This window comes from Elephas maximus, chromosome 12, assembly GCF_024166365.1.
Source record: "Elephas maximus indicus isolate mEleMax1 chromosome 12, mEleMax1 primary haplotype, whole genome shotgun sequence".
NCBI classification, from domain to species: domain Eukaryota; kingdom Metazoa; phylum Chordata; class Mammalia; order Proboscidea; family Elephantidae; genus Elephas; species Elephas maximus.
Window position 1 is genome coordinate 48,194,863 of NC_064830.1, and position 121,561 is coordinate 48,316,423.

Genomic DNA, 121,561 nt, shown 5'->3' on the forward strand with positions numbered 1-121,561 from the left:
TGTATTCCCTTTATCCTCAGCAAGTGCCTCAGCTGGTTGTGGTTCTTTACCTAGTGGCCTGGTAAAGGCCTGGGCCACTAGTAGTGCTGTCAGAATTGGGTTGCTGTAGTTTTCCATTGTTTTTAATCACAGTGCATGGTAGTACTAAGAGATGTCCTGAGGGATATCCCATATTCCAGGCAAATGTTTCTTTATCTTAATTATGTAATACCAACCTGATTTCCTCTTGGTAATCAGGATCAGTCACACCAGCCAATATGACAACTCCCTTCTTTGCCTGTTGATCCAGAGGCATAAGAAGCTCAAAGAGGCCAGGTCACATTCTTAGCTTCCAGTTCAATGGAATCAGTCATGTGTCTCCAGGTGGGAACATTACTCCCTTTGGAACTAAAACCTCTAGATCCCCCAAAGCATAGGGTTGTGGGGTCAGGAAGCGAAAATTTTGTGAGTGGGTCACTAGGGGTAATAGTGACTGGCACCACTCCCGTTTCCACCCCTTGATTCCTGGACCCATGAATCCTGGCTATGGGAGAAATAGCACCATATATTGGATACTGGTTTAGAGCATATATGGCCTCCTGGAGAACATTGTCCCAACTCTGCAAGGTATTGCAACCTAGCTGGCACTGTGATTGTGTCTTTAGAAGGCTGTTCCATGTTCTATCAAGCTAGCTGCTTCAGAATGATGGGGGATGTTGTAAGACCAGTGAATTCCATGAGCATGGGCCCATTGCCACACTTGATTTGCTGTGAAGTGAGTCCCTTGATCTGAGGCAATGCTGTGAGGGATATCATGATGGTGGATAAGGTGTTCTGTGTGTCCTTGGATGCTAGTTTTGGCAGAAGCATTGCATGCAGGGAAGGTGTCTTAGGGCTGCTATAACAGCAACACCACAAGTGGATGGCTTTAACAAAGGGAAGTTTATTTCCTTACAGTAAAGTAGGCTAAAGTCCAAATTCAGGGCTTTGGCTCCAGGGGAAGGCTTTCTCTTTCTGTCAGCTCTGGAGGAAGGTCTTTATCGTCAATCTTCCCCTAGATTAGGAGCTTCTCTGCACAGGAACCCCAGGTCTAAAGGATGTGCTCACCTCCCAGTGCTTCTTTCTTGGTGTACGAGGTCCTCAGCTCTCTGCTTGGTTCCCTTTCCTTTTTATCTCTTGAGAGATAGAAGGTAGTGCAGGCCACCCCAGGAAAACTCCCTTTACATTGGATCAGGGATGTGACCTGATAAGGGCATTACAATCCCACCGTAATCCTCTTTAATGTAAAACTAAAATCACAAAATGGAGAACAACCACAGAATACTGGGAATCATGGCCTAACCAAGGTAATACACACATTTTGGGGGTGACATAATTCAATCCATGACAAGAACATTCAGCATTGTTTTAGGCATTAGCCTAAAACAGGTGATGCCCCAGGGAATGACTCAGATGCCACTCCATCTAGAGTAAGGGAGAATGAAGAAAACGAAAAAACACAAGGGAAAGCTTAGTCCAAAGGACTAACGGATAACCACTACCACAGCCTCCACCAGACAGAGACCAGCACAACTAGATAATTCCTGGTTACCACCCCAGACTGCTCTGACAGGGATCACAATAGAGGACCCCAGAAAGAGCTGGAGAAAAATGCAGAACAAAATTCCAACTCACAAAAAAAGATCAGACTTACTGGTCTGACAGAGACTGGAGAAACCCCAATAGTATGGCTCCTGGACACCTTTTAATTCAGTACTAAAGTCACGCTTGAGGCTCACCCTTCAGCCAAAGACTAGAAAGTCCTATAGAACAAACAATAATACATGTAGTTCGACCATGTATACGAGACTAAATGGGCACACCATCCCAGGGGCAAGGAGGAGAAGGCAGGAGGGGACAGGAAAGCTAGATGAATAGAAATGGAGAACCCAAGGTTGAGAACGGGAGAGTACTGACAATTTGTGGGGTTGGCAACCAACGTTACAGAACAATATGTGTATTAATTGTTTAATGAGAAGGTAATTTGCATCATAACTTTAACCTAAAACACAATAAAAAAATAAACAAATAAATGACAAGTAGTTCTTTTGGAGTGTAGCATACCTACTCCTCTTTTGAAGGGTACAGTAACTTGTACTTCATCTTTTGGTGTTCCCTGAGACTTAAGTCTAGTTATAAGTCTAGAAGCAAAAATGGGTGGTGGGGATGTGTTTTGAGAACATTCAGCAATGTCTTGTAAGGCATCTGCCTGAGATGATGCCCCAGGCGATGATTCAGACACAGGCCCCAGGTGATATCTCAGACAAAGGCTTTTCAGATACAGCTGGGTTAATTTCAACAGATGAGGGTGGAAGGACTAATGGTCTTACTTGAGAGGGTGGCTTAGCAGACAAATATGGAGTAATCTTCACAGATGGGAGTAAGAGGGCTGGTTCTGTTAGCAGGAATGATTCAATGGAATTTAGGCTCTCAGTGTCCCCAGCTTCCTGATTATCTGCCCATATATCCCCATCCCAAGTTTCAGGATCCCATTTCTTCCCAATCAATGCCCTCACTTTAACTTTGGATACCATTCAAGGTTGGGAAATCAACTCATGTTGTAATTTAGCTAATCTTACAATAAGACTCTGAGTTTGTTTTTTGGCAATATCAGCTCTGTTACTACAAGATATAAGGCTTTCTTTCAGGGCACAAATGGCAACTCTGAGGTCATTTCTATGGTGCTTGAGCTTTGACTCTGAAGCCCTGAGCTCATCTCTTTTTCTTACCACTTTGTGTAGGGAAAGTAGGATCAACCAAACAGCTACCTTATACTTCTCATTTTGACAAAATTGTAGAAAAGTACCAAACATGTGATCACCCAGAGCTTTCCCCCTTAACAATATTTGATCTAGTGGTGGTGATATTTTGTGTATTTGTACTGCCACCTCATGCTATGGATTAGTAGTGCCCTCTTTACTACTGGAACCAATTTAGAAAACTCATCCTTACAATTTTATTTTGCTAGGACCAATCTTGGTACAAAATACATTAGGCTGGGTTCTCTAAAGAAGCAAAACCAGTTAAGCATACACGCGTGCACACACACACACACAGATAGAAAGACAGAGAGATCTATATCAAGGAAACGGCTCACACAGTTGTAGAGGCTGGAAAGCCCCAAGTCTGTGAGTCAGGCATCAGGCTGGAGGCTTCTCCTGACTCACGTGGCTGCAGGGGCTGACAAACCCAAGATCAGCAGTTCAGATGGTAGGCTGCTGGCTCAAACTCCAAGAACTGGAGTGCAGGTGATGATGAGCTGAATGCAGGATCCAGAGCAGAACAAAAGCCAGTGATCTTTGCCAGAAAGTCCATATATATTGGATGCAGGTCATACCCTCGAGGAAACTCCCGTTTGACTGATTGGCTGCTCATAGAAGATCTCACCCCGGAGGAGATTACATTACATCAGAGCTCATCATGGACGTGATTACGTCATTACATAACTGCCAAACTACATTATAATTGCCAAACCACTGAGAATCATGGCCCAGCCAAGCTGACACACAACCTTAACTATCTTGCTTTCCAACGTGGATGCCCTTTATTTCTTGTTCTTGCTTTATTGCTTTAGCTAGGACTTCTGGCACAATGTTAAATAGGAGTGGTGATAAAGGGCATCCCTCTCTTATTTCCGTTCTCAGGGAGAATGCTTTCAGCCTCTCTCCATTGAGAATGATGTTGGCTGTGTGTTTAGCACCCGCCCCCCCCCAAAAAAAAACCAAACCCAGGGCCGTCGAGTCAATTCCGACTCATAGCGACCCTGTAGGACAGAGTAGAACTGCCCCATAGAGTTTCCAAGGAGCGCCTGGAGGATTCGAACTTCAGACCCTTTGGTTAGCAGCTGTAGCACTTAACCACTATGCCACCAGGGTTTCCTTGTTAGTATAGATGCACCTTAATATGTTGAGGAATTTCCCTCTATTCCTAATTTAATGAATTTTTAACAAGAAGCGGTGTTGGACGTTATCAAATGCCTTTTCTGAATCAATTGAGATGATCATGCGATTCTTTTATTTTGTTCTATTTGTGTGGTGAATTACTTTGATTGATTTTCTAATGTTGACACATACTTGCATACCTGGTATGAATCTCACTTGGCCATGGTGTATTTTTTTTTTTTTTTAACACGATGCTGCGTTGTGTTGGCTAGACTTTTGTTGAAAATTTTTGTATCTATATTCATGAGAGACATTGGTTTATAATTTTCTTTTTTTGGGGGGGTGTCTTTGCCTGGTTTTGGTACCAGTGTTATGCTGACTTCACAGAACGAATTCGGAAGTATTCCTTCCTTTTATATGCTCTGAAATAGTTTGTGTAATACTGGCGTGAGCTCTTCTCTGTTTGTTAGCATTCTCCAGTGAAGCCACCCAGGCCTGGGCTTCTTTTTGTTGTTGTTGGGAGTTTTTTTTTTTTTTGTATAATTTTTATTGAGCTTCAAGTGAATGTTTACAAATCAAGTCAGTCTGTCACATATAAGTTTATATACACCTTACTCCATACTCCCACTTGCTCTCCCCCTAATGAGTCAGCCCTTCCAGTCTCTCCTTTCGTGACAATTTTGCCAGCTTCCAACCCTCTCTACCCTCCCATCCCCCCTCCAGACAGGAGATGCCAACACAGTCTCAAGTGTCCATCTGATACAAATAGCTCACTCTTCATCAGCATCTCTCTCCTACCCACTGTCCAGTCCCTTCCATGTCTGATGAGTTGTCTTCGGGAATGGTTCCTGTCCTGGGCCAACAGAAGGTTTGGGGACCATGACCGCCGGGATTCCTCTAGTCTCAGTCAGACCATTAAGTATGGTCTTTTTGTGCGAATTTGGGGTCTGCATCCCACTGATCTCCTGCTCCCTCAGGGGTTCTCTGTTGTGCTCCCTGTCAGGGCAGTCATCAGTTGTGGCCGGGCACCAACTAGTTCTTCTGGTCTCAGGATGATGTAGATCTCTGGTTCATGTGGCCCTTTCTGTCTCTTGGGCTCATAGTTATCGTGCGACCTTGGTGTTCTTCATTCTCCTTTGATCCAGGTGGGCTGAGACCAATTGATGCATTTTAGATGGCCACTTGTTAGCGTTTAAGACCCCAGATGCCACATTTCAAAGTGGGATGCAGAATGTTTTCATAATAGAATTATTTTGCCAATTGACTTAGAAGTTCCCTTAAACCATGGTCCCCAAACCCCCGCCCTTGCTCCGCTGACCTTTGAAGCATTCAGTTTATCCCGGAAACTTCTTTGCTTTTGGTTCAGTCCAGTTGAGCTGACCTTCCGTGTATTGAGTATTGTCCTTCCCTTCACCTAAAGTAGTTCTTATCTACTAACTAATCAGTAAAAAACCCTCTCCCACCCTCCTTCCCTCCCCCCCTCGTAACCACAAAAGTATGTGTTCTTCTCAGTTTATAGTATTTCTGAAGATCTTATAATAGTGGTCCTATACAATATTTGTCCTTTTGCCTCTGACTCATTTCGCTCAGCATAATGCCTTCCAGGTTCCTCCATGTTATGAAATGTTTCACAGATTCGTCACTGTTCTTTATCGTTGTGTAGTATTCCATTGTGTGAATATACCACAATTTATTTACCCATTCATCCGTCGATGGACACCTTGGTTGCTTCCAGCTTTTTGCTATTGTAAACAGAGCTGCAATAAACATGGGTGTGCATATATCTGTTTGTGTGAAGGCTCTTATTTGTCTAGGGTATATTCCGAGGAGTGGGATTTCTGGGTTGTATGGTAGTTCTATTTCTAACTGTTTAAGATAACGCCAGATAGATTTCCAAAGTGGTTGTACCATTTGACATTCCCACCTGCAGTGTATAAGAGCTCCAATCTCCCCATAGCCTCTCCAACATATATTATTTTGTGTTTTTTGGATTAATGCCAGCCTTGTTGGAGTGAGATGGAATCTCGTCGTAGTTTTAATTTGCGTTTCTCTAATGGCTAATGATCGGGAGTTTTTTTTTATTATGTCTTCAATTTATTCTCTTGTTATGTGCCTGTTCAGATTTTCTATCTTAGTTTGTATTAGTGTAGGTAAGTAGTGTGTTTCTAGACATTTTTCCCTTTTCTCTAAACAAAAAAAAACACTAAACTCATTGCCATGGAGTCGATTCTGACACAAAACCACCCTATAGGACAGAGTAGAACTGCCTCATAGGGTTTCCAAGGAGTGGCTGGTGGATTTGAACTGCCAACCTTTTGCTCTTAACCACTGTGCCACCTTTTCCTCTAGGTTCTCAAATTTGTTAGAGTACAATTTATCATAGTATTGTTATGATGCTTTTTATTTTAGTTGAATCTGTTGTAATTTCCTCATCTCATTTCTTATTTGGATTATTTGCTTCTTGCTTTTCTTTTGTCAGTTCGGCCAATGGTTTTTGATCTTGTTGATCTTTTCCAAGAATCAACTTTTGGTCTCGTGGATTCTTTGTTTTATATTCCTGTTCTTTATTTCTGCTCTGATCTTTATTATTTCCTTTCTTCTGGTGCCTGTGGGCTTCTTTTGATGTTCGCTTTCTATTTTTTCAAGTTGTAGGGCTAACGCTTTGATTTTCGCCAAGTTTTCTTTTTTGACACCTCAAGAGATTGCCTTAAGAGATTGCCTCAAGACATAACCCAATCTTATAGATTGGGTCCTGCCTCACCAACACAACTGCCACCCATCCTCCCTCATTAACATAACGGAGACAGGATTTACAACATATAGGAAGATCACGCGATACCAGGAAATCATAATTCAATCCATGACACAAGGTGTTATTCAGTTTCAGTGTCTTTTAATTTTTTCTCCCTTGGTCTTCCTTTCATTGATTTCTAGTTTTATGGCATTGTGATTAAATAGTATGCTTTGTATTATCTTGATGTTTTGGATTTTACTGAGGGTTGTTTGCGGTCTATTCTGGAGAATGTTCCATATGCTTTGGAAAAGAACGTATACTTTACTGATGCTGGGTGAAGTGTTCCATACATGTCTAGAAAGTCAAATTGGTTGATTTTGGCCTTTTAGATCTTCCATATCTTTGTTGTTTTATTTCTAGATATTCTGTCCTTTACTGTGAGTGCTATGTTGAGGTCTCCTACTATTATTGCGGAACTGTCAATTTCTCTTTTCAGTGCTGTTAAAGTTTGTTTTATGTATTTTGGAGCCCTGTCATTGGGTGCATAGATATTTATGCAGGTTGTATCTCCTTGGTGGATTGTCTCTTTAATCATTATTTAATGTCCTTTCTTGTCTTTTATGATTGATTTTGCTTTAAAAAATGCACTTTATCTGAGATTAGTATTGCTACTCCTGCCCCTTTTTGGTTGCTGTTTGCTTGATATATTTTTTTCCATCCTTTGATTTTTAATATATTAATGTCTTTGTGTCTAAGGTATTTCTCTTGCAGACAGCATATTGATGGGTCTTGCTTTTTGATCCATTCTGCCACTCTCTGTCTCTTTACAGGTGCATTTAAGCCATTTACATCCAGTGTGGTTATCGATAGGTATGAGTTTATTGCTGTCATATGGTTGCGCTTTTTTTGTGGTGCTGACATTTTCATCATTCCTCTTACTCTCCTGTGCTGAGTTCCTTTTATTTGTGGATTTTCTTTTCTTTCATTATTATAGATTTTGTCTTTACTGAGACTTTATATCTTTCTTCTTTTTTATTCTGATGAGGAGGTTTGTTAACTTTCTTTGTGGTTACCTGGACATTTACCTTTATCTTCCTATGTTTGAGCCAGTCTTTCATTACTTGATATTGCCTTGACTTTATCTGCATTTGAAAGCTCTATACCCACACCATTTATTCCCCCTTTTATTGTTTTGACATTTACAGATTGACATCTCTATTTTCCTGCTTTAAGTCTCTTAAAAAAAAAATTTAAAAAAAAAAGGTCTCTTAGCTTTGTTTTATTATTGAAGGTTTTTTCCTGGGTTGGTATCTGGAATGATGCTGTTCTGTGTCCTAGACTCTGGTTGTTGTCTGATGTTGTTGGTTCTCTAACTGAAGGATGCCCTTTAATATTTCATGTAAGTTTGGTTTTATTTTTACGAATTCCCTTAATTTTTATTTCTCTGGAACTATCCTAATTGGGCCATCGTATTCAAGAGAGAGTTTTGCGGATATATTATACTTGGTTGGCAGTTTTTTTCTTTAAGGTTTTATATATGTCCTCCCATTGCCTTCTTGTCTACATAGTTTCTATTGAGTAATCAGAGTTTAGTCTTATTGTTTCCCCTTTGTAAGTGACTTTTCATTTTTCTTTAGCTGCTCTCAGGATTTTTTCTTTGTCTTAGGTTTTGGCAAGTGTGATTATGATATGCCTTGGTGACTTTCTTTTGGTGTCTATCCTATATGGGGTTTGTTGATAGTGGATAGTCAGCTTTTCATCTTTCATGATATTTGGGAACTTTTCTGCCAGAAAATCTTCAATCCTTTCTCTGTTTTCCATTTTCTCTCCCTGTTCTGGAACTCTGCTCATGTGCAAATTTTTGCTGTTGATTGTGTCCCACATAATTCTTAGGCTTTCTTTATTCTTTTCTCTGACTTTTCCTCAAACAAAGTGACATCCACGGATTTGTCTTCAATGTCACTAATTCTTTCTTCTGTTTTTTCAAATTTGCTCCTAAAACTTTCTATTTAGTTGTCTATTTCTGAAATTTTGTTGTTTGTCTTCTGGATTTCTAGTTGCTGTTTTTGCATGATTTCTAATGATTTATTTTGATGTTTTGTTCTTGTATTATTTTCCTGAATTCTTCTATTGCTTTGTCTGTGATTTCCTTGATTTTGGCTATGTTTTCACTGGCTTTGCCTGTGTTTTCCATGATTTTGTCTATTTTTTCCTTTGGTTTTGTCTTTGTTTTCCTTGATCTTTTCCTAATCTCTTGGAGACCTCTAAATACTAGTTTTTTAAGTTCCATATCAGGTAGTTTCACTGCCTTTTCTTCTACTGGGAGGTCATCTGATGTCTGCTGTCTGCAAGACATTTAAGTATTTATTTATTGTATGTTCATTTGTTTCATCCTGGTTTGTTTTGTTTTGATATATCAATGTAGTCAGCCAGGTGTACTTTTATGCTTGCTCATCTGTGGGCACAATAGCTCTCACCACCTTGTCTGGGTGGGCAGGGCAGCAGCCGCCAGGGTGAGTCTGCTTCACTGTACACTGGTTTGATGAGGTGGCTGAAGACAGACTGGGCAAGTGCTGTCTGCCTCCTGATGTTAGTCCAGTGGTGTGGGAGTGTTCACGTCCCCTTGCCAGACAGCAGAGGTGTCAGACAAGGAGTGGTACAGGCTCACTTCCCACTGTTCAACAGCTGGTTGAATGGTGGGAGGGGTGGGGAGTGTGGGCCCAGTGTAGTGATGGCCTGAGCACTAAGGATGCTGTAGCAGCAGTGGCACAGTGGTGGATATCTAAAAAGGGGGGTGGCATACAGGGTTAGGTTGGGGGGTGAGGAGAGAGAATAGAGAGAGACAGAAAAAGAAAAAAAAAAAGGGTAGCTGGCAGGTGGGGTGAAGGGGGACCCAGGGGCTGGCAGGAAGGGTGAAGAGGTGGTGGATGTGGTGGGAGGTAGAGAGAAAAAAAGAGAAAAAATTTTAAAAATCAAATAAACGGTGGCAGATAGGAGCAGACCTGGGGCAGCAGTGGGCCAGGGCACCGGTGGCACTCTGTTCATGGTAGCTAGCTGGGAGGGAGAAAGAAAAGTGAGAAAGGAAAACAGAGGTAAAAAAGGAGAAACAAGATGGTGGCATGGTGGGGGCTGGAGAGTGGGGGTGGGGTGGACCCAGGGGCTGGTGGGAAGGGAGGTGAGGTGACAACTGGGTTAGGTGAGAGGGAAAAAGAAAAGAAAGAAAAAAGGTCAGTGTGATCGGTGTGGTATGCCTGGTGTGGCAGTGGGCTGGTGTGCTGGTGGCTGTCTGGTGGGCTCTGGTAGGAAGAGGGGGGAGGTGGCATACAGGGATAGGTGGGAAGGAGAAAGAAAAACAATAAATAAAAAAATCTGGCTGTGAGGTGGGGGCCAGTGAGTGGTGGCACGGCAAGTCCAAAGGCCAGTGGAAAGGGAGGGGAGGTGACGTATGGGCCTAGGTGGGAGAGAGAAAGAAAAGAAAAAAAAATGACAGTGCGGCAGGAGCTGGAGGGTGGGGGCAGGGCAGACCTGGGGTGGTGATAGGCTGGTGGCTCTCTAGCCTTGGTGGCATGGCATGGGCCAGCGGCAAAGGGTGGAGGTAGTGTACAGGCCTAGGTGGGAGGGAGAAAGAAAAGGAAGAAAGGGGAAGAAATAGTGGCACAGTGGGACCTGGTAGGTGGGGGCAAGGCAGACCTGGGGTGGCAGTGGACTGATTGCTCTGTAGCTACAGTGGTGCGGAGTGGCTCAGTGGGAAGGGGGGATGTGGCACACAGGGCTAGGTGGGAGGAAGAAAGAAAAGGAAGAAAGAGAAAACAAGAAAAAAAAAAGTGTGGCAGGAGTCAGCAGGTTGGGGTAGGGGTTGACTCAGGGCGGTGACAGGTTGGTAGCTCTCTTTGCAGCAGTGTGGTGTGGCCCAGTGGGAAGGGGGGAGGTGGCATACAGGACTAGGAGGGAGGAAGAAAGGGAAAATGAGAAAAAAAAAAGTGTGGCAGGAGTCAGCAGGTTGGGGTGGGAGTCAACTCAGGGCAGTGGCAGGTTGGTAGCTCTCTACCTGCAGCAGTGTGGTGTGGCCCAGTGGGAAGGGGTAGAGGTGGTGAACAGAGCTAGGTGGGAGGGAGAAAGAAAAGGAAGAAAGATTTTAAAAAATGGCACCCCTGGAGCCAGTCGGTGGGGGCAGGACAGACCAGACTATCTAGCTGAGCTGTGCAGCATGGTCTGGTGGGAAGAGGTGGAGGTGGCATATGGGACAGAAAGGTGAGGGGTCAGAATGTGTGTTTCTCTAGTTACTGGGTGCTCTATCTTCTGTTGGGAGTTCTGTAAAGTTGCTTTCCCATACTGCCTGTCCAGGGTCTTTGCTGCTGACTGTTCTCCAAGACGGTGATGCTGTGCCATGTTAGTTGGCAGGGGACCTCCCTCTATATCTCTCCTCATTCTCTGTTTTCCCTTAGTTTCTTCTTCCATTTGGTGTTGGACTAGTTCTTTATCCCTTCATTTGATGCTTAGGGTTCTAGGATTGACACTTGTATCCGTTTTACTTAGTGTTTTTGGTCTTTATTGCAGAGAGATAGCATGATGAGTCTCTCTAGGGTGCCATGTTGGCTCTGCCTCTCCAGGAATCTTGTTGTGCCTTCGGATAAAAATGAATCTCAGCAGCTGAGATATCCCTATGTGCCCTCCCACCCCAGCTGATGGTTCCAGTTCCAAACTCTGGCCACATGTCATTGCCCAGTTCCAATCTTGTAATAACTGGTTCTAAGACTTTTGTGATCCATGGGGTGTGCCAGGAAGCTTGATTCCGATGAGTACTGGCATTCTCGAGGGAGTAATTTCGGTTTATGAACAAAGGAACTAGGTAAGTGGGAGACTCTAGTGGCATGGTGTCCTGGGAATTTGCCTATGTACTATATGGTGTTGGGCGTGGCAGAAAAAGCCAGTGGCCTGGCTGGTTCTAAGAGACCTTTATTATACCTAAGAATGAGTCAGCTAGCCACACCTTGTCACCTATTAACAGTGGTATTTCAGAGGGATAATTTAAATTAGCAATAAAAGTGAACTGTCTGCCTGTGGAAACTTCTCTAGTAGCTCCCTCTGTTACACACAGATCTCTATGAGTTTTTGTGGATCAATGACAATTGGCTTCATTTAAAGTTGCTTAAAGCCAACCACGGACAGATTGCCTTCCCTCTTAACCAGTTAAAAGGGTGGGCGGAGTCAGGCAAGGAGAGGGTGTGATGAGAGCAAGGATGGGAGTGAAAAACCCAAAGGGAGGAGGAAGCATCTATGTTATGTTATCAGCCTGGAGAGCACATGAAGATGCTGAGTCTGTAGGGAAAGAGAAACTGGCAGCTGCCCAGGGTCTGTGGGATGGTCATGGTATTTAAATATTGTATAAACACTGGGTTTTAGTTGACAGTATGCTCCACCTGACTCAGCAATGTGATATGACCACTGAAAACAACTAATTTGATATTTTCAGCTATGTGAATAGAAGCATAGGATCTAGAAAGCGGTGACAGTCTCCACTCTGCACTCAACAGGCATTCCATTCATTCCTGAGCATCATCCCTGAGTTGTCTAAGAGCTCTAGACAACTGGGATGCATCCTAAAGAGTTTCTTAACAGGCTGGTGAATAGGATTGTAACTATAGCACATGTCATATGCGGAGCCATCTAAGGGACAAGGAATGCTTGTCCTGGTCACCTTGGAGTCAGACATGATCTGGGAATCCCCAGGTGGAAACAGAACTCAATGATGAGGAGATGTAGGGAGCTGGATTTTAGCTTCAAGGTAGGAGGAACTTTTCAACAATGCTGGTCAAAAATAAAAAATGGCTGCCTTCAAAAGTAGTGAGTTCCTTGTTACTGGAGGTATTCAACTATGTCCACTTGGTGAGAGGTTACTGTAAGGGGATTCAAGCAACTGAAGGGGGCCTCTCCGGAATCAATGATTCTAAAAGGAAAAGGTGTGCTAGTGTGCAGTGAGACACTGACACATTCAACATCTGTTATTGCCAGGCACTCTGCATGATAAACACAGAATACGCTGTAGTGGTTTATGTATGACAGCCAAGAACAAAAAGGCCCCAGAGAGAGTCTTTATAGTGTAAAACTACTGACTCAGTGTCACAAACCTCAGTCACGATGAAACAATGGACTAAGTGTCAAGTAACACCTTTCCTCCCAGGGGATGATGGAGAATCAAGATGGAGTTTCATGTCCACCACAGGTTACAGTTTCACCACTTTCTAGTTGTTAGGGGTTGGAGAAGGGATAAGGAGAGCAGGTGGACAAGGATGGAGCAAAGCTGTAGGGGAAATACAAAGCTATGGGATGACCACCCAGTTCTCTCCTTCTGCCACCACACTGACACCTTTGGGAGGAATTATTCAATTTGGGTATTCCATTGACCAGGCGTCTTACAGCAAGACCTACAAGCAAGTCTGACCTACTACGGGCCATGTACAGGGCTAGAGGCTGGGGAAGCCCCAGGAGTAAGACGTGGTTCCCGTCCCTAAGAAGCTGGTAGGAGGCTTCTCCCCCAGAGATATGCGACAGGGAAGCAGGTCCAATTTGGCTTGCCAAGAGATTTAAGGCCCGCCTCTCAGGGCCCAAGGGTTACTGCTCCAAATCACCCACCAAGGTCAGGAAGGTTCTTCCGAGAGCCCGCAGGAGCTGGGGTGGAAATGTTCCACTGGCACCACCTCCAAGCAAGGTTAACCCGCCAGGCCCAACAAACAGTCCTAATCTAGAAGCAAAAGCAAAGGAGCGTACATCTGACCTTCCGCTTATCGTGGGGCGGCAGGCCACCTGGAGAGTCCCTGTGCCTTCCTCCCCGCGCGTGCGCGGGACCGAGGTCCGGGCCTGCGCGCAGCTTGGGCGCCCGCAGTGCGCGCGCGCCGACTCGCGTGGGCCCGGCTCTGGCGCGCGGCGCGGGGGCGGGAGGCGGAAGGCGGGAGGCGGAAGGCGGGAGGCGGGAGGGGCACTGCAGAGGTCTGGGAGCAGTGCGGCGCGGGGAGCTGCGGTCGGCACAGGAGACTGGCGCTGTGCGCTGCTCGGCGTGACTGTTGCCGGGCGGAGGGGCGCGCCTCTCGGCTTTTCCTCCGCGCCCCCGCGGCCCCAGCGCGCCGCCCGAGAGGACCCGGAGGAGGCAGGTGGGGCGGGAGCGCGCGGGGCCTCCGGGCCGCGGGGGCTCCGGGGTCGGGAGCGGGCGCCTGCCGGGCTGCTGGCGGTTCAGGGAGGGGCCGTTCGAGGCGCTCAGGCTGGAGCCAGCCTGCCTCCTGTGGGCGCCGGTGCCGCCGGCAAGGGGAGGGTTCCATGGGGCTGGGACGGCGCGGCCCACCCGCCGGGGTGGTGGGTTTTTCTTTTCCATTTATGACCGACGGTTTAGTAGGACCATATGCTGTGAGGTGCGTGGGACCGGCAGGGCCGGCGATGGAGCTGGGTTCTGCCTGGTGGTCTCCTGCCTGACCACCCCGGACGGGGATCGCACTGGACGCCCTCTGCGTTGATGTCCTTAGTGGTTTTCCAGAAACGTGCTTCTAGGATTTCTCACACATCTTCCCTTGTTTATTAAACGGACACTTTTCCTGTTGAAGAAGCTTTTTGCCAGTGGGTATTGAAAGCTAAACTAAATGATATGCTTTCAGTCTTTTGCTAACCTGGGATTCCTTATTCTAATTCATCTGAATTTGAAGGGAAGTTGGGGAAAAACATGAGAACTAGACCTGTTCTAAACAGAGATGCGTTTTAGCCCTCATCCCTGTGGATTCGATTGATGGGACTATACTGTCAGCGTTCTTTGAATTATAGAGCAGGTTCTTCACTTCATCCAGAGACCATGTAGGCAATTTGGATTAAAATTCTGTCCGGAAACAATGTTTCGATAAGTACCCGAGAATGATATTCTTACGAGATAATAACTTGCTACGTGTTCCAAGCTAGACTGGGCTTCATAATGTAGTAACAAAATATCAAATCAGTGTCTTTGAAATATTCCAATAAAGAATCACCTTCCTTATTTAGAAACATAAGTCAGATACTTTAATTGTACTTCACTTTCATATTGACAGTTGTCATTATGAATTTTCTGCATAATTTAAAGTTGTCTAAATAACCCAGGATCACATGGTACAGGACATGTAGCAACTACGGTGGAAAAACAGAGACTTGAAAATGGCAGAAGTCTAGCTGTCTATATTTTTATGGTGCAAAACCATCCTGGTTCCATCTTATTTTTAACAAAGATATAATAATGAATTTTTAAAACATGGATAAAAATGATGCATTTGGAGCCCTGGTTGTGCAGTGGTTAAGAGCTCAGCTACTAACCAAAAGGTTGGCAATTTGAACCCACCAGGTGCTCCTTGGAAACTTGTGAGGCAGTTCTGTTCTGTCACATGGGGTCACTATGAGTTGGAATCAACTCGATGGCAGCGGGTTTGGTGTTTCATTTTTAATAATGCATTTGTAATATTTTTCATTTGATATGGACTGTTTGGACTATGGAGTCCCTGGGTGGTGGTGCGAATGGTTGATGCTCTCAACTGCTAACCACAAGATTGGAGGTTTAAGTTCGTCCACAGTGCCTTGGAAGAAAAGCCTGGTGAGCTACTTTAGAAAATCAGCTACTGAAAACACTGTGGAGCACAGTTCTGTTCTGACACACATGGGGTTGCTATGAGTTGGAATGGAGGGGAGCTGGTTTTACCTGGACTGTAAGATTGATATTGAAGTGCAGTGCATGTTTATTTCTACTCTCTAGAAGATTTAACACGTGGTATAACACGTTTCGTAATATAATACGTGTTATGCTATGTGTTATATACTATGTTAAGTCTTCTACAGAATAGAAATAAACATTCACTGCACTTCAAAATCAATCTTACAGTCCAGGTAAGACCAGTTGCCCTCCATTCTAACTCACAGTGACCCCACATGATAGAAGCACCAGCCGCTCCATGGGAGAAAGATATGGCATTCTGCTTGCCTTGGAAACCCTATGGGGCAGTTCTACTTTGTCCTATAGTGTTGCTATGAGTTGGAATTGACTCGATGGCAGCAGAATTTTTTCCTTTTGGTTATATTATTATTATTATTTGGTTATATTATTTATGGGATTTATTTCTGACATTTCTGGTTTACAGCCCAACCAGCAAGCAAGGCCTTTTTTGAAAGTGATAATTATAGTATATGACTTTACTGCTTATGACAGCCGCAGTCTTTACGTTATGGAATCAACTTTTTCTCCCTGTTTGAATCTATAAACATCTGGTTATTTTTGGCTTACTGTTTTCTTGTTAATTACATAAAATTAACTATGCTGCTGTGAAGGAGTCCTGGTGGCACAGTGGTTAAAGTGCTTGGCTGCTAACCAAAATGTTGGCAGTTCAAACTTACCAGCCGCCCCATGGGAGAAAGATGTGGAAGTCTGCTTCCATAAAGATTTACAGCCTTGGAGACCATGTAGGGCAGTTCTACTCTGTCCTCTAGGGTGGCTATGAGTCGAAATTGATTTGCAGCACACAACAACAGCATGCTGCCATGGACTTGCTTAGTTTGTTAGCCTACATTTGTTTCTTGTTCCAAATATCTGTATATTGTTTCCTTACCTAGTGTGTGAGTGGCACTGTTCTCCTTCAGCACCGTTCGGTAGAACTCTGATGAGGAATGTGTACTTTTTGCTCTGTTCCGTGTAGAACACTAGTTACTTGTGCCTAGAGAGCACTTTGATGGGACTAGAGCAATGGCGGAACTGAATTTTTAGTTTAAATTTAAAAAGGCACATGTGGCTAGTAGCTGCCTATTGCACAGTACAGCTATAGGCTATCAGTCCCTCAGCAAGCCTCCTCAAACCATCCTGAATCTGCACTCCACCCTCTTACAGCACTTATCACAATTATACAGTCATTGCAGCTTATTTGTAGGAGCCCTGTGCTCAGCTGTCGTTGACATGAGGGCAGGGCCTGTCTATTTTCTTTCCTCTCCTCTTTATCTTCCGCTGCTATTCATAGCCTAGGACCTAGTAAGAAACACTCAATAATTGTTGAATGAATACATGATCTTCTTGAGGGCAGACCTTTTATATTCTCTTTAGGGCCTTCAGCTGACAAAACATCAAGTATAGAAATACACGTTTAGTGATTGAACAGTTTTCATGTAGGTCATAAATAAATGGATTATTGGATATATGTTTAAACACCTATTTTGGTTAGATTACTTCTTTTTTTTTGAATCTCATGAAAATAAAAATTCATGATAAATAAAGTACTGTATGAAGCTGAATGAAGGGGCCTCAGGATTCCAACTTGTGTGGACACAGCTTCATTGTCGTGTGCTGTTGAGTTGCTTCCGACTCATAGTGACCCTGTATGACAGAGGAGAACTACCCCATAGTGTTTCCTAGGCTGTGGTCCTTATGGGAGCAGATTGCCAGGTCTTTTCCCCTGTGGAGCGGCTGGCGTGTTCAAATCGCCAGCCTTTAGATTAGCAGCCAAGCACTTAACCATTGGTGCCACCAGGGCTCATGGACAGAGCTTAGAACTTGTCAGTTGAGCAGCTCAACTGTAATGCTAACCTGTTGCCATCAAGTTGATTCCGACTCACAGGGACCCTATAGGACAGCGTAGGACCACCCCATATGATTTCCAAGGAGCACCTCCTGGATTTGAACTGCCAACCTTTCGGTTAACAGCAGTAGCTCTTAACCACTACGCCACCAGGGTTTTTTGCACCATGTGATTGTTGTTGTTGTTAGGTGCCATCGAGTCAGTTCTGACTCATAGCGACCGTATGCACAACAGAACGAAATGCTGCCCAGTCCTGCGCCATCCTTACAATTGTTGTTATGCTTGAGCCCATTGTTGCAGTCACTGTGTCAATCCACCTCGTTGAGGGTCTTCCTCTTTTCTGCTGACCCTGTACTATGCCAAGCATGATGTCCTTCTCCAGAGACTGATCCCTCCTGCCAACATGTCCAAAGTATGTAAGATGCAGTCTCGCCATCCTTGCTTCTAAGGAGCATTCTGGTTGTACTTCTTCCAAGACAGATTTATTCATTCTTCTGGCAGTCCATGGTAAATTCAATATTCTTCGCCAACACCACAATTCAAAGGCGTCAGTTCTTCTTTGGTCTTCCTTATTTATTGTCCAGCTTTCACGTGCATATGATGCGATTGAAAATACCATGAGTTGGGTCAGGTGCACTTTAGTCTTCAAAGTGACATCTTTGCTCTTCAACACTTTAAAGAGGTCCTTTGCAGCAGATTTGCCCAGTGCAATGTGACTTTTGATTTCTTGACTGCTGCTTCCATGGCTGTTGATTGTGAATCCAAGTAAAATGAAATTCTTGACAACTTCAATCGTTTCTCCATTTATCATGATGTTGCTCATTGGTCCAGTTGTGAGGATTTTTGTTTTCTTTATGTTGAGGTGCAATCCATACTGAAGGCTGTCTTTGATCTTCATTAGCAAGTGCTTTAAATACTCTTCACTTTCAGCAAGCAAGATCATGTCATCTGCATAATGCAGGTTGTTAATGAGCCTTCCTCCAATGCTGACGCCCCGTTTTTCCTCATATAGTCCAGCTTCTTGGATTATTTGCTCAGCATACAGATTGCATAGATACGGCGCACACCTCTCCTGCCTTGAAACCCCTTGTTCTGTCTGAACAACTGCCTCTTGATCTATGTAAAGGTTCCTTGTGAGCACAATTAAGTGTTCTAGAATTCCCATTCTTCGCGATGTTATCCATAATTTGTTATGATCCACACAGTTGAATGCCTTTGCATAGTCAATAAAACACAGGTAAACATCCTTCTGGTATTCTCTGCTTTCAGCCAGGATCCATCTGACATCAGCAATGATATCCCTGGTTCCATGTACTTTTCTGAAAGCGGCCTCAATTTTTGGCAGTTCCCTGTTGATATACTGCTGCTGCCGCTTTTGAATGATCTTCAGCAAAATTTTGCTTGCGTGGGATATTGATGATATTGTTCTATAATTTCCACATTCGGTTGGATCACCTTTCTTGGGAATAGGCATAAATATGGATCTCTTCCAGTCAGTTGGCCAGGAACCTGCCCTCCACGTTTCTTGGCATAGATGAGTGAGCACCTCCAGCACTGCATCCATTTGTTGAAACGTCTCAATTGATATTCCATCAATTCCTGGAGCCTTGTTTTTTGCCAATGCCTTCAGAGCAGCTTGGACTTCTTACTTCAGTACCATCGGTTCCTGATCACATGCTACCTCTTGAAATGTTTGAACATAGACTAATTCTTTTTGGTATAATGACTCTGTGTATTCCTTCCATCATCTTTTGATGCTTCCTGCATCATTTAATATTTTCCCCATGGAATCCTTCACTATTGCAGCTCGAGGCTTGAATTTTTTCTTCAGTTCTTTCAGCCTGAGAAACACTGAGCATGTTTTTCCCTTTTCAGCTCTTTGCACATGTCATTATAATACTTTACTTTGTCTTCTCGAGACATCCTTTGAAATCTTCTGTTCAGTTCTTTTACTTCATGAATTCTTCCTTTTGCTTTAGCTGCTCGACATTCGAGAGCAAGTTTCAGAGTCTCCTCCGGCATCCATCTTGGTCTTTTCTTTCTTTCCTGTCTTTTCAGTGACCATTTGCTTTCTTCATGTATGATGTCCTTGATGTTATTCCACAACTTGTCCGGTCTTTGGTCACCAGTGTTCAATGCATCAAATCTGTTCTTCAGATGGTCTCTAAATTCAGGTGGGATATACTCAAGGTCATATTTTGGCTCTTGTGGACTTGCTCTGATTTTCTTCAGTTTCAGCTTGAACTTGGATATGAGCAATTGATGGTCTGTTCCACAGTTAGCCCCTGGCCTTGTTCGGACTGATGATATTGAGCTTTTCCATCGTCTCTTTCCACAGATGTAGTCAGTTTGATTTCTGTGTGTTCCATCTGGCGAGGTCCATGTGTATAAAAAAAAAAAAAAAGTGTATAGTCACCATTTATGTTGGTGAAAGAAGGTATTTGCAATGAAGAAGTCGTTGGTCTTGCAAAATTCTATCATTTGATCTCCACCATTGTTTTTATTACCAAGGCCATGTTTTCCAACTACTGATCCTTCTTTGTTTCCAACTTTCACATTAAAATCACCAGTAATTATCAATGCATCTCAGTTGCATGTTTGATCAATTTCAGACTGCAGCAGCTGATAAAAATCTTCTATTCATCTTTGGCCCTAGTGGTTGGTGCGTATATTTGAATAATAGTCGTATTAACTGGTCTACCTTGTAGGCGTATGGATATCATCCTCACTGACAGCATTGTGCTTCAGGATGGATCTTGAAATGTTCTTTTTGATGATGAATGCAACACCATTCCTCTTCAAGTTGTCATTCCCAACATAGACTATATGATTGTCCAATTCAAAATGGCCAATACCAGTCCATTTCAGTTTACTAATGCCTAGGATATCTTTGTTTATGTGTTCCATTTCATTTTTGACGATTTCTAATTTTCCAAGATTCATACTTCGTACATTTCAGGTTCTGATTATTAATGGATGTTTGCAGCTGTTGTTCTCATTTTGAGTCATGCCACATCAGCAAATGAAGGTCCCGAAAGCTCTACTCCATCCATGTCATTAAGGTCGACTCTACTTTGAGGAGGCAGCTCTTCCCCAGTCATCTTTTGAGTGCCTTCCAACCTGTGGGGTTCATCTTCCAGCACTATATCAGACAGTGTTCAGCTGCTATTCATAAGGTTTTCACTGGCCAATACTTTTCAGAAGTAGACTGCCGGGTCCTTCTTCCCAGTCTGTCTTAGTCTGGAAGCTCAGCTGAAACCTGTCCTCCATGGGTGACCTTGGTGGTATCTGAATACTGGTGGCATAGCTTCCAGCATCACAGCAACATGCAAACCCCCACAGTACGACAAACAGACAGACACGTGGGAGTTTTGCAGCATATTTCAGATTAATCTGAGGAGTCTCTTGTCTGTAGTGAGGAGCTTTAGCGGGGTCTTGACAGTCCTGAACTGCTCGAAGTAAGTTAATGTGCATCTCAGCTCACCATCCTGTGTTAAGGCATGGACCCGGAGTCCCTGAAAAATCTGTGATAGTAGAGCCATGTTAGAAAATACTTTTGCTCAAAGCTCATTTGGGGTGATGAGGTAGGATGGAATTCCTATCTAAATTGAAGTTTAGGGAACTTGATTCTTAGCTATTTTAACTACAACCACCTTGCCGATTCTGACTCATAGTGACCGGATAGGCAGAGTATAGGAGTGACTGGTGGATTCGAACTGCTGACCTTAACCTCTGCGCCACCAGGCATCTTTCATGTACACAGGTATTTAGGGTCATCTTAGGCTTACTTTATATAATCAGTTACTAACAGTTAACCATAGCAGAGTCTGGAATGAAAGTATGTACTCATTCCAGGTCTGTACATCTTGAAGTTTGACCAAGATTCTTACATGTCCTAGGTCCTCAGATCCAGAAATTGCTTTTAGGGAAGGATTCTAAGATTATACAGAAGTCTGTGGAGATAAATATGGTTTTCTTTGGTGGGCAAAAGGATAGATGTTGAGCATTTTCATTAAGGAAAATAAATGGGACTAGGAAAAAAATATAAGGAAGGCACAAAATACAAAGAATGTTTACTAAATTGGTCAGGTCATATTGTAACTTCTCTGGGCTTGAGGTTTCTATCATGTGAAACAGTAAAGTTCACTAGATCTTGTTAAATGTATTCTCTTTCCACCTTCATTCTAGAATTCAAATATTAAATGTGTGTAAGACACCATTCTTATGGGAGGTGATAGTTGTGTAAGATATAGTTCTTACCTATAAGAATTGTTACAATTTATAAGGAAATGAAGGGTGCTGAGGATAACTTTCAGAAATATTTTTGAAGGGGAAATCCTGTTGTGTTTTGAATGGTAGGTCATTTGGTGGCCCCTCTTACCAACTGGGGAAGATAACTGCACAATCACTTTGCTGAAGAATTCAGAGGATAAAAAGCATGACTGGGTTTGAAAGTGAGATTACAGTCAGATCAGTCTTGTAAAACACAGCTGGAATCATACCACTCCCCTTTTTAAAAATTAATAGTTTCCTAGTGATTATGGAATTAAGTGGTTTGGTCTTTGCTCTGGTATTTAAAGTGCCCTCAGTATGACCCTCAGAAACTATCATATCCTTACATCTTACTGTTCCCCTAGATGTACCCCCAATTTCAGCCTGCTGTTCATTTAACATACTTGTCTTTTCAATTTCTGCCCCCGTTTCTGCTTACTTATATTGCAAGACCCATCTCAGGGGATGCTGTATTAACTGAGCCATTTCTGGTTCTCAGAAGATCACATATGTTTTGGAGCATATCCCATTCTGTCTCATAGTCTGCAGTTATTAGTGTTATTTACTCTCATAGATTGTAAACTATCTAGCAAGCACGGACTTGTCTGTTACTCATTTTTTGTAATCTCTGAAACATCTAGAATAGTGCTTTGTATACAGTGGTTTCTTAATAAAAAAAAAACCAAACGCAGTGCTATCGAGTTGATTCTGACGCATAGCGACCCTAATAGGACAGAGTAGAACTGCCCCACAGAGTTTCCAAGGAGCACCTGGTGGATTCGAACTGCCAACCCTTTGGTTAGCAGCTGTAGCACTTAACCACTACGCCACCAGGGTTTCCGGTTTCTTAATAGATAATAAATTTTATTTCTGTTCCTTGACTTTAAAGGAAGCTTTATACCCTGTGTAGAATATTTTGCCAAAATTTACCACCAGCAAGTGGAGGCCAGCAAGAAGAAATCCTGATTTAGGGAGAAGCTATAGTGTTAAAGGAGGGCTGTCTTTATGATATGTCCTACTTTTGGGAATTGATAGTATTTGATAGTCACCTTCCTATATATGTGGCCAAGTTAATGTTAAAATGATTCAAAGTATTGGGTGGCAGGTAATTTTAGCATCCAAGAAAGCTTAAGCACCTCTAACATAGTAACACTGGACTAGGTTATTTAATATATATTATCCACTTCATGTAATCATACACCTTATGAGAGAAAAGAAAGCATTCTCCTCTCTAGTTTCTGCTAGTGTTGAGAAAACGTGACTGAAATGGAAAAGAAATCCATTAGCTCAGAGAGACATTGTTTACTACTAGAGTAAGCTATCGGTTAGCCATTTCTACTTTACTTTTGTACTGAAGTCATCTACAAATAATTTTTGTTTGGCTTTATGATATGATTTTCTGCTTATACATAAAACAGATATAAAAAAACAAACTAAACCTGTTGCTGTTGAATCGATTCCAACTCATAGTGACCCTATAAAACAGAGTAGAACTGTCCCATAGGGTTTCCAAGGAGCAGCTGATGGATTCAAACTGCTGACCTTTTGGTTAGCAGCTGAGCTCTTAACCACTGTGCCACCTGGGCTCAAAAAAAAAAAAAAAAAAAAAACCAGATATGGGGCTCATAATATTTCAGACTTTAAAGATCTGATGCAACAGAAACCAGGTGTTTGGCTTCATGGCTCAGTTCTACTTATTTTCTCCACTTTCTATGTCATTTCTGAGATGTAGGTTGGAGTGCAGCATATGCATAATTTAGAGCAAATTTATTCTAAGCTCTCATGTTTTCTGTGAAAAAGGTGATATAAGTGATTATAGTTAAAAAGACATGGCCTCCTATCTTCTGCTAGGATAAAATAAACATATCTGTGGACGTTGGTCGCTATGAGTCGGAATCAACTCGATGGCACCGGGTCTGGGTGGACGTTGTTAATTAGGGAGTGAACAGTGTTGGTAAGCTCTTAGAGCTGTAGGATACACGTGATTAATTGTTAGTCGTTTTCTGGGGTATCAGGAAATAAATGGGAACATTCTAAACTAGATTGTGTTCATGAGGTGAGCACATGGCATGAGCTGTTGGATGACAGATGACATAACTTGTGTTAGCATCTATGAGAAGTTAAAGACTTATGTACAAGGGATAATATGCCATGTGTGTTACTGTGAGTAAAGGGAATGTCACTCATTTAGATTCGCTCAGCATTTTAGAAATGGTTTCCCCTATTACTGGGAAATATATAGTTGTTTTTACTCTTGAGCTGTATAGAGGCAGTGTGAAGCAATACACATTTTTTTTTTAAACTGTTTGCTAAAAGTAAGTTTTTTCCCCCTCATAATAAAAAAGAGATTCGTGAAGGTTGAAGTTGAAATTTCAGTATGTTAGATAGTAAAAGTTAAAAGAACATGAGTTTTTGTGACTGAAAACAGTCATTCTAAGTTGTATACAAATAGATTTTGTTTTGTTTTGTTTTCTTCGTTAAAGGTGGCTTTCTAGAAGATGACCATAGAGGACCTTCCAGATCTTTCATTAGAAGGAAATCCTTTGATCGGAAGATACCCGTTTTTGTTTCCAGTTTCTGATACACCAGTTATCTTTTCTGTTTCTGCAGCACCAATGCCTTCAGACTGTGGTATGTTAAGTAGCTGTGTTATTTTCTATGAACTCGCAGCTTGACTTCTGTCCTTTCCCCATTTTGCACTCATAATTTTTCCCAAGACCATTTGCTATGGTTTTCATAAAATTGCTAAAGTTTTTCTTTTTTAAAAATACAATTGCTTATTTGCTTTTTCTGCCTCTTAAGCTTCATGCTTTATTTCTGCTGTCAGCATTTTTATTATGTAAAAACATTCATTTTAAGCACCATGGTGGATTTTATTTTTAGAACGCAATGGTGATAAAAGTTTTTTTTTTTTTTTTAATGGTGATTAGATATCTAGCATTCTTCTGCTATTGATGTATTTATTTTGGTTAAATATACTGACTTGCTAAAAAAAACATGTTGTTAAGCAGAGGAGGATAAGAGACCCTCCCCTGAAATGTGAAGTGAGATTGGTTCATAGTTTCTCCTTAAATCTCCTCTGTAAAATATAAATACAGAAGTGTTCCAGTTTTCATCTGTTTAGACTTATTTCCCCAGGACCATATTTTATCACAGACTTCGTAAATTAATAAAAGAAAACCAGGAGATACATTTGATAGTATTACAATTCCAGTTTAGAGTTTTCAGATAAAATATTAGGTCACCATATCAAAATTCTTTGGCGCTAATATAAATTTTAAAAATCAGTAGATATAAAATGACTGAATTGGCAACTTGTCTTTTTAGTCATAGCCATTCTAATAACACCCCATCTCCCATTTGTGTGTGTGTGTGTTTAGATTCTATAGCAGCTTACCTTGAAGTCATCAAAAGTATTACATAAAATTTATACCTTGGAGGAGTTATTTTCAGCTTATTCAAAAATTGACTGAGTTTTTCAGATTTCAGATACAGTATAACAAAATCAGTTATGTGGTGAAAACCTTGAACTAAAACACATGTACCTTGCTTGAGACACTTATCTCATTCTAGCCTGAGTTATATTGGTCTTTTTCCTTTCCTAGACTATAGCTTTTTGGGATGGAGTAGCAATCCTGTTTTATTTTTATCTCATAAAGGCTCATATAGTCATTTGTTGATATTAATTGTTCAATCAAGGCTTTGTTGAATAAAATGAGATATGATAATGGATATTGATCCCTTTGTATAAAAGAAATTAAACATTGCCTATATTCTTAGAATTATAGATTTTTAGAGAATTGTAATGGACCAATAGTTCAAATTTCCTACTCACCTCCCAGTATAGAGATACTGCTTTTGGGATTTCTGGTAGATAACCATTCAGCCTCTTGGATATCTTCAATAGGGAGAAACTAATGAAGTAGTACACTTCATTGTTAAAAAGCTTTAGTTGCTAAATAGAACCATAACAAAAAAAGAGATTGAAAAGTTAATCAAAAAACTCTCAACAAAAAAAAGCCCTGGCCTGGACGGCTTCACTGCAGAGTTCTACCAAGCCTTCAGAGAAGAGTTAACACCACTACTACTAAAGGTATTTCAAAGCATAGAAAAGGATGGAATACTACCTAACTCATTCTATGAAGCCAGCATATCCCCGATACCAAAACCAGGTAAAAAAATAAAAAAAAAGGTAAAGACACCACAAAAAAAGAAAATTACAGATCTATATCCCTCATGAACATAGATGCAAAAATCCTCAACAGAGTTCTAGCCAATAGAATTCAAAACATATCAAAAAAAATAATCCACCACGACCAAGTGGGATTCATACCAGGTATGCAAGGTTGGTTCAATATTAGAAACACAATTAATGTAATCCACCATATAAATAAAACAAAAGACAAAAAGCACACCTTCTTATCAACTGATGCAGAAAAGGCATTTGACAAAGTCCAACACCCATTCATGATAAAAACTCTCAGCAAAATAGGAATAGAAGGAAAATTCCTCAGCATAATAAAGGGCATTTATACAAAGCCAACAGCCAACATCATCGTAAATGGAGAGAGCCTGAAAGCACTCCCCTTGAGAACGGGAACCAGACAAGGATGCCCTTTATAACGATTCTTATTCAACATTGTTCTGGAGGTCTTAGCCAGAGCAATTAGGCTAGATAAAGAAATAAAGGGCATCTAGATTGGCAAGGAAGAAGTAAAATTAAGTCTATTTGCAGACGACATGATCTTATACATAGAAAACCCTAAGGAATCCTCAAGAAAACTACTGAAACTAATATAGAAGAGTTCAGTAGAGTATCAAGATACAAGATAAACATACAAAAATCAGTTAGATTCCTCTACATCAACAAAAAGAACATCGAAGAGGAAATCACCAAATCAATACCATTCACAGTAGCCCCCAAGAAGATAAAATACTTAGGAATAAATCTTACCAAAGATATAAAAGACCTATACAAAGAAAACTACAAAGTACTAGCACAAGAAACTAAAAGGGACCTACATAAGTGGAAAAACATACCTTGCTCATGGATAGGAAGACTTAACATAGCAAAAATGTCTATTCTACCAAAAGCACTTCTGATCCAAATTGCAACAACATTTTTTAATGTGATGGAGAAATAAATCACTAACTTCATATGGAAGGGAAAGAAGCCCCGGATAAGTAAAGCGTTATGGAAAAAGAAGAACAAAGTGGGAGGCCTCACTCTACCTGATTTTAGAACATATTATACAGCTACAGTAGTCAAAACAGCCTGGTACTGGTACAACAACAGGCATATAGACCAATGGAACGGGATTGAGAACCCAGATATAAATCCATCCACATATGAGCAGCTGATATTTGACAAAGGCCCAGTGTTAGTTAATTGGGGAAAAGATAGTCTTTTTAACAAATGGTGCTGGCATAACTGGATATCCATCTGCAAAAAAATGAAAAAGGACCCATACCTCACACCATGCACAAAAACTAACTCCAAATGGATCAAAGACCTAAATATAAAGACTAAAACGATAAAGATCATGGAAGAAAAAATAGGGATAACGTTAGGAGCCCTAATACAAGGCATAAACAGAATATAAAACATTACTAAAAAAGACAAAGCTCCTAAAAATCAAACACCTATGCTCATCTAAAGACTTCACCGAAAGAGTAAAAAGACTACCTACAGATTGGGAAAAAGTTTTCAGCTATGAAATCTCTGACCAGTGCCTGATCTCTAAAATCTATATGATTCTGTTAAAACTCAACCACAAAAAGACAAACAACCCAATTAAAAATTGGGCAAAGGATATGAACACGCATTTCATTAAAGATATTCAGGCAGCTAACAGATACATGAGGAAATGCTCTCAATCATCAGCCATTAAAGAAATGCAAATCAAAACTACAATGAGATTCCATGTCACTCCAACAAGGCTGGCATTAATCCAAAAAAAACACAAAATGATAAATGCTGGAGAGGCTGTGGAGAGATTGGAACACTTATGCGCTGCTGATGGGAATGTAAAATGGTACAATCACTTTGGAAATCGATTTGGCACTTCCTTAAAAAGCTGGAAATAGAACTACCATAGGACCCAGAAATCCCACTCCTCGGGATATATCCTAGAGAAATAAGAGCCGTTGCATGAACAGATATATGCACACCCATGTCCACTGCAGCACTGTTTACAATAGCAAAAAGCTGGAAGCAACCAAGGTGTCCATCAACAGATGAATGGTTAAATAAATTGTGGTATATTCACACAATGGAATACTATGCATCGATAAAGAACAGGGATGAATCTGTGAAACATTTCATAACATGGAGGAACCTGGAAGGCATTATGGTGAGTGAAATTAGTCAGATGCAAAAGGACAAATATTGTATAAGACCACTATTATAAGATCTTGAGAAATAGTATAAACTGAGAAGAACACATACTTTTGTGGTTGTGACGAGGGGAGGGAGGGAGGGTGGGAGCGGGTTATTTGCTGATTAGTTAGTAGATAAGAGCTACTTTAGGTGAAGGGAAGGACAATACTCAATACACGGAAGGTCAGCTCAACTGGACTGGACCAAAAACAAAGAAGTTTCCGGGATAAACTGAGTGCTTCAAAGGTCAGCGGAGCAAGGGTGGGCCTTTGGGGACTTCAGTGTACAGGGACTTCTAAGTCAGTTGGCAAAATAAATTCTATTATGAAAACAGTCTGCATCCCACTTTGAAATGTGGCGTCTGGGGTCTTAAATGCTAACAAGCGTCCATCTAAGATGCATCAATTGGTGTCAGCCCACCTGGATCAAAGGAGAATGAAGAGCACCAAGGTCACAAGGTAATTATGAGCCCAAGAGACAGAAAGGGCCACATGAACTAGAGACTACATCATCCTGAGACCAGAAGAACTAGACGGTGCCTGGCCACAACCAATTACTGCCCTGACAGGGAGCATAACAGAGAACCCCTGAGAGAACAGGAGAACAGTGGGATGCAGACCCCAAATTCTCATAAAAAGACCAGACTTAATGGTCTGACTAAGACTAGAAGAATCCCTGTGGTCATGGTCCCCAAACCTTCTCTTGGCCCAGGACAGGAACCATTCCCGAAGCCAACTCATCAGACATGGATGGGACTGGGCAATGGGTTGGAGAGAGATGCTGATGAGGAGTGAGTTACTTGTATCAGGTGGACACTTGAGACTATGTTGGCATCTCCTGTCTGGAGGGGAGATAGGAGGGTAGAGGGGGTTAGAAACTGGCAAAATGGGCACGAAAGGAGAGACTGGAAGGAGGGAGCGGGCCGACTCATTAGGGGGAGAGTAAGTGGGAGTATGTAGTAAGGTGTATATAGTTTATATGTGAGAGGCTGACTTGATTTGTAAACTTTCACTTAAAGCACAATAAAAATTATTAAAAAAAAAGCTTTAGTTGTAAAAAGAGAATTATTTTTGTGTGCAGACTGAAAAATGTCTCCCTGAAACTTGGACCAACTGATACTAGTTTAATATGTGGAACAAATGCTTCTTTAAAATATGATGGCCTTCAAATATTTGAAGATGATTTGAATAAATTTGTACTGAGTCTGTGTTGTTCTTCGACCATGCTCCTAGTTCTTCGTGGGTTCCTCATTGTCAGCATTTCTCGACCCTTATCACCCAGTTGTCATCTTCTCTGTGCACTGTAGTTTGTCACTCTCCTCTTAAAAACTGGTGTGTAGAATTGTATTTACTGGGCAAGTATTTATTGAGGGCCTCTTGAGCGGCACGTGTACTGTCCTGGATGCTGAGGGCATCACAGTGACAAGACAAACATTCTACTAGGGAAGACAGATGGTAAACAAATGAATAAAACAAAAATATTGTAGGCTATAATGAGTGCTGTGGAGAAAAGAAGCACAGTGCTGTGGAAACGAGTAACGGAGACAAGTGGGGTGGTCATCTGAAGGATAAAGGTACAGAGTTGGGAAAAATTTTGGTGTAATGTAAGAATTAATGGAAGGCCATTTTGTGACTGAGCAGCAAAGGGATTGAGGGGCAGAGTGGCAGGAGATGAAGTTGGAGAGGAAGGCAGGAGCCAGATCCTGCAGCTCCTGTGGCCTCAGTAAGGAATTTGTGTTTTAGCTAGCTGTAATGGGAAACCATTGAATGTGAGACTGACCAATGAGATTAAAACCAAGCAACAAAGGAAAACAAACCAATCCAAACAAACCCAAACCAGAGCTTAGATATTCATTTCAGCATTGACTCTCAAGGCAGTTACCCCAAAAGAGTATATACTGTCCTTACACAAAGAGTTTTGCAATCTTTTGCTTTTGAGAATGCCTTCAGAGCTGGTTTACATAGAATACAATTACATGTGTTATAAACCCCGCAATACATTGTTATTATTTTTTTTGTTTACACAGTAAATTATCTTTTAGAGATTTAAATAAATAATGATAGTAATGTATTATTTACTCATGTAAATGGGTAGTTAGCATTTCCAGGGCTCTTCGTTGCTTTGTGTAGATCCATCTGGTATCATTTTCATTCTTCCTGGATGCTTCTTTGTAGTGCAGGTTTGTCATGATGAATTCTTTCAGCTTTTATATGTCTGAAAACATCTTTGTTGTGCCTTCTTTTCTGAAAAATATTTTTGCTTGATATAGAATTCTAGGTTGATAGTTTCTTTTTAGTACTTTAAAGATGTTGCTCCAGTGTCTTTTCAATTTTATTCTTTCTAATGGGAAATCTCCTCTCTTCCTTATCTTTGTTTCTCTGCAGGTAATATGGTTTTTACAGTAGTTGTTTTTAAGGTTTTCTCTTTATCATTGGCTTTGAACAGTTTTATTATAGTATACTGTGCTGTAATTTTCTGTTTACTGTGCTTGAGGTTTGTTGAGATTCTTGGATCTATGGGTTTTAGTTTGGGAAATTATTACTTCTTCAAATATTTTTTTTCTGCCGCTGCCCTCCAATTACATGTATATTTGACCACTTGGAATTGTTCCACAGTTCACGGATACTCTTTTTTTTTTTTAATTCTTTGTTCTGTGGTTCATTTTGGATAGCTTTTATTGCTATATCTTCAAATTCATTAACCTTTTCTTTTGTAGTATCTAATCAGCTGATAATCTCATCCAGTGTATTTTTCATCTCAGATGTAGTTTTCATGTTTAAAAAGTTCGATTTGAGTCTTTTTTATATCTTCTATGTCTCTACTTAACCTTTTGTACATTCGATACATATTATACATGTTTCTGCAACTTTATTTTATTCACCATGTGTTTTTTGTGATCTGTCCTTACCACTTAGATATCTAATTCATTTATTTAATTGTAGATAAGCATAGCCTCTATCCCATGACTATGCCACACTCTACCCATCTTCTGTGTATAGACTTTCTGTTTATAATTTCATTGCTATTGTAATCAATGCCAGAATAAGTATTCTTGTAAATGTCACCTTGGGGACATATGCAGAAGAGTATGACTCGGTGTATATTTAGAAGTGTCTCTACTAGAAAATGCCAATGCCCAGGAAAGTGATTGATCTATAAATATTTAGCGAGTGAATTAAAGAGCAGCAACAACATATTCACTTAACTGCTTATTATAAGAAACACACCCAAATCTATGTTCAGGAAACTATGCAAAGTGCTTTTTCAAGCCAGATGCCTATTTTTTTTTTAATTTTCTTTTCTGAATGTAATTAAAGGACCACTTTGCTATGTAAGAATTTTTTTTTTTAATTTTTATTGTGCTTTAAGTGAAAGTTTACAAACCAAGTCAATCTCTCATACAAAAACCTACGTACACTTTGCTATGTGCTCCTGGCTGCTCTCCCTCTAATGAGACAGCACACTTCTTCCCTCCACTCTCTGTGTTCGTGTCCATTTGTCCAGCTTCTGACCCCCCGCCCCCTCATCTCCTCTCCAGACAGGAGCTACCCACATAGTCTCATGTTTCTACTTAATCCAGGAAGCTCACTCTTCACCAGTATCATTTTCTATCCCATAGTCCAGCCCAATCCCTGTCTGAAATGTTGGCTTTGGGAATGGTTCCTGTCTTGGCCTAACAGAAGCTCTGGGGACCATGACCTCTGGGATCCTTCTAGCCTCAGTCAGGCCATTAAGTCTGGTCTTTTTACGAGAATTTGAGGTCTGCATCCCACTTCTCTCCTGCTCCCTCAGGGGTTCTCTGTTGTGTTCTCTGTCAGGGCAGTCATCGGTTGTAGCCAGGCACCATCTAGTTCTTCTGGTCTCAGGCTGATGTAGTCTCTGGTTTATGTGGCCCTTTCTGTCTCTTGGGCTCGTAATTACCTTGTGTCTTTGGTGTTCTTCATTCTCCTTTGCTCCAGGTGGGTTGAGACCAATTGACGCATCGTAGATGGCCGCTTGCTAGTGTTTAAGACCCCAGACGCCACTCTCCAAAGTGGGATGCAGGATGTTTTCTTAATAGATTTTATTATGCCAATTGACTTAGATGTCCCCTGAAAACATGGTCCCCAAACCCCTGCCCCTGCTACGCTGGCGTTCAAAGTGTTCAGTTTATTCCGGAAACTTCTTTGCTTTTGGTTTAGTCCAGTTGTACTGACCTCTCCTGTATTGTGTGTTGTCTTTCCCTTCACCTGAAATATATCTTATCTACTATCTAATCAGTGAAAACCCCTCTCCCTCCCTCCTTCCTGCCCCATTCTCGTAACCATCAAAGAATATTTTCTTCTCTGTTCAAACTGTTTTTCAAATTCTTATAATAGTGGTCTTATACAATATTTGTCCTTTTGCAACTGACTAATTTCACTCAGCACAGTGCCTTCCAGATTCTTCCATGTTATGAAATGTTTCACAGATTCATTTCTGTTCTTTATTGATGTGTAGTATTCCATTGTGTGAATATACCATAATTTATCCATTCATCCGTTAATGGGCACCTTGGTTGCTTCCATCTTTTTGCTATTGTAAACAGTGCTGCAGTGAACATGGGTGTGCATGTATCTGTTTGTGTAAAGGCTTTTATTTCTCTAGGATATATTCCGAAGAGTGGGATTTTTTTTTTTTTTTACGGTAGTTCTATTTCTAGCTTTTTAAGGAAGTGCCAAATCAATTTCCAAAGTGGTTGTACCATTTTGCATTCCCACCAGGAGTATGTAAGTGTTCCAGTCTCTCCACAGCCTCTCCAACATTTATTGTTTTGTGTTTTTTGGATTAATGCCAGCCTTGTTGGAGTGAGATGAAATCTCATTGTAGTTTTGATTTGCATTTCTTTAATGGCTAATGGTAGTGAGCATTTCCTCATGTATCTGTTAGCTACCTGAATGTCTTCTTTAGTGAAGTGTCTGTTCATATCTTTTGCCCATTTTTTAATTGGGTTATTTGCTTGTTTGCAGTTGAGTTTTTGCAGCATCATGTAGATTTTAGAGATTAGGTGCTGATCGGAAATCTCATAGCTAAAAACTTTTTCCCAGTCTGTAGGTTATCTTTTTACTCTTTTGGTGAAGTCTTTAGATGAGCAGAGGTGTTTGATTTTTAGGAGCTCCCAGTTATCTAGTTTTCCTTCTGCATTGTTAGTAATGTTTTGTATACTGTTTATGCCATGTATTAGGGTTCCTAGGGTTGTCCCTATTTTTTCTTCCATAATCTTTATCGTTTCAGATTTTATATTTAGGTCTTTGATCCATTTTGAGCTCATTTTTGTGCATGGAATGAGGTATGGGCCTTGTTTCATTTTTTTGCAGATGGATATCCAGTTATGCCAGCACCATTTGTTAAAAAGACTATCTTTTCCCCAATTAACTGACACTGGGCCTTTGTCAAATATCAATTGCTCATATGTGGATATATTTATGTCTGGATTCTCAATTCTGTTCCATTGGTCTATGTATCTGTTGTTGTACCAGTACCAGGCTGTTTTGACTACTGTGGTGGTATAATAGGTTCTAAAATCAGGTAGAGTAAGGCCTGCCACTTTGTTCTTCTTTTTCCACAATGCTTTACTTATCCCGGGTTTCTTTCCCTTCCATATGAAGTTGGTGATTTGTTTCTCCATCTCATTAAAGAATGTCATTGGAATTTGGATCGGAATTGCATTAAATGTATAGATCACTTTTGGTAGAACAGACGTTTTTATAATGTTGAGTCTTCCTATCCATGAGCAATGTATGTTTTTCCACTTACGTAGGTCTCTTTTGTTTCTTACAGAAGTGTATTGTGGTTTTCTTGTGTAAGTCTTTTACATCTCTGGTAAGATTTATTCCTAAGTATTTTATCTTCTTGGGGGCTACTGTAAATGGTATTGATTCGGTGATTTCCTCTTCGATGTTTTTTTTGTTGGTGTAGAGGAATCCAACTGATTTTTGTATGTTTATCTTGTATCTCGATGCTCTACTGAACTCTTCTATATTAGTTTCAGTAGTTTTCTTGAGGATTCCTTAGGGTTTTCTATGTATAAGATCATGTCGTCTGCAAATAGACTTAATTTTACTTGTTGCTTGCCAATCTGGATGCCCTTTATTTCTTTATGTAGCTTAATTGCTCTGGCTAGGACCTCCAGCACAATGCTGGGTAAGAGCAGTGATAAAGGGCATCCTTGTCTGGTTCCCGTTCTCAAGGGGAATGCTTTCAGGCTCTCTCCATTTAGGATGATGTTGGCTGTTGGCTTTGTATAAATGCCCTTTATTATGCTGAGGAATTTTCCTTCTATTCCTATATTGCTGGGAGTTTTTATCATGAATCGGTGTTGAACTTTGTCAAATGCCTTTTCTGCATCAATTGATAAAATCATGTGATTCTTGTCTTTTGTTTTATTTATGTGATGGATTACATTAATTGTTTTTCTAGTGTTAAACCATTCCTGCATACCTGGTATGAATCCCACTTGGTCATGGTGAATTATTTTTTTGATATGTTGTTGAATTCTACTGGCTAGAATTTTGTTGAGGATTTTTGTATCTATGTTCATGAGGGATATAGGTCTGTTATTGTCTTTTTTTGTGGTGTCTTTACCTGGTTTTGGTATCAGGGGTATGGTGGCTTCACAGAATGAGTTTGGTAGTATTCTCTTCTTTTCTATGCTCTGCAATACCTTTAGTAGTAGTGGCTTTAACGCTTCTCTGAAAGTTTGATAGAACTCTGCAGTGAAGCCGTCTGGTCCAGGGCTTTTTTTTTTTGTTGGGAGTTTTTTGATTACCTTTTCAATCTCTTCTTTTGTTATAGGTCTATTTAGTTGTTCTACCTCTGTTTTTGTTAATTTAGGTAGTATTGTGTTTCTAGGAATTCATCCATTTCGTCTAGGTTTTCAAATTTGTTAGAGTACAATTTTTCATAATGATCTGATATGATTCTTTTAATTTCAGTTGGGTCTGTTGTAATATCACCCATGTCATTTCTTACTTAGGTTGTTTGCTTCCTCTCCTGTTTTTCTTTTGTCATTTTGGCCAATGGTTTATCAATTTTGTTGATTTTTTCCAAAAACCAGCTTTTGGTCTTGTTAATTCTTTCAATTGTTTTTCTGTTTTCTATTTCATTTAGTTCAGCTCTAATTTTTATTTTTTGTTTTCTTCTGGTGCCTAAGGGTTTCTTTTGTTGCTCTCTTTCTATTTGTTCAAGTTGTAGGGATAGTTCTTTGATTTTGGCCCTTTCTTCTTTTTGGGTGTGTGCATTTATTGATATAAATTGACCTCTGAGCACTGCTTTCACTGTGTCCCAAAAGTTCTGATAGGAAGTGTTTTCATTCTCAGTGGATTCTATGAATTTTTTTAACATGAATTTCTTTATCCATTCTTAATATCTTCTATAACCCAGTCTTTTTTGGGCAGGGTATTGTTCAGTTTCCAAATGTTCCATTTCTTTTCCCTGCTTTTTCTGTTATTGATTTCCCCTTTTATGGCCTTATGATCAGAGAAGATGCTTTGTAATATTTCAGCATTTTGGATTCTGCTAAGGCTTGCTTTATGACCTAAGATGTGGTCTATTCTAGAAAATGTTCCATGTGCATTGGAAAAGAAAGCATACTTGGTTGCCGTTGGGTGAAGTGTTCTGTATCTATGAGGTCGAGTTGGTTGATTGTGGCAATTAGATCTTCCGTATCTTTATTGAGCTTCTTTCTGGATGTCCTGTCCTTCACTGAAAGTGGTGTGTTGAAGTCTCCTACTATTATTATGGAGCTGTCTCTCTCACTTTTCAATGCTGATAGAGTTTGTTTTATGTATCTTATAGCCTTGTCATTGGGTGCATAAATATTTAATACGGTTATATCCTCTGACATATCGTCCCTTTAATCATTATATACTGTCCTTCCTTATCCTTTCTGATGGATTTAAGTTTAAAGTCTCTTCTGTCAGAAATTAATATTGCCACTCCTACTGTTTTTTGATTGTTGTTTGCTTGATATATTTTTTTCCATCGTTTGAGTTTTAGTTTGTTTTGCGTCTCTACATCTAAGGTGTGTCTCTTGTAGGCAGCATATAGACAGATCTTGTTTTTTAATCCATTCTGCCACTCTCTCTCTTTTTATTGGTGCATTTAGTCCATTCACATTCAGGGTAATTATGGATAGGTATGGATTTAGTGCTGTCATTTTGATGCCTTTTTTTGTGTGTTGTTGACAATTTGTTTTTCCCACTTAATTTTATGTGCTGAGTAGATTATCTTTATGTATTGTCCTTTCCTCATATTTGTTGTTGTTGCTTTTGTTTCTGCTGTGTCTCTGTTTTTTTCCTTGTATTTTATTTTGATGAGGAGGATAGTTTGTCTCCTTTGTGGTTACCTTATTATTTACCCCCATTTTTCTAAATCTAAACCTAGCTTTTGTTTCTTTGTATTGCCATATCTTCCTCTCCATATGGAAGATGTATGATTACATTTCCTAGTCCCTCCTCATTGTTTTAATGTTGTCTTCTTTTATATAATAACATCGTTCTTACCTGGTTTTGAGCTTTTTTTTTTAATCTTGCAATTTTTTTTTTTTTTTTATTTCCCTGTCTGGGTTGACTTCTGATTGCTCTGCCCAGTGTTCTAGTCTTGGGTTAATAATTGATATTACTGATTTTCTAAGTAAAGAACTCCCTTTAGTATTTCTTGTAGTTTTGGTTTGGTTTTTACGAATTCCCCAAACTTCCATTTTTCTGGAAATGTTCTAATTTCACCTTCATATTTAAGGACAGTTTTGCTGGATATATGATTCTTGGGTGGAAATTTTTTTCCTTCATTTTTTAAAATAAGTCATCCCATTGCCTTCTTGCCTGATGGTATTCTTATTGGCTATCCTTTGTAGGTGACTTTTCATTTATCCCTAGTTGCTCTTAAAATTCTCTCTTTTTCTTTGGTTTTGGCAAGTTTGATTATAATATATCTTGGTGACTTTCTTTTAACATGTACCTTATGTGGAGTTCGATGAGCATCTTGGATAGATATCTTTTCATCTTTCACGATATCAGGGAAGTTTTCTGCCAACAAATCTTCAACAATTCTCTCTGTATTTTCTGTTATTCCTCCCTGTTCTGGTACTCCAATCACTTATAGGTCATTTCTCTTGATAGAGTCCCACACGATTCTTAAGGTTTCTTCATTTTCTTTTATCTGATTTTTCTTCAGATATATTAGTGCCAAGTGATTTGTCTTCAAGTTCAGAAATTCTGTCTTCCACTTGCTCAGTTCTGCTCTTCTGTCTTTCTAATGAGTTGTCTACTCCTGTAATTTTGTTGTTAATCTTCTGAATTTCTGATTGCTGTCTGTCTATGGATTTTTCCAGCTTGTTAAATTTTTTATTATGTTCCCGAATAATCTTTCTAATTTCTTCAGTTGCTTTATCTGTGTGTTCCTTGGCTTGTTCTGCATATTGGCTCATTTCCTTCCTGATGTCTTGAAGTGTTCTGTATATTAATCTTTTGTATTCTGCCTCTGGTAATTCCAGGAATGCACTCTCATCTAGAAGATCTGTGGATTCTTTGTTTTGAGAGCTTGTTGAGGTGATCATGGTCTGTTTCTTTATGTGACTAGATATTGACTGTTGTCTCTGAGCCATCTATAAGTTATTGTATTAGTTTATGCTTGCTTACTGTGCCATAGCTTCTTGCTTTGTTTTGTTTTGATATGCCCAAATGGGTTATTTGAGTGAGCTAGTTTGATTATTTTTGCCTTTGGAGCTCTGATGTCCTGTGCCCAGATGGCTAGAGCTTTTATCAGGTATATCAGTCTAGGAGTACATTCACTATTCTTGTATTAATTCAGCTCAGGTGTCTAGATAGCTGACCATCAAGTGCGTGGTACAGGTTCTGTCCTACAGTCTTAGAGGGTCAGGGGTGATTGGTGTATGTACCAGTATCTGATTGCAGCAGGGGGTCACACTCTGAACAAGGCAGGGGGCTGAGAACTGAACCCCGGAGTGTCTTTGAGGAAAGCATGTCCCTGTCCCCTAGAGCGTGCACGTGGGTGGGTTCTGCAGACAGACCGTGGGCACCCAATGTTTTTGGTTGTAAGGCCTGGGAGGTACCTGTTATCCTTGGACTCCTGTCGTGGGTGGCTGGGTGACCTGAGTGGAGCTACCAGTCCATAGGCCCCTGGTCCCTGTTTAATAGGCAAAGCAATGTCAAACATCAAACACCCACCTTTCCCCTGCACAGCTGAAACGGTTGGAGTGTGCCAACAACGGTGTATTCTCCTGAAATAGGCCCACACAGGTCCATGTAGAGGGGAAAGGTGCTTAAAGTCCACAGACCATTTATGCCTGGGCAGGGGCCGCTTCTATACTGAGCTCCCCTGTTTAGTGGAGCTGCCAAATTATCTTCTCCCCAAATTGCAAATTTTTTCCTTCTCCAAGGCCGAGAGGATGGCTCTAGGTGCTCAACAGTGCCTATCTCAGGCCCAGGGAATTCAGCTGCTGAAGCCAGCTTGGGGGCGGGGGGCGTGGTATAATATACTCAAGTACTTAGCTTTTGCTGAGAGTGCTGTTCTTCTCAGGTTCCGGAGGTTTAAGTAGGCTGTGTGGCTGGCTACTTCTCCCTGAGGAAACTGTGGCCGATCGCTAGTACCAGCCTGCCACCACTGCTCTGGGAATGGTGCCTGAGGGCTTCCTGCAATTCAGGTCTGGTAACTCCTCTCCGCTTCTGAACCATCTCTTCCTCCCCCTACCCCTCAGTTCGTTGTCTAAGCTTGCCTTTGATGCTCAGGGCTCCTAGGTTGTCATAAATATACTCGTTTCACTTGTTTTTTCGGATCTTTGTTGTAAAGAGGGGGCTTGCTGGAAATGTCTGTCCATTCCGTCATCTTGGCTCTGCCTCCTATGACTTTCTTTTAAGATCTACCTTATGTGGAGCTCGATGAGCATCTTGGATCTATATCTCCTCGTCTTTCATGACAGCGGGGAAGTTTTCTGCCAAAAAATCTTCAACAATTCTCTCTGTTCTGGTACTTCAATCACTTGTAGGTTATTTCTCTTGGTAGAGTCCCACATGACTCTTAGGGTTTCTTCATTTTTTAAAATTATTTTATCTGATTTTTCTTCAGATATGTTGGTGCCAAGTGCTTCATCCTCAAGCTCATCAAGCCTGCCTTCCATTTGCTCAATTGTGCTCCTCTGACTTTCTATTGAGTTGTCCAATTCTGTAATTTTATTGTTAATCTTTTGAATTTGTGATTGCTGTCTATGGATTCTTGCAACTTAATAAATTTTTCATTGTGTTTTTGAATAACGTTTTAAATTTCTTCGACTGCTTAATCTGTGTTTTTCTTGGCTTGTTTTGCGTATTGCCTGATCTCCTTCTTGATGTCGTTCCTGATGTCTTGAAGAGTTCTGTATATGAATCTTTTGTTTTCTGCATCCAGTAATTCCAGGAAGCCATATTCATCCAGAAGATCCCTTCATTCTTTGTTTTGAAGGCTTGTTGAAGCGATCATTGTTTACTTCTTTATGTGATTTGATATTGACTGTTGTCTCTGAGCCATCTAGAAGTTATTGTATTATTTTTTTATGTTTGCTTAATGTATCCTAGATTTTTGCTTTTTTTTTTTTGATATGCCCAAATAGCTTGCTTGAGTGAGCTAGCTTGATTATTTTCACCTTTGAAGCTCTAATATCCTGTCACCAGATGGCTAGAGCTCTTATCAGGTATATCAGCCTAGGAGTCCATTCACTTTTCTTGTATGGATTCAGCTTAGGTATCCAGGTAGTTGGTCATCAAGTCTGTGGTACAGGTTCTGACCTACAATCTTAGAGGGGGAGGGGTGATTAGTGTAGGTACTGGTATCTGGTTGCAGCAGGGGAATCTCACTCTGGACAAGGAAGGGTGCTGACAACCATCCCCTGAGTGTCTGTGAGGAAAGCATGTCCCTGTTCCCTAGAACACACAGGCAGGTGGGTTCTATAGATGGACCATGGGCACCCAGTGCTTTTGGTTGTAAGGACTGGGAGGTACCAGTTATCCTTGGACCCCTGTCACGGGTGACTGGGTGACCTGAGTGGAGCCACCAGTCCTTAGGCCCCTGATGTGAGTAGGTGAGGACCCTGTTTAACAGGCAAAGCAGTGTCAAACATCAAATACCCATGTCTCCACTGCACAGCTGAAACAGTTGCAGTCTGCCAACAAAGACCTATTCTTCTGAAATAGGCCCACACAGGTCCATGCAGAGGGGAAAGTTATTCAAAATTCATGGACCATTTATGCCTGGACAGGAGCCGCTTCTAACCTGAGTTTCCAGGTTAGTGGAGTCGGCAGGTTATCTTTTCCCCAATTGTGAATTTATTCCTTCTCTGAGTCCAGGACAATGGCTCAGAGCGCTCAGCAGGATCTATCTCAGGCCCAGGGAAATCGACAGTCACTGAAGCTGGCTTGGGGCTGGGGACGTGGTGAAATATATGCAAGTACTTAGCTTTTGCCGAGAGCACTGTTTTTTCTCTGGTTCTGGAGGTGTCAGTAAGCTGTGTGGGTGACTGTTTCTCCCTGAGGAAACTGTGGAGGAACGTTGCTACCAGCCTGCTGCAGTCGCTCCCGGGAACAGTGCCTGAGGGATCCCGGCAATTCAAGTCTGGTAACTCCTCTCCACTTCTGAACTGTCTTTTCTACCCCCTGCCGCTCAGTCTGTTTTGTAACTTTGCCTTTGATTTTCAGGGCTCCTAGCTTGTCATAACTATAATCGTTTCACTTGTTTTTTCGGGTCTTTGTTGTAAGAGGTTTCACCGGAAGTGTCTGACTACTCTGCCATGTTGGCCTCACCTCTTGGTGTGTAAGATTTTTAATAGTATCTCAGTCTAGCTTTAGTCTTTCTGATTCTCTTTTAATGGCGCAGCTGGTAGATTTGAACTGCTGACCTTTTGGTTGGCAACCAAATTCTTAATTACTGCCCTGCCAGGACTCCAAAAATAAAAAGAATATTTAAAATTATATAGACTTCTAGTATGATAGTGAGGATGGTGCAGGACTGGGCAGCGTTTTGTTCTTTTGTACATAGGGTCACTATGAGTCGGAAATAACAACAGCAACAGTATACTGTTAATACACTAGAGTAATATGTTTCTTCTTTTTATGTTAATATTTATCATAGATGTGGATCTGTTGTTTATGATATATCTATGATTTGAGAGACAAAAGTATCAATAAAATTTGGCAATTTTTCCGTGCCCTAAAAGTAGTACTTGGGAAGTTGAGGGTTTGAGATCTGTGCACTCACTCAAGTTTTGTTTCAACTGAATTAAAGTGTGGTATTTTTTTTAATACACCATGAAAATCTCAGTCTCATACTTTCTGGCCATCTTGACTTTGGTCTTGAGAATTGTGTAAGGTAAACTTGCTTTTTCTAACATCTAAAAATATTTTTCATCATTTGAATTTTCTTCTTACTATTTATTATTTTCAGTATATTTATTTGAAGCTTTTTGATAAATTTGTATCTTTTTATTTCAGAGTTTTCTTTCTTTGATCCTAATGATGCATCGTGCCAGGAAATTCTCTTTGATCCCAAAACTTCAGTATCAGAATTATTTGCCATTTTAAGACAGTGGGTTCCTCAGGTCCAGCAGAACATTGACATTATTGGAAATGAGGTAAGAGACTCTTAAACTTGAAGATTTGCATGATTAGGGTTGTAAACGGCATAGAATTGTTTTTCCCTGTCTGAGTGGAAGGATGGTTATTGAAAGAGAGTCCCTCTAAGATTCTGATGTTTGTATTTCCAGGTTTTTTATCACCAGTGAGTAGGTACTGCATGTTCTTCCCAACATTCCCTTGTACACCTTACTTTCTTAACACTTTTCTGTTTTGACGTTACACACTCTTGGTGGAAGGAGGAGAGGCATTTTTCTTATTTCTTTTCTCTATAGAAATAAATTTTGCAAAATTTTTTGATGTATTTTATTAAGGGATTTGATTACCATCATGTTCTAGCTACACATTTGAGTAATTTGGCAAAGACCTAGGCTTAAATATAATTAAAAAAAAAATTGATTTTTTGAAGGGGAATGAAAAAGTAAGTGGATTCTTTCATCAGCATGTTTTGTAAGAAGAGATAGCTTATACTTTTTTCAAATACCATTTGCAAAAAATGGCATGGGGGCACTGTCCGACCTCCTTGTCTAACTGCACTAAGGGGAGAATCACCATCAGCATCAGCCTGAGGCAGAGGTCAGACAAATCTCCTCTCTTCAACCTTTTTTACCAATTCTGACCACCCACTGTCCCTCCCAGGGCACTCTCTACTCTGCTGGATTCGATAAGTCATTGCAATGGCCACACAGAACTCAACAGACCATACTCTGTGATTATTAGGTTTATTAGGGAAGTAACAAGTTACAATTCAGGATCAGGAATGACTCAGGGTACAGCTCTTCGATCGTGACAGCCTGTTGTCAGCCATGCCCACAGGCAGGCCTCTCTCTGGCCGCTGGCCTCTTGGCCCCTCAGCCCCTCGGCATTTAGAGCCCCTCAGCCCAGCCTCTGTCTTGCTCAGATAAGTGTTACCAAACTCTTTAGCTCTGCCAATAAGTACCCAGAGGCACCACACTCCACCAGTAATCCTTGGCCCAAAGGCACTCAGCTCTCTTGTTTTGTGGGTTGGCACGCCCACAGTAGCCACTTTGCCCCATGGGTGAGGAAGCCCACTGTGCTGTCTCATGCCTATCTCCTGGTTCTGCTGCCGCCATTTTTCTGCTGCTGATTCTCACTCTCTTGTGCTGTCTCCAGTGTTACAGTCTCTCCTTGTCTGTCTCCTGGGTCTGGGAGGTTCTCTGTGCAAGGAATCACTCCACTTTCATCTCTTCATGGTGGTAGCGAGGTCCCCTCTTTCCACCTCTGGAATGGCTCATTTTAAGCCTAGCAAGATGGCAAAACTGCCTAATCCCCTGGGTTCCATACCACTTATTTACATTATCCCACTTCCACAAGGGTGCCATGTACATTTGCATTATTAGCAACCTGTCCAATCCTCTTGGTGGGCCATTTGCATAGTTCCTCGCAATCATTATGTGGGGAGTTACAAGACCGTGCATGGCTAAAAGGTTCATATTAAGAAATTCACTGTACCACACCATACCATTATGCTCATTAGAAAGAAAATTTTGCTTATTCTTTGAAAGAGTTAAGGGATGTATTTGGAGTGCCAGATTACCTTGAGATACTCTTTAAGTGACAGGTTAAATTTTCATTGTTGTTGGGTGCAGATTTAAAATTTACCCTTAAAAGAAGCCAGCTCTATCTATACATTTTACTGAGAACTAATTCAGATATGATGGACTAAGTCTGTTCCTCAGAATGACTGGAAATCAGTTGATAATTTAGTAGTCACATTGTAATCACATTTTCCTTGATTTCCTCAGATTCTCAAGAGAGGTTGCAATGTGAACGACAGAGATGGATTGACAGATATGACTCTTTTACATTATACCTGCAAGTCTGGAGCTCATGGTATTGGTAAGTCCTTGCTAATTCTGTTAATTGTTTAGACAATCTGTCTTTGTGCTTATATAATCTATATTTATGCCAATCAAAAGCCTATAATTCCCTCAAGCCCCTAGGAGAGCATCCAGCTGCTGATAATATTGTCTGAATAGATGAGGATTCAGTTAAGTTCTTCCAAAAACCTTGTTCCCTTCCCTACCTTCTCTCAGGGGGATCTTTATACTTTCTTGGCACCTCCAGCTTTTCTGGAACAGGCTATATATATATACCTGTTTGCTTACTAGGTGAGAGGAACTGGTAACAGCCTAGAACTTCCCTGAGGGTTGACAGCAAGGGTGTGACAGTCTAAGGTCAGTTTTCCAAGTATCCAATTCCTCAGCAAACCCTGGTCTTTAGGTCTGTCTGATCTATTCCTACATAAACAATATATGTGCATATTTTCCAAAATCGGTATCCTCTGCTACACCATTTTATAAACGTGCGTCTCTTATTTAACTATGTATCTTGAACATCTCTTCATGTTTTGGTCATCTGATATAGTACTTCTCAAATTATTTGTGGTGAGGGACTTTTTCCCCCCAGTATATAATGGACTGATGCTTTTGTAAAATTAAAAAAAAAAAAAGACACATAAAATACTTTTCAGAAGACATAAATTACATTTGAATTAATATAATCAGAAGAAGCATTACATAGGGAAAAAGAAAATAATTAAAAAAGTATAAACAAAAATTACGATGTGGGGGCTGGCAAAGGTCTGTTGAGCAGCACCTGGTCTAGCACACTGTAATGGCTGCGTGGGATTCCATTATATGGGTTTATCCATTTGCTTAACCTATTTCTTATTGTACTTTTAGGTTGTTTCAGAATTTTATTCATACTAAACGGTGCTGTGACATATATCTTTATAGCAAAGTATTTATCTGCATCCCTGAGTATGATTATTTTAGAATAAATTTGTGAAAGTAAGATTTTTGAGGAGTAAGTGTATATTCAGTATGCCATCTGCCTTAGTCTTTTAAATGTGGTAGTAGATAGCCATCCATTGGAACTTAAAATTTGTACTGAAGACTAAAAGAAAAATAATTTAGCAAATCTTCTTTAGGTGATGTTGAGACCGCTGTAAAATTTGCAACTCAACTTATGGATCTGGGAGCAGATGCTAGTTTGCGGAGTCGCTGGACAAACATGAATGCTTTGCATTATGCTGCTTATTTTGATGTCCCAGAGCTTGTTAGAGTGATTTTGAAGACATCTAAACCAAAAGGCAAGTAGTATAAGATCACCATTACATGCTGCTATGGATCGAATTATGTCCTCCCAATATGTATGTCAACTTGGCTAGGCCATGTTTCCTAGTATTGTGTGATTGTCCACCATTTTATCATCCGAGGAGATTTTCCTTTGTGTTGTACACCCTACTTCTATGATGTTAATGAGGCAGGATTAGAGGCAGTTATGTTAATGAGGCAATACTCAATCTACAAGATTAGGTTGTATCTCCAGTCAGTCTCTTTTGAGATAGAAAGAGAGAAGGGAGCAGAGAGATGGGGGACCTCCTACCACCAAGAATGAAGAAACAGGAGGAGAGCACATCCTTTGGTCCCTGCCCTGAGAAGCTCCTAGACCAGGAGACGATTGATGACAAGGACCTTCCCCTAGAGCCTACAGAGAGAGAATGCCTGGAGCCAGCACCCTGAAATTAGACTTCTAGCTTCCTAGACTGTGACAGAATAAATTTCTGTTTGTTAAAGCCATCCGCTTGTGGTGTTTCTGTTATAGCAACACTAGATAACTAAGACACATACTTTCCCCATTTGTAGAAGACATGTTTTAGAGATTCAGTAGATAAATTTCCCTAGAATATTTGTTTCTAACTTCTACTTTGTATGATTGCTGATTTTCTCTTTAAATTTTACTTCTTCATTTTTTTGAATGATGTTAGGAAGGAAGCCTCTGTTGATAGTAATAACTCAAGAATGAGTTTGTCCTGAGCACGTTGGAGGTAGGATGTGTGAGGTTGTGTGGCTTAAATGAAGGTAGGGCTTTGAGAACCAGAGATTTATTAGACTCTTGTTATAGTAGACATTCAAAATGTGATTCGCAAATCTGAAGTATTTCCTGTGTTTAAGAATAGCATAATAATGGTATTATAGATAATAAGATTCCTTTTTGTACTATGAAGCCCAAACTCATTTTTTGAACAGAGTATTATGAATCAGTATTATAGGTAAACATTCTTATGTTTAATTAGTCTTTATCTCATTCCTGGTTTGAAAATTCTGCAGCAAACTTTGTCTATAAAGAGCCAGATAGTAAGTATTTTAGGCTTTGTGGGCTATGTGGTCTCTATTACAGTGACATGATGACACTATTATGACATGGAAGTAGCCAAAGAGATTATGTAAATGGTCGGGGGGTATATGTTCCAATAAAACTATTTATAAAAACAGATGGTGGGTTGGATTTGGCCCGTGGGCCGTAGTTTGCTGACCTCTGACCTAAACTTGACTACCTCGTTGTAGTTGTCACAGCGGATACGCAAGAGGTTTAATGAGTAGTTGCATTAAGATAGTTAGTTTTTACAAATATGAATTATTGCCATTATTGCTTTTCAATATGGTTTGGTTTGTGATAGTTGGAAAACCCATAATATCACTCCATTTTATAATAAAATTTTATCGTACTAAGAAAACAATCAGTTAACCAGATTGTGATATGAAGATGTTGTTCCCTTGTAAAATTGTGCCTTGGGGGCTTGGTTTAAGTCTCATAAATGGTTAAAAAAAAAAAAAAAAAAAACCTAAAAAAAAAACCCCCCAAAAATCCTATCTCCTTTTAAATTGTAACAGCTAAATTTAGATTTCTAATTAATACTCTTGTGATGTTTAATTGCAGATGTGGATGCCACTTGCAGTGACTTTAACTTTGGAACAGCTCTGCACATTGCAGCATATAATTTGTGTGCAGGTACCGTGAAATGCTTACTGGAGCATGGAGCAAATCCTGCATTTAGGGTAAGAGGTTAAATTAAAAGTGAAAAAAAAAATTAAAAGAATTAAGTCTCATGTTATCTCTCAGTAACAAGTTGAATCTGGATGTTGTTATAATAGAACTCTTACATGAACAAGTCATTTATGTTTTTGTGCCACATGTAGATAGTAATGATGACAAACTTTATCTGAAATAAACTTAAGGCATAACAGTGAATCTCAGTCCTGTTACATTGATAAGCTCTACAAAGTTTACTTCCATTCAGGAAGATAAGATGCTCCTTAAATTGTTGTAATCTTTGGTTTTAAATATCTTTCTTTTGGACTTTTGATGTATTCGTGAAAAGTTAGCTGTTAAAGTATATACATTATATTTTTCTATTAAATCATACTTTAAATTCTTTTGGAAAGAAATTTTCATTCAGAAAGTTAAAAAATGCACATTTCAGAATGGAGTAAATCTTTAAAAATGGAGTGTTTGAAGGAAAAATATTTTTGCACAGCAATGATTCACTAATGTACAAAGTTAACACACAGGATTGAATTTCATAATCTTCAAATCCTTTGACATTTTATTGTCTTTGAGAAAGCGATTCTTACTTTTCTTTCCCTTATATGAATGACTGTGACTTGCTCTGTCAGAGATTCTTACTCGGACCTGTGCCTTCCCGTGAAGGGGTCAGTCAGGTGGGCAGAAGAGAGTGTAACGTTTGAAAAAGCTCCTCTGCCCTCCCACTTTCCTCTCCCCCCACCCCTCTTTCCTATTTTCCTTCTGTTCCTTACTTCTTGGCCACTTTTCTTTCTGTTTAGCCCCATCAATTATCCCCAGCTTCTAATGTGCCTCCTACCAGAATATATGCTCTTTGAGGACAGGACTTTTTGTTTTCTTCACTGTGCTGTCTCTAGTACCTCGCACCTGTGTCTGGCATATAGTAGAGGCTCAGTAAAATTTTTTTTTTGCTGGTAAGATATATATGATAAAATATTTGCCGTTCCAACCATTTTCACATACATAGTTCAGTACAGTAAATATTTCTGAATATATAAATCATGAATGAATTTAACTTAAAATTCCTCCAAAGATAATTTTCTTTGACTGCATAGAAGTCTGTATAAATATGAGTTGAATTGTTTTTATCTGTAGAATGACAAAGGACAGATCCCTGCTGATGTTGTTCCAGACCCAGTAAATATGCCGCTAGAGATGGCAGATGCAGCAGCAACTGCCAAAGGAATCAAGCAGATGCTGCTGGATGCGGTGCCTCTGTCATGTGATATCTCAAAGGCGATGCTTCCGAATTATGATCATGTTACTGGCAAGGCAATGCTGACATCACTTGGCCTGAAGTTGGGGGATCGTGTTGTTATTGCAGGACAAAAGGTATAGTAAGTAACTGTAGTCACTTACGCTCAGTACATGGTCATTATGTCCGTGGCCTGTGTGCCAAGGAGTACATACAGTATGGCCAGAATTTTGAGATAAAAAAAAAAAAAAACAGGTTCAGTATGTGGGTTGAAAGATGTTGTTGTTAGGTCCCGTCAAGTCAGTTTCAACTCAGAGCGACCCTTTGCACAACAGAACGAAACATTGCCTGGTACTGAGCCATCCTTACAATCGTCGTTATGCTTGAGCCCATTGTTGCAGCCACTGTGTCAGTCCACCTCGTTGAGGGTCTTCCTTTTTTCCGCTGACCCTGTACTCTGCCAAGCATGCTGTCCTTCTCCAGGGACTGATCCCTCCTGACAACATGTCCAAAGTATGTAAGGAGCATTCTGGTTGTAGTTCTTCCAAGACAGATATGTTCATTCTTTTGGCAGTCCATGGTATATTCAATATTCTTCTCCAACACCACAATTCAAAGGCGTCAATTCTTCTTTGGTCTTGCTTATTCATTGCCCAGCTTTCACATGCATATGATGTGATTGAAAATACCATGGCTTGGGTCAGACCCACCTTAGTCTTCAAGGTGACATCTTTGCTCTTCAACACCTTAAAGAGGTCCTTTGCAGCAGATTTACCCAATGCAACGCGTCTTTTGATTTCTTGACTGCTGCTTCCATGGCTGTTGAGTGTGGATCCAAGTAAAATGAAATCCTTAACAACTTCAGTCATTTCTCCATTTATCATGATGTTGCTCAGTGGTCTAGTTGTGAGGATTTTTGTTTTCTTTATGTTGAGGTGCAATCCATACTGAAGGCTGTGGTCTTTAATCTTCATCAGTAAGTGCTTCAAATCCTCTTCACTTTCAGCAAGCAAGGTTGTGTCATCTGCATAACACAGGCTGTTAATGAGTCTTTCTCCCGTCCTGATGCCCCGTTCTTCTTCATAGAGTCCAGGTGCTCGTATTATTTGCTCAGCATACAGAATGAATAGGTACAGTGAAAGAATACAACCCTGACGCACACCTTTCCTGACTTTAATCCAATCAGCATCCCCTTGTTCTGTCCGAACAACTGCCTCTTGATCTATGTAAAGGTTCCTCGTGTTCTGAAATTCCCATTCTTTGCAATGTTATCCATAATCTGTTATGATCCACACAGTTGAATGCCTTTGCATAGTCAATAAAACACAGGTAAACATCCTTCTGGTATTCCCTGCTTTCAGCCAGGATCCATCTGACATCAGCAATGATATCCCTGGTTCCACATCCTCTTCTGAAAGCGGCCTGAATTTCTGGCAGTTCCTGTCAATATACTGCTGCAGCCGTTTTTGAATGATCTTCAGCAAAATTTCACTTGCGTGTAATATTAATGATATTGTTCTATAATTTCCACATTCGGTTGGATCACCTTTCTTGGGAATAGGCATAAATATGGATCTCTTCCAGTGAGTTGGCCAGGAAGCTGTCTTCCATATTTCTTGGCATAGACAAGCGAGCACCTCCAGCGCTGAATCTGTTTGTTGAAACATCTCAATTGATATTCCATCAATTCCTGGAGCCTTGTTTTTTGCCAATGGCTTCAGAGCAGCTTGGACTTCTTCCTTCAGTACCATTGGTTCCTGATCACATGCCACCTCTTGAAATGGTTGAACATTGACTATTTCTTTTTGGTATAATGACTCTGTGTAGTCCTTCCATCTTCTTTTGATGCTTCCTGCGTTGTTTAATATTTTCCCCATGGAATCCTTCAGTATTGCAACTCGAGGCTTGAATTTTGTCTTCAGTTCTTTCAGCTTGAAAAATGCCGAGCGTGTTCTTCCCTTTTGGTTTTCCATTTCCAGCTCTTTGCACATGTTATTATAATACTTTGTCTTCTGGAGACACCCTTTGAAATCTTCTGCTCAGTTCTTTTACTTCATCAATTCTTCCTTTTGCTTTAGCTGCTTGACATTCAAGAGCAAGTTTCAGAGTCTCCTCTGACATCCGTCTTGGTCTTTTCTTTCTTTCCTTCCTGTCTTTTCAGTGACCATTTGCTTTCTTTATGTATGATGTCCTTGATGTTATTCCACAACTCGTCTGGTCTTCGGTCACTAGTGTTCAATGCATCAAATCCATTCTTCAGATGGTCTCTAAATTCAGGTGGGATGTACTCAAGGTCATATTTTGGCTCTTGTGGACTTGCTCTGATTTTCTTCAGTTTCACCTTGAACTTGCATATGAGCAATTGATGGTCTGTTCCACAGTCGGCCCCTGGCCTTGTTCTGACTGATGATATTGAGCATTTCCATTGTCTCTTTCCACAGATAAAGTCAATTTGGTTTCTGTGTGTTCCACCTGGCGAGGTCCATGTGTATAGTCGCTGTTTATGTTGGTGAAAGAAGGTATTTGCAATGAAGAAGTCGTTGGTCTTGCAAAATTCTGTCATTCGATCGCCAGCATTGTTTCTGCCACCAAGGCCGTATTTTCCAACTGCTGGTCCTTCTTTGTTTCCAACTTTCACATCCCAGTCGCCAGTAATTATCAATGCATCTTGATTGCATGTTCAATCAATTTCAGACTGTAGCAGCTGATAAAAATCTTCTATTTCTTCATCTTTGGCCCTAGAGGTTGGTGCATAAATTTGAATAATAGTTGTATTAACTGGTCTTCCTTGTAGGCGTATGGATATTATCCTATCACTGACAACGTTGTACTTCAGGATAGATCTTGAAATGTTCTTTTTGATGATGAATGCAACACCATTCCTCTTCAAGTTGTCATTCCCAGCATAGTAGACTATATGATTGTCTGATTCAAAATGGCCAATACCAGTCCATTTCACCTCACTAATGCCTAGGATATCGATGTTTATGTGTTCCATTTCATTTTTGATGATTTCCAATTTTCCTAGATTCATACTTTTTACAGACACCTCTTTTTTTCTAAAGCCTCTGTTTTCTTATGGCATTTGCATACCACCAGTCTCTTTGTTTATACCTTCTATGGGACTTTTTTTTTTTTTATTTAATTTTGGAGTTAATAGGATCTCATTCTAGAGAATGAAACAGAATTCCTGCTTGGATACTGAATTTCCTAACATAGGTACTTCTTCAGTATTTGGGTGGCTTTGTGGGGAGAAGTGATACAAGTTTCTCAGAAAACTGCAATTTAGAGATTTGATTTATTGAGAAAATTGCAGTAAAAATGAAACAAGAGTACTACCGAATTATTATTTTGACAGGGACATTCGCCACATTCCAAAAGAATACATTCATGGGACATTCATTGTGGAGCTAAAATACCAAGAAATTATGAAGCATAGCATTTTTTTTTAACGTGGGATTAGTACTCAGCTTCTGTAGTATTCCTGTACTATGTCTGAAAGTGGACTTTGTAAAGAGTTCTTTTATGGTTTTTACTTTTTATTTTGGAAAATTTTAAGCTATACGAAAGTAGGTGAGTATAACGAGTAAGCCAGGGAACCTGCTTTAACACTTATCCACTCATGGCCGATCTTGTTTCATTTCTCTTGTCTCCCAGCCTGTTGCTTATCTTCTCATTCTCTTAACAGTGTCTTTTAAAGAGCAGAATTTTTTTTTATTTTAATGAAGTACATTTTTTGAACTTTTTTCTTTTATGGATTATGCTTTTAGTGTTATATATCTAAGTAATTGTCTACTGTGTTTTGTTCTAGAAGTCTTACAGTTTAAAGTTTTACATTTGAGTTAACTTTTTTATAGGATACAAGTGTGATCCAGTTTCTTTTTTGCTTATAGTTACCTATTTATTCTAGCACTGTGTTTTGAAAAGACTATTCTTTCTCTGTTGAATTGTCCTCATATCTTTGTAGAGCATGTATTTCTGACTCTGTTCTGTTCTATTTATCTGTATGACCAGTGAAGCCCTCTAGGCCTAGAGGCTCATTTCGTATTTTTTAGAAGTGGTGTAGTGGTTAAGTGCTATGGCTGCTAACCAAAAGGTCAGCAGTTTTTAACTACAAATTCAATTCAGGTTATCTTTTTTTTTTTTTTGAGTGAGCATTGACAGTTTATGTCTTTTAAGGAACTGGAACGTTTTACCTCATATGTCAGACTTATGGACCGGGAGTTGTTCATGGTATTTCCTGTTACCCTTTTAATGACTGAAGATCCCTCTTTAATTCACAGCGTTTGTAATTTATATCTTCTCTCTGCCTTTATTTCCTTAGTCCGTGCATTTAAAACTTCGTCTGTTTTACTGATCTTTCCAAAGAATTAACTTTGGATCTCGTTGATTTTTCTTTATTGTTCATCTGTTCTCAGTTTCTTTTCTCTTTCTTGTCTCCTTCCTTTTGCTTGCTTTGAGGCTTTGTTTCTAGTTTCTTAAGGTGGAAACTTAGATTATTGATTTGAGGTCTTTCTTTTCTTATAGTCCAAGCGTTTCATGCTGTAAATTTCCATCTAAGCACTGCTTTGCTGCATTCCACACGTTTTCCTTTATTGTGTTATCATTTTCATTGAATTCAATATTTTCTAATTTCCCTTGTGATTTTCTCTTTTATACATGGGTTACTTAGGAATGTGTTGTTTGATTTCCATGTCCTTCTCTTACTTTCTAGTTTAATTTATATATGGTCTAAGAACATATTTTCTATGATTTCTTTTAAATTTGTATTTTGCTGTTTTGGATGGAAGAAAAAAAAAAAAGTTGCTGTCAAGTCTGCTCCTACTCACGGTGACCCCATGTGTGTTAGAGTAGAACTGCGCCCTTGGACATTTTTTTTAATGGCTTATTTTTCAGAAGTGGATCACCAGGCCTTTCTTCCAAGGCACCTCTGGTTGAACTTGAACCTCCAACCTTTCAGTTAGCAGATGAGCATGTTAACCACTTGTACCATACACAGACCGGTTTTGGATGAAGTGGTCTGTAAATGTCAGTTAGGTCCTTACTGATTTTCTGCCTATTAATTACTGAGAGAGGAGTGTTGAAGTCTCCCATTATAACTGTGGACTTGTCTATTTCTCCTTTCAGTTATATCTTTTGTGTCATGTGTTTTGAAGCTCAGTTGTTAGGTGCATACACGTTTAGGATTGTTATATTTCTTTGAGAATTGACTTATTATTTAATGTCCCTTTTCATCCCTGGTAATAATATTCTTTGTTCTGAAGTCTGCTTTGAAAGAATAGATAATTAAAAGCTTCCACAGTGAAGTAAATTTATTAGAGTAGGACATTTAGAATTACTAACGATACTCAACAGGTATTCTGATATTATATTTTCTTTAGGTTGGAACATTAAGGTTTTGTGGAACAACTGAATTTGCAAGTGGGCAGTGGGCTGGTGTTGAACTGGATGAACCAGAAGGAAAAAACAATGGAAGCGTTGGAAAAGTCCAGTATTTTAAATGTGCCCCCAAATATGGTAAGGTAGATGTTGTTTAACTTAATAAGAAGTAATTTAAAATAAATTTTACTCTTTAATAATTTTTAGCTAAAAGTTTCCTCCTGGTTACTTATGTAATAAATGAAAGGGATGTGAATTTAGAGAGGGTATTTTAAAGATGGAGATGTTACATCATGTCTATATACACTGATGAGAATAATAAAGAGAGAGGAGAAATTGATGTTGCGAGAGAGAAAGGGGATAATTGGAGGAGGAAGTCCTTCAGAAGTGAAGAGGGGCTGGAGTCCAGTGCACAGGTGTAGGGGCTATCCTTGTGTTAGGTCAGGTACCCCTATTTAAGTAGAGAAATGGTGGAAGATGAGGTAATTGTCTTTTGATTATTTCTAGTTTCTGAGAAAATAAAAAGTGAGGGCATTAGTTGATATTAGGAGAGAGAAGAAGTGTGGTTGGAGGTCTGGCAGAGAGGAAAAAAAAAAAAAGAGAGGAGAAGGTGTGAAATACTCATCTGGGAGAGTGGGGATGTGAATAGTTCAGGAAGACATAGCAGGTAGCCAAGCACTGCTAAGGACCTATTTGAGACTGTGGTTATAAAGTAATACCCATTTCTGTGATTTTCTCCAGTCATGTTAAACTTTTTGGGTTTAGGTACTAAGTAGGTGGAGAGTTGGGTTTCACCAAAGCTAGTGTTTTTTTTCCGGAGTGTACAATAGAAGGGAAGAGGGAAAATACTTGAGGAAGTATGCAAGGGCATGGTTAGAATGATGAATCAAGGAATTTAAGCTAAGTAAGAAGGAAAATCCCCCATGTGTCTGTCATTTTGTCGTATTGTGGGGGCTTGTGTGTTGCTATGATGCTGGAAGCTATACCACTGGTATTCAAATACCATCAGGGTCACCCGTGGCGGGCAGGTTTCAGTAGAGCTTCCAGACTAAGACATGCGAGGAAGAAGGGCCTGCAGTCTGCTTCTGAAAAGAATTAGCCAGTGAAAACCTTATGAATAGCAGTGGAACATGTCTGATATAGTGCTGGAAGATGAGCCCCCAGGTTGGAAGGCACTCAAAAGATGACTGGGAAAAGAGCTGCCTCCTCAAAGTATAGTCAACCTTAATGACGTGGATGGAGTCAAGCGTTTGGGACCTTCATTTGTTGATGTGGCATGACTCAAGAAGAAACAGCTGCAAACATCCTTTAATATTCTGAACGTAGCAAGTATGAAGTATGAATACAGGAAAATTGGAAATCGTCAAAAAATGAAATGGAACGCATAAACATTGATATCCTAGGCATTGGTGAGCTGAAATGGGCTGGTATTGGCCATTTTGTATCAGATAATCATATGGTCTGCTATGCTGGGAATGACAACTTGAAGAGGAATGGCGTTGCATTCATTGTCAAAAAGAACATTTCAAGATCTATCCTGAAGTACAACGCTGTCAGTAATAGGATGATATTCATACTCCTACAAGGAAGACCAGCTAATACGACTATTATTCAGATTTACGTCCCAACCACTAAGGCCAAAGATGAAGAAATTAAAGATTTTTACCAAATCCTGCAGTCTGAAATTGATCGAACATACAATCAGGACGCATTGATAATTACTGGTGATTGGAATGCAAAAGTTGGAAACAAAGAAGAAGGATAGGTTGTTGGAAAATATAGCCTTGGTGATAGAAACTATGCCAGAGATCACATGATAGAATTTTGCAAGAACAATGACTTCTTCATTGTAAATACCTTTTTCAACAACATAAAGGCAGCTATACACGTGGACCTCACCAGATGGAATACACAGGAATCAAATTGACTACATTTGTGGAAAGAGGTGATGGAAAAGCTCAATATCATCAGTCAGAACAAGGCCAGGACTAACTGTGGAAAGACCATCAATTGCTCATATGCAAGTTCAAGTTGAAGGTAAAGAAAGTTAGAACAAGTCCATGAGACCTTGAGTATATCCCACCTGAATTTAGAGACCATCTCAAGAACAGATTTGATGCATCCTGATGATCGAAGACCAGATGAGTTGTGGAATGACATCAAGGACATCATGCATGAAGAAAGCAAGAGATCATTAAAAAGACAGGAAAGAAAGAAAAGACCAAAATGGACATCAGAAGAGTCTCTGAAACTGGCTCTTGAACGTCGAGTAGCTAAAGCAGATGGAAAAAATGATGAAGGAAAAGAGCTGAGCAGAAAATTTCAAAGGGCAGCCTGAGAAGACAAAGTAAATTATTATAATGACGTGCAGAGATCTGGAGTTAGAAAACCAAAAGAAAGAACGCGCTCAGCATTTCTCAAGCTGAAAGAACTGAAGAAAAAATTCGAGCCTCGAGTTGCAATATTGAATTCTATGGGGAAAATATTAAATGACGTAGGAAGCATCAAAAGAAGATGGAGGGAATACATAGAGCCACTGTACTAAAAAGAACACGTCGATGTTCAGTCATTTCAGGAGGTAGCATATGATCAGGAACCAATGGCACTGAAGAAAAAAGTCCAAGCTGCACTGAAGATATTGGCGAAAAACAAGGCTCCAGGAATTGATGAAATACCAATTAGAATGTTTCAACAAATGTAATGTAACGCTGGAAGTGCTCACTCACCTATGCCAAGAAATTTGGAAGAGAGCTACCTGGCCAACCAACTGGAAGAGATCCATATTTATGCCTATTCCCAAGAAAGGTGATCCAGCCGAATGCAGAAATTATTGAACAATATCACTAATATCACATGCAAGTAAAATTTTGCTAAAGATTATTCAGAAGGCTGCTGCAGTAGTACATCAACAGGGAAGTGCTAGAAATTCAAGCCAGATTCAGAAGAGGATGTGGAACGAGGGAGATCATTGCTGATGTCAGATGGATCCTGGTGGAAAGCAGAGAATACCAGAAAGATGTTTACTTATGTTTTATTTACTATGCAAAGGCATTCGACTGTGTGAATCATAAGAAATTATGGCTGACATTGTGAAAAATGGGAATTCCAGAACATTTAATTGTGCTCCTGAGGAGCCTGTACATAAATCAAGGGGCAGTCATTGAAACAGAGCAAGGGAATACTGCATGGTTCAAAGTCAGGAAAGGTATGTATCATGGTTGTATCCTTTCACTGTACTTACTCAATCTGTATGCTGAGCAAATAATCCGAGAAGCTGGACTATATGAGGAAGAACGGGGAATCAAGATTGGAGGGAGACTCATTAACAACCTGTGATATGCAGATAACACAACCTTGCTTGCTGAAAGTGAAGAGGACTTGAAGCACTTGCTGATGAAGATCAAAGACTACAACCTTCTGTATGGATTACACCTCAATATAAAGAAAACAAAAATCCTCACAACTGGACCAATAAGCAACATCATGATAGATGGAGAAAAGATTGAAGTTGTCAAGGATTTCATTTTACTTGGCTCCACAATCAACACCCACAGAAACAGCAGTCAAGAAATCAAATGACAGATTGCATTGGGCAAATCTGCTGTAAAAGACCTCTTTAAAGTGTTATAATGCCAAGATGTCACCTTGAAGACTAAGGTGTGCCTGATCCAACCCATGCTGTTTTCAGTAGTGTCATAAATGCATGCGAAAGTTGGACAACGGATAAGGAAGACCAAAGAAGAATTGATGCCTTAGAATTATGGTGCTGGTGAAGAATATTGAATATACCGTGGACTGCGAGGAGAACGAACAGATCTGTCCTGGAAGATGGAAGTACAGCCAGAATGCTCCTTAGAAGTGAGGATAACACGCTCCTTTGGACGTGTTATCGGGAGGGCCCAGTCCCTGGAGAAGGACATCATGCTTGGTAAATTAGGAGGTCAGCGAAAAAGAGGAAGACCCTCAACAGGGTGGATTGACAAAATGGCTGCAACAATGGACTCAAGCATAACGATTGTGAGGATGGCTCAGGACTGGGCAGTGTTTCATTCTGTTGTACATAGGATCGCTGTGAGTTGGAACTGACTCGATGGCACCTAACAACAACAACAAGGAGTATGGGGACATAAGGGGAATGATGGACAGGGGAAAAGTGGTTCCTGATGAGTTGAAAAGTTGAGAGGAGGTTCCAGAGTAAGTGATCTAGAATGATAGGAAACAGTAGATGTTTTCAATACAAATTTTAGAGGTGGAGAAATTATTGGCAATAGTAAAGCTAGGGTAAGTATGATCCTGGCTGGCTGAATTAGGGTAGAGAATAGATCATTGGAAGTGAAGTGATCAAGGAACTGATATGCCAGGGTGTTAGATGGATCATCTGTGTGGATGTTGGAGTCACCATGAGGGAAGACAGGACAAGTGGAGGAGGAGAGGATAGTGAGTCAGCCAGGGGCTGAAATTTTCACTGAGCGAGTGAGTGACCAGGACTTTGCCTGGTGGCTTCCAAAAGGAGAGGTTCAAGTAGTATAGTCAGCCTGACGGCATGTTCTTCAAAGCAACTGGTTTTAATTTTTTTAGGGAGGAGAAATCAGTGTTCTGGAAATGGTAGTGATAGCAAAATGACACTTTCTCCTCTCGGCTAGTGTTAGGTGATGGTGTGGGACAAGTAATAGGTACTGTATGAGAGTGCTGCAGGGAAGCACTGTCTTCATTAGAGAACTAGGTTTCACAGAAGAAAAAGGTGAAGAAAACATTCATACAAAATGGAGTATTACTGACCAAAGACCATGAGTGGCAGTTGGCACAGCAGAAAGGTTTGGAGGGTCAGGTTAGTGGATTTAGGGAACCAGTTGATGGGAATCTTAGGCATTTTGTAGTGACCAGTAAATGGGAATATAAGGCATGATGGGATTGCCTTACATTCCCATTTATGGGGAGTAGGTTAGTCAATTTTAATTATTGTCTTTCCTTGGAATTGATCTATTGGGTGTTTTTTAATGCGGAGGCTGTGATGATAGTGGGGAAGGATGTTCTCATCAGTAAAATACTTAGCTGTGTGGGCTGCCCTTAATCTGCATTAAAATTATAAATCTGTTGATAAATGTATAAATTTCTTAGGAGACATTGTCTCAGCAGAAGCACACCCAGCTCTATAGGCCTCCCTTTAGTCCTGCTCATGGTGGTATCATGGCTGAGGGAAAGACCTTATTATCAAGAAAATATAGAACTCTGGAGGCCATGAAGAACTTGAAAAATTGGAAAAGTAAGCGAGGCCAACTTCGTGACTGTAGTCCTAAGCTGGGATGATTCTTTCTCTTTCTGGACTAATCAGGATGTTCAATCAAATTCATATTCTCTTTTGCTCTCGTTCTTATTTCTGTCTCTCTCATACACATTTTCTCTCTCTCGCTCACACACACATACACGCAGGCATACACAGTCACACACGTGTACATATCTCAGCACATTGACTTCAGTCTGCTTTGTCACTTATTATGTTGTGAATATTTTCCTGCAATTAAATATTCTTCTATAACATTATTTTCCATGGCTGCACAGTATTCTATCTAATAGCTTGATGGGAAGACGGTATGGTATAATGATGTAGAGTATGGGCTTTGAAGTCTGATTGTTTGTATGTGAATCAGCTCTTCCACCTACCAGCTATGTGACCTTGGGAAGGTTCTTTCTTGTGCCTCAATTTGTCTTCTATAAAATGAGGATAATGGGATTCATGTGAGGATTGAATGTATTGATAAATGTATAAAGAACCTAGAATAGGGCCTGATTCCCTGTAAGCACTGAACAGATGTTAGCTATTGCTAGCTATGATGAATATATAAGAGGCCCTGGTGGTGCAGTGGTTAAAGCACTCGGCCGTGAACCAAAAGGTTTGTGGTTCGAAACCACCAGCCACTCCCCAGGACAAAGATGTGGCAGTTTGCTTCCATAAAGACTTACAGCCTTGGAAACCCTATAGGGCAGTTCTACTCTGTCTTATAGGGTTGCTATGAGTTGTAATCGAATCCATGGCAGTGGGGTTATGAATATATAAAAATTTATCTTGCCAGTTTCTTATGGTCACACATTTAGGATGCAACCCATTTTTGGTGTATTATTAAAACATTTATTCTGTTTTTTAGAACTGTTCATTGTAGAAGATTTGAAAAAAAATTTAAAAAAAGAAAAGAAAAATCACCTGTACATTTTTTAATTTTTTGACCAAATTTGGATTATATATAGTTATACATTTTGTGTTTTTACTTGACATCCTATTATCATTCCCCCGTATCTTTAAATATTGCTTGAAAATATGATTTTTAATGGTTTCATTTCCTTTGCGTTTTTCTAGTTTGATGGGTGAAAATTCCTAAGTTCTAATTCATATTTCTCTGATTGTGGTGAAATAGAACATTTAAAATGTTTTGTTGTGCTTTTTTTGTCATCTTGACAATAATATTTGTGTTATTTGCCCATTAAAAATTGGAATATTAATTTTTTTTAAACTGGTAAGAGGTTTTAGAAATACGTATTTAGGATATTTAAGCCCTTAGATTTATTACAGGTATCTTGCCCAGTTTGTCATTTGCTTTTGAACTTCATTACAGTGTTTTGGACATATAATTTTATGTAGCTGAACATAAAAAACTTTTTCTTTATAATTTCTTACTTTGCTTTTATGCTTTGGTAGTCCTTCCTAATCTAATGATCAGTTATAAATTATATATTTTATTCTTTTAATCATTTTACTCTTAATTATTTGATCCATTTGGAATTGATTTGATACGTGGCATGAGGTTAAGATCTAATTTAATTTTAATTTTCCTCTGAGAGCTAAATTTTGCATCTGCCAAGCAGGCCCAAAAGCTGTTAGCAACATACAGGGCAGATGTAAATCAGATTTATTGGAAACACTTAGAAAAAGATCGTTGACAATGCGTGTGGTCCACCAAGCTCTCATCATCCCAAAGACAGGCATACTTCATTAGGACAAAACTCGATACCCCGAGGGTATTGATCCAGAAGGACACTGCCCCTGTCCACCTTTGCATAGTTAAAGGCAAGTTGTGTCAGGGATCATGTGTTGGATTATGCAAAAATAGGACTAGCCTTCCTGCAAGCCAGCTCAGTACTCTGAGCCATGCCATTGCTAAGCTACCTATAGGGTCACTATGAGTTGGAATTGACTCGGCAGCAGTGGGTTTGGGTTTTTAAGGTGGGGGGCTGGGGATATGGGAAAAGCCTTGGCTATCCAGAAACCAAACAGTTTTTCCCTTCTTAGCAGCAATTTTCTCTCTCTCTATCGTTTTCCTTTTGGCTGTGGTTCTTCCCTCTATTATAAATTGAGCTCTTATAAGCCAGGGTCTGTTTTAGGATTGTCTGTTTTGATCCACTTATCTTTTAATTCTGGCAAAAATAAAAGAAAAAAAACAGATTATTTAAATTGTAGAAATTTTATAGTAAATTGTAATATTTGGTGGTATGTTTGTTTTTCCTTTTTATGTTTTAGTTTTTCAAATTTCAAATACATAAAACAAAACCCAAAACTCCCCTGGCTTACATTTCCTTGCCCCTGAGCTTTTCAAAGGCAAGAACTTTTTCAACTCCTTTAGCTGTATCTTCTGATATTAATATCCATATTTGTAAATAAAACATTTATATGACTTCTTTAATTTTTCCAATTTTAGACATCTATTGACTTTCTAAGGAGCCCTGGTGGCACAGTAGCTAAGTGCTTGGCTGCTTACTGAAAGATTGGTGGTTCAAACCCATCAGCCAGCTGCTCCACTGGAGAAAGATGTGGCAGTCTGCTCCTGTAGATTTACAGCCTTGGAAACCCTATGGAGGCAGTTCTACTCTGTCCTATAGGGTCGCTATGAGTGGAAACCGACTCAGTGGCAACAGGTTTTTTTTTTTTTGTATTGACTTCCTTCTGTGAGGAGAAAGGTTTAGTAATCTTACTATTCTAAGTCAGTTTCTGTATTGGTTTACTCACTTGTTCTGATGGATCACATCTTTCAGTAGCTTTCTGACTCATAGTAGATAATTTTTTTGAGGGTAATGCCAACCTCATGGAACTCTGGTGGCTCGCTGGTTAAGAGTTCAGCTGCTAAGCAAAAGGTCGAAACCACCAGCCGCTCTTTGGAAACCCTGTGGGGGCAGTTCTGCTCTGTCCTGTAGGGTCGCTGTGAGTTGGAATTGACTCGACGGCAACAGGTTTTGTTTTTCATACAATCAGTTAGGAAGTATTACCTTCCCATCTGTATTTTGGAAGAGTTTGAGAAGAATTGGTGCTAATTCTTCTTTAAATATTGGGTAGAATTCACCAGTGAAGCTCTCTGGTTCCTGGACTTTGCTTTGTTGGGATGTTTTTGATTACTCTTTCCATCTCTTCCTTTGTTAAAGTCTATTGAGATTTTCTATTTTTTCTTGAGTCAATTTAGGTAGTTTCCATGTTTCTAGGAATTTATCCATTTCATCTAGGTTATCTAGTTTGTTAACATACAATTGTTCATAGTATTCTCTTATAATCCTTTTAATTTCTGTAAGCTCAGTAGTAATGTGACCACTTTCATTTCTGATTTTAATTGTCTTTTCTTCTTTGTCAGTATAGTTAGGGGTATGCCTAACTATAGGCATACCTATATTTTTGATCTTTTTAAAAAAACAACTTTTGGTTTTATTGATTTCCTCTAGTGTTTTTCTATTCTTTGTTTGGTTTATCTCTGTTTTAATCTTTATTATTTCTGTCATTGTGGTTGCTTTGGACTTTGTTTCTTTCTCCTTTTTAAGTTTCTCAAGGTGTGAAGTTAAATTATTGATTTGAGCTCTTTCCTTTTTTTTTTTTTCTGGTGTAGAACCCAGGAATGAACCATCTTTCTACATTTTTTTTTAAATGTAGGCATTTACAGCTATATATGTCCCTCTGAGTACTGCATTCAGTGCATCTCGTAGATTTTAACCTGTTGTGTCTTCATTCTCATTTGCCTCTAAAGTGTTTCCTAACTTCCCATGTGGTTTTTTCTTTGACCAATTGCTTGTTTAATAGTGTGTTGTTTAATATCCATAGTTTTATGAAATTTCAGTTTTCCTTTTACTGTTGATAGATACTGTCTACTATCGACAGAGATACTTTGTATGACATCAAAGCCTTTTTAAGTTTATTGAGGCTTGTTTTGTGACCTAACATATGGTCTATCCTGGAGAATGTTCTATGTACACTGGAGAAGAATGTATAAGCTCCTATTGTTGAGTGAAGTGTTCTATAAATGTCTGTTAGGTCTAGTTGGTTGATAATGTCATTTAGGTCCTCTATTTCCTTGTTGATCTTCTGTCTAAATATTCTATGCATTGTTGAAAGAGATGTGTTGAAGTCTCCAATTATTAGCGTAGAGCTGTTTGTTTCTCCCTTCAGTTCTCTCAGTGTTTGTGTCACATATCTTGAGGCTCTGCTATTAGGTGCATATATTTTTCTGATATGAGATAATGTCTTTTGTCTCTTAAAACAGTTTTTGACTTAAAGTCTATTTTGTCTGTTATTCGTATAGCCATTTTAGTTCTCTTTTGGTTTCTATTTGTATGTAATATTTTTTTTTCTACCCTTTCATTTTCAGCATATTTTGTCTTTTGGTTTAAAATGTTTTTTTTAATAGAAAACATATATTTGGGTCATATTTTCTTATCTGTCCCACCAATCTGTGTCTTTTGATGGAGAATTGAATTCATTCACATTTAAAATAATTGCCAATAAAGAAGACTTATGCCTGATGTTTTGCTATTTGTTTTCTGTGTGTCTTATACCTTTTTTATTCCTTATTTCCTTAATTAGGGCACTTTTGCGTGTTTACTTGATCTTTTTGTGTTGAATAATTTGATTCCCTTCTCATTTCAATTTTTTTTTAATATTTTTAAAGAAAATGTCATTGTTGTTTCTATGGGAATTATATTTACTATCCTAAATTTATAACAATATTGATTTGCCTTGATACCAATTTAACTTCATTAACATACGGAAACTCTGTTCCTACACTACTACTTCCTTCCCCTTTATAAAAAGTTGATATGCCACAAATTATATTTTTATACATTATGTGCCCAGAGTCATATAATTATTTATACTTCTGTCTTTTATACCGTATGAACAAAATCCTTTGCTGTCAAGTTGATTTTGACTCATAGTGACCCTATAGGACAGAGTAGAGGTGCCCCATAGGGTTTCCAAGGAGCAGCTGGTGGGTTCAAACTGCTGACCTTTTGGTTATAATTATATATGTTATGTTCTATAGGATATAAAGGAGCACCACCATGGCTCCTTTATATCCTATAGAACATAACATTTATAGTTTCAAACCAAAAATACAGAAAAACTGGCCATTATCTTTTCCCTTCAAATTACTTTAAGTGAAGGTTTTTATTTCTTCATACAGCTTCGAGTTACTGTCTAGTGTCCTCACCTTTCAAACTGGAGGCCCCTTAGCATTTCTTTTAGGGCAGATTTGGTAGTGATGAATTCATTCGGCTTTTGTTTGTCTGGGAATGCCTTAATTTCACCCTCATTTTTAAGGACAGTTTTGCCAGGTATAGGATTCTTGGATTACAGTTTTTTTCCTTCAGCACTTCGAATATATTATCCCACTGCCTTGTAGCCTCAATGACTCTAAGGAAAAATTGTCACCTGATCTTATTATGGCTCCCTTTTACGTAGCTGTTTGCTTCTCTCTTGCTGCTTTCAAGATTTTCTCTCTTTCTTTGGTTTTTGATTATATGTCTTTGTGTGTATATCTCCTTGGGTTTATCTTACTTGGAGTTCATTCAATTTTTTGTCTGTGAAAATTTGTGTCTTTAGTCAAATTTGGGAAGTTTTTGGGCATTATTTATTCATTCTTTCTCCCCTTTCTCTTTCTCCTGTCCTTCTGGGATTCCTTTATATTGGTCTACCAAACTCCTGTTAATGTTGATATTTTGACCTCCTCCCATGAATCATGAATGTTCTTAATGGCATCTAGAATGGTGAATCCTTTATAGAAGGTTTTCAATTTACTTTGCCCAGATCCATCAGATGAATCGCTATCTGTGGCAGCTATAGTCTGACAAAATGTATTTCTTAAATAAGAAGACTTGAAAGTTGAAGTTGCTCCTTGATCCACGGGCTGCAGGATGGATGTTGTATTAGCAGGCATGAAAACAACATTAACCTCCTTGTATATCCCTGTCAGAGCTCTTAGGTGACCAGGTGCATTGTCAATGAGCAGTCTAATGTTTTGAAAGGAATCTTTTTTCCTGAGTAGCAGGTCTCAACAGTGGGCTCTAAACTATTCAGTAAACCATGTTGTAAACAGATGTGCTGTCATCCAGGCTTTGTTGTTCCATTTATAGAGCACAGGCAGAGTAGATTTAGCATAGTTCTTAAGGGTCCCAGCATTTTCGGAATGGCAGATGAGCATTGGCTTCAGCTTAAAGTCACCAGCTGCATTAGCCCCTAGCAAGAGAGTCAGCCTGTCCTTTGAAGCTTTGAAGCCAGGCATTGACTCTTCTTCTCTAGCTATGAAAGTCCTAGATGGCATCTTCTTCCATATAAGGCTGTTTCATCTACATTGAAAGTCTGTCATTTAGTGTAGCTACCTTCATTAATGATCTTCTGGATAACTTGCTGCAGGTCCTACATCAGCACTTAGCTGCTTCACTTTGCACTTTTATGTTATGGAGACAACTTCTTTCCTTAAACCACATGAACCAACCTGTGCTAGCTTCAAACTTTTCTTCTGCAACCTCTTCACCTCTCTCAGCCATCATGGAATTGAAGAGAGTTAGGGCCTTGCTCTGGATTAGGCTTTGGGTTAAGGGAATGTTGTGGCTGTTTTGATTTTCTATCCAGACTGCTAAAACTTTCTCCATTATCAGCAATAAAACTGTTCCACTTTGTTACCATTCATGTGTTCACCGGAGTAGCATTTTTAATTTTCTTCAAGAACTTTTCCTTTGCATTCATAACTTGTTTAAATGTTTGGCGCCGGAGGTGTAGCTTTAGGCCTGCCTCAGCTTTTGACATACCTTCCTCACTAAGCTTAATCATTTCTAGCTTTTGATTTAAAGTGAGAGTTGTGTGACTCTTCCTTTCACTTGAACACTTAGAGGCCATTGCAGGTTATTAATTGGCCTAATTTCAGCATTGTTGTATCTCAGGGAATAGGGAAGCTGGAGGAGAGGGACAGAGATGGGGAAAGGCTGGTAGGTAGAGCAATCGGACATACACAATATTTATCAATTAAGTTCATGGTCTTATATGGGCATGGTTTTTGGCACCCCAAAACAATTACAATAGTAACATCAAAGAGCACTGATCACAGATCACCATAACAGATACAGTAGTAATGAAAAGGATTGAAATAATTGTGAGAATTACCAAAATGTGACAGAGAGACACAAAATGAGCAAATGCTGTTGGAAACATGGCGCCAATAGACTTGCTCCATGCAGGGTTGCCATAAACCTTCAATCTGTAAAAAACACAATATCTGCAAAGTGCAATAAAGTGAAGTGTTATAAAATGAAGTATGCCTGTACTTTAATTTCCCCAGTTCCCCAAGGAAGTTCTCTTACTGGAGTCTTAACCCTGGCGTCTCAATCACTTTCTTTTGTCTGAAGTGGCCACACAGACCCGCCCTTCATCTCACAGCACCTCTGTCTATGCCTCGTGCTCTTCTGCCCTGAGAATCCTCCAAGATGGATGAAAGAGACAGGTGCTTTGCATTTGTCGTTTAGGAAGCCACTCCTCTGCTTTGAATAGGCAGACACCGTACTTTGTTAATAAAATGCGCTCTGCTCATTCCAGGCCAGGGATCAATATCCCAAGCTAGAAGCTGCTGTTTCAAGCCGGCTGGTAGGTGGGTGTGGGGGTGTTGCTTAAGCTGGTATCAAAGACAGTCTCAGAGCATTACCACTGTCCTGACAAGCCTTCACCTGGCTTTTTCACTGGCGTTCAAACAAGGCTGGTGCTGTCATTTTCTGCTTTTTTTTTTTTTTTTCTTATAGGAGGATAAAAACCCAGTGCCATGGAGTTGATTCTGACTCATAGCGACCCTATATAGTGTCTTCTATTTTTGACTTTTTCTCCCTTCTCTGGAAGGCTTTAATATTTTTCCTCTTTTTTTTTTTCCATTTTCCTTTACAGTTCATACCATTTTTATTCTTTACTGACATTTTATTGGGTTCTGGGAAGAACTGGCGTTAAACACACATGTTTAGTGGACTATGTTTATCTGGGAATTTATTACTCTTCTATTTTAAAATCTCCATTATTTATTTTTAGTTAAATCTTACAGTTATATGTCATGATCTGAGAAAAATCCATTGTACAGTGTGCTAGCTAACCTGTATACTATGCACATTTTGAGCTTTGGCTGTATCTAATCATTGATTTAAATTTCAACTTTGTTTTTCCCAAATTGTTTGATTAATTAAAACAATGAGAAGAGTGAGAACTATGTGAGCGAGGTTTTACATGTTATAGAAATCTTTTCAAATCATATAATTAAATGTTTAATTCTTCTTAAACAAATATACTTTAGATATGGATATTTTCTGGTAAGACTTTCCAAGAGAAACCACATATTTTCCCTCAGATTAAAAAAAAAAATTGTTGAATAACATCGTTATGGCATTGATGATACAAATTAATCAAATTAGAGAAAAATTTCATAGTCCTGCTGTACTCATAAATATGTTTTAATTTTCAACATTTTTCCAGTCCTTTCTATATCCAGACATATAATTTTTACACAAATGCATTCATAATATAATCAAATATAACTTAATTTTTCTTTTCTTTATTTACATTTCACATTTTTCTATATTACTACGTAATCTTTATTGTTTACCTTTAATGGTGATGTAATAGTTCATAAAAAAAATATATAGTTAATTCATCCTATTGCTGGACAATTAATTATGTTTTCTCTTTTAAGTGAAATAGTATGATGACATAATCAGATACATGATCTTTTCTTTCTGTTTGAATTATTATGATGCATTTCCAGAAGTGTAATTGGGTAACACAGCCAATTTTTTTGGCTCTTGAATTCTATTTTTTTCCTTATAATGTACAGTTGTAACTTTGTTACTTTTGTGTATACCCCTTAGTATTTCCTTATAATTTATATAAAGTAGATTTCATCAGGATTCTTATCTTCTAGGAGGATTGTACACATTTACATTCCCACAGTAAAAAATAATTTCTGTCTTCAAACCCTTGGCAACAGTGCATATAATCATTGTCAAGTCTGGAGTGAATGTGTGATATATTTGGCAAGGAAAAGAATTTAGAGAAAAGAATAGGAAGCCAAGGGAAGTCTCATAGGTAGGAGATAAGAAGAGAGAGCATTTTGGATAAGTCAAAAAAGAAGAGGTCGGAAAATCAGGATAAAATAGTATAGAACCCAAGAAAGGAAAGAATTTCAGGATTAGCAGAAAAGTAGTATAGTTGGCACTTTTGAGCTATTAACAAAGCACCTTTTTGTAGAGTTTTGAGCATGTATATTCTGCTTTAAAACAAGTTTTTAAGAAATTTTTATTGTGCTTTAAGTGAAAGTTTACAAATCAAGTCGGACTCTCATACAAAAATTTATAAACACCTTGCTATATACTCCTAATTGCTTTCCCCCTAATGAGACAACACACTCCTTCCCTCCTCTTACTTCTTTTCGTGTCCATTTGGCCAGCTTCTGACCCTCTCTCCCCCCTCAACTGCCCTTCAGACAGGAGATGCCAGCATAGTCTCATGTGTCTACTTGATCCAAGAAGCTCATCCTTCACCAGTATCACTGTTTATCCAATCCCTGTCTGAAGAGTTAGCTTTAGGAATTGTTCCTGTCTTGGGCTAACAGGAGGTCTGGGGACCATGACCTCTGGTGTCATTCTAATCTCAGTCAGACCATTAAGTCTGGTCTTTTTATGAGAATATGGGGTCTGCATCCCACTTTTTTTTTGTTCTCCTGCTCCCTCAGGGGTTCTTTGTTGTGTTCCCTGTCAGGTAACAAATTGTTTTTAATGTATTACATTTTTGTCATAATGTGTCATTGGTAAGATTTAATGTGCATACTATGAGTAATTTATTTTCCCTTTTTAAATATTTAAGCCAGATCATCTTGATGTTGATAGTTCATATTCACTGTCTCTGATATCTGTGCATACTTATTTATGCTGGCTGGTTTATTGCCTTGAGAGACTCTTTTTTAATGGAATTTTATACCCCCAACCACCTGCCTATAGGCAGCCCCCTCCTCCAACCCTCAATATCCCTTTCATCCCTAACACACACTACACTTTTTTTTTGATTGTCAGGGGCTGAGGCTTTTTGGGTAGGTTATATTTATACCAAAAAGGTCAGTTATTCCCCTACTATGTTTTTTTATGTGTAAGGAACCATAATTAGGTATAGTGGGGGAATGCAAAGATGTATAAAATTTGACTTCTGTCTTCATGAGGTGTGTACAGTCTAGAAGGGAGATAAGACATGACATGAAAAGCTGTAATGTGGGGAAAAATGTAAGTCCTGAAGAAGACAGAGATTTTTATACTATACAATGCACTATTATTTGACAGTAGCTAAGTAAAAAAAAACAATTTTTTTTTAGGTTTAAGTCAGAAATAATAATAGAAAACTGTTACCCTTACTCACTTCTCTTTTTCCTGAATTCCACTTAATACCTGATTATGTATCTTATGTGGTTCTTAAATTATTGTGTGTGTGTGTGTTGACAACTAGATTGTAAGCACTTTGAGTGCAAGTACTGTCTTATCTTTTTTTGGCCACTTACTGTAAAAAAAAAAAAAACTCGTTGCTGCATAGGACATGCATAAGACATGTTAACAACAAACAACCAACCAAACCAAACCAAACCAAACCAAACCAAACCAAACCAAACCAAACCAAACCAAACCAAACCAAACCAAACCAAACCAAACCAAACCAAACCAAACCAAACCAAACCAAACCAAACCAAACCAAACCAAACCAAACCAAACCAAACCAAACCTGTTGCTGTCAAGCCAATTCCAACTCATAGTGAACCTATAGGACAGGGTAGAACTGCCCCATAGACTTTCCGAGGAACTGCTGGTGGATTCAAACTACCAGCTTTTTGGTTAGCAGCTGAGCTCTTAACCACAGCACCACCAGGGCTCCATAGGACACATAGTCACTAAAAAAGAATTTGAAGATTTATATTACTAGATAGTTGTACTTGCCTCTATTTGAAATGCTTTTAGTTGCTTAACCTTAACTAAAATTCTACATTTTTTCCTTAGGTATTTTTGCACCTCTTTCAAAGATAAGTAAAGCAAAAGACCGAAGGAAGAATATGGTACACACTTCTTCCACAAAAGCTGTACCTCTCATCAGGTCCCAGAGAATTGATGTAACCCATGTAACGTCAAAAGTAAACACTGGTAGGTCAAGTCAGAAAGTTAACCATCTTCTTCAGCATTTTGATTTTATTCAGGAAACTTCTATGTTTAGATTGCTTTACGCTTTTTTTTGTTAGCTAATTGTGAAAAAAAATTTTTTTTTTTTAAATTGTGAAACCTGAATTTAATAAAACCAGCATCTTATGGTTTTTAAAACTTTTTCATGGTTTATGATTTCAGTTCCTAACAAGAGTATTTAAGATTTGTCTCTTTTTTCCCTTTTCTACTGTCTCCATACCTTTATCATCCCATAATCTAACCTCAAAGCTGGATTTTATACCTCCAGTAAATATTTATGAAACAGGACTAGCTTTGCGTTTCTCACCTGTTAAAGGAGCTTTAGTGACTTCTTATCAGAAAAACATTCTTACTCTTGAAACCAGCACTCAGAGTCCTCTGTAATCTGGCCCCCTTTCTCTGCTGTAGGCTCTTACTGCTTCCACAGTGAACTGTACTTTTTATGTGTCTTCACTGCCCTTTGCATGTGTTGTTCTTACTCCTCCGTCCATTCTTTGTCTTATGCTGTTTCTCTGTCTTTCTGCTATTTCTCGAAGTGCAATGATTTGACTTCTGCCATTTGAAGACCTAGATATTCTTTATTTCCTTATTCAGATCCTGTTTCTCTAGGAAAGCGTTCCTGGTGACCCCAGCTCACTTGCATCTCTTCATTCTCTTAAATTCATATGCACTTGTCCATACCACCCAATTGGTAACTGTTATCTTGAGTTTTGTCCTCAAGATTGCTATATTTATGTAAATCTTTTACCCTCTCCACAAAATATTAAACTTAAAATGGGTGGTGAGAGTATTTTGTACTTTTGTATTCACTGTATCACATAGCACAAAATAAGTGAGCACTTGTTATCTAAGTAGAGGCAAGTATTCTACCTTACTCTTGAAGCGTGTCTTACTTCTTTGGAGGCCTTCTAAATCACACTTCTATATAAATTTTTGGACCAGCTGTTAAGTTTCTTAAGAAAAAGATCTGTTGAGGTTTTAATTGGTATCACATTTAAACCTTAAATCAATTTGGGGAGAGAACTGACACCTTTATAATATTAAATCTTTGAATTACGAGCTTGGAATAGCTTTCTATTTAGTTAGGTTTTTAAAAAAATGTTTTGATAAAGTTTTATCATTTTCCATATAGATATTTTATACATATTTTGCTAGATTTATTCCTAGGCACTTAATATTTTTGATGCTATTTAAATTGTATTTATTTTAATTTTGTTTTCTAATTGTTGACTTTTCTATTCATTTGTTGACTTTTCTATACTGGTTTTATATCCAGGAAATTTTAGCTATGTAGATTATTTTGGATTTTCTACATACACACTTATATCACCTATGATAATGACAGGCTTGTTTCGTCGTTTCTAATTCTTATACCTTTTATTCTTTTTGTTGCTGTAGTGTACCTGCCAACCCTCCAGTGCATTGAGAATAGAAGTGGTTCTAGCAGGCATACTTGTCTTGTTCAACATTTCAACATGAAGTATGATGCTTACTGTAGGTTTTTAACTTTTAATTTTAAGATAATTTTAGACTTACAGAAACCAAAAGCCAAACCCACTGCCATCAAGTTGATTCCAACTCATAGTGACCCTATAGGACGGAGTAGAACTGCCCCATAGAGTTTCCAAGGAGCGCCTGGTGGATTTGAACTGCTGCCCTTTTGGTTAGCAACCAGAGCATATAACCACTACGCCACCAGGGTTTCCAGACTTACAGAAGGGTTGCAGAAATAGTACAGAGTTCCAGCACACCTTTCATCCAGCTTTCCCTTTAATATCTTACATAACCATTGAACAATAACCAAAATTAAGAAATTAAATAAATACTGCAGAATGTATTTAGATTTCACGATTTTTCCCACTAATGTCCTTTTTCTATTTCAGGATCCAGTCCAAAACCCCACATTTAGTTGTTATGTCTCCTCTAACCTGTAATAGTTTTGCAGCCTGTCTTTGCTTTTCATGACCTTGACACTTTTACAGCGTGCTGGTCAGGTATTTTCTAGAATCTCACTTATTTGGCTTGGTTTGATGTTTACTCATGATTAGATTGGGCTTATTAATTATGGGAAAAGATAGCACAGAAGCCCTTCCTAGGGTATCTTATTAGCGGTCCATGGGATTGATCGATATGACTTGTGATGATAACCCTGCCCATCTGGTTAAAGTGGTGTCTGCCGGGATCCTCCATTGTAAAGTTACTGTTTTCCCCTGTAATTACTTATATTTTGAGATTTGCCAATATTTTGTATCTGCTTAAGCTTTCACTCACTAAATTTAGCATTCGGCGGTGGATCTTGCCTGTGGTGACTATTACTGTGGTGTTCTAATGGTGATTTTCTCCTTCCGTAATTTCTCTACATTTATTAATTGAAATTCTTCTGTAAGAGTTGTCCTTTCATTCCCCATTTATTTATTTATTCAGTTACTATATGTCAGTATTGACTTATGGATTCATGGAGAATTATTTTATTCTTTGAGTTATAATCCAATACTCAAGTACTCCAGTACATGATTTATTTTGTTGCTCATGCTTTACCTGTTCCGGCTTTGACATTTGGGAGCTCTTTCAGGTTGGGTCCTTTGCTCTTTCCACATGGCCCCTGTCCCATTTTTTCAAGCACTTCCTTACTTTTTCCATCTTGATGATACTGAGGCTTCCAATTCATGAACACAGTGTTATCTGTCCATTTATTTATTTGTCTTTGATTTCTTTAATCATTGTTTTCAGTGTACAGATCCTACATGTATTAGATTTATACATAATATTTCATTTTTGGAAACCCTGGTGGCATGGTGGTTAAGTGCAATGGGTGCTAACCAAAAGGTCAGCAGTTTGAATCCACCAGGTGCTCCTTGGAAACTCTATGGGGCAATTCTACTCTGTCCTATAGAGTCGCTATGAGTCGGAATTGACTCGATGGCAGTGGGTTATTTCGTTTTTGGGGAGGGTTATTATAAAAGATACATATTTTTAAATTTTGATTTCAAAATGTTCATTCATTGCTAGTCTATAGATATATGATTGATTTTTGTATGTTGACCTTGTATCCTGTAATCTTTCTAAACCTTCTAGGAGCTCTCTTGTAGATTCCTTGGGATTTTCATGCTATCTGTGGATAGTTTTATTTTATCCTTGAATGAAAGTTTAATTTGGTCAAAAGACTTTTCTGGATCTAGAGATGATCATGTGGTTTTTCATACTTATGGTATAATGTGATGGATTATGTTGATTTTTGATTATTCAACTAGCCCTGCATTCCAGGGATAACCCTTACTTGGCGGTGGCTTATTATCTTTTTTATATCTTCCTAACATTTTATTGAGAACTTTGGCTTCTGTTTTTATGAGGCCTTCTCTTATATACTTTTCTTTTACTGTCTGTGCCTGATTTTGCTGGTCTCAAAATGATTTGAGAAGTGTTCCCTCCTCTTCTGTTTTCTTGGAGATATTATGTGGAGTTTGTGTTATTTCTTCTTTAAATGTCTGATGTAATTCACCAGTGAAACCATTTGGGGCTGGAGTTTCCTTTATCGTAAAGATTTTAAATTACAAATTCAGTTTTTAAAAATAGATATAGTGCTATTCAGGTTATCTGTTTCTATGGTTATTTATTTGTCTTTGGTAGTTTGTGGCTTTCAAGGAATTGGTCCATTTCATCTAAGTTGTTAAATTTATGGGAACAGAGTTGTTTGAAGTATTCTCCTAATTGTCTTTTAATGTCGTAGAGTCTGTAGTGGTACTCCTCTTTCGTCCTGATGGTGTAACTTGTGTCTTCTCTTTCTCCACCCCCCCCTTTTTTTTTTTTGGTTAGTCTAGCATGAGGTTTATTAATTTTATTGATATTTGAAAAGAAACAATATTGGGCTTTATTGATTATTTTTCTCCATTTTGCCGTTTTCACTTTCATTGATTTATGCTCTTTATTATTTCCTTGCTTTTGCTTGCTTTGGGTTTATTTTGCTCTTCCGTTTCTTATTTCTTAAGGTAGAAATTTAGATTAGGAACTTAGATTGTTGACTAGGGATTTTTTTTCTAATATAAGCATTTAATATTATAAATTTATCTCTATGCATTGCCTATGCTGCATCCCATTTTGTTATGTTGTGTTTTCATTTTTGTTGAGTTCAGAGCATTTCCTAATTTTCTTTGTGACTTCTCTTTGATCTGTGGATTATTTAGAAATGTGTTGTTAAGTTTCCAAGTGTTTGGAGAGTTCCCAGTTATCTTCCTGTTATTTTTAAAATTTATTTTATTTTTTTGTTGTTGCTGTTGAGACAATACAAAGCAGAACGTACACCAGTTCAACAATTTCTACATGTACAATCCAGTGACCTTTTAAGACCTTGATTGCATTCTTCAAACTGTACAATCATTCTCACTCTTCCGATTGTTTTTCCTCCATTAATATAAAATCATTAAGTTTCCTATATACTCTTCTGAGTTGCTGTTGTCAATTTGATCCCATATAGATAGTTCTTAAAAGAGCACAATGCTCAAGGCAGACATTCTTTCCTAGTTAAGCTAAACTATTAATTGGTTTTAAGAAAACTTCAGGGGGTATCTTTTGTTTAAGGTTTAAGGTCTAGAGATTATCTCAGAGCAATAGTTTCGAGAGTTCATCCAGCCTCCATGGCTCTAGAAAGATTCCATGAGGATTTGAAAATCTGTTCTGTACTTTCCCCTTTTTGATCAGGATTCTTTTATAGAATCTTTGATCAAAATATTCAGTAATGGTAGCCAGGCACCATCCAGTTCTTCTGGTCTCATAGCAAAAGAAGTGGTATTCATGGAGGCTATTAGCCACACATTCCATTACCTCCTCCTATTTCTGGCTCTTCTTCTTCCTCTGTTGCTCCAGGCTCTTCTTCTTCCTCTGTTGCTCCAGGTGAATAGAGACCAATTATTGTACCTCGAATGGCTGCTTGCAGGCTTTTAAGACTGCAGGCACTATGCAGTGAACTAGGAAGTAGAATAGAAGCATTAAACACAATATTAGGCCAGTTACCTGGGATGTCCCATGAATCCGTGACCCTAAACCTCCAAACCCAGAATCAAATCCCATGAAGTATTTGGTTGTACATAGCAGCAGTATTGTTGTTGTAAATATCTCTATCGCACAACTTTTGCCAATGTAACTTGCGACCCTATCCTTAATCAATGTTGTTTTTCCATCATCGTAAACTGAGACTCAGTGCTCCATACCTTTCTGTTATTGATTTCTAGTTTAATTCCACTATGATAAGAGAACATACTTTGTATAATTTCTATTCTTTTCAATTTGTTAAGGTTTGTTTTATGACTTAGAATATTGTTTATCTTGGTAAATGTTCCATGCTTACTTGAACAGAACGTGTACTTCTCTTGTTGGGTGGAGTGCTCTATTAATGTTATTTAGATCCACTTGGTTCAGAGTGTTTTCAGTTCTTTTATATTCTTACTGATTTTCTGTCTACTTATTCTATTGATTACCAAAAGAGGGGGATTGAAGTCTCTATGTATAACTGTGGATTTATTTGTTTCTTCTTTCAGTTCTTTTATTTTTTACTCCATGTATTTTGCAGCTCTGTTTTAGGTACATACACATTTATGACTGTTATGTCTTCTTGGTGAATTGATCCTTTTATCATTATGTATTGTTTTAACTCTAGTAATTTTCCTTGCTCTGAAATCTACCTTGTCTGATATTAATATTGCTACTGCAGCTTTCTCTTGATTAGTGGTTGTACGTATATCCTTTCATTTCCTTGTGTTTTTAATCTACATATATAATTATGATTAAAGTGAGTGTCTTATAGACAGCCTATAAGTGTTCTTTTGGTTTTTGTTTTTAAATCTGCTTTGACAAACTTTGCCTTTTAATTGATGTGTTTAGACTTTTGCTTTTAATGTAATTATTGGTATATTTGGATTTAGGGCTGCCATTTTATTTGCTTTCTGCTTCTGTCCTTTTTTTTTTTTTGGAGATGTTGTTTCTTTATTATGACCTATTTTATTTGTTGACATGCTTCTAAATAATATTAATTCGTTTCAACAACTGAATTATGGAAAGTGCTGAATCAGAGCAATGTGTTACATAAAAATGTACTAGAAGCTTATTGGACTTGTACAGAATGGGTTCTTTTCTTGAACTTTTTTTTTTTTTAATTTTTATTGTGCTTTAAGTAAAAGTTTACAAATCAAGTCAGTCTCATACAAAACCTTATATACACCTAGACAGCACATTCCTTCTCTCCACCCTATGTTTCCGTGTACATTCAGCCAGCCTCTGTCCCCCTCAGCCTTCACGTCTCCCCTCCAGACAGGAGTTGCCCAGATAGTCTCATGTGTCTACTTGATCCAAGAAGCCCACTCCTCACCAGTATCATTTTCTGTCTTGTAGTCCAGCCCAATCCCTGTCTGAAGAGTTGGCTTCAAGAATGGTTCCTGTCTTGGGCTAACAGAAGACCTGGGGACCATGACCTCTGGGGTCCCTCTGGTCTCAGTCAGACCATTAAGCCTGGTCTTTTTACTAGAATTTGGGGTCTGCAACCCCCTGCTCTCCTGCACCTTCGGGGATTCTCTCTTCTGCTCCCTGTCACGGCAATCATTGGTTGTAGCTGGGCACCATCTAGTTCTTCTGGTCTCAGGCTAATGTAGTCTTTGATTTATGTGGCCTATTTTTTTTTTTTTTATTCTGACTGTTAGGCTCATACTTACCTTGTGTCTTTGGTGTTCTTCATTCTCCTTTGCTGCAGGTGGGTTGAGACCAATTGTTGCCTGTCCTTTGTTTTTTGTTTCTATTTCCTCTTTCCTAGCTTCTTTTGAATTACTTGAATATTTCGTTGTATTACATTTTAATTTGTCTATTGAGTTTTTAATGGTATCTCTGTACAGCTTTTTGGGGGGCTTGTTTTATGGGTTAAAATATAGATACAGGCAGTCCTTGCTTTGCATAGTTCTGGTATGCACAAATTTGTTAGCATGGTTTAGTTACATAACACAAGTTCCCCAACAGCATGGTTTAAATTTAACTTACCATGCTATATTAAATGTGAGTAATTACAGAAAGTACAAACTTCACTGCTAGCTTTTTAGTCCAAAATTCACTATGTAAATAACAGATGACCAATCATGTCACTTCTTTCAAAGTCTGTTGGTAATTGGTCACTGCACATTTGTTATTCAGTTAATGCACAGACATCAAAGTGTGTAGTTGGGTTGCCTCCTTGTCTCCCAGTGATAAATGCGTGTAACATTTCATAAAAATGGATAATTCAAGGAGGGAATTGGCAAACAAAGATGAACGTGCAGTGAGGAAATGAAAGGTGATAATGTTGGAAGTGAAATCTGAATTAGACATAAGTAGAAATATAGAAGAAATGGCTGACCATGGATATGTCGACACTGCCACCATTTGAGACGTGCTAGATTTTCAGCCAGAGGAACTTTGTGAAGGTGAACTTATAGACATGAATGAGGAAAGTAGTTGTGATGAGAAGGATGAAGATTTCCTAGAGGAAGTGCCAGTAGCAAAAAAGTCACATTAAAGGAACACTCAGCGATATTTTACAACATTGAAAGTGAAAAGAAGGAAATGTTGGAAGCTGATTGAAAGATAGAAAGGGGTTTGATGATTTGCCAAGGCATAGAAAAGATGCTCACTTTGTATCATAAATCATACAATGAGAATAAGAAAGCAAGCACTATTGAAACTACTCTTGATCAGTTTTTTTTCAAAGAAAACATTTTAGTTCACAATATTGTTATTGTTTTAAATTACTGTACTGAATTGATGTTTGTTTTACTATTTTTTATTTTTCTATGCATTTATAACTGACAGTAAGAAATTTTTTAATGTTTTGACAGAAATTTTCAAAGGTCATAGAACAATCTTAATTTTTCCCACTGATTATAAAGTTACTTTACCTGATTTCAGCTTGCATAGTAATTCTTATGGTCCCACATTACTGTGCAAATGAGGACTGTTTGTTCATTTGTAATAGGATTTGGCAATTAACTAGATATTAGCAATAAGAATGAAGAGGAGTCATACATGACTCAAAATTTTTAATAGTGAATAACTGGAAAAATGGTGATGCTGTAACCTTAGACATAAATACAGGAGAAAAAGCTTCTGTGACTTCTTGCAGTATACAATTTGAAGTGAAAATATGAAATTTGAAATAATGTGAATGAAGAATATTTTGTAGAGGATACGATTAATAAAACTTGAAAACCCAAGATCAGTTAACAATAACTAAAGTTAATAAAAGAATTCAATAAAGTGGCTCAATTCAGTACAACGAACAGCACTAGTAGTAAGTCCTGTATTCTGCCAACAAATAGTAAGAAAATATGAAAAAAGATGTTCAATTAAAATAACAACATTAATACTTGGGAACAATGCAAAATGTGAGAGACATTTATTTTTAAAATCTTTAAAATTTTTCAGAGTTAATTGAAAATTCTTCTAATAACTTTAAGGATATATTGTTTTGCATGTAAAAACTAAATATTAATAAGTGCTTTATAAAGTTGCTTTATAAAAAAAATTAGCTTTATAGAGATAACATAATTGCAGTAAAAAAGACAACAGGGTTTTATTTTGGAACTTAAAAGATTAATCTAAATATTTCATGGAAAATAAGCAGGTAAAAAAGTTAAATAAAATTCAAGGGGAGGTTCCAGGTTCCTATTACAGCAGGATGGCAGGCACTGTGTAGCCTCTGCTTTGAGCGCAGCTGAAAACCTGGCATTGGATGCATAGAGCAACCATCTGAGGACTCTGAATGGTAGCAGGCAGATTAAGGAAGGAAAATATCTTGAAATACTAAGAGCCAGTTGTGAATTTCCTGGGATTTTTCCCACTGGCTTCTTCCAGTGTGAACTCAAAGGCAGCCTGAGACCTGGAAGTCCACACCAAGTATAGGTAGAACGCCGTAAGAGAAGGAAGCCCTCTGTTTCTGGTTGGAGGAGCAGGAATGTCTCTCTAGACAGAGTGGAGGAAATGCTCTGCTTTCTTTCTTGCTTTATTACTATCATTCTGGTTCTCTCCTACCCCAGTCCCCAGGCAATCCTGCATGGTGCTATAGCAGCAGTGGATGGGCAAGCACCTAAAACTCCAAGGGATCAAAGCCTTTGTCTGACCAGAGGAGCTGTGGTCTCAAGAACATGGATGGAATCCCATTAGTTTTTCTTCTCTTTTCTCAGTTCTTGGCTTCAGAGGCAGAATCAGTCTCAAGTGATATATAACAAGAGAGGGAAACTAAAACCCAGGCATTCTGTTCAGCATACCAGGAAGGGGGCGGTGGTGCTTTGGGAGAGGAGAATGTCAGGAGATCATAGAGAGGAGGGAGCTCAAGAAAGTGAACCCAAAATGTTGGATATTCCCAGCCAGGCTTACTCCCGAGTTACCCATGCATAGACCTGACCATACACAGCATACCAGCGTACCATCCTGGGTGGAGCACTGCCCAGGTTGCAGACCGACCACTAGGTGGCACAGTACACAAGACAGATCCAAATATCACTGCAAAGGCTTTAGGAACAGCTGGCATTGTAACCACAGGGCACAAAAGTTGGGTAGAAACTTCTAGTCTGAATCTAACTGGGTCACTGCCTGCTAAAACAAACAAAGCAAAGCAAAACAAAACTCTTCACAGGATGTACACAAGACCCATAGTCCCATAGCATAATATTCAAAATGTCCAAGATACAATCCAAAATTATTCAAAATATGAAGTACCAGGGAAATCTTTACATCTCGCAGAGAGAAAGACAATCAATAGATGCCAAACCTGAGATAACATGGATGTTTCAATTATCAGATAAAGACTTCAAAGAATGTATTATAACCATGCTCCAAGGATTAAGAGTGAGTACTCTTGAAACAAACGGAATGAGAAATGTTCAGCGCCGAAGTAGAAGATACTGAAGAAGAACCAAATGACGCGTGTGCACATGTGCACGCACACACACAAACGAGTACAAGGAACACTGGGGGAATCTAAGTAAGATTGATGGATTTTGTCAATGTCAGTATCCTAGTTTTGATCTACTACTATAGTTTTGCAAAATGTTACCGTTGGGGGAAAGTGGGTAAAATATGCACGGGATACTCCTGTATTAATTTTTATAACTGCACGTGAATCAACAATGACCGCAATAAAAATGTCAAATAAAAACAAAGGACCAGATGGATTTTTTAGAATTGAAAAATATAATCACTGAAGTATAAAAAAAGTCTGCCCTCACAAAAGCGCTCTTGCTCACCCCATCTGTTCAGTTCTGGCTATTCTAGTTCAAGCCCACATGCCTGGACTATTGTATAGCTTCTCACTGTTCTCTGCTTCCCCTCTTCTCTTCTATTTGCCTTCTAAACCTGGATGTCCGAGTAGTGCTGTCCAGCCATAACTCTGTTCGTGCTAGTCCTCCTTTGCAAAGCCCACTAGGGGCTCGAGCTGGGCAGGATAACCCTCTGAAATTTTACCCTGACCAATCTGTCCAGCCTTAATTCTCTCAAATCCCAAAAGTACTCTTTGTTCTAGCCAAGCCTCTCAGCCTTCTCTGATCATGCCTTTTAAGATTTTTTTTTTTTTTCCTGGATCCATCTAGAATGCCTCAGTTCTTCCTGGTCATACATCCAGTATTCGCTGGAATAAATCTGATCCATTTCTCAAGACTCATGTCAGGATGCGATCTTGATGAAGCGTTGCCTTTTTAGCCTCAATTATTGTCTCCTCCTTCTATGTCAGTGCTTATCAAAAACGCCCTCATATTTTATGTATGTTCATGTCTTTTTTTTTTATGTCTTTATATCATATGAAATTGAAAAGGCCCTGTCCCAAGCACATTTCTTCACCTAGAATGCTTACTAAACCAGTAGAATTGGCATGGATGCCTGACAGAGTTTAAAATTGGATGCAGCCCACTTAAACAAGATTTCTTGTGTAAATAATTTGGTTCTGTAGGACTGGAGTAGAAGTCTTATTAAGATAGAGTATTACTCAAGAGCTTATTTCAGTGATTTTTTGTGTGTATGTGAGAATTGTGTGGGATGAGGAGGTGGGGTAGCCATTTTCAGAATACCAGTGGCAGAGAATACAGGATTTCTTACTGTCTGAACTCTCACTTAAATGAATAGTCTTTATAATGATTTGCAAAAAATTTTATCCAAAATTCACTAAGATGAAAATCCGCTGTAATGAATTTGCCTGCCCATACCAGTGAAATCATATAAGTCACTTGCAAGTCCTGGCAAGTGTGTAGCAGCTGTATCTCAGGTGTGATAGGTTTGCTTTATCTGCTAGCATTGTGCAAACACATTAATGAGTGCATTATGTATCAAACTACTAGGTAACTGTTGTAAATGCTTTATATTATTTAGAAATCTTTTGTGGATTGTTACATAGGTTCAAGATATTTTAGTGATACTTAGGGAAATTGATTGAGGTTTTCATAGGAGCTGGGAATGCATTCTTATCTTTCTCATTTAAATAGTGAAATATTGGCCCCTGCTGTCTGTGAATTTGTTATCCACCATGTTTTCAGAAATGGGTTATATTTAGATACTGAAGGATGCCTGTACCTTAAAAAACAAATACATTTTTATGTTTAATGTTAAAAAAAATTCTCTCTTGTTAAAAGCAGTGTGTTTCTGTGTCCTAGGATTAATGACCTCAAAAAAAGATAGTGCTTCTGAATCAACACTTTCATTAGCTCCTGGTGAAGAATCGAAAACTGTAACAGAGAAAGATGGTAATGTAATATATTACCACTATTTTGCAAAATATTAATTTACCGATGGAACTTTGACACTTTTGTGCCCAGTGGTACATATAGCGATCACGAACTTTTTCAGCCTCTCGGTTTTATTGGGAACCTGCTACTACTCATAGTTCGTGCTGCCGCAAGGCAGGGGCCTTTAGGACTGTTTGAAACTGAGGAAACAGGAGTGTGCCACAAATTACTGTTTTCACAGGGTGTGGTATGAGGTGTCTGAATTTTTGGTAGGAAAAATAGGAATTTTGGAAATTTTTATTTGTTACACATATGCACTAATATACCCTGGTGGGGGCTCTGGGCTATAATTGGTGGGACTTCATATATACCACTAAGCACTTAAGGCAGGCTTGTGGGAAGGGGCAAGAAAAAAAATCCGTACTACAAAAATTCACATGCTCTCGATGATTAAGCATGCTTCCATTAATGAAAACACATGGTATCAACAAAAAATTAAAGCAGAAAAAAGAATGTTTAAGTTGCCTTTAATTATCAAATCATTAGGTGCATAGAGCATGAGTAGAAAACTCACAAGTTTCTTGCTTGCCTTCAAGTTTTATTCAGATTTTAATATTGAACTTTTATTTCCTTAAAACATATGAATATCTTTTTTTTTTTGTGTGTGTAAATAAGATAGGACTCTACTATCTCATCTAAAGTGAGGGGTGGGAAGTGGTGCTTAGAACGGGTAGTCATTGTAAGCTAATTGATGTGGTGACATTCTCCTTTAAAAGGTTATGATCGTATAGTGTGAATCCTTAAAATACTATTGCTTAGGTTATAACATCTTTTATGTTTGAGCTATGATATATTTGGATGAAATCAGGCATTTAATTTGGTACTAAATAATCCACAATTGAGGAAGCTAAATGGAGAGTCTGGAAGGATTTGCCTGGAAAAGCATCTTCCTGGTCCTCTGCTGTTATTTTCTACCCTTTGATCTATTTCTTTTCTTTGCCTGTTTTAGTTACCCTGCTTGGATCCATCAGCAGCTCCTCCTCTACATCTTCTTTGGAACACAGACAGAGCTACCTCAAGAAATTGAGTGCAAGTGGCAATAACAAGAAGACAGTGAGCAAAAGCTCTTCTGTTTCATCTCGAGCCAGTGCTGGTATCTATGGCTTTTTCAACCAGGCTTTCTTGGTGTTTTTTATCTTGGTTTGTTTGTAAGTAGATTTGCTCTTTTTAAATGTGTAGAAGGAACTCCTTACTTCAGTCAGACTGAACTACTTGCACTCTTCCTTGCCCCTACTCTCACCCTACCCCTCACCCTTTGTAAACATACATTGGATTTCTCTTCCTTTCTCCTTTTGTTCTTACTATCTTCCCTGTCTCTACTGACTACTTCTCTTTCCCACATATCTAAGGCCTCCAATCCTTTAAGATAAAAAAAAAACCCTTTAAGATACTTGGAAACTATTATGTTTTATTATCTCTAACCTCTTTTCTGGTCTATACCTAAAAATAATAACTAACATTTATTGTAATACTGTTTCAGGGACTGTGCTAGGCACTACCTACATTATTTCATTTAATTCTCAAAATAAACTTACAGGGCAGGTACTATGAAAATCCTCACTTTATGGATGAGGAAACTGAGGCACAGGGAGAAAACCAGTGGTCCCTGAGCACTGAGTTTCTAAGTGGCAGCCCTGGGTCTGCCTGATGCCTACGCTCTGTCAGTTGCCCTTAGGGTCTGCCCTGCCCCCAGTGCCTGCCGTTCTTCCTCACACACAGGCTCTACAGACCCTTCCCTAGCCAGCTGACAGAGTGGAACTGTTGCCTCTCAGTTACAAATATAGGGGGCTAGGCTGTGTGTGCAGATTTGGTGGCCACACTGCATTATTGCTCAAATTGAGCCTGTCAAGTCCTCTTCATTTCACTGCTGTATGTAAGACTTTACATTTATTGTCATTTAATTTAATCTTAGGAGTTTCATCTGATCTGGATTTTGTTTCTTGCATCTTGCATTTTAGCTTTGTGACATCTTTGCATGTTTTTATAAAGAGTCATTGTTTAAAACTTTATCTAGGAGAAGGCCAAAGACTCTTCCAGGTTGATAGTGATAACCTGTTCTGGATATGGTTTTCTAACTAGCTGTGAACCCTGCATGCAGCTTGTCCATATTTCTTCATTATGTGTAAGGATGTATAAAACACTATCAAACTTCTTGTTGAAATCAACAAGATTTGCCGTTAACTTATCACCCTATATAACAAACTTGTCCAGAAAGGAAATGAAGCCATTTTTTTGGCATATGTAGGGTCGCTATGGGTCAGTGTGACTCAGTGGCACTGGGTTTTGGGTTTTTTATGTTCTTAATGAAGCTCATAATAATTACCAGATTCTTTTTCTAATATTTCTAATACTTGTATTACATCAAATGTTTATGACAGGATTTTTTTTTCCCTTTTAAAATATTTTATTGATGGGGAAAAAAGAATAATACCCTCAACAGAAATATTGACATAATAACCTAAAGTGTCGAACCCTAAAAAGTAGGGGCCCTAAAAGTTTTACCTGGAATATTTGTTGTCTGAATAGCTTTCCCCTTCCCAACAGTTTCTCTTCAACGCTGTGAGGAACAGAGGCGAGAGGCTGCAATGATACAGCAATTCTGCTTGTCCTGTTCAAAAAAAATTAAGGCCACACTCATCTGGCATTTGAGCTTTTGACATTTGTTTGATTTTAAAATTTATATGTTGATGTGTAACTACCTTTTTTACCCTTTATAAGACTTTCTTCTAATATGATTACACATTTAATTTTTTTTTCTTTTTGTAAATTTGAGGTTTCTGTAGGCTTATAATAGTGAAGATAGAGAGAGAAAGGGGACTTTTTAGAAGGCAAGAACATTATTCTGAGTGAAATAAGTCAGATAAAGTGACAAAATCGTACGATTCAACTTATATGAAATATCTAGAACGGGCAAATGCATAGAGAAAGAAGTTTATTAGTGGTTACTAGGGGCTGAGGGGCGGGGAGAATGGGGCGTTATTGCTGAAGGGACACTGAGTTTCTGGTTGGAGAATTTTTTTTTTAAATTAGAAAAAGTATCATAGAGGTATATCAGCATTAATTATTAAAAATACTAAGTTATTTTTGAGATGGTTTTGGTATTTGCCAGCTTTCTAAATAAATATCTAATTGTGTAAAAAAAAGGCGGGAAGAGGCTGAGGGGAGAGAGGGAGAGCGAGCCTAGGAAATATGTGAGAGAAAGTCTGTGTGTGGAACCCAGAGACATTACCTTAAGAAATGTTTCTAGAGTGAGTAGGTGTTCCACTTTTCTGTAGTATTGCATTTGAGGGAGATATGGACTGCAAAGAGTAGACAGTAACGAAAAGTTAGGACAAAATTAAGGAGAGAGAACAGCAGAAAGAAAGGATTGTGGGAGTGAAGGAGGTGGCGGGGGTGGGGGGAGTCTGTGTCCTCTGGGCCTCAGCCTCACTGTATCCCACTCTTGAACTGGCGTTATTTGGCCCATTGTCTACAGACGGCATGGGAACAGACATGAACATATCTGGTCACAGAGTCAGGGTTTCAGTCTAGGTGTCATACCTACTAGCTATGAATACTGTGTCTTAGGTAGTTCCTAAATCATTTATCGTTATGATTTTTATGAAAAGCACTTTGTAAACTGTGAAGTGCAATGGAAGTACCAGTTAGTAGAAGAGTCTAGGGCTTTTTAGTGTAGCACTTAATCCAGGCCTTCTTTCTCTGTGGGTGTATGTTCCTTCATCTGTTGCCATGATTTTAGTTTCTGTCTTTCACGGAGCAACTTATCCTCCATCCTGTGCCCTTATCAGGGGTCCTCTAGGCCTTCCCAGATGACAGCTATTCAAATCTCTATGTACTAGTGGTAGAAGGCTCAAGGGCCCACTGCTTCTCTTTCAGCTGTTGTATTTGAATAGCTTTCTAGAGATAGTATTTCTCCAATACTTCTGCTGTTTAGTGGTTGGCATTTCAGGGTTTAGGTTTGAATCTAGATGAGGGAAGAGTGTTTTCATTTCTAATGAGGAAATCAATTTGGGGTAAGCGAACTTTATAGCAAATGTACCTTCACATTCTTGTATGTATTGTTTATAACGACTGCCAGTGAACTACTATAATCTGACATTTTACTGGAACAGGGATTAGCAAATTATGGCCCATAGGCCAAATTGGACCCACCACCTGTTTTTGTAAATAAAAATTTATGGGAACACAGCCATGCCCATTTGTTTACATATTGTCTGTGGCTGTTTTTGTGCTACAATAGCAGAGTTGAATAGTTGTGTCAGAAAGCATAAAATATTTACTATCTGGCCCTTCATAGAAAAAGCTTGCTGACTCTTGTACTAGTCGAATGTGAGCCAGGCAACTCTGGTACAGTTGATACTTTACCAGGGCTCAGGTTGTGTTAATTTCCCATGCTTACCTCTGGCAATAATTTTCTCAGGAAACCCTTCAAATTTCCTTTGAGTACCTTGACCTCACAAGTGAGAAACACAACTGGTGACCTGAATGATGAAAGGCAAAAAAATATCGAAACCTCCAACTAATTAGACTGGTTGGAATACATAGTGATGTTTTGGCTAAAGTGCATTTTGAGTTGTTTTTTTTTTTTTTGAGTTTGTTTTCTCGTTTGTTTTCTCTCCCCTTTTCCCCCCGGCCCCTCCCCCTGCCAACCAATGAAACAGGTTTGAATTCCTCAGCAACATCTGTAGCAAATGATACCCGTCGTGCTGGAGACCTCCGCCTTGGAGACAGAGTGTTGGTGGTAGGCCAGAGAATTGGTACCATTAAGTTCTTTGGGACAACAAACTTTGCTCCAGGTAACTTACCTGTACATCCTTTGTTCAACTTGAATTCTTTAGAACATAAAAGGTATACAATTTTACACGTAAATAAAATTTAATTTGTAGAGAATTCTTGATCACCAGTTCAAGCATGGCACAGAAAAATGTAAAACAATGATTAAAACTTAAACAATGATTAAGACTGTTTTTACTCAGGTTGACTGTTACTAGTAAATTTTTTTTGCCGACTGTGTTTTATATTGTCTAACGGTAAAATTAGTTGTCACTCTGACTTTACTCTCACTGATTGCAGAATGTACTAAGCATCAGGGAAAACATTTTTGGATTAGATTTTTTGCTAAGGATAATCTCTGAAATGAGTAGATAATGAGTTGAATGAGTATCTTCTATCAGAGTGGTTTGAAGAGAAAAGTACACAAAAGAGTTCTAGGAAAATGAAAAAGCTTTTACGAACCCTGGGACCTTAAAAAATACATGTTTGTGTATTTATATATTCATCCCAAGTTACACTTAATTTAGACTTAATATTGTGTTTTCAAAGTAAAGATTATCATTTTCAGTGATTATGATTTCAAATAGAAGCCAGTTGAGTGAAACCATGTTCCATATGTTTTAAATAGCAATATGCTATTTTGACACATGGTGGCATTGCAGCATTTTAGGCAAATATAACCTAGAAAATTGATTAAAAAAAAAAAAAGTTTGTAACATTCTGTCCAGAACTGTGAAGGATCTGACATTTTACCCTATTTGCAAGCTAATAAGTTAGCCTGCCACAGTTTCATGGATTTGGCAGAAGATATGAGACTCCTGGGTCAAAGAAAACATTATTCCTCACAGCAGTAGCAGTACCAGAGCATCAGCATTTTCTTGTGCTGGCTCCTTGATTCCCAGTTCCCACAGAAAGATAGAAAGCTGTCCAGGTGGCACCTGCATATGCCTCAGGATTTACGTTACAGGAGAGGAACCCTGAGCTTAAGGAATCTGAACCTTGACACTGAGCAAAAAGCATGCCTGTCTTTTGTTCTGGAGGGAGACACTATCTCTATCTTCCGAGGCTGTCCCCTGTACAAACATCCATGAGAAGGTATAGTGGAACAAAGGCAGTCAGCATCTTTACCTGCCAGACATGAGAAACGTTTGTGTGCCATGGAGAATTTTCTCCCAACACATTCTTGTTTCATTAATACTGCTTTTAATTGCAATTCAACACACTGCTTTGAAATGAATTATATGTTTTATAATTCATGTTTCTCTCAGGTCTCCAGGTAGTATCTGAGATTAGTTAGGATGTTCTTAATAATAGCTCTTAAATAAAAACTTGGAATCTCAGAGGTAGATTAATTTTCTCAGTGACTGTATGTGTTTTGAGTTTGTTTTTCCCTCTTAAATTAAACAAAGCCAAAGCTAGAATGGTTTAATTCTTAGGATATGATTTATCTTTTTAAGATGAATTTTAATTTTTAAATTCCTAATATATTTAGAAATTTGGGAAATAATAAATATAATAAAAGTTGGAAACATTTGTTTAAGTCATTCTGCCCTTAAGAAAGTAGCATGTATTTCTGTGGCATCAAAATTTAGATCAAACAATTCTACAGAACGGTGGTAATATCTAAGCTTCTTATAGTTTATAAGATTTAGACCTGACAAGAAGTCAGGTTTAGCCTCCTCAACATTTTTATCAGTACCACCTCTGAAAGAGAATGAACATTTGAATGGAAGGTATTCATGCTGCACTGCTACCATACGATGGGTAGTTACTATTGTTAGCACTTGTCATAATATATTTCTGCATGTTACACATTTTCAAGAGATGGGTTGTTGTAGAACATCAAAAATCAGTTATATGGTAAATTACAGTGAGAAAATGCAAAAATTATATAGGAAAGGATCAAAGGAAGAAAGAAGTAAAACTTGGAGAATAATAACTGTGGCAATCAGCAAAATAACAGTGGCAACCAGACTAATCTGGTTTACAACATTCAAAAATGTGATGACCTATTTTCAGAGCATTAGTATGACTAAGCAGTAGGCTCATAGACATTGCTCTCTACCTATACATAGTAGGACTATGTAAGTATAAAAGGTCATTCATTTGTTGTTTTAACCTTTACCCCAATACCTGGAATTGGGGTCAGGTATCATCCTTTTTTAACAAAAGAAGGAAAAAAGCAAAAACTTCTTCTAGCTTGGTGTTTTGGAGGTTATATAATTGACTCTTTGAACTAGTAATCTGAAGGAAACCAATATTTTTGTATTTTGTAATTTGCAATAAGTTTTTCAATATCTGTGTCCTTATTTTTTGTTTGGTACTGATTCAAAGAGACCAAATACAATTGCTACTTTTCTTTTAAATCACAGTGATTTAAAAAAAGATTAGGCATTTACCCTCAATTCCAGAGTCCTTACTCTAGCAGGTGTTTGTCCATTTACCTAATATTGGGATAAACCATACTAAGAGTACTCTCACTATTTTAGTTTTAGACTCCCTAGAAAAGGAAATTTCATTACTTTCCTCAGAGCAGGTCGTTTTAAATACTTAAAAGCCTTTTAGAAAACTTTGGTTAAAAATTATTTTTATTTTCATCCTGGATGGGGGAAAAAAGCAGAAAATTACCATAATGTCTAGTGACTGGTATTTTCTGTATTATTCTCATACTTCTTTAATTATTTAGGAACTGCTTGTGGTATTCTAATGTTGAAAGGGCATAATGACAAGACTGCATATTCATTTTATGATTTATACATCTTAGTATCATGCTGCGTTTCTCTCACCGTAACAGACTGTAGTACCATGTTAAGGACAATTTCTTATTAGTACAGTGTTTAGAAATATTTTGGCAGTATACTACTTGCATAATAGCTAAGCCTTGCCAAATTTGTGTTTGTGCATTTTTCCTTTCCTCCCTTGATGTACGGTCTCTGCAATTACATATGCTCGTAACATGTATTTCCTGTTCACTTTTCAAATTTTATTTTTATAATTTTGTCATTTGGAACTTAATGATTATGATGATCTTCCATCGTTCCGGTCATCTGTGAAAGTGTTACACCACCTGGTCTTTGGGTCTGTCTAATACCAGTGAAAGTGTTACACCACCTGGTCTTTGGGTCTGTCTAATACCAGTGGAAGTGTTACGCCACCTGGTCTTTGGGTCTGTCTAATACCATAACAATTTTGGATAAAGTGCAGATGCTTTTAAAATCCAATCTTCATGTTCTAGGATATTGGTACGGTATTGAGCTTGAAAAACCCCATGGCAAGAATGATGGTTCAGTTGGAGGTGTGCAGTACTTTAGTTGTTCTCCAAGATACGGCATATTTGCTCCCCCGTCCAGGGTGCAAAGGTGAGGAAAATGGAATTTATGGTTACTCACAGGCACCTTTTGTAATTTGCTGTGGTTTATGGTAAGACATGTACTGATTGTAGCTCCAGTCTTCTTTCAAGGGGTTAACCAGCCACCTTCTTCAGAGAGAAGGCTCACGGAAAGCTAAATTTGCTTTGCTGAGGATTTGCAATTTTAAAAACCTCCTTTATTCCTCATTTGCAAACCCTATGAGTATTTGTAGGCTATTAGAAGTGGCATTTGCAGCTAAGAACAGTGAGAGCAGCAAGCTTAATCTGTCATGCAAACAAAAGTAAAAATGCTCTCTGATTGCTTCAGTCACATCCTAACTACATTAAATTTCCTGCCAGCAGGCACCCCATTCATTTTCCTACAAACCTAATGGAACCAAAATGGCTTTTTCCTCTGATTTCTTTAGTTTTCAAAAATAGATAAGCAGTAGATCTTTGCGGGAAGTGAAGCCTCAAGGATTTATATATAATATACCTCCTCGGTGTTTCTTCTTAATATAGTATATTTTGTACCAGTTCATTCTGGTTTTCAGAAATAAGTTGAGCAGAAACAAGTCCTCATGAAATTCTAGATACTGTTACATGAAATGACTTCCCTTATATGCAGAAAGAAGTTGGCTTGATATCCTTTTCAGAGGATAGCGTATATGGTATAAACATATTCATGAGAACGGATCTACAGTCACAGTCTAGAAGCCTCTTCTAGTTCCTTTCTAATAAAAATTGTGTGGAACTAGATACTCTCAACAAATGTTCATATGCATTATTTCACATTTTCTTGTGGCATTTTTCTTTTAAATTTCTATATTTTCATATTATGTTTTCATTTTCTTTTTTAGGGCACCTGGGATAATTTTTTTTTTAATGAACCCCACCCAAACCCACTGTTCATAGGACAGAGTAGAACTGCCCCTTAGGGTTTCCAAGGCTGTAAATCTTCACAGAAGCAGACTGCCACATCTTTCTCCTGCAGAGCGGCTGGTGTGTTCCAACTGCTGACCTTTTTGGTTTGCATCTGAGTGCTTTGACCACTGCACCACCAGGGCTCTTTTTTAAAAAATTTTTAAATGAAATTTGTTGGAATAAAGGTTGTTACTTCCTGTGGCAAATTTAACAATTTTTATATCCATTTTCTGCCTCAATTTATTTTTCTTATTAAATAATATAATTTTTGTATTTTATTCTATGATTTATTTGATGTAATTTTATTATTATAATATAGCATTTAATATGTAATGGTTTGTAGTGTATAAAGTATCTTAAATGTGTCATTCAATCCTAATGACTGTTAATCAGGCAAGGTGGACAGTAACAATAACAATTACAAACATGTGTTGAGCATTTAGTAAGTGGAACTTAATGTACAACGGACTTTAGATGTGTATCTCACTAATCTCCTGAGAACAGGGAGGTGTAGGTATTATGATCGTTCTCATTTTGCAAGGGAAGAAACAAGTTTCAAGTGATAAAATAACTTGGCTAAAGAACTCACTCAGCCCAAGTTTGTTGTTTTAATTTTTTTTTTAAGCCCTTTCTTTTAGACGGTTTGCTCTTTTTTATGTTTTTTTTTTTAAGTGATGAAAAATAGCTAATGAACAGCACTTGTGCAGGGCGCTGTCTTGTGTGCTTTACATGTATTAACTCATGTAATCCTCAACAACCCAGGAGTCGGCACGCCCACTCTTTCTGTTTCACAGGTGAGGAAAGTAAGGCACAGAGAAGGTATGTGAGCTGTGCAGGTGTGCACAGCAACCAGGTGGGGATTTTAACCCAAATAGTCTAGTATCAGAATGTGTGCTGTTAACCAGCACCTTGCAATAGTTGAAAGAGGTCCAGTGACTTTCTTTAGGACCAATATCTTATAAATGATTGACTTGGGAATAAAATCCATACTGAGTCACTAATCAGCCTTCTGTGTTCTCATATTTGAGTGTATTTTCATTAATACATTGCAACAGTTGTTTATAAGTTTTGCTTGCTCCCAGTCTTATTTGATTACCCAGAGACATACTTTAGTATATGGTAGGCACAATAAATACTGATCACACAAACTGATTCCTAGCTTAGTGCTTTTAAGCTGTAATAGCTTTTTCTTCTTTATATTGTAAAGCCACTTTCTTTCTCGTGGCTTCATCTTTTTTTTCTCTTTGTTTATGGAACACACTTTTTTACTTTTTTTCTTCCCTCCTGTTTGGTCTTCTTTAAGGTGGTTCATTTAAAAGCAGCCCCTCTTCTCACTTAAAAGGAACAGGGCTCTCTGGAAGTGAAGCACTATCTCCATCCAGCTGTCTTCCTGTCATCTTCTGATTGTCTCATTCATCATCATCAAACACTATTAAATGTCTTTTAGCACTTTGTGCTGTGCTAGGCATTCTGTAAGCAAATAAAACAGACAAGGTCTCTGATTCTGTGGCGTTTCTAATCTAAACCAGCCTTGGAGCTCTTTAAAGACACCGCAGATCTTTAAGATGGAAGAATTTTAAACTAGGGACTGCTTCAGGACAGTCTTACTGAGGTAGTAACCAGCCACAATCTCACCTTGCATCTCACTCTTCCTTGGGATTGTAGTTGACCTGTTGTTGCTCTTGTTGTTTTTTTCCTTTCTGCCCATGTTTTAAAAATGTGCCTGCTGTCCCAGACTCTGCCTGGATGGCCATCTAGACCCATCTACCTCCACCCAAAGTTCATCTACTGGTTAATTCCTTTTCTTCTACTAATGTATAAATCAGTCATTACTACTTTAGAGAAATGCTCAGAAAACTCACTGATCAGATTAAATCTAATCAATATAATATAACCACTCTCTGTTGCCGAGGTGGTCTTCATTAGTATAGTACTCATTTTCTCACCATTAGGTACTCATTACTAATGACCTGATCACTTCTTAAATTACATTCCTCTTAACTATGCCTCACCACCTAATTCAAATACCTGTCCAGTTCATCAAGTCGTATTCTTTGTGTCCATTGGTTTCTCATTGATTGTTGCATGCAGTATATCTTGTAAAGATGGTTCATATGGATTGCAGGGTGAAATCGTAAACACTGCCAGAGATGCAGGATTTCTCGGCAACAAAGCGTGCTGGGGGAAATGATGGACAGATAAAGGCCTCACGGACTTAGATTAGTGAACAGTTGAAAGAAAACAAGGCTGTCAGGATTGGCCTTAATAAAAGAGAAAAAAGAACAAGTTGAGTATCAGAAAATAAAGAGAAACCTTTTTGATTTTGCTTAGAGTCAAATATGAAGTGAAGGATGTTGAATTGTGTCAACCATACAGTTTTATCAGAATAATCACACACATTCATAAACCACCCCAATGTCGTTTTTTCTTTACTTTAAGGATTAGTGAAATTTTCACAATTATAATCATTTGTTAACTATAAGGTGAATTTATTTTCATATTTTTTAGCTTCACTTTTGAAGAGAAAATTCCAAAGAAATAAAGTTACATGTCTATTTTAAGTGAACTCACTTTAAGTTGATTTTTTCAGTATTAATAATTCTTGGAAAACTAGGTCCTCTCCTGTTTGATCATTCCCTGTCCCCATGCTAGATTGAAGCTCATTCCCAGCTCAGAATAGGTAGGTGCTCAATGCTCAATAAATGTCTGTTGAGTGAATGAAAGAACAAATAACAATCGGTGTGAGAACCTCGGCTGAGAGCCAGTCTTCAATCTTAAGATCAGCTGTTTCTAATGATGTGCATAATTTGTTTGTTTTATTCATAGAATAACAGATTCCGTGGATACTCTTTCAGAAATTTCATCAAATAAACAGAATCAATCTTATCCTGGTAAGATGGCACAGTTTTGTTTTCCTAATAATTATTCCTTTGCTTTTATTTATTTAAGTTTTTTTATTGTGAAGTATATATGCATTCAAAAAAGCATAGAAAATGTGTTTGTATAGTTCCTGTAATCATAAAGCAGACATCTGTTACCCACCACCCAGCTGAAGAAGACGATTACCTGGATGATAGAAACCCCTGAGTGTACCCCTCATGGTTTCTTCTACCTCTGGTTTCATATACTCCATCCTCAGGTGATGACTGCCCTGAATTTTTTATTAATTATTCTTGCTTTTCTTTATGTTTTTGTTGCCCATATATATATGTATCCATAACTAATATATGTTTAGTTTTGCTCGTTATTTGTTATTCTTACTGTGATTTAGTGTTACGTTGAAATATATTATTTATTCATTCAGTAGCTAATGGATGTTGGGGTTATATCCTGTTTTTTACTATTAAAAACCATGCTGTGCGTGTCCTGGTGCACATGTGCAAATGGTTCTCTAGGGCTCCCAGGCAGAGGATACATCTTCCTTCTTCCTGGGTGGTACCAAACTGTTCCCAGTGCACACTCCCGGTGGCAGTGACAGGGGCCTCTGTTCTCCCTACCTCACTGACACTGGTGTTGCCTAATTTAGAAGCTTTTCCCAGTCTGTTGGGTGTAAGTGGTATCTCGTTGTGGTTTTATTTTGCCTTTTTCAGGTTACAAATGAGGTTGAGCCTATTTTCATGTTTATGGGCCATTTATGTTTCCTCTTTTATAAAGTACCCGTTTAAGTCTCTTGCCCATTTTCTGTTGAGAAGTTTGTCGTTATTAATTTGTAAGCTTCTTTACATAGTGTGGGTACTAATCTTTTTTTTTTTTTAATAGTTCTGTAACTTGCCTTTTAAAAAAATTATTGTGGATATATATATACATATACATTGCTTAAATAGCAATTTTTCTATATATATACATATACACATATGTGTGTATGTATATAAAGCAAAATTGCCATTTAAACAATGTACAATTGTTTAGATGGCAATTTACAATTCAATGTACAATTCTGTGACATTAATTACATTCACCATGTTGTGCATCCATCACCACTATCCGTTTCCAAAAGTTTTCCATCACCTCAAAGAGCAACAGAGTGCCCCTTAAGCAATAAATGCCTATCCCCTCCTCCCTCAGTCCCTGCCAACCACTAGTCAACTCTTGTCTCTCTGCTTTTGCCTATTCTCAGTATTTCATATAAGTGAGATTATGCAATGTTTGTCCTTTTGTGTGACTTCTTTTACTCAGCATAATGTTGTCAGGGTTCACCGTGTTGTAGCGTGTGTCAGAACTTCATTCTCTTTATGGCTGGATAATATTCCATTGTGTGTATGCAGCACATTTTATTTATCCAGTCATCTGTTGATGTACCCTTAGGTTGTTCCACCTTTTGGCTAGTGAATAATGCTGCAGTGAACATTGGTGGACAGTGGGGACTAGAATTTTTTATGTGTGGCAAATATTTTTGCCTAGTTTTTGCCTTTTTTTTACCTTTTTTTGTTTTTTGAAAATTAGCGATCTTTTCCATTATGGTTTGCATTTTTTGTCTTAAATCTTTTCCTAAAATAGATATCATAAAGATATTTTTGATTATTGCATTCTAAGAGTTTTATAGTTTTGCCTTTCACACTTAAGTTGTCAATCTACCTGGAACTGATTTTTGTGTAATTAAGGATCTAATTTCATTTTTTTTCCCCATGTCAATGACCATTTGTGGAAAGTCCGTTCTTTGTCTATAGATCTGCATTGCCTGCATTGTCACAAATCAAGTATAGTATGTACACTGTTGTGTTTCTGGCCTCTTTCTGCTGTTCTAACGGTCTTTTTTTTTTAATCCCTGTACTTAATTAATTAGTATGGATTTCTAGCAATACTTGATATCTAGCAGATTAAAGCTCCTCTCCCCTAGCTGCACACACATACCTTGTTATTCTTCAGGAATGTCTTTGCTCTTTCTGGCTTTTATTCTTCTGTGTATATATATGTATTTTTTTATACATTTGAAGGACCCCTGGAGGCCAGTAGCTAATGTTCCGCTGGTAACCAAAAGGTCAGCAGTTCAAATTCACCAGCCGCTCCTTGGAAACCCTATGGGGCAGTTTTGCTGTGTCCTTTGGAAACCCTGGTGGCATAGTGGTTAAGTACTACGGCTGCTAACCAAGAGGTCAGCAATTTGAATCTGCCAGGTGCTCCTTGGAAACTCTGTGGGGCAGTTCTACTCTGTTCTATAGGAATCGACTTGATGGCAGTGGGTTTTGGTTTATAGGGTTGCTATGAGGCAGAATTGACTGGACAATAATGGGTTGGGTTATATATTTGGAATCAACTTGTTAAGTTCCAGAAGACCCTGTTGGGATTCCGATTAGAACTGCATAGTTTTTAGCTGAACTTGAGGAAAATTGACATCTGTGTCATTCCTTTCCAAGGATGTGTCTTTCCCATTTGTTTGGGTGTTCTTTAATGGCTTTCAAAGAAGCTTGATATTTTTTCCATAAAAAACCTTGCATTTATTCTTAAGTACTTTATAATTTTTGTATTACTATAAATGAGATCATTTTAAAATTACATTTTATGTCTGGTTGTTACGGTTGCGTTTCATTTAACCTTTGTATATTGATTTTTTTAATCCAACAAACTTCCTAGACTCTTATTCCAATAATTTAACTGTAGATTCTATTGTGTGCTTTTTTTTTTTTAACATGGATAATCACATCATATGCAAATAATGGCAGATGTTTTTTCATTTCCTGCCATTAGGCCATTTGTGTCATTTTCTTCTTACTGTATTGGCTTGCCACAGGAGTGGCAAGAAAAGAAAGAAAGAAGGAGAAAGGGCATCCTTGTCTGGTTCTTTAAGGAATATTTTCAGCATTTTATCATTAAGTATGGTGATGCTTTAGTTTTTAAATGATGTCCTTTGCTAAGGCTTTTTGTTTGTTTTTGATTCATGAATGGAATGTTATGTAATTCTTTCGTTTCTATATCTAATAAATGCTTTTATGGTTTTTCTCTTTATTTTACTATAGTAAATTGTATTATTTGATTTCTAATATTAAATCAACTTTGGATTTCTAGGATAAACCTAATTTGGCCCTGATACATATTATTTAAAAAAATACTACTGAATTCGATTTCCTGACATTTTAAACGAGGATTTAAAGATCTGTGATCAATAGTAAAAAGAGCCTATAATTTTTCCTTTGTACACGGTATTTGTCTAGTTTAATATCAAGCTTATGCTAGTTGTTGTGTATTGTCAAGTCGATTCTATAGGACATAGTAGCACTGCCCCATAGCGTTTCCTAGGTTGTAATCTTTATGGAAACAGATTGCCAGGCCTTTTCTCCCACAGAGCTGCTGGTGGGTTTGCACCACCGACCTTTTGGTTAGTAGCCAAGTGCTTAACTGCTGTGTTACCAAGGCCCTTAAGCTTTTGCTAACCTTTATATGGTGAATTGGGGGGATATTTCTTCTTTGTCCTTGGGAAATATTTGTGTAAGTAGGTATTGCCTGTTCCATGACTTTTACTTGCCAGAGTCTGTGTTTTCTATTTCATTATCGATTCCATTTCTTTAATAGTTTTAGAGCTGTTTAGGTTTTTCTCTTTCTTCTTGAGTTGGTTTTGATAGTTTATTTTTTTTCCAGGAATTTATCCATTTCATTTAAACTTTCAACTGTATTGTCAGAAATTTGTTACAAATACTCTGTTCTTATGTTTCATATTCAATATCTATAACAGTTGTACTTACTTCCTCCTTTCATTTTTATTGAATAGTGTCTGTCTTTCTCTCCCTTACCCCCTTGTTTAATCTTGTCAGGAGTTTGGAATTTTCAAATAACCCACTTCTGACTTTGTGGCGTCTTTCTACTCTGTGTTTGTTTTTTTTTTTGTTAATTGTTATTGTTGTCAGCTACTGTGAGTCAGCCCCTGACTCACAGTAACCTGTTGCACAATGGTATTGACTGATTTTTGAAAGTAGATCGCCAGGCCTTTCTTCCTGATCTGTCTTAGCCCGGAATCTCTGCTGAAACCTGCTCAGCGTAATAGCAACACACAAGCCTCCACTGATAGATGATTGGTAGCTGTGTTTGAGGTGAATTGACTGCTTATCGAACCTGGGTCTCCCACATGAAAGGAGAGAGTTCTACCACTGAACTACCTCATTTCCATCCTTCTATTCTACCTTGGGTTTCTCCTTCTATTTTTCTAACTTTTTGGTTGGTTGCTTGTTTCACGAAGTCAGGCTTTCCGTTTTCACATGTTATCGTTTAAGGCTATAAATTTCTCTTTAACTGCTGCTTTCCCTGCATCTCACAAGTTTTGATACATAGTATTGTACTTCTCAGTGCTACATTTTTATATCCATTATTATTTCTTCTTTGACCTATGTTCACTAGTGTGTTTTTAAATTTCCAAATATATGGAGTTTTCTAGTTATTATTCTTTTTCTTAAAGGCAGTGTGATAAGAGAATGTGATTCTTATAATATCAGACCTTAAATATTTGTTTAGCCTAACTTTATGGTCTAGCACAACATTGTGACAAATGGTCCATGTGTGTTTAAAGAGAATGTGTGTTCTTCAATTGTTGTATGCAACATTTAAAATATATTTTAGAACAACTTTATTAATTGTGCGATTTAAATAGATATCTGTATGAAATTTTTTATTTGCTTAATCTGTCCATTACTGAGAGAGAAATATGGGAAATTTCTCATCTGTCAGTTTTACTTTGAGAGTTTATAAATGTTTGCTTTGTACATTTTGAAGCTCCATTTTTATTCCTTTATTTTTTAAATTTTTATTGTGCTTTAAGTGAAAGCTTACAAATCAAGTCAGTCTCTCATACAAAAATTTGTATACACTTTGCTATATACTCTTAGTTTCTCTCTCCCTAATGAGACAGCACACTCCTTCCTTCCACTCTGTCTTTCCCTGTCCATTTGGCCAGCTTCTGATCCCCTCCACACTCTCATCTCCCCTTCAGACAGGAGATGCCCACATAGTCTCCTGTGTCTCCCTTGATCCAAGAAGCTTAGTCTTTACCGGTATCATTTTCTATCCCATAATCCAGTCAAATCCCCGTCTGAAGAGATGGCTTTGGGAAAACTTCCTGTCTTGGGCTAACAGAAGGTCTGGGGACTATGACTTCTGGGATCCTTCTAGTCTCAGCCAGACCATTAAGTCTGGTCTTTTTATGAGAATTTGGGGTCTGTATCCCACTGCTCTCCTGCTCCCTCAGGGGTTCTCTGTTGTGTTCCCTGTCGGGGCAGTCTTGGGTTGTAGCTGGGCACCATCTAGTTCTTCTGGTCTCAGACTAATGTAGTCTCTGGTTTATGTGGCCTTTTCTGTCTCTTGGGCTCTTAATTGCGTCTTTGGTGTTCTTCATTCTCCTTTGCTTTAGGCGGGTTGAGACCCACTGATGCACCTTAGATGGCCTCTGGCTAGCATTTAAAACCCCAGACACCACTCTTCAAAGTGGGATGTGGAATGTTTTCTTAATAGATTTTATTATGCCAATTGACTTAGATGTCCCCCGAAACCATGGTCCCCAGACCTCTGCTCCTGCTATGCTGGCCTTCAAAGCATTCAGTTTATTCAGGAAACTACTTTGCTTTTGGTTTAGTCCAGTTGTACTGACCTCTCCTGTACTGTGTGTTGTCTTTCCCTTCACCTGAAATAGTTCTTATCTACTATCTAGTTAATGGCTACCCCTCTCCCTCCGTCCCTTCCTCCCTCTCTTCCCATTTTCGTAACCATCAAAGAATATTTTCTTCTCTGTTTAAACTATTTCTTGAGTTCTTATAATAGTGGTCTCATACATATATTTGTCCTTTTGCAAGTGACTAATTTCACTCAACATAATGCCTTCCAAAGTCTTCCATGTTATGAAATGTTTCATGGATTCATCATTGTTCTTTATCAATGGGTAGTATTCCATTGTGTGAATATACCATAATTTATTTATCCATTTATCCATTGATGGGCACCTTGGCTGCTTCCATCCTTTTCCTATTGTAAACGGTGCTGCAATGAACATGGGTCTGCATATATCTGTTCATGTAAAGGCTCTTATTTCTCTAGAATATATTCCAAGGAGTGGGGTTGCTGGATCCTATGGTAGTTCTGTTTCTGGCTTTTTAAGGAAATGCCAAATCGATTTCCAATGTGGTTGTACCATTTTGCATTCCCACCAGCAGTGTATAAGTGTTCTAGTCTCTCCACAACCTCTCCAACATTTATTGTTTTGTGTTTTTTGGATTAATGCCAGCCTTGTTGGAGTGAGATGGAATCTCATTGTAGTTTTTATTTGCATTTCTCTAATGGCTAATGATCATGAGCATTTCCTCATGTATCTGTTAGCTACCTGAATGTCTTCTTTAGTGACATGTCTGTTCATATCCTTTGCCCATTTTTTAACTGGGTTATTTGTGTTTTTGTAGTTGAGTTTTTGCAGTATCATGTAGATTTTAGAGATCAGACACTGATCTGAAATGTGCTAGCAAAAAACTTTTTCCCAGTCTGTAGGTAATCCTTTTACTCTTTTGGTGAAGTCTTTGGATAAGCATAGGTATTTGATTTTTAGGAGCTCCCAGTTATCTAGTTTTTCTTCTGCATTGTTAGTAATGTTTTGTATACAGTTTATGCCATGTATTAGGGCTCCTAGTGTTGTCCCTATTTTTTCTTCCATGATCTTTATCATTTTAGATCTTATATTTAGGTTTTTGATCCATTTTGAGTTAGTTTTTGTGCACGGTGTGAGGTATGGATCTTGTTTCTTTTTTTTGCAGATAGATATCCAGTTATGTCAGCACCATGTGTTAAACAGACTGTGTTTTTCCCATTTAACTGACTTTGGGACTTTGTCAAATATCAGCTGCTCATATGTGGATGGATTTATGTCTGGATTCTCAATTCTGTTCCATTGGTCTGTGTATCTGCTGTTGTACCAGTACCAGGCTGTTTTGACTACTATGGCTGTATAATAGGTTCTAAAATCAGGTAGAGTGAGGCCTCACACTTTCTTCTTCTTTTTCAGTAATGCTTTACTTATCCGGGGCCTCTTTCCCTTCCTTTTGAAGTTGGTGTTTTGTTTCTCCATTTCATTAAAAAATGTTATTGGAATTTGGATCGGAACTGCATTGTATCTATAGATGGCTTTTGGTAGAATAGACATTTTTACAATGTTAAGTCTTCCTATCCATGAGCAAGATATGTTTTTCTACTTATGTAGGTCTCTTTTGGTTTCTTGCAGTAGTGTCTTGTAGTTTTCTTTGTATAGGCCTTTTATGTCTCTGGTAAGTTTTGTTCCTAAGTATTTTATCTTCTCGGGAGCTACTGTAAATGGTATTGATTTGGTGATTTCCCCTTCAGTGTTCTCTTTGTGGGTGTAGAGGAATCCAACTGATTTTTGTATGTTTATCTTGTATCCTGACACTCTGCTGAACTATTAGTTTCCGTAATTTTCTTGAGGATTTTTTAGGGTTTTCCGTGTATAAGATCATGTCATCTGCAAAAAGAAATACTTCTACTTCTTCCTTGCCAATCTGGATGTGCTTTATTTTTTTTATCTAGCCTAATTGCTCTGGCTAGGACCTCCAGCACAACGTTGAATAAGAGTGGTGATAAAGGGCATCCTTGTCTGGTTCCCGATCTCAAGGGGAATGCTTTCAGACTCTCTCCATTTAGGATGATGTTGGCTGTTGGCTTTGTATAAATGCCCTTTATTATGTTGAGGAATTTTTCTTCTATCCCTGTTTTGCTGTGAGTTTTTATCATGAATGGATGTTGAACTTTGTCAAGTGCCTTTTCTGCATCAATTGATAAGATCATGTGATTCTTGTCTTTTGTTTTATTTATATGATGGATTACATTAATTGTTTTTCTAATGTTGAGCAATCCCTGCATACCTGGTATGAATCCCACTTGGTCATGGTGAATTATTTTTTTGATACATTGTTGAATTCTATTGGCTAGAATTTTGTTGAGGATTTTTGCATCTAAGCTCATGAGGGATATAGGTCTGTAGTTTTCTTTTTTTGTGGTGTCTTTAGCTGGTTTTGGTATCAGAGATATGCTGGCTTCATAGAATGAGTTTGGAGGTATTCCCTCCTTTTCTATGCATTGAAGCCGTCCAATCCAGGGCTTTTTTTTTTTGGGAGTTTTTTGATTACCTTTTCAATCTCTTCTTTTGTTATGGGTTTATTTAGTTGTTCCACCTCCGTTTGTGTTAGTTTAGGTAGTGTGTTTCTAGGAATTCATCCATTTCTTCTAGGTTTTCAAATTTGTTAGAGTACAATTTTTGGTAGCAATCCGATATGATTCTTTTCATTTCAGTTGGGTCTGTTGTAATATCGCCCATGTCATTTCTCATTCAGGTTATTTGTTTCTTCTCCTGTTTTTCTTTTGTCACTTTGGCCAATGGTTTATCAATTTTGTTAATTTTTTCAAAAAACCAGCTTTTGGTCTTGTTAATTCTTTCAATTGTTTTTCTGTTTTCTATTTCATTTAATTCTGGTCTAATTTTAATTATTTGCTTTCTTTCAGTGCCTGAGGGCTTCTTTTGTTGCTCTCTGTTTGTTTAAGTTGTAGGGATAATTCTTTGATTTTGGCCCTTTCTTCTTTTTGTATGTGTGCATTTACTGATATAAACCAACCTCTGAGCACTGCTTTTGCTGTGTCCCAAAGGTTTTGATAGGAAGCATTTTCATTCTCATTGGATTCTATGAATTTCTTTATCCATCCTTAATGTCTTCTATAACCCAGTCATTTTTGAGCAGGTTAGTGTTCAGTTTCCAAGTGTGTGATTTCTTTTCCCTGCTTTTTCTGTTACTGATTTCCACTTTTATGGCCTTGTGGCCAGAGAAGATGCTCTGTAATATTTCAATGTTTTGGATTCTGCTAAGGCTTGCTTTATGACCGAATATGTGGTCTAATTTGGAGAATGTTCCATGTGTACTAGAAAAGAAGGTATACTTGGCCGCTGTTGGGTGGAGTGTTCTTTAGATGTGTATGAGGTCAAGTTGGTTGATTGTGGCATTTAGACCTTTGGTGTCTTTACTGAGCTTCTTTCTGGATGTTCTGTCCTTCACTGAAAGTGGTATGGTGAAGTCTCCTAGTATAATTGTGGAGCTGTCTATCTCACTTTTCAATGCTGTTAGAGTTTGTTTTATGTATCTTGCAGCCCTGTCATTGTGTACATAAATATTTAATATGGTTATATCCTCCTGGTATATTGCCCCTTTAATCATTATATAGTGTCCTTCCTTATCCTTTGTGTTGGATTTAACTTTAAAGTCTATTTTGTCAGAAATTAATATTGCCACTCCTGCTCTTTTTTGATTGTTGTTTGCTTGATATATTTTTTTCCATCCTTTGAGTTTTAGTTGGTTTGTGTCTCTAAGTCTAAGGTGTGTCTTCTCGTAGGCAGCATATAGATGGATCGTGTTTTTTAATCCATTCTGCCACTGTCCGTCTGTTTACTGGTGCATTTAGTCCATTTGCATTCAGGGTGTTTAAGGATAGGTATGAGTTTAATGCTGTCATTTTGATGTCTTTTTTTGTGTGTTGTTGACAGTTTCTTTTTCCCACTTAATTTTTTGTGCTGAGTAGTTTATCTTCGTATATTGTCTTTTTGTCATATTCATCGTTGTTGATTTTGTTTCTACTGAGTCTCTATTTTTTTCTCGTACTTTATTTTGATGAGTAGGATTGTTAGTCTCCTTTGTGGTTACCTTAATATTTACCCCTGTTTTTCAAAGTTTAAACCTAACTTTTATTTCTTTATATCGCCTTGTCTTTCTCTCCATATGAAAAATGTATGACTACATTTCTTAGTCTCTCTTTATTGTTTTAATGTTGTCTTCTTTTACCTAATAATATCAGTATTTCCCTGTTTTGAGGGTTTTTTAAAAATCTTGATTTATTTTTGTGATTTCTCTGTCTGGGTAGGCATCTGATTGCTCTTTCCAGTGTTCTAGTCTTGGGCTGATACCTGATATTATTGATTTTCTAACCAAAGAACTCCCTTTAGTATTTCTTATAGTTTAGGTTTGGTTTTTATGAGTTCCCTAAACTTCTGTTTATCTGGAAATGTCCTAATTTCACCTTCATATTTGAGAGACAGTTTTGTTGGATATATGATCCTTGGCTGGCAATTTTTTTCTTCCAATGTTTTATGTAAGTCATCCCATTGCCTTCTTGCCTGCGTGGTTTCTCCCGAGTAGTCCGAGCTTATTCGTCTTGACTTTCCTTGGTAGGTGACTTTTCGTTTATCCCTAGCTGCTCTTAAAATTCTTTATCTTTGGTTTTGGCAAGTTTGATTATAATATGTCTTGGTGACTTTCTCTTAAGATGTACCTTCTGTGGAGTTCGGTGAGCGTCTTGGATAGATACCTTCTCATCTTTTATGATATCAGGGAAGTTTTCTGCCAACAAGTCTTCAACAATTCTCTCTGTATTTTCTGTTATTCCTCCGTGTTCTGGTACTCTGATCACTCGTAGGTTATTTCTCTTGATAGAGTCCTACATGATTCTTAAGATTTCTTCATTTTTTAAAATTCTTTTATCCAATTTTTCTTCAAATATATTGGTGCTAAGTGCATTATCTTCCGTCTCACCAATCCTGCCTTTCACTTTCTCAGTTCTGCTCCTCTGACTTTCTACTAAGTGTCTGACTGTAATTTTATTTTTAATCTACTGAGTTGCTGTTTTTTGTCTATTAAGTTTTTCATTATGTTCTTGAATAGCTGCCTTAATTTCTTCAACTGCTTTATCTGTGTGTTCCTTGGCTTGTTCTGCTTTTTGCCTGATTGCCTTCCTAATCTCTTTCCTGATGTCTTGAAGAGTTCTGTATATGAATTTTTTGAATTCTTCATCCAGTAATTCCAGGAAGGTGCCTTCATCCAGAAGATCCCTTGATTAATTGTTTTGAGAGCTTGTTGAAGTGATCATGGTCTGCTTCTTTATGTGATTTGGTATTGACTATTGTCTCTGAGCCATCTATAAGTCATTGTATTAGTTCATTTTATGTTTGCTTACTGTATCCTAGCTTCGTGCTTTTTTTTGTTATGCCCAAATGGTTTGCTTGAGTGAGCTAGTTTATTTTCAGCTTTGAAGCTCTGATATCCTGTCACCAGATGGCTAGAGCTGTTATCAGGCATATCAACCTAGGAGGCCATTCACTTTTCTTGTATGGATTTAGCTCAGGTCTCCAGGTAGCTGGTCATCAATTGTGTGGTACAGGCTCTGTCCTACGGTCTTAGAGGGACAGGGGTGTTTGATATAGGTACCAGTATCTGGTTGCAGCAGGGGGTCATGCTCTGAACAAGGCAGGGGGCTGACAACCGTCCCCCCAGTGTCTTTGAAGAAAGTGTGTCCCTGTTCCCTAGAGCATACACGTGGGTGGGTTCTGCAGATGGACCATGGCCACCCAGTGCTTTTGGTTGTAAGGACTGGGAGGTACCATTTATCCTTGAACCCCTGTTACGGGCAGCTGGGTGACCTGAGTGGAGCCACTAGTCCTTAGGCCCCCATATGGGTAGGTGAGGACCTTTTTTAATAGGTAAAGCGGTGTCAAATATCAAACACCCCCCTCTCCTTCATACAGCTGAGACAGTTGCAGTCTGCCAACAAGGACCCATTCTCCTGAAATAGGCACACATGGGTCCATGCAGGGAGGAAAGGTACTCCAAGTCTACAGACCATTTATGCCTGGACAGGAGCCACTTCTGTCCTGGGCTTCCCAGGTTATTGGAGCTGGCAGATTATCTTTTCTCCAATTGTGAATTTATTCCTTCTCCAAGGCTGGGAGAATGGCTCAGAGCACTCAGCAGCACCTATCTCAGGCCCAGGGAAATCAGCACTGAAGCTGGCTTGGGGGCATAGGGGGAGGGGCGCAGTAAAATATACTCAAGTATATTTCGGCTCCTGAACCACCTCTCCCTTCCTTTGCCACTCAGTCCATTTTCTTACATTGCTTTGATGTTCAGGGCTCCTAGCTTGTCATAAATATAATCACTTCACTTGTTTTTTCGGGTCTTTGTTGCAAGAGGGATTGCTGGAAGCATCTGGCTATTCCGCCACCTTGGCCCCACCTCAAAGCTACATTTTTTAATGCATGTAAGTTTAGAATTACTATACCTTCCTCCGAGTTGAACCTTTAATCATTGTTTAGAGACTTTCTTTTCATATAATAATTCATTTTACCTTACACCAGCTTTCTTTTGGTTGAGTATTTGCCTAATATATCTTTTCTATTCACTGATTTCTAAACTTTCTGTGTCCTTATGTTTTCTAAATAGAATATAGTTGGATTTTGTTTTTGTTTTCAATATGGTCTGATAATCTTTGTCTTTTTACTTGAGTGTCATCCATTTGCATTTATTGTAATTACTGATATATTTGGATTTATTTATGCTATCATATTTGTTTCTAATTTGTTCAGTTTTTTTCTACTCTTTTTCCTTCTTGACTTCATTGTGGTCATAGTCCACCTCCCCTCCTTTTTCTATCATCTTTGATGCGAAGTCAGCTATCAGCCTAACTAATCCATTCTGTTGTAGATGATTTATCTTTCCTGTTTGACAGTTTTTAAGATCTCTGTTTCCTTTGTTTTACAGTTTTACTATGCTGTATCTTGGTATAGCTTCCTTTTTATTTATCTTGTTTGGCATTCATAGGTCTTCCTGGGTCTGGAGATCAGTACCTTTGATTAATTCTGTAAAATTCTTACTTGTTACACTTCAAGTATTCTCTCTTCTTCATTTTATTTATTATTTCCTTATGAAACAATGATTACTAGTATTTTAGACTTTGTTTCTCATGTTACTTCCATATTTTTCACAACTTTGTCTCTCTGGATTGCATTCTGGCTATCTTTAGATCTCTCATTTAGTTTCCTGATTCTCTCATCAGCTGTGCCTATCCTGCTACTTAATCCAGTCACATATTTTATTAAAAATATCATTTTTAATAATATTTTCATTTCTTTCTTGAAAAATTGCTTTGTTACTTATTCTTTAATTACTTAGTGTCTTGTTCTTTCCCCATATTTTAAACATTTTAAAATTATCATGTTTTATTTTATATTTAATATTTTAATATCTGAAATCTTTATGAGTCTAATTCTGCCATCTGTTACTGCTGAGTCTAATTTATGGTGCCTTCTTTCTTTGTGAACTTTGTATAGTTTTTTACTGTGAAATGTGTATTTTCCTCAGAATTTTATATATGGGGATTCTCTGCGGCCTAGATTGATACCGCCAGAGAAGATTATATTTATTTTTTCAATTTGCCTGGGGCCACCGCCAACCTGGGACTACTTCAATTTATATTTTCTGCATTTTTTTAAATTTTGTTTTTTACATTACATAGATAACATGAATTTTCGTTTTAATGAGCACCAGGGTTGACATAAGCTACTTTCCTTGCTGTCTTCATTTGAGTGACATTTCGTTTTGTTTCTATTTACCTTGCACTGAGAGTGAGTGCTTGGGATCTTAACTTTAACAGTAGTCTTTTGTTAGAATCTCCACATTGGCAGGCCCCAGGCTGTTTCCCTCCCTCTCTCCTGTGGTATAGGAAGGTAGATTGCTTTGGTGCTTGGTTACCTCTCATGGCTTCTCGTTCTGGTTTTTGGCCTCTTCGCAATTGTACCCTTTGTGTGAGCTCAGCAGTGTTTTGTTTTGTTTTTTTAATTATATATTTTTTAAATTGTAGTTGCTTCAATAAGAGATTCATCTGGTCTGCCATAACTGCCAGAAATGGAAATCCCATTCCTTTTTAAAAATTTACCTTTTGTGAAGTCTTTTTTTTAAATTCTGTTATTTAGAGATGACAACAGTCATAATTTCTGAAGTTTGTTTAATGTTTTAAAACATTGATATTGTTTTTTAAAAAAAGTTTCTTATATGGTTTTTCAGGATTAATATTCAGTGGTAAAAAGAGACAGCTTTATCAATGTGTGGTTCAGTTTTATTTGATTTTCAAGAAATCTTGTAATACAGCCTCCAAAGGTAATGCTGTGATCTTAACTTACTCATTTATGTGCATAGATTGATGAGAAAGGTAAAGAGCCCTTTAGATTTTAGATAAAAATTTATCAAGAAATCTAAATTGCAATTATATTCTGCATATATACTTACATTCTTTACTTTCTGTTTTTGAAGAAACATTTGACATAATAGAACATTTCCAGAAAAAATGACAAAAGATAACATTTAATAAAGACTGCAAATTATTTGTAATTTATTTTTCTTCTAACATTCACTTTCATATTTAGGTTTTAGGAGAAGTTTCAGTACAACTTCTGCTTCTTCCCAAAAAGAGATTAACAGAAGAAATACTTTTGCCAAGTGAGTATTAAGAAGATTTAGAAAAACACCTTTAAAGATGCACGGGACTGGGGATTCTGTGAAGGAAGGAAAGAGGAATTTGTATCTTTTACGTTGCTTGGTAGATTTTTAACATGTAGTAGAAAAGGTGGGATTGAGTGTATTGACAAGAGCACTTTCCTCCTTGGCAAGCTCAATTAAAAACATCACAAGTGACTAAAAATAGTAAACTTCATATGTTTTCTCTTTAAAGAGGTTAATACTAGTAATAAAAGTTTAGGTGTTTATGTTTTGTGTTATTGAATAGGATGGATTATTTTTAAACTCTTCATTTAAATTATTAGTCAGAGACTTGATTTAACATTGTCAGCAATACATAAAAGAAATGTAGAGCCTATCTACATGCATAACTTAAACTTAGTATTATTAAAAATAAATGTTTCCATGGTCTCTTCCATAGTATACTTGCTCAAGACCTTTTTTTTTTTTTTGTCGGGAGAATTCCCCTTTCCCTTTTTCATTTCTTTTTTTTCCCCTAGACTTGCTTTACTGAAACCCCTTGGTTTTCTGAAACTTTTTGAAAGCTTTTTACTTTTAGAGGAATACAAGACTCTTCTGGACTGATGGGTCAGGGAGTTATTTGTATAATCCTTCTAATTAATCTATGAGTAATGCTTTGGGGAGAAGAGGCCAACTGAGTAGGGGTGGACACATCCGTGCTTCAGAGTGGGGCCCTGCACCGAAAGTGGATGTAGTATGCACAGCATAACCAAAGTAAAAACGAGTGTTTGAACACATATTCATGGGTATAGGCAAATTGGTATATGGGTAGGCACAGGATAAAAAAAAAAAATACGTGTAAATACAAACATGTTGGTGCCGGCACATATATTCATTAAAGACACAAATATGGATAACCAAACACATTTCAACACTGGTTTTCTGGGTTTAAAGCCTGAGGACCATAGTCTCATGGGACAACTCAGGTGGTATAACATAGTTCACAAAAACCGTGATCTGCATCCTAAAGAAGGGAGTCGTGTCTGGGGTCTTAACAGCTTGTGAGTGGCCATCTAAGACACAACTATGGGTCTCTACTCACCTTAAGGAAAACAGTAAGAAGGTAACAAAAAGTGCAGAGAAGAAACAAGTCTACATGAGCCACAACCTCATCTACCCTGAGACCAGAAGAACTAGATGGTGCCCAGCTACCACCAGTGACCGTTCTGGTCAGGGTCACAACAGTTGGTCCCAGATAGAATGGAAGAAAAATATGGAGCAGAACTCAAATTCTTACTTAAAAAATGAAAAGCAGGCAAATTGGAACAGTAGGTAACAGAGGACTCCCTGAGACTATGGCCCTGAGACACTCTTTAAACCTGTAACTGAGCCCATCTCCTCAGATCACCTTTTAGAGAAGTAGTAGAGTGGCACACAGAATAAAGGATATTACCCATAAGATCAGTGCCATACGTAAAAACCATCAGTATCAGACCCAAAGGTCAACAGTTACTCAGAAGCAAAGATGAAAACATAAGGGGGCAGGGAAGCTAGAGTACTGGAACTGGAACAAACAGAACACAAAGAGAATGTTGACACATTGTGATAAATGTAGCTAATGCCACTGAACAATTTGTGTGGAAATTGTCAAATGGGAACAGAACTTGTTGTGTAAATTTTCACCAAAAACCCAATAAAATTTTATGAAAAAAGAGTGGGGCCCTGGAAGCCCAAGCACTATACATTGCTGAGCAGCTGAACAATAGGCAGGCAGTTTATACAGCAGTTAAGCATGAAGTTATTAGGAGGCATCTCAGAGGTCTGAAATTTCATTTAAGATTGCTAACTTGTCCTAAGCGACTGTTCATGTACTGTTTAGGAGGGTTGGGTAGGATTTTTGTTTTCCTTTTTGTCTTCCTCAAGGCCTTCACCAATTTGGAGATTAGTCTCTTTGCTTGATAGCTGAAAGACTTTAAGGGCAGAAACTTCGTGCTCCAATTTATTGGTGGTATTCAGTAGTTCTTAGGCAGTATGGAAAAAATTACTAAGAAGAGACAAGCAGGGCAGCAAGGGACGGAGAAAGAATTCTGAACCACTGGGATTGCACAGCAGGCACGGTTATGCACAAGATGATCTGTTGGCGTCAGAAAAAAGTCAGTGCTTCTACTTATTTTCTATAAAAATAAAAAGAAACTAAGCTTTATTCAGACTCATACAGATCAGCACCTGTACCTGTTTTAAACAAAAAATAAATATACTTTTATTGAGGATATGTGATTTTTAAAAATTTTTGTTTTTTTTACTAATAGAGCATGTGATCAAAATGTTTGGTGATCACTGTTCTAAGGAACAAAAAAAGACTTTTAGGTGCTGACAGGAAGTAGGAAATCTGTCCTTGACCTTAGGGGTGAGAGAAACACTGTTGTGACTGATTGACCTTCTGCTGGGGGGCAGGGTACAGAGCTGATTATTCTTCATAGATTCCTAGAACCTAGTTCTGTGTCTGCCATTTCATAAGTGGTCAGTAATGTTTTCCAGTGAGTAAATATAGCTCTCAAATGTACTGTAATTCCAAGTTTCTCAATTCTGTGGGCTTTTTGAGCTTTAACATTAACTTAAATTAAATCATTCTTATTAAAACACTAAGTATTCACCCAAACCATTACTTTTTGGTTTAGATATTGAATTTATTTAGTATTTGTTTATGTCTTTAAAAACATTATTGCTTATGAAAGGCAATTTTATAAAATATGAAAAATGCAGAAAAGTTCACTGAAGGTAAAAATCATCTGTCTTATCACCCAGATGAGAGTATCACTCTCAGCATTTTGGGTGTACTTTTCCAGCTTTTTCTAATGCATGTGTCTGAAAGTTTAAAGTTAAATGAATTCTACTCTCTATACCCCTTTGAATGCCTTTTCCTCCTTCATATGTTATGAGAACATTCCCATATTCTTTCATATTTTTCGTCAGTGTGACTTTTTGCAATGTTCTTAAAGAGTATGCTATTATATGGCATAATAATGAGTGGAAAAAACCAGAATCATAACTTAATTGATAGCAGATGCCAGACTTTTAAAATATGAACCTCATTTGAGCTCTTGCGTGTGTACGCTCTCACTCCTCCTCTCTCTGTATCTATATGTGTGTGTGTGTATGTATACGTGTGTGAAGACCCAGACTTATTTTCTTATAGTTCTTTCTTTTTTCCATTCATGTGTTTAACGCTTTAATCAATTTGGAATTTAATTTAATATATAGTGAGTGATAAAAAGCTTAATTTTTCCCCTAAGCAATTAACTAATTTTCATACCATCCTTAAATGAATATTCATTCCTTTCCCACTGATTTGAAGTTCTGTTTTTTATCACACATTAAACAATTGCGTATATTTTCGTAAGATTTCATGGTCATTTAAAAGTATATTCTTGTATCAGAGCCACATTGTTTTAATTTTTGTAACTTTGGCATAACGGCAATGCAAAACTTCCCTTATTATAATTTTTTGACACTTTCTTAACTACTGATATCTCTGCTGTTTACCACCTCTCTGTCTTATGCAAATAGCTTAATTTCACTGAGTCTCAGGTTCCTATTCTGTTAGAAGGAGATAGTAATGCCTACTTTGCTGGTTTGAGTGAGGTTGAATGAAATGTGTGTAAATTGTTTGGTGCATACAGCAAGTGATAGTTATTGTTATTACATGTGAAATTTAGAATGATTTTGTCAGGTTGCAAAAAATATCCCTTTGAGGGTGAATTTGGGAAGAATTGACTTATGTATGTTTATATCCAGGAATAAGGTTCTTTCATTTTTCTTTTTTATGTTCTTCAGTAATTTTTATGTTCTTCATAATTTTTCCTGCAAGTATTGCGTATTTCCTTGTTAACATTTTTATTGTATTTGTGCCTTTGGCGTGGTAAATAATTTTTCACTGTGTTTTCTAACTAGAATTCTCTTAATGGCAAATGTGGCTTTGGACAAGTCTCTGAGCCTCAATTTTCTTATCCATAAAACTGGAGTGACTGGTACCTGCTCTTCCCTTTTTCTTGAGTGGCTTAGGAGCAAATGAGACACTGTGTGTGACAGTGTTCAAAATATATAGAAAGTGAAATAAAATGTATTAGGGTCTGTTCAAAACAAGGTCCTATGCCATTTTGTTAACAGATTCTTAATTTTATCTACTATGGGGGTGGGGAGAGGGATTTCTTTTGGAGGAGGGGTGGGCAAGGTGGGATGAGATGGAGGATGGAAGGCTCCAGGTAGCATTGGTGGTGTTTTCTGGATAACTGTTTTGGAAGGTCTCAGGCCATAGGGGAACCAGATCCCAGGTAATGTTTCTATTGTGGGTATCAGGGTCAGCTACTTCCCCTTGACAGTGGAGGAAGCTTTGGGGCAGTACTGGCTTTGAGGCCTTGTATGAGTTTTTTTGAGGTCCCAAGTAGTTTTGGTATAAAGTCAGGTGATTGGCTGGGGCTAGGAGGCATCTATAGGACATCATAAGTAACGTTTCATTGTAGAGAAAACGAAAGAATCCTGCTCAAGGCAACTCTTGTTGTTAGGTGTCGTGGAGTCGATTTTGACTCATAGTGACCCCAGGTGACAGAGTAGAAGTACCCCATAGAGTTTCCTAGGCTGTAATCTTTATGGCAGCAGATTGCCAGGTCTTTCTCCCATGGAGCCTCTGGGTGGGTTGGAACCACCAACCTTTTGGTTAGCAGCCGAGAGCTTAACTGTTGCACCACCAGGGCTCCTCACTCAAGGCAGCTAAGACCTTTTTTAATGTTAATGGCAGGGAGGGTAGTAAGCCCTAAAGTGTAACTGGGACCATATATATATGAACCCACTTATACTTTAGGGCTTACGCTCCTTAGAAACTCTATGGGGCAGTTCTACTCTGTCCTGTAGGGTCGCTATGAGTCGGAATTGACTCGACGGCACTGGGTTTGGGTATACAAATTTATTTTCCAAAGTTGTGGATTAATAGTTTTTAAAATTTGTTTTCATATAAAGAAATACTTTAAAAATGAACTAAGGGGTGATTTTGCTTTATTTGATCTTATTGATAACAGTTAAATGGGTATGGTATTTTTCTAGGTGTTATTTAATGAAAGCATATGTTTACTCAGAATTGCAAGTGATATCTTAAATCCAGACTACGGCAGTGTATTAAAACAGTCACAAGAGAAAAACTTTTTAAATGTTAAGTCAAAAAAAAATTAAGTTATGATCATAAAGTGTTCTCTTTTGTGAATTAAACAGTGAATTCTGAATCTGGCAGTGGAAATGAATATGAAAAACTGTATTATGTGGCTTTCACACCTAAGAATTTCTCTTTTTCCCCTCTGAACAGATCAAAAACTGCTTTGCGTCGTAGTTGGAGCAGCACTACTGCTTCTATTGAAGGGAGCGTGAAGCTGCGAGAGGGCGCTCAGGTCCTCCTCACCAGTTCTAATGAGATGGGTACTGTTAGGTACGTGGGCCCCACAGGCTTTGCTTCGGGTGTCTGGCTTGGACTTGAGCTTCGAAGTGCCAAGGGAAAGAATGATGGAGCAGTCGGTGACAAACGCTACTTTACGTGTAAGCCAAACCACGGAGTCTTAGTTAGACCAAGCAGAGTAACCTACCGGGGAATTAATGGGTCAAAGCTTGTGGATGAGAATTGTTGAGTTAAACTTGTAAACAATTAAACGAGCTCTAGCATACTAGCATACTATATAGTGTATGTATATGCATAAGTGGTATACACACACACAAACGGGATAGAGCTAGTATATGTGTATAAATCTATAAGTAAAATATAGGGTATAAAATAGAGTCCATGGTTTATGGACTATTTATCCAGCCATTATTTAAATGTTGAAAATATGGTTATCTTCACGAAAACCATTACACCTATTCCTCACTTATCGACTATCTCGTTATCCAACATTTTCCATTTATGACAATAGTAAAAAAAAAATCAGTTATCCCACTACTCTGTATATTAATGAGGAGCCAAGGCAAGAGGAGGTTGGGGAGAGTTTGTGAGAGGGAGGGAGAGTAGTACCCGGGTGCGGGAGGAGCCAGGCCAGGCCCGTGGCTAGCATGGAGCGGGTGGGTAGGAGGCAGGGGCAGCCAGGCCACAGGAGTCGGGCAGGGGGCTCAGAAGTCTCTTCCAGAGAAGTTTCTCTGCCACCTCTGCAGCCAGCACTGGGCCCAGGTGGTCAGGCCTCAACTGCCTGCAGGCCTGGGAGCTGCCTGCTGCCAAGGGCTGTCTCTGGGGCGGGTGGAACAGGAAGGTGAAGAGGCCAGGCGTGATGGTCCCCGCTGAGGCCTGGAGTGCGGCCAGGCGATGGTGGGCTCCTGCTGCCCTGGGGGCTGCAGGCAACCACCGCCAACCACCATCACTGACACCCAGCCCCTGCAGGCTCCCAGTCGTGGGGGAGGGCCTGCTGGGGGCACCCGAGGGCAGTGAGTGACCAGGGGTGGGGTTGGGGGGACACCTGCTGAAGACGGGTGCAGTCTGGTCTCTCACTTAATGTGATTTTCGCAAAATGACCTGATTGTTGGAACCTAGCCTTGTGGATAAGTGAGGAGTGGGTGTGTAACATTTCAGAGAGAATTCTTAAAAAACCCGGAAGTATGACTTCCGGCCCTGATACTCAAAATAGAAATATTACATTACCATGATTCTCTTAAAATAATTTAAAGATAAGAAAATTTTAAGGCTTTATACCCATGAAAATTCTGGTAGTTAAGAAAAAAATGTGCCATTAGATTACCAACTGATGTATTACTTTGCTTACTGTTTCATTTTTGCCCATGACATTGCATTTTTCATAAAAAAAAAACATAGTGCCCATAATTGTGAAGGTTTTCACTAGCTTTGGTTAATACATGGTATTCACATGACCTTTTCCTGCTAAGCATTTTTGGAGTTTTTAATCCCTTTCTGTGCTTTATTATTAATAAGTACAAAAAGCTAGAGATTTTTCATATTTTTCTGTAAATTATTTGCCTTTTCAGGGATGCCTCATTTAAAGGTATGTTAGGATTTCAGGGTTGAAGGGGGCCCTAGAGGCCCTCCAGCTCAGCCTCTTGCCCATTGCCAACTAAGGAAATGCAAGTCTAAAGCGGTTGTTCTATAACCAGGGCCGCTTAGCTATAGCTCGCTGCTTGACAGAGCTGAGCATAGAGTTTGGTCTCTTGCCTCATGGCTCAGTGCTCTTTCCTTTATACAGTGTGTGTAATCTCAGATTTTTCTTTTGTGCTGCCTGACTGACTCATCTGGATGCCTACAAAAACCCATGATTAACATTTATGAATTCAAGTCATAATTAGAATTTTTTTGCATGTAATTAAGTTTCTTATTGGACTTATCTGTAAAATACACATAACACACACACGAGAAGCACTTTTAAAACACAATGCACTTTCACCTTTATGGAGAATTTGTCATCATTTCCTCCTAGGATATGAACAACATTTTTAAAAAACGTATTTAAGAGAGCAAAGTAAGATGTATTGAGAAGAGTGTAGTAATTCATTAAGTGTTTATGATTTCTCGACTTTAGTTTTATTTTTCATAAAACTGGTTTTGTATTTGCTATTGTTGCTGTTTTTATATTTCCAGTTGTTGCAGAGTTCAGCCTGTTATAAAGCTACCGAACTGTATCAGGTTGTATCTTCCATCCTGTGCGCGTTAACAAATCTAAGCTTTGTAGTAGAGTGATGTAATGATGGAAGTGCTTATGTTGTGGTATGTACTGAACTCTGTGTCCTATATGTGTAAAGGCTTACCTTTCATTGTAGATATTTAGACTTTATGTTACCACAGAAATAGTGGAACAGTTTCCTTTATAAAATTAAAAGTATCATTCAGAATGGAGCTCTCTTTGTGCTTAGAAATAATATGTTGAACTATTTTGCAATATACTATTTTTAATCTAAATCCTGTTGCTTTGTTGCCTTTTTTAAAGTGTGGTATTTCAAAGATTGCTAGAGCTATTTTCCTGAAATGCATTTGCAAAATAAGGCTGCTTTGTAATCCAAGTATATTTTTTATTGACTGAAGAAAATGTACTATAATTCAAAAGTAAACTTATTTTATTATACAGTTTATTGCTTAAAAACTGTGTTTGTACCCTAGCATGAAGTCCGTTGACTGCACTGGCCTTGGATGGCCACATTCTTCCTGTCAGATACTAAACAGCCCAGGTTAGAAACAGTAATGCAACACTGAATTTATTTTCAAGGCCAAAGAACCAATTGTTTTCCTTGTACTAGATTAAGATTATTAAATCCATATAAAGTATATGTTTACATCTAATATACATACAAATGAGATGTTTGCATTTGTGCCTAGCTTATTAAATGTCATTCAAAGTTTACTTCTTGAGCATTAATAAAAAGGGAAGCTGTTGTGGCTTTGGAATTGTATCTTGTCATTTACCCTGTCTGCACCTGTCCTTTTCTTGGCAGCTCAGGCTGCATATGCTTCGTACTTAACACTTGTATTTTCTCTTAGAAATGGCTTGGATTTGCCCTATCCCTACAGTCTTAATAAGTATCATACTTTCTACTCAACAAATAAAGTTATGTTTTTAGCTACCTTCTTGTAAGTATCATTTTGATGGGTAGGGAGTCATTTTAGGAAAGAGCATGTTTCTGTAGTTTTCTAACATCTCTTTAACCTTCTTTTATACAGCTAGGGCTTCATTTGTTTATTTAGGGCAGGTGGAACACTTTGAATTTAGATGAAACAAACGGGTATAAATAATAACCTACATTCTAGTAGAGAGCTTTATTCTTATATTTTAGAATAATTTGGGGGGAAATATTTCTAAGAGCATGAAAATCTTCAGATACAGATGTTTTGCTGTATTTGAATAGAAGCTTTTAATCTCGGTCTGATTCCCTTGCACCCTCCTCCCCAGAACTCTTTGTCCCCCTCTCCCGTTTTTAGCTTTCTTCTTAGCATTTTCCACTATTGGTCCTGCCAGACTTTTACTTATGTATTTCTCTTTCCCCCACCAGACTGAAGGATGGATTTTGAACTGTTTTGTTCTTCACTTTATATCTAACACCTGGAATAAATCTGGGCACCTAGTAGATGCTCAGTTAATGTTCGTTGAACGAACGAAGGCAGTGAAGACCACTGATTGTTTAAAACATAGCTCCTATCTAGCTAGCTTTAGATACCAGGCCCTGAGAGACTCAGTCACAGCACACAGAAATTTTGCTAGGTAAAGGGGGAAGGGGGACAGGAGAGGTTTGGATCATGGCTGCCCAGCTTTGCCCCAAAACAGTGACATGTAGGAGACAGAAAGATGTCATGGTAGGGCTAGGGAAGGGGCAGGAAAGCCACAACAGGGTTACCTAAGATGACTGCTTAACTCTTTTGCTTGGGACCACCTTTGGAGTTCTGTTTTCATATGATGATACTTTAGAGAACACAATAATAAAGTGCGTGATCTAATATAGCTAGAATGAACTGTCCATAGTGCTGGACTCCCATGCTAAGCATTTTTGTTTCAGCTAGAATTTTCTTTTGAGGTCGCCTATTTAGAACATATGATAATTGGCCAATGGCCAGAAACCAAATGTGTTAAGAATCATTCTTATTGGAGAGACAGATCTAGTAATTTTAACTACTCACGGTGCATCTGTTATCTAAATGTTGACTCAGACGTATTAATATGTACCACCGCGTTGCAAGCCAATAGAATTTATTTTTAATTTTTTCTTCATGCCCTTTGCTTCACTACACTTACATAATACATATACAGTAGTTAATACAAAACTCACATTATCACATATTTTTAGTAATTGTTTAATAATATACCTTGGTACGTAGGCCCTTATTTATAAACAATGTTACATAAACTGCTTGTGTATACAACAGATGTTCCTAGTGAAGTGTGTATAGGCTGAACAAGTTAAACAGTGAGATTTTTATTAAAAGCAGGATATATGATGCCTTTGCATAGGCAAAAGAAATTTTTTCTCCCTAAAATTTTGCTAATGCTTTTTTATAGTAGGGAAAAAAGAAATGTATGTGGAGGAATTAGAGTTGATGACAGTAATATATTCGTATTCTGTTTGGTAGAAATAATTTTTTTTTCTGCTTACAGCCTCTCCCTTGGGGAGAAAGGCACCAAGGAGTGGGAAAACTGTTCCCGGTTTTCATTTTAGAATATCTTATAGTGACTAGATTCTCATGAATATAAAGCAGCAACAAGTATATATTTTACACCTGTTCATCACTGACTAGACATTTCAGATAGTGAAGTCTGGTGGTTGCCTTGGTGGTGCTGAGGAGGGGCAGTGAGTTCTGGCTTATGGAAAGGAAAGATATTTTAGGTATTTAAATGGAGGCTATCAGCTTAAAACATAACCTGTTTCCAATGCTCACTGGTGCCGTTTAAAAAATGCTCATCAATCTAGTTTAAGTTCAGCTGTAAAATCGTGAATGAATGCAGGCACATGATTGTGTTGGTACTGTAGATATTTATACATTTACACATACACACACCCCAATAGGCTTCTTGGTCAGGAGGAATTTGGTCTCAGCATTACATAATAGAGTTTTTTGAATTGGCAAAGTGAAATTAAATTGCTAGTCTAAATCGACTTATACTGTACTGAATCTGAATTTTAGGCATTTCTTAAGGATAGGTTTAAATATACACCTGGTGTCTGTGTTCTCCCTGGCCTGTGTCAGTCTTATAAAGGTTAAGTTCTCTGAACTCCAGCTCAATAGGGTTCTTCATGGCTTTACATGAAGTAGACTTACTGTCTTAAAAACTGAGCTCATTATTATTTTTCACATTACCAAATCAAATGAGACTGACATGGAAATGAATCATGTAAAAATTATATGCACAGCTTCAAGCTGTTCTTTTTCTGATACGACTTCTGAGAGTCAGCTTGAAACTCACTCAACAGTGTTAATGGTATTGGCTGCCCCAGACAGTTCTTCTTAGGAAAGATAGGCATTACTATCTAGTTTCTTTGGAAAAAGTTCCTAAAATAGATTTTTTAATGAATTTTAATAGTTATAAAAAGCCTCAGTCATGGCAGGGGAAAGTGAATTTTGTATTACAGATAATAGCATAGAGCAGAAGAGAAAGCAAAAATTCAGTCCTCTCTATTGAACCTACCAATAAAAATGAGTTTCTAATATGAATTCCAATAGATTACACATCAATTAAAAATATTGTAATTTTCTCAAATAATCATGTCTCCTTGAAGGAAATAGAACCTAGGGAATTAAGAAATAGCTAGAGATTCTTGAAGCCTCCCTTCCCACCTCCTGGTATGTGACAAAGGAAATCCATGCAGTGCTCTGTTTAGTTTCTTCATAAAACATCTCCAGCTGCTTACTGGTATTTAAAGAGAAAGAATTTCTGTCTTTAAAATTATTTCTTCTGAGCGATGTCAGATACTATGTAAGTACTACAATGAGAATAATGGAAAGGGTTCAAATTATTTTTTTTCTCAACTATTAAAAAATTAGATGCACTAAAATGTAGGAAATTCACCTGCAGTCTTCCCAGTCTTATCTTTTGGTGAGATGTCTGCAATGGCTATCTTTTTGGATATTTCATTTTTAGATCTACTTTTTTTTATATAAAGCTATAGCAGTCAACAGTTTCCAGCAATTGCCATCCAGTGACAACGGTATCTCTATAAACTTAAAAGAGGGATTCTGCCCAATCCTGTGGTAATAACTGCACCATCACACACTTGTTGAAGGCCACCTCAGTCCACAGATGCTTCCTGGTCTCCAACACCCAGTTTATTCTGGGCTTTGTTACCATACTTTGGGGATGAGCACTGAAGAGGTGCAAATTGACAATTGAAAGCACATCTGTTATATCATCAAATACTAGGTGTGATAAACGATAACATTCAAAAGGCATCTTTTATGATTTTACTTGCTAACAAGGCTGTAATTATAACAAATGTCACAAGAGATATGGTGGGGTGATGCTGAAAGTTGAGGGTCATTAAATGACCATGATTCTCATGGTCCTGTCTGCTTTCCTACTTTTGGGAAACCACCCCTGATTAACCTCGTGAATATTAATGATTTTGTGATTTGTTAAGGAGGTCTTTGAAAGAATAAACAGGACTGACACTAAGCTTTCTGGTTTAATTCTTTATAAAGATTAAATATAGTTTGGCTCGTTGGGGTTATGCCCTGAATGAACTGGCTTTGGCTTTAAATGAATTACGAGGATCAAGGAGAAGAATGTACACACACACCCTGGCCACGTCCTACTGATTACAGGCTGGGTATTGGGATTTGCCTTTCACAGAGGTGAAGTCTTACAGAATCATGGACTTCAGAGTTGGAAAGGGTGTTTGAGAAAAAAACCCTCATTTTTTAAATGAGAAAATGAGTTTCCCGAGTCACATAGGTAGATAATTGCAGTCTATTACCTAGGTCTCGACTCCTGCCCAGTCAGCTTGTTGCTTCTCAAGTGACTGAAGAGTGGTAACCCATCCAAAATATAACAGTCATCTGAGATTTTGTCAATCCAATATTCATATATGGTGACAAGTAGCCTCTCTTAAAATGTAAATATTCCAGGGAGCGTTAATACTGTAGTTACTAATGCTTAAAAAAAAAAAAAAAAATTAGTAAGGACTGCCTTTCAACTAACAGAAGTTGAAATCAGCCTACTGAACTAGCATTTTGATGATGGAGGAATAAGTCATTTTGAAGAATTGCTTTAAAAGAGGCAAGTAGGCCTTACTAAATTGAGGGATTGGAAGCCTTAGAAAATTGAGGGATTGGGGAAATAGCTTGAAGTCATGTCAAGAAGAGGAATTTAAGAAATGGACATGGGAAGGCACTAAAAGCAAACTTTGGTCCTTACAGGTTTTCTGAGGTTAGCCTGGTAGTGCCATCTTTATATGTGAAGGATAACGTACTTGTTTTACATTACTGAATGCTGGAGAGAAGAGAGTGTTGCTTTAGTTTTGTGGTTATAGTTCATATATTTCCCCCTACTAATTTTTTTTTTTTTTTTTGGAATTGTATATGGAGTCCCTGGGTGGCACAAACCATTAAGCACTTAACTACTAGCTGAAAGGTTGGTGGTTTGAACCCACTCAGAGGTGCTTCAGAAGATAGGCCTGGCGATCTGTTTCTGAAAGGTCACAGCCTTGAAAACCCTCTGGAGCAGTTCTACTCTGCACGTGTGGGGTTGCCTTGAGTCGGAATTGACTTGACAGTAACTAATAACAACAACAATTAATTGTATATAATAGTTCTTACCTTTTAAAATGTTTTCAAGTCGTTAAGCTAGAGCTAAAAATAGCTTTGTACTTGAGTAGTTTATTAAAAGTTAAGTACACCCACTCACTATACCAAATGAAAATTGAATCTTAATAGAAGACTTAACTGTTTATTCTCAGTAATTATCTATTATTTTAGGCCATCACATTGAATTTATGAGAATGCTGGTTTTCCTTTTGTATGTTCACACAACATAGGGAACCATCTGCTGCGATGAAATTAGCAAAGTTAAACTCGGTGTTCTTTGGGGACCCATTTAAAATCATTAGTCAAAGATAGATTGATAATACGCTTTATACAGTTTTATGAACCTTGTCATGGGAAGCCTGTTAGCTGGAGTAGTCTGCATTCATATGCATCTGGTTTTAGCTCTACAGAGCTCTATGAATTTTATTTTATTTTATTTATTACTGGAGAAAGTCTACTAAAATAGCCCGACCCCTTAGGCCGTGCCCTTCCTGTCAGTTTGGATGTAAAGGTGTCACATTTTCTGGAACAAAGATAATCTGCAGTTACGTAATACAGCTGTCGAGTTTCCCAAGTCCTATGTGGACATGCCAGCAATTACAGAAAGAATTGTTCAGATTGATGAAATAGTTTCTGTGCTGCTTATTTTTAAACCTTAGAACCTCGTTCTAAATGTGCTAGAGAGTCTTTATACTTTTTTTTGAGCTGATACGGACTTGGTCCTAGTAGGGTTCCTGCTACTGTCGTTAAAAAATGAGAGATGAAGCAAAACATGGCACAGATGGAA

General features: G+C 38.3%; 1 protein-coding gene across 3 annotated transcripts; it reads left to right on the top strand.

The window, feature by feature from the left end:
- The first annotated feature begins 13,620 nt into the window (after positions 1-13,620).
- CLIP4 (CAP-Gly domain containing linker protein family member 4) lies at positions 13,621-116,043 on the top strand. Of its 3 annotated transcripts, none has more exons than XM_049904961.1 (16): positions 13,621-13,781; positions 23,951-24,098; positions 41,343-41,482; positions 43,250-43,343; positions 44,437-44,598; positions 46,230-46,348; positions 47,469-47,705; positions 52,950-53,085; positions 69,253-69,393; positions 81,078-81,167; positions 82,159-82,302; positions 85,871-86,005; positions 89,218-89,341; positions 93,082-93,146; positions 107,465-107,537; positions 112,870-116,043. In XM_049904961.1, the coding sequence occupies exons 2-16, from the start codon at positions 23,966-23,968 to the stop codon at positions 113,183-113,185; spliced, it is 2,109 nt and encodes a 702-aa protein (XP_049760918.1). In that variant the 5' UTR covers positions 13,621-13,781; positions 23,951-23,965; the 3' UTR covers positions 113,186-116,043. The 3 variants fall into 3 exon arrangements, with proteins under 3 accessions (XP_049760918.1, XP_049760919.1, XP_049760920.1); XM_049904962.1 differs by having other exon boundaries at positions 13,621-13,777; XM_049904963.1 differs by lacking the exon at positions 81,078-81,167.
- The last annotated feature ends 5,518 nt before the right edge of the window (positions 116,044-121,561 follow it).

Excerpts from the sequence above, each read along its gene's own strand:
- CLIP4 (XM_049904961.1), top strand. The coding sequence starts at position 23,966 with ATGACCATAGAGGACCTTCCAGATCTTTCATTAGAAGGAAATCCTTTG. Across the intron at positions 41,483-43,249 it reads TTGACATTATTGGAAATGAG|ATTCTCAAGAGAGGTTGCAA; the intron begins GTAAGAGACTCT and ends TGATTTCCTCAG. Across the intron at positions 53,086-69,252 it reads TAAATGTGCCCCCAAATATG|GTATTTTTGCACCTCTTTCA; the intron begins GTAAGGTAGATG and ends TTTTTTCCTTAG.